Source organism: Hyperoodon ampullatus (assembly GCF_949752795.1).
Source record: "Hyperoodon ampullatus genome assembly, chromosome: 4".
NCBI lineage: Eukaryota > Metazoa > Chordata > Mammalia > Artiodactyla > Ziphiidae > Hyperoodon > Hyperoodon ampullatus.
Genome location: NC_136917.1, coordinates 33,571,622 through 33,711,342, shown reverse-complemented (window position 1 = coordinate 33,711,342; position 139,721 = coordinate 33,571,622). Strand labels below are relative to the sequence as shown.

General features: G+C 52.3%; 6 protein-coding genes and 1 long non-coding RNA gene across 10 annotated transcripts; 3 read left to right on the top strand and 4 right to left on the bottom strand.

The window, feature by feature from the left end:
• Positions 1 to 36,452: 36,452 nt before the first annotated feature.
• Positions 36,453 to 51,998, top strand: ADGRE5 (adhesion G protein-coupled receptor E5; the record flags this gene model as incomplete). The annotated part of the gene is made up of 20 exons (XM_079702540.1): positions 36,453 to 36,492; positions 39,915 to 39,965; positions 40,185 to 40,304; positions 40,854 to 41,009; positions 44,166 to 44,297; positions 44,859 to 45,005; positions 45,480 to 45,629; positions 45,718 to 45,764; positions 45,898 to 45,975; positions 47,460 to 47,637; positions 47,721 to 47,828; positions 48,049 to 48,272; positions 48,858 to 49,037; positions 49,873 to 50,064; positions 50,319 to 50,545; positions 50,669 to 50,735; positions 50,870 to 50,961; positions 51,047 to 51,215; positions 51,292 to 51,396; positions 51,481 to 51,998. The coding sequence occupies 20 exons, from the start codon at positions 36,453 to 36,455 to the stop codon at positions 51,508 to 51,510; spliced, it is 2,493 nt and encodes an 830-aa protein (XP_079558666.1). The 3' UTR covers positions 51,511 to 51,998.
• Positions 51,999 to 52,183: 185 nt separating this feature from the next.
• On the bottom strand, positions 52,184 to 60,107 carry DDX39A (DExD-box helicase 39A). Of its 2 annotated transcripts, XM_079702546.1 has the most exons (11): positions 60,048 to 60,107; positions 56,202 to 56,413; positions 55,941 to 56,068; positions 54,994 to 55,086; positions 54,449 to 54,632; positions 53,624 to 53,742; positions 53,162 to 53,293; positions 52,964 to 53,073; positions 52,716 to 52,860; positions 52,431 to 52,578; positions 52,184 to 52,335 (listed from the first exon to the last, which is right to left on the bottom strand). In XM_079702546.1, the coding sequence occupies exons 2-11, from the start codon at positions 56,407 to 56,409 to the stop codon at positions 52,319 to 52,321; spliced, it is 1,284 nt and encodes a 427-aa protein (XP_079558672.1). In that variant the 5' UTR covers positions 56,410 to 56,413; positions 60,048 to 60,107; the 3' UTR covers positions 52,184 to 52,318. The 2 variants fall into 2 exon arrangements, with proteins under 2 accessions (XP_079558672.1, XP_079558673.1); XM_079702547.1 differs by lacking the exons at positions 54,994 to 55,086; positions 55,941 to 56,068; positions 56,202 to 56,413; positions 60,048 to 60,107 and adding an exon at positions 53,961 to 54,021 and having other exon boundaries at positions 54,449 to 54,468.
• Positions 60,108 to 68,953: 8,846 nt separating this feature from the next.
• On the top strand, positions 68,954 to 92,520 carry PKN1 (protein kinase N1; the record flags this gene model as incomplete). 3 transcript variants are annotated; one of them, XM_079703147.1, is made up of 22 exons in its annotated part: positions 68,954 to 68,974; positions 73,577 to 73,880; positions 75,376 to 75,527; positions 77,129 to 77,264; positions 80,497 to 80,642; positions 80,864 to 81,077; positions 81,890 to 82,084; positions 83,730 to 83,839; positions 83,931 to 84,074; positions 86,487 to 86,562; positions 86,645 to 86,786; positions 86,876 to 86,969; positions 88,687 to 88,766; positions 88,842 to 88,917; positions 89,015 to 89,106; positions 90,340 to 90,516; positions 90,678 to 90,740; positions 90,914 to 90,990; positions 91,192 to 91,334; positions 91,597 to 91,704; positions 91,792 to 91,872; positions 92,251 to 92,520. In XM_079703147.1, the coding sequence occupies 22 exons, from the start codon at positions 68,954 to 68,956 to the stop codon at positions 92,452 to 92,454; spliced, it is 2,835 nt and encodes a 944-aa protein (XP_079559273.1). In that variant the 3' UTR covers positions 92,455 to 92,520. The 3 variants fall into 3 exon arrangements, with proteins under 3 accessions (XP_079559273.1, XP_079559272.1, XP_079559274.1); XM_079703146.1 differs by lacking the exon at positions 68,954 to 68,974 and adding an exon at positions 69,990 to 70,046; XM_079703148.1 differs by lacking the exon at positions 68,954 to 68,974 and adding an exon at positions 72,464 to 72,517.
• A 590-nt stretch (positions 92,521 to 93,110) lies between these two features.
• PTGER1 (prostaglandin E receptor 1) lies at positions 93,111 to 96,232 on the bottom strand. The gene is made up of 3 exons (XM_079702396.1): positions 95,404 to 96,232; positions 94,061 to 95,040; positions 93,111 to 93,466 (listed from the first exon to the last, which is right to left on the bottom strand). Exons 1-3 carry the CDS (start codon positions 95,501 to 95,503, stop codon positions 93,200 to 93,202), a joined length of 1,347 nt encoding a protein of 448 aa, XP_079558522.1. The 5' UTR covers positions 95,504 to 96,232; the 3' UTR covers positions 93,111 to 93,199.
• Positions 96,233 to 98,583: 2,351 nt separating this feature from the next.
• On the bottom strand, positions 98,584 to 109,610 carry GIPC1 (GIPC PDZ domain containing family member 1). Its single transcript, XM_079703449.1, has 8 exons — positions 109,576 to 109,610; positions 107,280 to 107,334; positions 102,148 to 102,468; positions 101,080 to 101,265; positions 100,803 to 100,983; positions 99,941 to 100,053; positions 99,535 to 99,616; positions 98,584 to 99,396 (listed from the first exon to the last, which is right to left on the bottom strand). Exons 3-8 carry the CDS (start codon positions 102,433 to 102,435, stop codon positions 99,245 to 99,247), a joined length of 1,002 nt encoding a protein of 333 aa, XP_079559575.1. The 5' UTR covers positions 102,436 to 102,468; positions 107,280 to 107,334; positions 109,576 to 109,610; the 3' UTR covers positions 98,584 to 99,244.
• A 9,837-nt stretch (positions 109,611 to 119,447) lies between these two features.
• DNAJB1 (DnaJ heat shock protein family (Hsp40) member B1) lies at positions 119,448 to 122,096 on the bottom strand (the record flags this gene model as incomplete). The annotated part of the gene is made up of 3 exons (XM_079703430.1): positions 119,448 to 119,841; positions 120,144 to 120,724; positions 121,886 to 122,096. The coding sequence occupies 3 exons, from the start codon at positions 122,094 to 122,096 to the stop codon at positions 119,611 to 119,613; spliced, it is 1,023 nt and encodes a 340-aa protein (XP_079559556.1). The 3' UTR covers positions 119,448 to 119,610.
• Positions 122,097 to 128,812: 6,716 nt separating this feature from the next.
• Positions 128,813 to 130,133, top strand: LOC307051866. The gene is made up of 2 exons (XR_013810841.1): positions 128,813 to 129,043; positions 129,917 to 130,133. It is a non-coding gene; the product is annotated as an uncharacterized lncRNA (long non-coding RNA).
• Positions 130,134 to 139,721: the final 9,588 nt, after the last annotated feature.

The window sequence follows — 139,721 nt, the reverse complement described above, 5'->3', positions numbered from 1 at the left end:
CTGATAATCACTAGTTTGTTCTCTATACCTGTGAGTCTGTTTCTTTTTTTGTTATATTCACTAGTTTGTTGTAGTTTTTAGATTCTACATATAAGCGATATCATATAGTATTTGTCATTCTCTGACTTATTTCACTTAGCATAATACTCTCCAAGTCCATCCATGTTGTTGCAAAGAGCAAAATTTCATTCTTTTTTATGGCTGAGTAGTATTCCATTGTGTATATGTATATACCACATCTTTCTCCATTCATCTGTTGATGGACACTTAGGTTGGACTGGTCATTTTCAAAGGCTCAGGAAGCACACGTGGCTGGTGGTGACCATGTGGGCTGATGTAGGTTGGGAGGATGGTGGGGGGACAGGTGAAAGGGATAAGCAAGCCCTGAGGGCGCAGTGAGTCATTCAGGTTTCACTTAAGTGAGATGGGGACCCCAGAAAGGTTTTGAGCAGGACAGGAGTTTGATCTGACTGTTACAAGATCGATTTGGCTGCTGTGTTAACATAAATGGGAAGGAGGTAGGGTCATACCTTGAAATGCACTAAAAAGTGAGGTGGATTATACTTCAGTAGGTGGATGGATAAATAAACTGTGGTGCATCCATACCCATGGAATATTATTCAACATTAAAAAGAAATGAGTTATCAGGCCAGGAAGAGACACAAAGAAAAATTAAATGCATATTACTAAGTAAAAGAAGACAATCTGGGCTTCCCTGGTGGCGCAGTGGTTGAGAGTCCGCCTGCCGATGCAGGGGACACGGGTTCGAGCCCTGGTCTGGGAGGATCCCACATGCTGTGGAGCGGTTGGGCCCGTGAGCCATGGCCGCTGAGTCTGCGCTTCCGGAGCCTGTGCTCCGCAACGGGAGAGGCCACAACAGTGAGAGGCCCACGTACCACAAAAAAAAAAAAAAAAAAAAAAAAAAGAAGACAATCTGAGAAGGCTACAAAAAGTATGATTCCAACTATACGGCATTCTGGAAGAGGCAAAACTATGGAGACAGTAAAAGATCAGAGGTTGGTGGGGGTAGGGAAGGATGAGGGGTGTTGGAGAACAGAGGATTTTTAGGGCAGTGAAACTACTCTGTATGAGACTATAATAGTGGATTTATGTTATTATACATTTCTCCAAACCCATAGAATATACAACACCAAGAGTGAACTCTATTGTAAACTGAGTAATAATGGAGGTTCATTGATTGTAACAAATGTACCACGGTGGCGGGGATGTTGATAGTGGGCGTGGTTATGCACATGTCGGGGCAGGAAGTATATGAGAAATCTCTGTACCTTCCCCACTATTTTGCTGTGAACACAAAATTGCTCTAAAAAATAAATTCTTAATTAAAAAAAATTTTTAAAAGGTGGTTGAAGTAAGTCAGAAAGAGAAAGACAAATACCATATGATATCACTTACATGCAGAATCTAAATCATGACACAAATGAAATTATTTACAAAACAGAAACAGATGCACAGACATAGAAAACTTGCAAACTTACAGTTACCAAAGGGGAAAGGGGTGGAGGAGGGATAAATTAGGCATTTGGGATTAGCAGATACAAACTACTATAAATAAATTAGATCAACAACATGGTCCTATTGTATAAGCACAGGGAACTATATTCAATATCCTGTAATAAACTATAATGGAAAAGAAAAAAAATAAAGAGATGGGTAGATAGATGGATACATGGACAGACAGTAACAAATAGAGCAAAACGTCCATTGTAGACTCTCAGCAGTGGGTGTATGAGTGAGTATTCACTGGACAATTCTTTCAGTTTGTCTGTACATTTGACAACATTTATGCTAAAATATGGAAAAATAGTCTGTATTTGTTTCCTGTGGCTGCTGTGACAAAGGACCACAAACTGAGTGACCACAAACAACAGGAGTTTGTTCTCTCCTAGTTCTAGAGGCCAGAAATCTGAAATCAAGGTGTGGGCAGGGCTGTACTCCCTCCAGAGGTTCTAGGGGAGGATCGTTCCTTGCTTCTTCCAGCTTCTGGAGGCTCTATGCATTCCTTGGCTTGTGGCAGCATCATTCCAATCTTTGCCTCCATCATCACATGGCCTTCTTTTCTTCTTTTTTTTTTTTTTTTTTCCGTTACTTGGGCCCCTCACCGCTGTGGCCTCTCCCGCTGCGGAGCACAGGCTCCGGACGCACAGGCCCAGCGGCCATGGCTCACGGGCCCAGCCGCTCCGCGGCATGTGGGATCTTCCTGGACCGGGGCATGAACCCATGTCCCCTGCATCGGCAGGCGGACTCTCAACCACTGCGCCACCAGGGAAGCCCCTTCTTCTCTTCTTGTGTCTTCTCTCTCTTCTGTCTCTCATAAGGACACTTGTCAGTGGACTTGGGGCCCACCTATCTAATCCAGGATGCTCTGATCTTGCACCCCTTAACTTAATGACATCTGCAAAGACCCTATTTCCTTTTAAAAATTTTTTTTGGGGGGCTGCACTGTGCAGCCCGTGGGATATTAGTTCCCCAGCCAGGGATTGAACCTGGGCCTTCGGCATTGAGAGCGCAGTGTCCTAACCACTGGACTGCCAGGGAATTCCCAAGACCCAATTTCCAAATAAGGCTACATTCACATGGCCCAGAGGACAGGACTTGGGCATGTCTTTTTGGGAGCACAATCCAACCCATGATGTAGGCCATGTCCCATGGATCAGCTGTGGGCCCCCAACACATGGCACAACCTCTCTGAGCCCCTCTCAGTGGCACAGAATAGGTGCTCAATAAACCAAAGCTACTGTTTCCATCATCCCCAGGGGCCTCTCCTGGCAGCTGGTCCACTTGCAAGCGGCCTCAGGGACCCAGGTTGGAGCATCAGGCACAGGACCTGGTATCATCTGGGGGAGAGGGCAGTGTCCTGGTTGATGGCACAGGCTCTGGCCTCAGAAGGACAAGGGTTCAAACCCTAGTCCCACCACCTAAAAAATTCAGTGGCCTTGAACAGGTGACTTTGAACCTCTGAGCTTCAATTTCCTCATTTGTAATGGGAAAGGGTGTGTCGATTGCTTCAGCAAATATTTATTGAGAACCTATGGTGTGCCAGGTACTGAGTGCGAGGGCTGGGTTTACAGTGGTGAATAAAAGAGGTGAGGTCTGTGCTCAGCAGGGAGATGAGTGATAAAAATAAGAAACATGCTATTCAGAAAATGTAAATGGGCTGATGGATTGGTGTAGAGAGGGCTTCTCAGAGGACGTAACATTAACTGAAGTCTGAATAAGGGCATTCCGGGCAAAGGAAAAGGCAAAGTGGTCCTGGGTCCCGGGGTTTGATGATGAGTCATTAATTTATTCACTCATTCATTCAGCAAATGTTGTTCAGCACCGTCCACCTGCCATGGATACAGCCCTGGATGAAGAACATTTGGTACAGGTCCTGGTCAGACTGAAATGCTCAGTAACCATTGGCAGTTACTGATGGTCAGTAAATTCAGGGATCTCTCCGCCCCATCCTTCCCCGGGAGACTTTCCTGAGGGAGGAGCCTCTGCCCTATGGCCTTCTTTCCATAGTGAAAATGACATTCTTGTTTTCATTCTGGTTGTTAAGATGATACATACCAGGGGGAGAAAATCCAGGCAAGTAGAAAGAGGATAATACCTGTATTCTCACCTCCTGGAAGGAAGTATGGTTAACACTCTGAGGGCATCTTCCTGGATGTTTCTCTATACAAGCAGGTGTGCACTCGCACACATGGGTGTGCACACATGCATGCATGCATGCCTACAAATGCCTACATATGCACACATGCTTGCTCTCATTCATATACACCACACACAGAAGTGCACAAAAGCATGCAAACACGTGTGTGTTCACACCCAGGGACACCCGTGTATGCATGCACATGTGTGTGCAAACACACCTGTGCAAACACATGCAGGTACACAGGGCCAGGATTAGGGTCAAGTGACTGAGTCTGAGTCTGGAAATCAGGGTCAGGTCCTGACTGTATTATAATGTGGTGCTTTCAAGGAACGATATTCAATACCTTGTAGTAACCTATAATGGAAAAGAATTTTTTAAAAAAGAATATATATATATATATATATATATATATATATATATGTATATATATACACACACACAACTGAATCACTTTGCTCTACACCTGAAACTAACACAATATTGTAAATCAACTATGCTGCTTCAATAAAAAAAGGAATATAAAGAAGAAAAAATGTAGTGCTTTAAAAAAATAAAAAATAAAATGCGGTGCTTTGTTCATATGGAATTTTTTATTATTTTGATTTATTTAAATATCACATTAGATGGAATATAATCTATAAGAATATCAAATCTTTATGTTGTACACCTGAAACGAATATAATATCGTAAATCAACTATACTTCAACTAAATGTATATATATATATTGCATTAAAATATTTATCTTGATGACTGAGTTTTTTGACATCCCCTCAAATTTTGCACCTGAGGTCACTGCCTCACTTGTGTCACCTTCGTCCCAGCCCCAGCACACACACACACATACACACATGCACATCCACACGTATGCACATACATGCATAAGTGCATACATGCACACACAGGTACACACGTGGTCACACATATATACTGCAACCCAATAGTGGGGGTGAAATCAAACCAGTGCATTGGAGCCATCACTTTCTTCTGTCGCTCCCATTCTTTCTCCAGTCACTATGTAGACCCCGCCTTTTACTGGGGGTCTGGTGACATCAACCAGATGTCAAAAACCAATGTTTTTGAAGACAAAAACATTGTACTTATGAGAAAGACCTCCTTTCAAATGGAACAAAAGAGAATAGAAAATATCAGAACCCACTGCACAGAGAAAAGATAAATATCACCTCATAAAACTTTTGTTTCAGTTCTGAATCTGGGTAGACTACATTGTAATGTGAAAAATTAATTCCCTGATTCTTGATCAAATTGCTTGAAATCTGTGTCTATATACGACGTTTGAAACCTGTTTTCTTTTTCTTTTTCAATGAATATATCGCAGAGGTCACATGGTGTTAATGAATATAGGTTTGACCATTTTCATTTTCTACTATGTATTTGGGCAACCTGCTAGGCACAGACACTTCCATTGTTTCCCGGCTTTCCTTAAAGGTTTTCACAATGATGATAATTGTGAAAGTATCAAGCACCTGTTATGTGTTTGGCAAAGAGACTCTGAATTTCACACACATTACCTCATGGAGTCCTCATGATAAGCCCATTGCACAGGTGAGAAAATGGAGGCTCTGTGACATCAAATCATTTGCCTGAGGTCACACAGCTTACAGGTGGTGGAGCCAGGATTTGAACCATGGCTGTCTGACTCTGGAGCACTTAACCACCCTGCATTACTCTTTATAGATCTTTGCATATTCCTATAAATGGACTTCCTGGGTCAGAGAGTTTACACACTTAAATGTTTAATACAAATATCTGTACTGACCTCCAGTGCATTACTTTACACTTCCATGAGAGTACATGGGTGTGTATACTCAAAATTTCACACGTGCTGGTAAGCTTGACAAGTAAAAGGGATTCTTTAGCTGATGAATGATCAGGTGGCACATCTTTACAGAGGTTTGTTGAATTTTTATCATTCCTTTGTAAGCCCTGTGCCAATTTCACACTTGGGATGTTTGTCTTTTTCTTATTGAATCATAAGTGCTCTTTATATGTTAAGGCTCTTAATGCTTTGTCTGCCATATATGTGGTCAACAATTGAATCTCCCTTGACCTGGGACCACTTTGAAAGGCCAGACAAGTCTGTTTTTATTGCACTTCTGGCCTTGATGAATGTTTCTGTTCTGACAAAACCACACAACAGGCTGCACTTTATTGGTGGTGTCTCCAGAAGCAAAAGTGGGGACTGTGAGGTCTTATAAACCTCAGTCTTATTCAGACCAACATTTGAAAAACCCCTGAGCTTTCCACGGCAAGAAAGTCAGGACCCCCAGCTTTTTGTCCCAGTTCTGCAGCCCAATGCAATGCCTCAGCTTCTGCTCCTTCCAGGTTCAGAGCGATTGGTAAATCCAGCCACACCCACCTCCCCACCAAGCCATGCCCACTGCATACAAAATCTCCCCATTCGGCCATGCCCATCTCCTCTAATGGAGTGGAAGTAGCAGATACAGAGAAATGGTTGCCTCCTCAAATATAGTCAAGGAAACTGTACAAGGGGGAGGCAAGCAGGAAGGGTCCCTTGACCTTGATGGCTGGCAACCACTTGGTGTCCCCAGCAACCACCTGGTTAAGGAAAGAAGGAGGCCCCTGGCTACTTAAACCTACCGTTCTAACCCACTCTTTAATATATTCCTATGAGGGCCCATGGTTTCTCTGTGCCTCCGTTTTATCACCTGTAGAATGGAGATAATTTTAAGGATTCCATGAGTTGGCATCTGTAAAGGGGTTGGAACGGTGCCTGGCGCATAGTAGGTCTTCAATAAACAATATCACTGTTGCGGTTCCACTGTATTATCATTGAGAATAAGATGCAGGCTGGAAAAGCAGGGCCCTGGGGCACCTGGAACCAGCTTCCGGGGGCAGGTGGGGCTCTGCACAGCATCTTTATCCAGTGGAGGACTCTCTGGGGGACATATGAGGTCCCAACTACACCCCTCCCCAGCCCCTAGTCCCCCTCATCCACGTCCCTGTCTTCAGAAGCCCAGAAGGGACCCCCTGGAGAAGTGGCACCGAGGGGACTGCAGCCTGCCCAGCACAATTACCGTTCTCATCCTCATTAAACCACATTTTCATTCTAATTAGAGTTTCACCGCCTCCCAGAGAGAAGGGCCTATTACTTTTCACATCATTACCAGCCTCTCCCTCCCTCCTTTCCCACCCTGCCCAGGTGTCTATTCCACACCAGCTTGTCTCTCTCTCCCCTCTCTCTTCATCTCTCCACGGACTAGACAGAAGCACGGAACATTTATTAGTCGCCTACGGGATGCCGAGCTTGGTGTTAGGAACCTTCACCCACGGTATCATTGCCTTAGCTTTGCCCGGCTCACATTGTCCTTTTTTCTCCAACACTTATCCCTCTGAACGTGCCCTGTGATTTACTTATTCTGTTTATTGTTTATCTCTGCGCCCCCAGCATGTCAGCACCCACTTGTATCCCCAAGGGACTCCACTCCTGGGCACAATGACCCTACAGCTTCCAACAGCCAGCCTCTGGCTGCTGGATCATTCCCAGGGCGGGTAGAAAGTTCTGGAGAGCAAACACACTGCTGGAGCAGCCCTTGCCCAATGACTGGGGAAGGGCGAGGGATTAATACCCCAGCTCCCTTGCCCCTGGTGGGAAAACTCTGAGGGGTGCGTCCTACTTGGTGTCTCAGCATTTCCCCAGCAGGACTGAGTCACAGCTGTCCGCAGTGTGGATTCATTCATGAACACACTTTCATCCAGTGCCTTCCCTCCCTCACTCCCCCTCTCCCCCATCCTTGCTTCCTGGGGTCACCTCCCAGATCAACCACATCCTGGATCTCCCAACCTCCTTGGGGTCCAGGGAAACCAGATCGCTGAGAGAGTCACTTCAGTACTCAGCACCCAGGGGATGGCTTAAGAAACCTTCTGCAGCTCTCTCTGAAACCGAAGCTCCATTTTAACTAGAACACAGACAGCATCACTGGGCAGCTCTGACCCAGGTTTAAAATAAACTCTCTGGGGAGTTCCCTGGCGGTCCAGTGGTCAGGACTCGGCATTTTCACTGAAATAAACTCTCTGGGTGCTCCCATGTGGAATGGAGGTAAACTGCCCAGCACTTTAGGGGAGCAGCTTGACAGTATGCATTAAAATGTGAAGTGCACAAATCATCATTTGCTTTCTGGGTGGCCAGGAGTCACTGGTATCGAGTACGGAGGTGGAGCCAGCATGTGTTGGGCAGGCTGTTTGTGACCATGCAAACAAGAAATAACCTATGTGCCCATCAATAAAGGATGGAAAAATGAGCTACGGTACTGTGGAATACTACAAAACTGCAAAAAAAGGAGCTGGATGCCTGTATTAGTTTCCTGGGGCTGACAAAACAACGTACTGCAAAGTAGGTGGCTGAAAAAAATAAGAATTTCTTCTTCCATGGCTCTGGAGGCTAGACTTCCAAAATCAAAGTGTGGGCAGGGTTGGCTCCTTCTGGAGGCTCTGAGGGGAGAAGCGGTCCATGTCTCCCAGCCTCTCGTGGCTCCCAGCAATCCTTGGCTTGTGGCTGCATCACTCCAATCTCTGCCTCGGTCTGCCATGGCCTCTCTGTGTTTGTGTCTTTGTGTGTTACCTCTTTTTCTAATTGGATATCAGTCCTATTGGACTTAAGGCCCACCCTGACCCAGTGTGACCTCATTTTAACTTAACTCATGTCATCTACAAAGACCCCATTTCCAAATAAGGTCATATTCACAGGTACTGGGGGTTGGGACTTATGTATATCTTTTGAAGAGACACAACTCGACCCATAATAATGCCTGAGGGATCAACCCTAAGTGTGGTCTGATTCCCTTTATGTGACCACAGTCAACCTTTATTGGGAGATTAACATTCTCCTCCTGACACCCATGCCTCCAAGCTTTAGCCCAATCACAGCTATTTCTTTTCTCCCTTGATTTAGCCAATATTCATCATGCACTTATAACATGTTCAGCACTGTCGTAAACATTTTAAGGGCATCATTTTATATAATTTTTGCAGCAACCCCATGAAGCCTATATGGTGTTAGCCCCCATTTTACAGATAGGGAAACTGATCCCCAGGTACATTGAATCCCTATTTCCAGGTCACTCAGCTGGTAAGCGACAGAGCTGGCCCAAGCGGCCTTTTGTCACCACTGTGGCTACTGGTTACTGATTTCCCTGGTGACAGTGTGTACCTTCCATGAAATACATGTGGTCGTTTATTTTTTCCAACAACCCTGCGAGGCAGAAATTACTCTCATGTCATAGATGAGAAAATGAGGCACGGAGAGAGAAAGTGACTTGCTTAAGGTCACACAGCAGGTGTCAGAGTGGGGATGTGAGCCGAACATGTGAACTTTAGGGGGACCACAGGCTCCATCACCTCGTAAATGGAGTGAGGGTCCCCTCCAGCCCAAATGCAGTTACAGAAAGTCACAGGGCCTGGGTCTTGGCCTCCTGACTTTGGGCTGGGGAGCAGCCCCGACTGACAGAGGCCAACCAGTGGTGCCATCTGTGGGTCCTGCTCTTGAGGCATCTTGGGACTGGTAGCCCTTTCCCACCCCAGGCTCTGAGCACCACACACTAGGGACCCAAGTCAGCTTCTAGGTCTCTCAGAGCTTGGGGATCCACAGGCACCACCCTCACCTCGCAGGGGGTAATTAATTAATGCTAATTAATATCTGTGTTCACAGAGCCAGCCAGGCCCCTGGGCCTGGAGCATCCAAGGAAGGAAAGCCTGAGAAAGCTGGTACACTGCCAAGCAACAGGGATTATTCAGGCTGCCACGGCTGGCTAGCAGGGAAGGGCTCGCAGTAACCAGCTGACCAGTGGGAAAACGGAGGCACAGGTGAGGACCAAGCAGCAATGGACAGCTTCAAAAGTGGTTTGCCACTTGAAAGAACAAGGAGACAAGCCTTGGAGATGCAGCAGCTTCTGGCTTCACGAGCTCTGGGTCCCACCCCTGAGCTTCAGTTTCCTCATCTGTAAATGGGCCAATGATTGTTTTCTTCTACGTGCGAGGAGACTCGTCAAGCTTTTATGCATGTAAAATGCTTTGCACTCAAACTCCCTTTCCCTGGCTGCCTACGGGAGAGGAGTTCTGCAGCCACTTGGATCAGTTTCCCTCTTCCGCATACAATGAGCAGGCAGGGTACCCCCTTTGCTGCTCCTCCCTTTGGAAGGTTCCCAGGGCAGGGCCCGGCTTCACAGAAGACTCTGAAAGATCATTTCTGATCGGCCTTGAATTAACGTCGCTGTCGTTAACGTGGTGACGAGACAGTTCCCTGGCCCCTGATTAAAAACAGAAGTTTCCCCCCCCACGAGACAGAGCAGAAGGGAAAACAAAGACGCGCACACTCGCCGCCAGATAAATACAGACTCAAACACAAGCACGGCAGATAAACACACACTGGCACACCAGATATACACACAGCCGGCTGCAGAATTCCGGTGGGCTGGCACAGCCTGGCTCAGACAACCCAGAGACCCCCAGGAATGGCCACACGAAAGGTAAAGAAACCCACCGCACACCCTCAACCCGACCCCTACATGGATGCTGCCAAGCCTGGACCACATCCGGGCCCCTGACCACTGCAGTGCCCCTGGCCAGGAGCCAGACATGAGGGAATGAATGCCCCCGGCAAGCAGTCCTTAGTCCAAGGTGGAAGAGACTTGGTGGATAAATACCTCTGCTTCCTCTCCTGGCAGCTGCATGGGCCAATGGTCTCCCAGAGGCCCCTGGAGCGTCTGCAGGCCCTGTCTCCCCTGCCTTCTCCCCGTATACCTATCCTCATTCCCACCAGGATATCTGGACTGCTAGAAGGGACCTTCACAGTCTGGGAGTAGTCTGTGTGCCAAGCTCTGTTCTAAGAGCTTTTCATTGGAATAACCCATTGGATCCTCACAGCCATCTGGGGAGATAATTCAATGACTGTTAAGCCCATTTTACAGATGAGGAAACTGAGGCCCAGAGAGAGGAGTTTATGCCCAGTGACCCAGATAGAAATCCAGGAGCCCCCAGTGGTATGTGTAGACACCTGTGAAGACAGAGAAAGCAGGGTGGACAGGAACCCTCCCCATCACTGTCTGGGGTCTGAGGTGAGGAGGGTCAGGGAAGACTTTGACTTTCCAAATGGATTCCTACATCACTTGGGGTAACTAAGAAATCCATTTTTTAATGGTTCTGTTTTTAAACCTTTTAACCCTGGAGTTGGACACACCTATGGCTCCAACCTCAGCCTCACTATTTTTGGGCTCTGTGAAGCTGGGTCTCCCGGAGCCTCAGTTTCCCCATCTGTAAAATGGGGATTCCCCCATTCACGATTCCACAAGTATGCTCTGAGGGCCCACCGAGGCCAAGCACTGACTCCAGCTCTAGCCCATAAAGGGTTAAGACAGGACATGCACGTAGTAAGCACTTTTTCCCCCATGTCCCCCTCCCCCAGGCATGGGGCTGCTTAACTAGTTTTGTGTGGAATGGGAGCAAACTGTAGGGCAGAGGGGCAGAGGGGCGGAGCCCTCAGCTCCTTCCACCCCTCAGCCCACCATCCCCGTGCCTCTCAGAGCCCCAGAAGTTGGGACCCGAGGAGGCAGATTGGGGCCAGGGGCTGACCCCAGATGGAGGACAGGGGAGGGGTAGCTGCAGGTGCCTCCCCAGCCACCACACAAACGTTCGGGTTTTCCCACCTCTGCTTCCCGCAGCTAAAAGCACGCGGAGCGAGCGCCACCTGTGGGCCACCGGGGGGAGGTGCATGCGACTCCCCGGAAAGTGAGTCGCCCCTCCCATCTCTCCTCACCCAGGACACCCGCGGAGGGCGTGGGGAGGGTTGCTCAGCAATTTTGGATGCGACTCCCCCGCCTACAGAATTCTCCCCCACGTTCCGCTTTTCCCAGCCGCTGTTTCCACGTTGTAATCTTGTCGCCCGTGCATTCCCCTCCACCATCACCAGTTACTGAGCACCTGCTTTGTACCAGGCTCTGTTCTGGGTTCAGAGGACACAGAAGGAACAGAGTAGGTAAAACTCCCTGGTATTCTAGAGCCTATAGTCTGGGGGGGAAGACAAACGAGGAAAGGGACAACAACCAAGGAGGCCTCCATTGCTGGTTGAGATAAGTGTTCTGAAGGGGAAAGTAAACAGAGGGATGTAACAGGACAGGGAGCCTGCTCTGGATAAGCAGAGTAGAGAGGGCTCTCCGAGGAGGCAATATTTGCACTGAGGTCTGAGAGGGTTAAGTCCCCGGCCATACCAAGACTAGGGCAAGGCATCCTGTGGAGGGCACAGCAAGTGCAAAGGCCCTGGGGCAGAAAGGAGCTTGGGGTGTGTTACAAGAAAGGGTCAGGGTGGCCAGAGCTGAGAGGTGGAGGGAGAGGTCGGGTGGGATGTCGAGGCCCCTTTTGGAAACAAACCTGACCCTATACTCCCCCTTGAGGAGTTGTCTCCTAAAAGCCTGAGAGGAAAAGAATAAACCTCAGACTGAACCAAAAGCCCTCTATCACCACTCAGCTCCACACAGATACCATCCTCCCCACCCACCATGAAGACCTGGGAGCAAGTGTTCCCCACAGAGAAAAGCCCCAGACCATGTGTTCTGCCTCCCCTCCCAGGCCTTTGCGTCTGACGATATTGGCTCCAGTGTGCCACCAAAGGGCACATGAAGTGGAGAGAAATGGGACTCGGTGACTGACCTAGGGGCGGGGAGACCTAGAGTTGGCCTCAGAAAGCTCCTTGGAGGATGCCAGGGGCTAGATTGTTGGGAAAGGAACAAAACAAGGGGGTCTATGTGGACCTGCATGTGCCAGGGCTCCTTGTGTGCCAGCTGCCCCATGCCAGGCGGGCACTGGGGCAGGGGTTCGTCTCTGCTGGCAAAGCCCCCTCCTTGCTCCCTGGCTGCCTCCCTGGGGAACCCGGGAACCATATAGCCAGTCTGACTCCTGAGACAAATGCCTCTTGGCTGTGGTGAGTGCCTCCACCAGAGGGCATCACCTGTCTTCACTGAGAGCCCCCAGGACTGCCCCTATCCTCCCTGTGCCCAGCCCCTGTCCCTGGCGTCCTCACCCCCTTTGAGGCTGGGTTCTCTGCTTCAGCTCCCCTCAACCAGAGGGAAAAACCCTTAAGGGTTGTCACCAGCCCCACACCCCAGACCCCTGCCCAGCCCCATCTCCCTGTCTTCATGCCCCCCAAAAGCAAAGTCCCCTTGTGTGGCCGGAAAACCCCAAAAGGGTTTTGCCCGGGTCCCATGAGCACTGTTCCCGGGGTCCTCGCTTTGAGGGGTGGGCACCCTGAGGGAGGCCGTGGGTCTCCCTCAGCCTCGGAAGGGGAACAGAGCCCTGTCCTGAGTCCCAGCTGGCCTCAGCTTTGGGGACTGCCTGCAGCTTGGGGAGGGGGCGGAGCCTCCCGGAGCTTCTAATTACGGTTTCAGAGGCACAGACTTAATTACTGCCTTGTGAAGGGTTAATTACCCCCAATAGGCTGGGAATCAGACAATTCTCCTGCCTTCTGAGAACCAAAATATTTCCCCTCCCAGACCCCCCCACTACTTGGAATCTTCTCAGTTTCCCGGCACGGAGGTGTGTGGTGGTCTAGGGAGAGTGGGGGCAGGGGGCGGGCGTGCGGATCTGAAACCACCCGTCTGTTGGCAGAGAATCCACTTTCTGCGCAGAGAGGAGACCCAGGTGGGCCCAGAGGTGGCTCGCTCAGCGGGAGCTCACTCAGTACCTGGGGCCACGCTGTTCCTCCCAAGAGCCCTCTGCCTGGGCTCCTGGAGACATGAGTATCAGGACCTACCCACCTCCCTGCTCTTCTCCTGACCTCCTCTTTGGGCCCTAGATACACCCACTGCTTCCCACCTCAGGCCCTTTGCCCTTGCAGGTCCCCCTACCTGGCTTACTTTTCCCCCCCATGGTGCTGTGTCTGGGAAGCTCTGGCCCTAAAATGTCCTCTCCTCCAGGGAGCCCTCTCTGACCATGTCTCCCTAGGCACTCTTCCTGGGAGTTCTCCAGCCTATCATGCTCTAACCCCTCTGAGAAATTGCCTTGTTTATATGTGGACTGGGTGACTGAGGACTCTGTTTCCTCATCTGTAAAGTAGGGGTGATGTCAGCAGTCCCATCAGAGTCCTGGGCCGTGACTGTGGTGACCCCAGGGGTCAGGGTGAGTTGGGACCTTCTTCTGCAGGGTCCCATGGGATAGACTTGGAGGTTCTGAGCACAGCTCAAGAGCAGTGAGCTGAGGGCAAGTAAGAGTGAGGTTCAGGTGAGCAGTTCATCAGAAGAGGTTAGAAAGGAGGCTGACCTGGGAACAGCGGTCAGGCTGTTTGCCCCTGTTTTACAGATGAGGAACTTGAGGCTCAGAGAGATGAAGTCACTTACCCAGGGCACAAAGCTGTCTAGTGGGAGAGCTGGTATTCACACCCACAATTGGCAGGTCCCACAGACACTGAATTAAGGAGGGGTGAGCCTGGGGAGACAGTGATGGGAGGAGGTTTGTTTCAGGGAAGGTAAAAAGTGCAGTTTGACTCGGCTGTGTTGGCTGTATTGGGGGTGGGGGTGGGAGGCAAGAATGGTGATTTAGGCCAGGATTGGGTTAGAGATAGAAGGGAAGGAGGGAGGGAGGGAAGGAGAGAGGAGGGAGAAAAGAAAGAAAGAAAGAAACAAACAAACAAAGAAACAAAGAAAGAAAGAAACAAAGAAAGGAATGAAGGAGGAAGAAAGAAAGAAAGAAGGAAGGAAGGAAAGAAAGAAAGAAAGAGAAAGAAAGAAAGAAAGAGAAAAAGAAAGAAAGAGGGAAAGAGAGAGGGAGAGGGAGGGAGGGAGGGAGGAAAGGAAAGAGGGAGAGAGGAAGGAAGAATTGGTCAGGACTATTTCAGTTTCAAGTAAAAATCCAAACCCAAACTGACTTGAGAATTTAAAAAAAAAAAATAATTTATTGGTTCACGTAACTGAAAAATCTAGGGTATGTTGATTTCAGGCACAGCTGTATCCAGGGGCTTAAACAAAGTAATCTCTCCCTCTGAACTGAGCTCTCCTGTAGGGAACTTCATTCTCAGGCAGCCATTTCCTATGGGGATGAAATGGCCTCAGCAATCCCTGGCTTATATCTTATCAGCCCAGAAGCACCAGGGAAGATGGCCACTTTGCCAATAGCTCCGGCAAAAATCCTGGAGCTACCTCTCCTTGGACAGACCGAGATCCATGTCATTTAGGAATCAGTCACTGTAGCCAGAAAAAGTGGAATGTGTCCATTGGCCAGGCCTGGTCATGTGATCACTCCTGGTGATGGGGGTGGGCCTGGTCCCATCAGACCGAAGTGGACAAAGGGTGAAAGAGAAGAAGACAACTCATTCAACAAACATTTATTGAGCACCTACTGTGTGCCTGGTTCTGGTTTAGGTGCTGGAAATACAACAGAAACACCCCTGCTCTCTTGGGGCTGGTAAAGACATGAATTCCAGTGATATTAGGTGTGGTATAGAGAAAATTAAGTCAGGGGAAGAGGATAGAGACTGCTGGGGAAAGGGAGCTGAGATTTTTAAACAGGAGGTGGTGTGTGAGTAAAGACTTGAGGCAGAAGGAGTGAAAATATCTGGGGAAGGGTATTCCAGCCAGAGGAAAAAGCCTGTGCAAAGGTCCTGAGGCTGGACTGTGTCTGGTGTGTTTGGGGAACAACAAGGAGGCCTGTGTGGCTGGAGGGAATGAGTGAGGGGGAGAGTGGGAGTTGATGGGGCAAATTGTGCAAGGCCTTGTGGGCCATGGGGAGGACTTTGGACTTTACCCTGAGTGAGGTGGGAGCCACTGAGTGTTCTGAGCAGAAGAGAGACAGGACTTGACCGGACTCAGGTGTTCACAGGAAGAGTAGATAGTCAGACCCACAAAGTAGCCATCATATATACACAGAGAGAGTGGCTGGGTCTCTACCCATCATGATCTACGCTGATCTGCCCACTGCCATCCTCTCCCCTGTGTCTCCCTGAGGTTTGGTGTGCTACCTTTTCCTACGACCCACCGGGAGAGGCACAGGTAGGGTGAAGGGCTGGGAGGACAAGGTACCTCGGGCTTCCCCTTCCCAGGAGAACCCAGCCCCACCCTCATCCAGGATACACTTGGGCAGGACTGCTGGGGGATGTTTGCTTTTTGCCCTCTCCAGGCTTGTGGGAACAGGCGTGGCTGGAGGCACAGAGAGGCATGACCAAGCTTGGCTGGGGCAAGGCTGAGGGGAAGGAAGCTGGGTCACAGAGAGGTCAACCCAGCCCTGGAAACCCTATGGAGACAGGGGCTGCTCCCGCAGAGAAGGCACAGGGGTCCGGAGGTCAGTTTGGGCCTCTCTGGCACCTTGCTCTGTTTGAGTCTCAAGCCCGGGGCTGTAGGAAGGAGCAGGGATGGGATGGCAGGCTCTGTGGTTGGGCTGCTAATGCAAGTGCCGATAAGGACTTTCAGCCCTGAGAGGTTGGGCAACATCCTGTTTGGGCAGGCTCCTATGACTTTCTCTCCTGCAGCCCTGCCCTGACCCTGGTGGGAGAATTACAGTCAGGGAAACAGGAGCCAAGTACCCACTCAACCAGAAACAGAAATAACCTCTCCTTCGAATTTTCCTAAGAATAGGTTATACACATGTAAAAGGAAGAGGAAGGAGAAGAAGGGTAGGAGAGGAAGTACTTATACACTATTTCACATTCTACACAAAACATCACTCTAAACAGATTGTAGACCTAAATATAAAAGCTAAAACTATAGGGAATTCCGGGGAGTTCCAGTGGGTTAGGACTTGGCGCTTTCACTACCGGGGCCTGGGTTCAATCCCTGGTTGCAGAACTAAGATCCCACAAACTGCACAGCAAGGCCAAAAGAAAACAAAAAACAAAACAAAATAAAACCCCCTAAAACTATAAAACTTCTGGGAGAAAACCTATGAGGCAATTTTTGTGACCTTGGCTTAGGCAAAGATTTCTTAGACATGCCTCCAAAAGCATGACCTGTAAAAGAAAACATAGATAACTTGGACTTCATCTAAATGAAATTTTCAGAAAAGGAAAAGACAAGCCACAGACCAGGGGAAAATATGGGCAAATCATATATCTGATAAAGGACTTGGATCCATAATATGTAAAAAGCTTTCAAAACTCAGTAATAAGTCTCAACATCCACTTATGTTTAAAACTCTAAGCAAGGTAGAAATAGACGGGAACTTCTAAACTCTGATGTAAGTTACCTACCAAAAAACCCACAGCAAATATCAAACTTAATTGTGAAATAGTGAAAGAGTTCCCTCTGAGAAGAGCAAGAAAAGGATGGCCGCTATCACCACTTGTCTTCAACACTGCCGTAGAGGACCTAGCCAGGCTAACAAAGAAAGAAAAGATAATAGAAGATTTAAAGATTGAAATGCAGTAACTAAAACCTTCACTATTAGTGAATGACACTATTATGTAAGTAGCATATGTAATAAAATCTACTGCTAAACTAATGGAACTGAGTGAAGTTAGCAAAATCCCTGGATACAAGGTTAATAAATATATTTAAATTTATTTACTTATTTGGCTGCACCGGGTCTTAGTCGCAGCATGCAGACTCTTATTTGAGGCATGTATGTGGGATCTAGTTCCCTGACCAGAGATCGAACCTGGGCCCCCTGCATTGGGAGTGCAGAGTTTTAGCCACTGGACCACCAAGGAAGTCCCAAGGTCAATATTCTTTTAATAATTAATTTCTATTGGAGTACAAAGTCAATAAATTCTATTTCTGTACACCAGCAACAAGTTGTTGAAAAATAATTTTTTAAAAAACTCAGTAATAGGTTACTGTACAACCTGGGGAATATAGCCAATATTTTAAAATAACTAATTTAACTATGAATGGAGTATAACCTTTAAAAATTGTGAATCACTATATTGTACACCTATAACTTATATAATATTGTACAGAAACTATACTTCAGTAAAAAACAAAAACAGGGTATTTCCCAGTGGTCCAGCGGTTAGGACTCAGCACTTTTATTGCCATGGCCCGGTTCAATCCCTGTTTGGGGAACTAAGATCCCACAAGCCACGTGGTGCAGCCAAACAAATAAACAAAGAAAAAAACACAAAAAACAAAAACAAAAAAACTCAAAAAAAGAACATTTAAAACCCAATCTAAAAAGGTTTTAAACAGATACTTCAGCAAAGAGGATATTTGAATGGCAAATAAGGATAGGAAAAGATACTCAAGATCATTAGTAGTTAGAGAAATGCAAATTAAAACCACCATGAGATACCACTACACACACCTTTTGGAAGAGGTAAAACAAAAAAGACTGATAATACCTAGTGTTAGGATGTGGAGGTACTGGAACCCTCAACTGCTCCTGGTGGGTATATAAAATGGTACCATCACTTTGGAAAACAACCTGGCAGTTAAAAAGTTAAATGTACATGTCCCCTGTGATCCAGAAATGAAAGTAAACTCTAGACAAAAACTTACACGCCAGTGTTCACAGCAGCCATATTCACAATAGCCAAAATGTGGCAACAACCCAAATGTCTACCGACAGAGGAATGGATAAACAGAATGTGGTAGATCTATACAATGGAATACTACTCAGCAATGAAAAAGAACAAAGAATTGATGAACACACCAACGTGGATGGACCCCAACAACATTACACCAAGTGAAAGAAGCCAGATACAAAATACTACATCTGGGGCTTCCCTGGTGGCGCTGTGGTTAAGAATCCGCCTGCCAGTGCAGGGGACACGGGTTCGAGCCCTGGTCCGGGAAGATCCCACGTGCCCCGGAGCAACTAAGCCCGTGCGCCACAACTGCTGAGCCTGCACTCTAGAACCCACGAGCCGTAACTACTGAGCCCGCGTGCCATAACTGCTGAAGCCCGCGCTCCTAGAGCCCGTGCTCCGCAACAAGAGAAGCCACCGCAATGAGAAGCCCGCACACCACAACGAAGAGTAGTCCCTGCTCGCCGCAACTAGAGAAAGCCGGCGCGTAGCAGTGAAGACCCAACGCAGCCAAACATAAATAAATAAATCAATAAAAATACTGCATCTTATATGATTCCAGTTATGTGAAATTTCTAGAGAAAGCAAAGCTAGAGAGACTGAAAGCAGACCAGTGGTTGCTTGAGCCAGGAGGCAGTGGAGACAGACTACAAAGGGCAACGAGGGAAATTTTGAGCTATTGAAAGTGTTCCCAAACACCAGACTGTTGTGATGGTTGCACAACTCGGTGAATTCACTAAAAATCATCGGACTGTACACGCACACCCGGTGAATTAAACGATATGTAAATTATGTCTCAATAAAGCTAAAAAACCCCACGTTGCCCCAACAATCTTCAGATGGGATTGTCACCATTCAGTTGATTAGATCAATAAGTACCTATTCTTCGCACTGGGAACACCACAGGGAGTAAAACGGACGTGGCCTCGTGGAACTGATGTTCTCATGAGGACACTGACAGGAAGCAAGATGAGAAATGAAAATCTATACAGGTGTCGGATGGTGATTGTTACAAAATATTAAGCAGGGATGGGGAGAGTGCAATTTTAAGTCAGGGGATCAGGGAAGACTCTCTGAGGAGGTGATGTTTGAGGAAAGACCTGAAGGAGGTGAAGAGAGAGGCATGTAGAGATCTAGAGAAGGAGGGTACCAGGAAGAGGAAACGGCAGATGCAAAGGCCCTGTGGTAGGAGCATGCCAGGATCAGTGAGGAAGCCAGTGGGGCAGAGGAAATAGCAAGGGAGGAAATGGGAGGAGGCGAGGGCAGGGAGGGGGCAGGGCAGAGTGTGCAGAGGCTTGTGGTCATGGGGAGGACTTTGACTTTTGCTGTGAGTGAGGTGGGAGTCAAGGAGGGTGCCTGAGTAGAGGATGGCATTCAAGGGTGTCCTCTGACCACTGTTGGGGGAACAGCCTGTAGAGGGGGTAAGAGTAGGAGCTGGAAGATCAGGGCAGAGTTGACTGGTCCATCATCTCCCACTGGTCCAAGTGGGAGATGATGGGGATGGTCCAGGGTGGGGGCCAGGAAGGAGATGAAAAGTGGTTGGATTCTGGATAGATTTTGAAAGTAGAGTCCTCAGGGTTTGCTGATGCAGGAGAGAAAGAAAGAGAGAGGACAGAGCCAGGAGAGACACAGATGACTCCAAGTATTTTGACCTGAGCATCTGGGTCACTAGGAAGGAAACTAAGACTCAGAGAGGTAGGGGAGGTGCCAGGTTGCACATGGGTCCACAGTGACCCTCATCCCCAGCTGAGGCACTGCCCTGATTTGAGAGTTCTGGGGGTGTGAGTATCACTAGGGGCAGAGACTGCTCAGAGCCAGGCGCCTCCCAAATCCTCATCCCAGTACCCCCTCTGGCTCTGTTATCATTCATTTTAGTCTTCTTTCCAGAATTTCTCCTCCCTGGGGAGTCCAGCCCATGTGCTTCTGATTCCTTTGTCCTGAACTCATAGGACAGGAGCACCCCCTGAAAGCCTTATGTGGAAGAGCGTAAAGGCAGAGAAGGAGGAGGGGGGCACATTCCTCCCAGGGGCGCCAGGGCTGTGTCCAGCAGCACAGTGGCATCTCCAGGGCATCCAGCAGCAAGGGAGGCATATTCCCAGGCCGGACCAGACCGGCTGCTACCCAGCATAGGCTTTCTTTGGACCTGGCAGTCATCCACCCACAGTCTGGGCTCCAGCTGTCCTGACCCACCCCCCCGACCCAGGCCTCCCACGCATTTTCTCTTAGGAGCCACGACTGTGAGATTTGGTTTCGCCCACCCTCTCCTTCCCTTCCCAGCTCTGTCACTCCCTCAGGCCGCCTCCCTGGTGGCCACAGTGGGCCTGGCTCCCCAGCCAGTCCCAAATAGCCATGGTAGGGCCTGTGTGTGGCCAGAGCCACAAGCTAGGCATCCCACCTTCCCTGGCACCTCCCCATCCTCTGGCCTCTGTGTTCCCTCCTCCTACCCACCACCTGGGCATCTCTGGTCCCCTCCTACCTCTCCATGTCAAAGGCTTCGGAGGGGTCTCCTTAATTCATCTGCTCTTTGCTGACCACTGACCCACCAGACCATGCTCTCACTATTGGGGAGACAGACTGACCGATGCTTAAAAGCTAATATTGGGTTGGCCAAAAAGTTCATTCAGGTTTTTCCATAAAACGTTCCCGAATGAACTTTCTGGCCACCCCAATACTTCTAGAGTCCTTTCTGGTCATTAATAAATCAGCCCATCTATCTCCTGACGACTCTATGAAGGAGAAATATGGGTTCCTGTTTCCATTTACAGACAGAGAGATGTTGCTTGCCCAGGGTCACAGTACCAGAAAGTGGTTGAGCTGGGACAAACCCTTGACCACTCTACCCAGCTGCTTCTCCTGAGAGAGAAGGATGAGGTCTTGACCTTCCAGAGTTCTCGATCCAGGGGAGAGAGACAGGAAATAGCAAATGAAGAAGAATACCATTCAGCGACAAGGGTTTGAGGTCCCCAAGATCACCCTCGGGGTAAGTGATTCACTGGGACTCACAGAACTCAGAAAAGCTGTTATACTCACAGCTGCAGTTTATTACAGGAAAAGGATACAGATTAAAATCAGCAAAGGGGCTTCCCTGGTGGCGCAGTGGTTGGGAGTCTGCCTGCCGATGCGGGGGACACGGGTTCGTGCCCCAGTCCGGGAAGATCCCACATGCCGCGGAGCAACTGGGCCCGTGAGCCATGGCCGCTGAGCCTGAGTGTCCGGAGCCTGTGCTCCGCAACGGGAGCGGCCACAACAGTGAGAGGCCCGCGTACTGCAAAAAAAAAAAAAAAATCAGCAAAGGATAATGGCACATGGGTCAGAGTCCCAAGAGACCAGGCACAAAGTTCCAATTGTCCCTTCCCAGTCGTGCAGACAGCTCTCAGTTCTCCCAGTAATGATGTATGACAATAAGCATGGAGTATCTGGAGTATTGCCAACCAGGGAAACTCACTCCAACCTTGGTGTCCAGGGTTTTACTGGGAGCCAGTCACTTAGGTACAGCTGACCACCAGGTAGCCAATCTTAGGCACCAGCTCCTCCAGAGGCCAAGCTGATACTGCATGGTGGCCCAAGGACCCCACCATAAATCACATGGTGATTTATCTGGCATGGGTAGGATCCTAGGTATACAGACACTCTTATCTAGCAGGACACTCCAGGGGCTTAAAGATGACCTCCAAGAGCAGGGCAAGGGTCAGTGTTGCAGTTTGTCCTTTCTTTGAAATGTGCAGGGTTGGAGCACCTCAAGCCCACCGAGTCTGTCGGTGCGAAGGAGGTGAGAACAGAACGTCTCATGGACAGAATGACAGAAAGAGGGGAGTCCAGAAGGACTTGGAGCTTTAACAACTGAGTCATACACTAAGAAGGGGAAAGTCAGTGGACAGACTCCAAGACAGCCGCTGTGATCCTCATCTCTTGGTATCCACACCCTGTGTAATCCCTCCTCCTTGAGTGTGGGCAGGACCTTGTGACTTACTTCTAACAGTAGAATAAAACAAAGGTGATGGGTTGTCATTTCCAAACTTTGGTTACAAAAGATTGAGACTTCCAAGTCTCTCTCTCTCCCTGCCTCTGATGAAATTGTATTGTGAGCTGCCCCGTAAAGAGGCCCACATGGCAAGGAGCTGGGAGCCACCTCCTCAAAAGCCCGCGAGAAACTGAGTCCTTCCAACAACAGTGAGTGAGCTTGGGAGCAGATCCTTCCCTTATCAAGTCTTCAGATGACACTGCAGCCCCAGCCGACATGTAGATGGCAGCCCATGAAAGACCCTAAATCAGAAAACTCAGTGAAGCCACACCTAATTCCTGGCCCACAAAAACTGTAAGATGTAACTCTTTGCTGTTATTTTAAGCCCCTACATTTGGGATAACAACAAGAAATCACTAATGCAGCAAGTTTGGCCAGAAGTTAGGAGGGGAACCAGATATTATAGTGTATGTCATGTTGAAAAAAATTGTAATAGGCCTCTGCCTTGACTTTACTTCCCCCAGTTGCAGAGCCTGAGACAGGGATTTGAGTGCAGGTGCTTCCTTCGAAGGGGATTCTAGAAAGCATGAGTGGAGAAGAAGGGAATTGAGATAGGAAGGGGCGGGCAGCAAATACTGAGAGTCTGAATGAGTACATTTTTGCTGTGAACATCTGGGACTCAGTCCCTGTGGGGCACCTCTGACAGAGTGTATAGGACACACACCTCAGTTATCCCATATGAGGGGTGAGGGAGCTGGGGTATTGACCCACCAAAAATGAAGGGTTATTCCCAGGCATGTTAGCTTCCTATCAATTCAAACCTGTGGCCATGTGGTCCATAGAAAGCTCCTAGGCAGAGCATCTGCCAGGGCTGGGACTAGACTGAGGTGAGTGAGGTGCACAGACTGATTTTTCCCTCTGCCTCAGGCTCCAATATGTCTTAGTACATCATTTTGACAGATCCCGTCTTCATTTAAAATTTTGCCTTTTTATTCACCCTGGAGGTTTTGCATTCATTTTGATTATTTAATTTTTTTTTATTTATTTATTTTTTGGCCATGCCACGCAGCATGTGAGATCCTGACCAGGGATCAAACCTATGCCCCTTGCAGTGGAAGCACAGAGACTTAACCAGTGGACTGCCAGGGAAGTCCCCATTTTGATTATTTAAAACATTGCATTAAAATAATATTCATCTTGACTATTGAGCTCTTTGTTGCCCCCTTACATTTTGCTCTCTGTGATGAATGCCTCACTTCTCACCCTAGTTCCAGCCCTGGGGTTCATGGTCTGAGGCCAGCAGCACCCACAGGAAAGGACTCAGATGCCAGTTGCCGTATCAGAGTCAAGGCAGCCTCAGTTCTGCTGCAGTAACATGTGAGCCCCACATCTCAGGGGCTTAGAACATCAGAGAGTTTTACTTCTCACTCAGCCACTGTCTGGCATATTGCAGGTTGCCCACTGCAGAAGGAAAAGGAACACAGCAGGGCCAGCACCACCAGTTCTTAAAGCTTCCACCTGGAAGTGTCATAACTTCTCACTTTTTTTTTTTTTTGCGGTACACGGGCCTCTCACTGTTGTGGCCTCTCCCGTTGCGGAGCACAGGCTCCGGACGCGCAGGCTCAGCGGCCATGGCTCACGGGCCCAGCCGTTCCGCGGCATGTGGGATCTTCCCGGACCGGGGCACGAACCTGTGTCCCCTGCATCGGCAGGCGGACTCTCAAACACTGCGCCACCAGGGAAGCCCCACTGCTCGCTTTTAATTGGCCAAAGCAAATCACATGGCCACACAAGTAGGCGGGGCAGTGCTGTCCTTCTGCTTGGAAGTAGAGAGGGCTGGGATGGTAGTGACAGAGTCCAGTGACCACTGTAGCAGCCCTGGGTGAGACTGAGGAGGAGCTGGGTGTCTGAAACTAGGTGGGAAGGTCCAGGTGGGGATGGAAACATATGCGGCTTCATGATATAATTGGTATTGACTCCCTGGAGGGCCTGTCCCAGGCTTTGTCATCTGACAGACCCATGGGGCTGGTGGGTTCAGCCTCAGTCCCACCTCCCACCCTGGATTTTTATTCAATGTAATGAAATACACATAACAAAATTTACCATCTTAACCATTTTTGGTGTCCAGTTCAGTGGCATTAAGTGCATTCATAATGTTGTACAACCATCACCACCATCCATCTCCAGGATTCTTTGCATCATCCCAAACTGATTCTGTCCCTGTTAAACAGTAAGTCCCCATTCCTCCCTCCCCCAGCCCCTGGCAACCACCATTCTGCTTTCTGTCTCTATGATTCTGACTACTCTATGTGCCTCATGTATAAGTGGAGTCATATAGTATTTGTCTTTTTGTCACAGGCTTATTTCACTCAGCATAATGTCCTTAAGTTTCATCCAAGTTGTACCATGTGTCAGAATGTCCTTCCTTTTTATTTATTTATTTTTTGCGGTACGCGGGCCTCTCACTGTTGTAGCCTCTCCCGTTGCGGAGCACAGGCTCCGGATGCGTAGGCTCAGCGGCCATGGCTCACGGGCCCACCCGCTCCGCAGCATGTGGGATCTTCCCGGACTGGGGCACGAACACTTGTCCTCTGCATCGGCAGGCATACTCTCAACCACTGTGCCACCAGGGAAGCCCTGGCAGGCGGACTCTCAACCACTGCGCCTCCAGGGAAGCCCCCCCACCTTTTTTTTAAGTAGTAAAAAAACACATAACATAAAATTTACCATCGTAACCATTTTAAGTGTACAGTTCAGCAGTGTTAAGTATATCCACACTGTGGTGCAATCAGCCTCTAGAACTTATACGTCTTGCAAAAGATGTACTCTATACCCACTAACAACTCCCCTCCCCAGCCCTCCTCTCAGCCCTTGGCAACCACTACTTTCTTCTTCTACTAATTTGACTACTTTAGTTACCTCACGTGAGTGGAATCATGCAATATTTGTCCCTTTGTGACTGGCTTCTTTCACTTAGTGTAATGTCTTCATCCATGTTGTACCATGTGTTATAATTTCCTTCCTTTTAAAGGCTGGATAATATTCCATTTTGTAGATGTACCATGTTTTGTTTATTCATTGATCCACTGATGGAAACTGGGTTGCTTCCACTTTGGGGCTATTGTGAATAACGCTGTAATGAACATGGGTGTACAACTATCTCTTTGAGACCTTGCTTTCAAATTTGGGGGAGTGGGGAGTATATACAGCATCCCAGAAGTGGGATGCTAATTCTATGTTTAATTTTTTTAAGGAACTGCCATACTCTTTTCCACAGCATCTGCACTATTTTACATTCCCACTAAAGGTGCACAAGTGTTCCAATTTCCCCACATCCTTGCCAACACTTGTTATTTTCTGTTTTCTTGATAGTAGCCAACCTAATGGGTGGGAGGTGGTACCTCATTGTGGTTTTGATTCACATTTCCCTGATGATTAGTGATGTTGAGCATCTTCTCATGTGCTTATTGGTCATTTGTTCCACCAGGGATTTTAACAACATGGTTTCAAAGAAAGCCCAGGGCATGGGTGCCAGTCTCTTTGCCAATGCCAGGGCCTCCTTGCCTCATGGGCATCAGGCAGCCTGTGGGGTGCCCAGGGCTGGATCCTTGAGCCAGGCAGAAACTGGGGGCGAGAGGCAGGCATGGTGGTGGCATATTCACAAAGAGATTACTGCTGAACTTCGTCACTTGGCACCAAGACCCACGCCAAAGGCCACGGAAAATCCCAGTGACACCCTCATCCCCAGATATGGGGATGCCGACAGGAAATGATCTCAGAAAAGTCATTTCTCCGACCACTCAGAAAAGACAGTGCTGTCTGCCCAGAGGGGCCCTTTCCCCTTCCCTCACCCCGGATCCCAGTAGCTTCACCTACAAGACACTTTTGGCTGAGGCGGCACCACTGCTGCACACAGGACACAGGTCTGCCGCCCCATCCTCACCTCCTGCAGCATGGAGTTGATTGACAGCTCACAAGCATCATTCATTCCTCTCTCCATCGACCACAGGTTGCTCCTTCAAGCAACTTTTCCTTTTTTAAATTCTTTTTTTAAAGATGTTTTTTAATATTTATTTTTATTTATTTATTATTTTTATTTATTTTAGCTGTGCTGCGTCTTAGTTGTGGCATGTGGGATCTTTGTTGGGGGCATGCGGGATCTTTTTTAGCTGCGGCATATGGGCTTCTTAGTTGTGGCATTTGGACTCCTAGTTGCCCACACAAACTCTTAGTTGCGGCATGCATGTGGGATCTAGTTCCCTGACCAGGGATCGAACCCAGGCCCCCTGCAGTGGGAGCAGGGAGTCTTACTGGACCACCAGGGAAGTCCCCCTTTCTAAAATTCTTAAATAAATTTATTTTGAAAGGAACCTTTTGCTGTACAGCTGAAACTAACACAAGATTGTAAATCAAATATACTTCAATAAAAATTAATTTCAACAAAAAAGGAACTTTGGGCTTCCCTGGTAGCGCAGTGGTTGAGAGTCCGCCTGCCGATGCAGGGGACACGGGTTCGTGCCCCGGTCCGGGAGGATTCCGCATGCCACAGAGCGGCTGGGCTTGTGAGCCATGGCCACTGAGCCTGCGCTTCCGGAGCCTGTGCTCCGTGACGGGAGAGGCCACAACAGTGAGAGGCCCGCATACCGCAAAAAAAAAAAAAAAAAAAAAAAGGAACTTTTATGTCACTGCCACAAAAGAAAAACAAGACCATTTCCATAAGTGGAGGGCAGCAGAAAAAAGAACTACATTGGCGGGGGCAGTGGGGAGGTGATATTAAAGTCGGTTAATGCTGCTGCCTTCATAAGACTCAGAGCTGGGACTAGGGTGAGGAGAGTGAGGCACTCAGGAGCAAAATTTAGGGGGTTGCTGGCTCTCAGGGCTGGGCCTCACTCCCAGGGGCCTGAGAGCCATGGCCTTGCCCTCTAGTCCAGCCATGGATCAAAGACTGCTCCATTCCTTAAAAAAAGAAAAAAAAAAAAGAAAGACAAAAAGGAAAATACATGAAAATGGAAAGAGATTACTGAGGTGTTGAAAGGTGTCAAAAACAGCTCATGCAGCTCAATATCAAAAAAAAAAAAAAACCCAATCCAAAAATGGGTGGAAGATCTAAATAGACATTTCCCCAAAGAAGGCATACAGATGGCCAACACGCACATGAAAATATGCTCAGCATCGCTAATTATTGGAGAAATGCAAATCAAAACTACAGTGAAGTATCACCTTACACCAGTCAGAATGGCCATCACCAAAAAGTCTACAAATAATAAATGCAAGTGAAGAAAAGGGGGCCCTCCCACACTGTTGGTGGGAATGTAAATTGATGCAGCCATTATAGAGAACAGTACAGAGGTTCCTCAAAAAACTAAAAATAGAGTTACCATATGATCCAGCAATCCCACTCCTGGGCATATATCCGGAGAAAACCATAATCCAAAAGGATACATGTACCCCAATATTCACTGCAGCACTATTTACAATAGCCAGGACATGGAAGTAACCCAAATGTCCATCGACAGATGAATGGATAAAGAAGATGTGGTGCGTATATATATATACAATGGACTATTACACAGCCATAAAAAAGAATGAAATAATGCCATGTGCAGCAACATGGACAGACCTAGAGATGATCATACTAAGAGAAATAGGGCAGACAGAGAAAGGCAAATATCATATGATATCGCTTATATGTAGAATCTAAAAAAAATGATAAAAATGAGCTTTTTTACAAAACAGAAATAGACCCACAGACATAGAAAACAAGGTTATGGTTACCAAAGGGGAAAGGGGAGGAGAGAGATAAATTAGGAGTTTGGGATTAACATATACACACTACTATATGTAAAATAGGCAAACAACAGGACCTACTGTATAGCATAGAGAACTATACTCAATATTTTATAATAACCTACAAGGGAAAAGCATCTGAAAAAGAATACATGTATATGTATATGTATATGTATATATATATATATATCTGAATCACTTTGCTGTACAACTGAAACTAACACAACATTGTAAATTAACTATACTTTTAAAAAAAGAAAGAAAAAAAAGGAAAGTGTCAAAGATATAACTACAGTAAACTCAGACTTTGACTATCATCCATGCAACCATTATTTTTTTTTTTTAATTTATTTTTGGCTGCCTTGGGTCTTTGTTACACTGCATGGGCTTCTCATTGCTGTGGCTTCTCTTGTTGCGGAGCATGGGCCCTAGAAGGCGCGGGCTTCAGTAATTGTGGCTCACGGGCTCTAGAGCATAGGCTCAGTAGTTGTGGCGCATGGGCTTAGTTGCTCCACAGCATGGGGATCTTCCCCGACGAGGGATCGAACCCATGTGCTCTGCATTGGCAGACGGATTCTTAACCACTGTGTCACCAAGGAAGTCCCACGCAATCATTATTGAGCACAGTTGTGGACCAGGTGCTGTTAAGGTACAGGGGACACAGCCTTGACTGCAGCAGGTGCACTGGAGTGATGCGGACAATGAACAATGGATAAAACAAGTGGAGGATTCTGGTCCCTGCACGCACTCAGAGGAGGCCCTCAGAGATTAGGGGAATAGGAGAAAACCCACATAGGGCTAACACTTTTCTCGATGGTCAGCTTCCACACCTTGCTAGGTGTTAAAAATATTTTAAATGTCACCTCTGGCTTTATAGTTGCTGCACACAATATCCCCCCATGATCTCCCTGGCCTTCTCTCCTATTTCTCTCCCCACTATTCACTTGGCTTCAGCCACACAGGCCTCCTTGCTCTTCCACACCAGCCTCAGGGCCTTTGCACAGGCTGTTCCCTCTGTTTGGAAGGCTCTTCCCCAGATCTCCATGGCTCCTCCCTCCTCACCTCCTTCAGGTGTTTCCTCAACTATCATCTCCGAGAGGCTTTCCCTGACCACCCTATTTAGTTCAGTAACCCCCCAGCACACCCCCCTTTCATTAACCTGCTTAATGTTCCCATTCCTAACATTCTCCGTAATTTCTTATTTATCATGTTCACAGTCCTCTCCTGTGATGAAACGTCAGCCCCACAAGGCAGAGATTTGGGTTTGGCTTGTTCACACCTGCACGCCCCCAGTACCTAGAACACTATGCAATAACATAGCCTGGCATGCTATGTTTGTTGAGTGAATGCATGACTGTCAGATTTGTAAAAGGAGGAACGTAATGCCTAATTCATCTCAGGGCAGTGGAAAGATGAAATGAGGGGAGACCTATGAGCCACAAAAGAGAAGTTGTGACAGGAGAGATACCCATGGTGGGGTTGGGGAACACTGCCGTGACCGGCTCAGGATTTTTTGAAATTGGGGTGAGATTCACGTGACATAAAATTAACCATTTAAAAGTGAACAGCCCAGTGGCATTTAGTACATTCAACAATGTTGTGCAACTTCCACCTCTATCCATCTTGTAGCATGTATCAGAACTTCATTCTTCTTTATGGCTGAATAATGTTCCATCATGTGGATGGACCACAATATTTATTTATTTATTTATTTGGTTGTGCCAGGTCTTAGTTGCAGCACGCAGGCTCCTTAGATGTGGCATGTGAACTTTTAGTTGCGGCACGCATGTGGGATCTAGTTCCCTGACCAGGGATCGAACCCCAGCCCCCTGCATTGGGAATGTGGAGTCTTAACCACTGTGCCATCAGGGAAGTCCCTGGACCACATTTTGTTTATCCATTCATCCATCCATGGACCCTTGCGTTGTTTCCGCCCTTTGGCAGTTTCTAAACACACTACTATGAATGTGGGTGTCCAAGTGTGTGTTGGAGTTCCTGTTTTCAATTTTATCAGGTATCGACCTAAAAGCGGAATTGCTAGCTCATAAGGTAACTCTATGTTTGATTTTTTGAGGAATTGCCAGACTGTTTGCCAGAGCTGTTGAAAGCAGACCCCCATCTGATAGAAGACTGGAGATCGGTTTATTCCTCCCAAAACCCCTGCCCAGAACACAGCACTTCTTTCCAGGACTGGTCATGACCATCAGCAGCATCTGTGGTCTCATAGTCCATAACCCTGGAAACCCGTGAGGTGGGGGCCCAGATGGGGAAAATGAGTCATGGGGAGAAATTGACGAGGGCACTTAGCCTAAACCCCCTTCCTTCCCCGCCTCACCCCATGTTCCAGGACCCCCTTTCAGTGGCCCTGGGAGGCCGGAGTCCACCCTCACTGGGCATTGTCGGCTCCCAGCCTGCAGCGCCCAGAAGCCCTTGCAGAACGGGGGGGAATAAGCCAAGAGCTGTGAGAAAGAGGTGGAAACGGCAGCGAGACTTGCACACTGTTCCCAGCTCAGGACTGCAGACCTTCCTGTTGGCAGCTGCCACTTCCCCCCTCTTCCACCCCTACCGCCCACCAGCACCCACCCCCACTAGCTGCTCCCCTTCCCCAGCTGTGCCTCCCCACCTCTGGCCACCTCCGGCTATCTTTCTTTTGTTTCCTCTAAATGCTTCTTGTTAAAGCCTTTAAATATTTCAAAATTTCAAAATATTGTTTGCAGGGCCTGGTTCACAGAGTTGATGAAATGTCATTCTCATGACCATGGGTCTATCCATGACCCACTTTACTTTACTCATTAATTTTTTTTAATTCCATAAGGTATACCCACAAGCCCTCAACAAGAAGTGGGAGATGGCCCTGCCCTCTCCCTCCACCACCCTGAATTCTGTTTCTTATTTTCTCACTCCTTTATTTTTTTTATAATAATCACTTGTATTTTTATTTATTTATTTTTAATATCTATTTATTTGGTTGCACCGGGTCTTAGTTGCGACAGGTGGGATCCTTAGTTGCAGCTCCAGGGCTCCTTAGTTGTGGCTGGCCAGCTTCTTAGTGGTTGCATGTGAACTCTCAGTTGTGGCATGTGTGGGGGATCTAGTTCCCTGACCAGGGATCGAACCCGGGTCCCCTGCATTGGGAGCGTGAAGTCTTATCCACTGTGCCTCCAGGGAAGTCCCACTCCTTTATATTTTTAAGTTTTCTTAGACATGTTTGTATGCTGAAAACTTATCTTGTATCAATTTCTCTGTCTGAGCTTTATGACTCGGGTGGCTTTCAGATGGGCTTTGGGGACTTCTTTTTTGCTCAAGATTCAACTATGATCAAATCATCATATCACAGGCTTTAAATATATTACAATTTTATTTGTCAGTTACACCTCAGTAAAGCTGGGGGGTGGTGGATAAAGATTCTACTACAAAACCTGTCCAGCTGCAAATTAAGATTTTTGCACTGCATCCAATTTTTAAAATGAAGAAGGGAGGGCTTCCCTGGTGGCACAGTGGTTGAGAGTCTGCCTGCTGATGCAGGGGACACGGGTTCGTGCCCCAGTCTGGGAAGATCCCACATGCCACGGAGTGGCTGGGCCCGTGAGCCATGGCCACTGAACCTGCGTGTCCGGAGCCTGCGAGTCCGGAGCCTGTGCTCCGCAATGGGAGAGGCCACAACAGTGAGAGGCCCGCATACCGCAAAAAAAAAAAAAATGAAGAAAGGAGTGTGTTGTCAGGACCCAGTCATCTGGCAGCTGACCCCCGGGGTTCTTTTTCACAGACATGTAATATTCCACTGTTTCTCCAGTTGCTACTGAGGAAACATTAACATTCTGTTAAAGTCTTAACAGCCATCTTGTTAATGTGCTGCCTTTAAAGAATCATTGGTGTTGCTCCTTTTAAGCAACTCGCCTCTCTGTTCCCTCTTACTTCCCCAAATCTTGGGGATCGCTGGGAGGGGGGGTGAAGTTGGGACACTTTGTGGTCCGGCTACCCCTGAGGAGCCCTCTCTGAACTGAGGCCATCGGCTGCCCTGTTGGCCCTGCAGCTGCTTATAAACCAGCTATTTATAGCCCCACCCCACTCCCAGCCCATGTCACTGCCCACTTCCTTGGGGCCACCAGTGAGCTCAATGCTGATGGGGAAGGGGAAGTGGGTTGCTAGGTGCTGGGGTTTGTTTAGGGTTTGAGGGTGCCCCTACAATTTCCTGAAGGCCTTCATTTCCTAGAAGCTGAGAACACTGAGGTGACAGCTCAACTTACTTTTCTTACCTCAGTCAGTTTGGGGTGAGGGAGGAGGTGCAACAGGGCGCTGGGACCCCGTGCGCCGTCCTTGGCCCTAAACACAGCCCTCTAAGACATCGCAGCTTCTTGCTTCACTTCTCATTGGCTTTGGGCTCCTCCTCCACATCTTCCTCTAGCCCCCATTCAAATGGGGTACAAAGTGCCGCTGAGACCCCCATAGCCCCAGCCCCGGGAGACTGAGAGGCCTGGGCAGTCTTGGGGACCCGGGCTAAATAGGCGCTTGTGCAGTGCTCCCCTACTCTGCCCCAGGGCTGTGGCCCCAAACAGCTCAGCTTCTATATTTAGGAGTTTGCTCAGCAGTGCCAGGGAACTATAAATACGGCCCAGCTCTGCTGCTGCCTCCCAACTCCCCAGGCTGGGCCAGGCCAGGTGGGGGCCAGGGCTTAGGAGGATGCCAGCTGGGCCAGGGCTGAGTCTGCACCAGGAGTCCCTGGTCAGGTGGATTCTGGAGGCCTGGCCTCAAGGGAACCCAGGTGTCCAGCCTGCAGGAGGAGACAATGGGCCCATTGTTGGGCCTTTCCCCAGGTTGAAGGCCATCAGCCTCTGGCCTCCCACCCCCTTCCCTCACTCCATGGGGTTTCCTGGCGCAGGGACAGCTGTCTGGCCTCACAATAGCTGTGCCGTCCTCCTGGAGCCAGCAGCTGGGCTCATCCGCATGGGGGCTGGCCCGGCCCCTTCCTCTACCATTGTCTCCCTTCCAGGGGGCTTCCTGTTATGCCCCTCTACCCGAAGACCCCATCTGACCCCCTCTCTCAGCTTGGGCTTGTGAGGGTTCTGGGCATGGGCTGATGGCACAAGAAGCCAGGGGGCAGGACACTGGGGTCCCCTCATCTCCCTCCCCGCCGCAGAGGACAGCAAAGAAAAGGGTATCATCCTAACAGCCACTGCTGTAGTTCACTGAGTGTCTACTCTCAGCTACATCCCTGCAATCCACTCACTCTCTTATGATCTCACCAGCCCTGCTGCGAGGTTCTGGCCATTTCATAGATGGGGAAACTGAGGCCCAGAGAGGCCACATCACCCACCCAAGACCACACGGTCCAAAACATGGGGAATTCCCTGGCAGTCCAGTGGTTAGGACTCCATCCTTCCACTGCACGGGGCATGGGTTTGATCCTTGGTTGAGGAACTAAGGTCCCGTAAGCCATGAGGCGCGGCCAAAAAAAAAAAAAAGGTACATGATCTCCCACAGCACCACTCTCACTTATTACTAAATAGATTTTAAGAAAATAAAAAGAAGAAAAGACTGGGTTTGCCCAGGACCTCTGATATGAGATGGTGGTGCCCTGTGACTGTGCATGTCATTTTACTACTCTGTGCCTCAGTTTCCCCATCTGCCAAATGGAAATCACAGCACCTGCCTTCTAGGCTACTGGGAAGATAAGTGAGTTTAATCCCTGCAAAATGATTAGAGGGCAGCCAGGCATACAGTAGGTGCCGGATGAATACTGTCATCCACTGTGATGATGTGTTACCATGGCAGCTATAATAATAAAAATAAAAATATAATATAATAAATAATACTATCATTATGATTGGCTGACTAGTCCTGGATCTGCTACTTCCCAGCTGAGGAATCTCAGGCCAGTGGCCCAACCCTCCAGGTGCTGGTTTCCCATCTGAAAAACAGGGATGCATGTCCCTACCTCACAGCGTTGTGGAACAGAGGTCTCGAGATTGTCCAGGGCTTTGGGGCTGGAACTTCAGGGCAGAGGAAAGGGGGAGAAACACTGTGACACCTCAGCAGGGGCAAGATAATGAAGCCTGTAGTGGGCTTCCTTCAGTGGAGGGTAGTATTACTAATTATGCAGCCCTACTGGGTGCAGGCTTTGCTCTGGTTCTACAGAGACACAAATGGACCAAAGTCCTGTCCTCCAGGCTGACAGTTTAGGGGTGGGGGTGGGAGGCAGAGAGTAAACAAATTAAGTAGGTAATTTGTGATGGGGGGATGGTGAAGGGCTACAGAGAACTGAGAAAGTAGGGAATATTCGGAGGATTACATTTATGACATGGGGACGGGGGGTGGGGGGTTGGTCAGGGAATGTTTGGGCAAAAACATGAAAGAGAGGAGGGAACGAACCATGAGTTTATCTAGTTCTCTGGGTAAGAGTGCTCCAGGCAGAGGCAACAGCCTGTGCAAAGGCCCTGAGGTCACACCATGCCTGGTGTTTTCCATAAGGAAAACTGTAGCCAAGCTACCGAGGAGAGAGTGGGAGGAGGTGAGGGCAGGGAGGTGACATAGCAGAGCAGGCCGGGCCTTACGGGCCGAGGAAGGACTTGGGGTTTTACTCTGAGTGAGGTGGGAGCCATGGAGGGTGCTTGAGCAGAGGAGGGGTGAGATCTGACTCAGGTGTTCCCAGGCACCCTTGGGCCACTTGGAGGGGAAAGGAGTGGGGGTGGGGGTGGGGGGGATGTCCCTCTTCGTGCCTTCCCCGACCCTTCTCTCCTATATCACTGGTTCCTTCCTTACCCTGCTCTGTGAGGCCAGTAGGCAGGAATTAGAATCCAATTCACCAGAAAGGAAAACTGAGTCCCAGGATGGTTAGACCTGCTCCAAGGGCCCAAGACACATCCCTTGCGGAGGAGGAGGCATGATTGCAACCCTTGGGCAGCGACTCCCCCAGGCTGGAACCTCTACCCCCCAGCTTTTTCAAGCACCAGCTGTCAGACCTGTGGGCCTCTTGGGGGGAGGTGGGGGCATGTCCAGCCCTGGAATTTCTAGCTTTAAGGGAAAAAAGCCAAAAATCCACCTTGGGCCTGGTCTGGCCCCCTCCCCTTCCAGTCTCCTCCCATGTCCACTCCCCACCCCCTGAGGAAACTGAGGCACAGAGAGACCTCAGTTACCCTGATGGGACCCCTTTCCATGCTCTGTCCAGGTCAAAGGGACAGGAAGAGCAGGAAGGGGTTAATTTTAGGACTGGGGGTGCTCCACCATCCCTGGGATAATGCTTCTCTGCCTTTGGCCATGAGTGACCTTTTTTTCCCCACAATCCCCCCCTTTTAAACTATTATGTACTTAATATTTTATTTAATTTTCTAAGCCGTTGCATCCTTGAATCCATTCATTTAAAAAAGAATCTTTATATTGATGTCCTGATTGGGAAACCCTTCTCATTGCCTCAAATAGTCTGTAAATTTGCAAATAAATAAGAACACAAGGAACATAAAACCATGGATTCTAGCTGGATAAACCTCAGGGCCACCAAGGTGTTAGCACCCAATAGAGACTTTCTCCTGGACCTTGGGCTCATTGCAGGGACGTGGGGACTGAGCTGCCTACCTGTGGATCTCTGCTTAGCCATTTGTTACCTGCACCTCAGTTTCCCCCTTCTGCAAAATGGGAATCATAGCGACACCTGCCTCGAAGGTATTTCGAGGAGTAAATGAGTTAAAACAGATAAAGAGATAACTCTAGGCAAATCAGTGCTTTCTAAATAATAGTGTTTTTTTTAAAAAAAAAAGATCAGAAGGCTCAAGATAAACCAGTCATATGACTTATTTGAAAAGGAAACAACTCTCCTATCATGTGATTCTCTGTTGACTAGTGCAGTGCCCAGGAATGCCCAAAATATAAGTTTCCTACCAGGTGAAACGCTGACCCAGAAAGGCCAGCTCCAGAAGCATGGTGGCCCCGAGGTCTCGCAGTTTCTCTTCTTGGCATCAGCCTGGCATCCATGAGGGCCCCTTTGTGCCCCTCCCCCAGCTCTTCTTTGGACTCTGGCCTCTCTGTGCCTCAGTTTCTTCATCTGGAAAACAGAGGAGGAAGGTCCTGTTAGCTCAGAGGCTGGCCCTGGAGACTCAGCACGAGAGGCAGCGAGCACAGGGTGGTCCCCCAACGTGGGTGCCCTGAGCTATTATTTCTGACGTGGCTCCTCCCCAACCTCAGTGCCAGACAAGGCAAGACTTCCTCCTTGCCCCTGGGATCAGCCAACCCGAGTGCGCAGGAGCCAGAGAGTTCAGACACTCAACGGGCAGGCTGTGCCTCTATGCCACGTTTTAGTGTGTGTGTGTGTGTGTGTGAGTGTGTGTGTGTGTGTGTGTGTGTGTGGGTGTGTGTGGGTCCCCCACACACACAGCGCCCCTGGGTCTGTGTTTTCACCGCACTTTCCTGTTGGCTTTCAGCTGCCCCGCCAGTTCCAGGGAGGGCCCTGGGCCAGCGGCTGCCCCCGCCTTTATAAAGGGCTGGCGGGCCTTGGGGAAGCCTGCACAGCTGACCGGCCTGGAGACACAGAGAAGCCCTGCCCTATCTTCTGCTTCTCCTGCGGGCAGCTTAGACCATGGGAGGCCCCCACAGTGTTGCCTTGTTCGTCTTTCACGGTGAGAATTTTGGGGCCCTGTGGGGTGGGGGCAGGCAGCAAGGGAGCCCCTGACAGCACCATGTGGTGCTCCGGCCCCCTCTTCCCCGGGGAGAAACGCGAAGTGTGGTTGGCAGCTCTGGGGCCAGGCTCGGAGGAAGCCACATGGTCAGGCAGGGGCTGAGGGCACATGGGGAGAGGGGCTGGTAGGGCCCAGCACCCCCAAGCCGTGGCAGGATCCCTCAGGGTGCTCTAAGAGCCTGCCCTCTCTCCCAGAGAAACCTCTGAGCTCTCTACTGGAGCCACTCTGGGGGCTGCTCCCAAGGCGGGGAAACAGGTTTGGGGAGGGAGAGGGGCAAAAGCGAGTGCTGGGACTCCTGAAGACAGCGGGGCATAGGGGAGCGCTGCGGGGCTGGAGGGCTGGGGGGTTGGGGGTGGGACCTCCCCATTGAGGGGGTACCCCCAACCTGTCCCCCACTGTCTCAGTGGCAAGGGGCAGCCCCAGAGACCCTCATTCTGGCTCCCCTGGGCCCAGCTTGGACTCAGCTGTGGGTGGAAAGGACTTTGCCAGTGGAAGGTTTGAACTTGACTGTTGCTGCGACTTCCCCAGGGCCTCCCTTCCCGCCCCACCCAGGGTGGCTCTACCGGTTATCCTGGGCAGCTGGTTGCCAGAGCAACCAAGCAACAAAGAGAATGAAGAAATGGCATTTGGGGTACCAACCAGAGCTTCCCCAGGCCACAGGAACGGGCTTCCCTGTGCTGGCCTGGGATGGCAGGCGTGAGCCCAGTGGCTCCCGGACTGGGAAGCAAGAAACTGGAATCAGTGTGGTGCACACCTGATGCGGGCCGGTGTGTCACCGGGGCCAGCTCTCGCAGCCCCTGAGTCTCACTTTCCACATCTATAAAATGGGGCAAGACTGGTCTTCACTTTATAGGGCTGTGTTAAAGGTTAACTGAGTTCGTATGCAAACTATTCCTGGTTCACAGAATTAAGTAAATGGTATTTATTATTATTATTATTATTTCACTGGCTGGTCTGGGGGGTAGACTGGAGGGTCCTTAGCAGGAGGAGCAAGGAGAGGATGACTGCCCTGTCCCCACCCCAGGAATCTTACGGCTCAGGCCTCGGCAGGGGGAATGCAAACCAGATGGGACTGGGGGCAGATGACCAGCCGCTCCACTCCCAGCTCCTGTTTGGGCGACTTCCAAGGACCCAGATGGAGAAGTCCTGGTCCAAGAGCCTCCGTAGTTGGGGAGCAGTGCCCAGCCGAGGCAGAGGTCACAGGGCACAAAACAACCTTCCCATCCCCCTGCAGCATCTGGGGACCTTGACCCCATGAATTCCACCTTTTCCAAGCTCCTCTGTTCACCAGATTCTTCCTGAATCTTTTTCTGGGCTCCAAGCCTCAGTCTGTCCATCTGCAGAATGGACACAAACAGGGCAGTTGTGAACGTGAAAGTTGCTACTGGGGACTTTGGGAGCTGGGGACAAATCAGCCCACGTCCCATCCTACCAGGGAAGGCCATTTTGTGGTGTGTCATGCAAAGAGGAACTGAGCCCCAGCCGAGGGGGAAACCGGAGAGGAGGACGAGAGAAATCCTCACACGAGGGAGGGGAAGGACATTCCAGCCTCAGTTTACCCTGGCTGGGAGTGCTTCTGGGAGGGACTCTTGCCCACTGCCAGCCTGAGGGGTATCAAGTTTGGACCTAGGGGCTGAGTGGTCACGGGACCCTCCAGCCTGCACCCTTGACAGCCCCGCAAGCTTTGCTCATTATGATGGACCCCAGAATTCCCCTGGGAGCTCCCTCCAACGGCAACAAGCTATGAGTCATCCCTTCCCTTGGCCCAGGAAGTGACTCATGCCTGCCCTTCCTCCCGGCCCCCATCCCTCCGCCCACCACCCCTTTTGGGTCTCCCTGGATTGTTGGGGTCTGCGCTGCCTCCCTGGCATTCCCACGTGGGCAGGGACTGGACGCCTCCCCCAAGCCCTCCCCATGCCTCCACCTGTTGCTGAGCTGCCCTCCCTGCATCGCTCCCTTTCCCTCTGTTTCCATCCCACCCCCTTTCTAATTGTTTTTCTCTATCTCGCTCTCAATCTCCATAGCTGTGTCTCTCTGTCCAATCTCTGCCATTTCTGTCTCTGAGTGTCCTGTTTCTCTGTCCCTCTCTATCATTGTCTTAACTTCTGTTTCTCTCCATCTGTCTCTCCTCATCTCTCTGTCTCTGTTTCTTTCTCCCTGTCTCTCATCTCTGTTTTATCTCCATCTCTGTCTTCTCTCCATCTCTGTCTTCTTGTCTGTCTCTCTCTGGTGAACCGTGAGGAGATCCCCATCTCTAAAGCCCCTGATGACTTGAGGAGGCCCCAAGAGTGGGGTGCCCCTGAGCAGCAGGTACAGCCTGGGAGGAGGTGCTCATCCAGCACCACCCCCAATGTGAGCCCACAGCATCTTCCTGTGCACAGGGGAGGCTGGGGTGAAATGTCACCACTGGGTCTCCAGACAGCCATCAGGGCTGACAGATGTTGTGGGCGTGGTGTGCATGCACCTATGTCCCTCGGGCTGGAGGATCTTAGATTCGAGGGTGGGGAGGATCTGAGAAAACACCCAGTCCTTTTCCTCCAACCCCCTCATTCTTACACAGAGAAACGTTGCACGGGGAACTCTACTCAATATTCTGTGATAACCTCTATGAGAAAAGAATCTGAAAAAGAACGAATACATGTGGGACTTCCCGGGGGGTCCAGTAGTTAAGATTCTGAACTTCCACATCAAGGGGCATGGGTTTGATCCCTGGTCACGGGACTAAGATTCCACATTCTTCGTGGTGTGGCCAAAAAAAAAAAAAGAATGAATATATGTATATGTATAACTGAATCACTTTGCTCTACACGTGAAATTAACACAACATTGTAAATCAACTATAATCCCAGATAATTTTTTTTTAAAAAAGAAAAGAAACGTTGATGACAGTAAACACTTTGACACACCAGGTGATATTCGCAGGCTTACTTCTCACACTACTCTAGGAAATGGGTCCCGTCACCATCCCCATTCTACAGAAGGGGAAGCTGAGGCTCTGAGAGATGAGGTAACCTGACCACAGTCCAGAATTTGAACTGCGGCTGCCAGGCTCCAGTCTGTTTACTGAACTGCTGCCCACAGAGCCCACAGGTCCGCGGGAGCCAGGACCCCCTCGGTGCTTGGGCCCCTTCTCCATCCCTCAGTTTCTGAAACCCACCTCCAGGTGACAGGTGGCAGACCCTCTGGCCATGGGTGTCCAATCTCTGGGAGGTGCCACGTACTCACTCTCTCCTTGAGCAACGGACGGAACCCAAGCCTGGGAGGGGCCAACAGCCTCCTTTCCACAGTTGCTTCTCTCCTAGCATTGCATCTGCCCTTCCCTGCTCTGGTGACCCCCTTGACCCTCCCCTTCTCTGTTCCAGTGCTGTGTGTCTTGCTGACTCTGTCGGAAGCTGGGTCCCGGAACACCACGGGTGAGTCTGCTGGGAGCAACTCAGTCCACAGCCGGAGCCTGGGGAAGGGGCCCTAGACCCTCACCCACCCCCCTCAGCCCAAACAGGAGAGAGGCCTGTTGCAAAGGGGAAGGCCAGGGTCATGCCTCCCCAACACCCCTTCTTATGGAGATGATCCTGCCCCCCTCCCCAGCCCCTGACTCAGCCCTCACGTTCTGACCAAGGTCTCCATCCCCACAGCCTGTGGGCGGTGCCCTGCAAACTCCTCATGTGTCAATGGCACCACCTGCCGCTGCGCTCCCGGATTCAGTTCTTCATCTGGGGAGATCTTCACCTTCAGCTCATTGGAGAGCTGTGATGGTACAGAGGCTTGGGGGTGATGGAGGGACATGCAGAGATTGTGGGGTACAGTCCAATGCCCGTGGGGGGACATGGGTGTTGGTTGGGGGCTTCAGCCTTTCTCCTCAGGACCATCATCAAGGACAGAAAAAAGAAAGGAAAAGCTATGTGAGAGGTGGAGAGATGAGACATGAATAAACATGGCTTCCTGGAGAGAGAGGAGCTGGGTCTCCAGGAGTCTGGAGTCTGTGCCTCAGTTTGCCCTTTCAGGACTGACGAGGGGGATGCAGAGCTTCCACCCACCCCCTACTTCAGCACTTCCCACTGTGTCCCAATCTGGGGTGCCAGCCAGAGGGCCAAGAAGAGCAGAGCTGATTGTGCAAGCTTCAGGAATGGCTTGCTCCAGCCGCAGCCCAGCCTCAGCAGTATTGCCTGAGAGTCTAATTCTTTCTAAAAAGACACTGATTAGCCATCAGGACCAGTGCTGGGGAGCCAGGTAGGGTATGGGGATCTCTGCCCTGACCAAACTCACGCTTTTGGGAGGTGACCCTGTGCCCTGCTGTGTTCCAGACATCAATGAGTGCGGACCACCCTTGACAGTGTCCTGTGGAAAATTAGCAGACTGCCAGAACACGGAAGGGGGCTATCACTGCACATGCAGCCCAGGATATGAGCTTATTTCTCGGGCACCAATGTTCAAGAATGAGAGTGAGAACACGTGTCGAGGTAAGAATGATCCTGCATCTTCCACTTCTCCATCCATGAGGTTTGGGGTCACTCAAATACTGAGTCATTCCTGTAGCATCCAGGGGTCAGGGCTTTGGTTACAGGTGTAGCACCCAGGTCTGAGTTGGGACAGTTGTACCTGTGCCTTTCCCACCTGCACAGAGAGGCAGGGCGGCATGAGCCAGGGACCCAACTCCTGGCTTTGCCACCTGAGAGCTGTGTGTGTGACACTGGCCAGGATACTTATTCAGAAATCACTGTTAACATGTGAGATGTGATAATACTATTGTGAGTGTACGTTTTTCTTTTGTTTTTTTAGAGTCTCTATCTTTTACAGATAAAAACAAAAGGAGCTTTGCCTTTTATTAACTGTGTGATTTTGGACAAGTTACTTCACCTCTCTGTTCCTCGGTTTACCCATCTGTAAAAAGGGGGTGACCAATGGCGCTTATTACCTCATAGAATTCCAGGAAGGTATAGGAGATCACAAAACACAAAACAGTGATGGCTGTTGGATTTTTAAATTATAATGATTATGATTTAATGCACCCTTTCCAGGATGGGCATCCCTGTGGTTCATGCCCCACGGTGGGTGCTCAGGAGCAGCTGTCCCAGTCCATCCCCTTACCAGGGACCCCAGAGGAGCCTGGTCTCCACACATCACCAGGTTTTGCGCCCTTTCCAGAGGGGGAAGGCAGGCAGGCAGGGAAAGGGGCAGATGGGGTCAGCAGTGGACAGACAGGAGCCACGACTCCAGAGAGGGGTCCAGAGAGGGGATTAGACACGAATACTGAGGAGGGGAGGGGAAAGTGGGAGGGGAAAGTGGGAGGTGAGGAGATGGCTGAGCCCAGGGTCCAGAGGACTCTGAGTAGGGTCCATAGGCCCACCCTGCTGCTACCTTGGTCCCAGCGCCTTTCCTCCTGCCCTGCAGAGGGAGGGCGGCAGAGCCTCCCTGGTGGGAGGGAAGAGAGGACCTCATCTATGTGGAGGTGCTGCTGGTCCACAGGGGCCTCTGTGGGGGTATGCTGTGCTTGAAACACGTGGCCTGGCCAGAGCCTTCATGTGAATTAGAAAAATGTCCCTTATCTCCAAGGTGAACACTGTGGGTTTAGGGAATGGAGAGTGAGTTGGTTTTCCTCTCCCACTTGCCTCCTTGGCTGGACACCCTTGTGCAGTCAGCAACCTGCACAACTGTACATGGTGGTCATGGAGCCCACTCAGTGTGCCTTGACTGGGGGTGCCACCCACCCACTGTTGTGAGTCCCTGCAGAGACACGGATGAACAAGAGTGAGGTGTGAGAGGGACCTCTACGGACCTCAAGGAGGGTGACTGCGAGAGCAGCCTGCTGGTTTGGACCAGAGCTTGCTGCCTGAAGACCTAGCTCTGTGACTGGCTCAGCTGGACTGTCTGTGCACCCCTTCCTCAGCATTCCTACCTTTGCCGCACCTGAGGATGTGTCCACCCATGTCCTGGCCATGGGGTCTGCTATGGGCAGGAGACACGGGCTGACCCCTGGGTTCCTCATCCCACTTTCTCCAGGCATCAGATGGCCATCCTGTGCACCTACCTCATCTCCCAACCCTCTCTGAACCCCAAGGCTCAGGACCCTTTGCAGAGGGTCATTTCCAGATGTTTGGAACATCCCCCCGGCCACCTGGCATCTTATTTGCATGAAACAAAAGAGGGGCTGGCATTCAAGATACTCAATGAGGTCACAGCACCGTGTGTTCCAGCACAATATCTGCCCTCTTCGCCGCTGTTAGTGACTGCTGGGAGGAGGCCTGCCCCTCTGGGGCCCTCTCAGACCCCCCTGGGCCATGGTAGACCCTGGAACCCTGTCCAGAAATGCGGGAGGAGGGAGATTCAAGGACAGGTCCACCGTCCCTGGCCAGCCCTGCCCTGGCTCAGCAACCTGCCTGGAAAAGATGCCTCCTGGCACCCTGACCCCAATTCTCAGCCGCTCAGCTTCCCCACACAAGGCTCCACCCTGAGCCTCCCCAGTAATTCCAGTTCATGGACCTGAGGCAGCTCTGATGACTGGGGCCTGGGAGGACGTTGTGTCAGGGGTGGGCAGGGTGACATCGAGCCCCCAACACACTGGAAGAATCAGATGAACAAAGAGGCTCCCATCTGGACCAGATGACAGAAGAGGTTGTCATCAGGGACCATTGCCCCTGGCCTGACCCTCTACTGAAGAGATCAACCCAGGCCCCACGATGACCCAGACCACTTGGGGACAGAAGATGGAGGCTGAGCCCCACTCGGCAGGGTCCACGGGTCTACGTCCCACGTGAGAGGCCAAGGGCCAAGACAACAGAAACACCTGACACCCTTCATGCATGAGCACCTGCTCCCTGCTACAGCACCCAGCCATTGCCCACTGCAGGCCTTGCTCAGATGTGGATTCTCACCACTTCCTGCCAATCTAGGCGATGCCTTCGTGGGAATCAGAAAAAGGCACCTTCACAGGCCCAAGGCTGCCTGGCCAGACATCAGCCCCACTGTCCAGCACAGCCTGGTGCCCACTGTCCAGGTGGCCCTGGCCTTTCCGGCATCACCCTCATTTTCTGTGCCACTGCCCAAAAGCCTCGTCCTTGAGGGGCGTGGCTCAGGGGTGGGCCTTGGTCCATCTCCATGGAGCTGGAGTCTCAGAGTTAGCGTGGACAGGAGAGTGCTGTCCCGCCAGGGTCACCAGGATCCAAGGAGAACTCAGCTGGCAACACTCACTCTGGGGGAGTCAGGACAAAGGCCACCACCGGTAGCCAAGATGGGGCCTCCCTGCTCAGGGAACACAGCATTTCTCCTGCACTCGGTTCCCAGGAAGGCACACCCAGGCCTTTGGCCAAATCCTTAGGCTGGGACACAAGCAGCTGTGATGTCCCCACCACAGCTGGGAGCTTCCCAGGGAGGCTGAGAGAGCCAGAGCCGGCAGACGGGAGGACTTGGGTCACTCCTGGCCACATCTGGACAACAGAACATCTGGGCCGCCATGCTGACCCATAGGATGCCTCCATGTGAATTAGAAAAGACCCACTCACCGGGGAAGAGAGAGCGGGCCCTTCTGGATGTTTCTATGCTAGGAAATGTGGCCAACCCCCAGCCCAGAAGGCTGTCCACAGCTGCAGACATCCATCATCCTCTCCCTCCCCTTGCAGATGTAGATGAATGTCAGCAGAAACCCAAAGTCTGTAAAGGCCACAGCATCTGCATCAACACCCAGGGCAACTACATCTGCCAGTGCCCACCCGGCTTGGAGCTCAACCTGGAGGACCCAAAACTATGCACAGGTAGAGGCCCTTGGAAGACAGCGTGAGGCTGGCCTGGAGCTGGAGAAGGAGTCGAGGCGGTCCCTGAAGCCTGAGGAGGAGGGAGAAGAGCCTCAGGTTCCTGCAATGCTAAGGGCCTGCCGGGGCCCTGCCCAAGGATTTGCCTCCCCGAAAGGTCCCACCACAGGCCAGGGAGGCGGCAGAGCCTTCTGGGCCTGGGGTTCCCTTGTGGAGTTCCCTGCCCCCGTGAACATCCCCCAGACCTCGCCCCTTACTCATCTGTCACATTCGAGCAGAGGAAGCTGTCACTTCCTGTTCCCAGAAGGGGAACCTCAGTCCAGGGCTGGACTTCCAGACCCCATGGCTCAGTCTCCCTCCTGGTTTTACTATAAAGTGGGGACCATGGCCCCTGCCACGCCCATCTTGCAGAGAGGCTACCTTAAGGTGCTTTGAGGGTGAAGTTGAAGGTCACCAGGTGATGGCACGTGCAATCACAGTGGGGTCCTTGGTGCTGGGCAGTGATAAGCGGGTACAGTGAGAAGTGGAAGTGGGGGGCGCCTGACCCTCTGGCTTTGTCCTCAGATGTGAATGAATGTACCTCGGGAAGAAACCCATGCCACAACTCCAGCCACTGCTTCAACCTCGTGGGCACCTATAAGTGCCACTGCCGTCCAGGCTGGAAGCCAATTCCTGGGGCCCCCAGCGGCCCAAACAACACTGTCTGCGAAGGTTCAGAGCTCAGATGCTATGTTCTTGGAGGCCCACACTTAAAACATCTGATCACATATTCAGTGGCACCTACACAAACCAAACAGAAAGAATGCTGGGGGAGCCCTGCTGTGCCAGGCATTCATTCTTTTGAGGCTAAATGTCAAAACATCTGGGGGTCCTGGAGAAGGAGCTGGGGTGCCAAGAGGAAAGCTCCCAGGGACTCCAGGCAGCAGCTAATTACTAACTGAGACAAAGATACTTCAGTGTTTTCACAACCTGCCTATCTGTATGGGGCTCACCTGCTGTGTGTCAGAACTCTGCACACTTCCCATAAATAACCTCAGCGTCCACCGTTCAAGGATGTGCAGTCACCAGGTGGCATCACCTCCAGGGGTGGGAGGGGGCACTAATATGGGAAAAAGAGGGGCACAGAGAGGAGAGGGGCCTCATCAGGGCTGGGACAGAGCCAGACCCCCTTCTTCGTGTCCCCAGATACGGATGAGTGCAGATCCGGGCAGCATGAGTGTCGCAACTCCACCATCTGCGTCAACACCGTGGGTTCATACACATGTCAGTGCCGCCAAGGCTGGGTGCCCAAACCCGGATTCCAGGATAAGCAAATGGGCACCATCTCCTGCGAAGGTACCTGCCCTGCCCTGACCCCAGACCCCCTCCTACAACAAGCACAGACAATCTCACACCTAATGAACTGCTGTCCTGTCCCCTGCAGAGATCTCCTTCCCCACCTGGACCGCACCCCCTGAAATCAAGAGCCAGGTGAGTGGCCCCAGCAGGGAAGAGGAGGCAGGAAATCCCTCCACTCAGCTCACCCTGTCCACCCATTTTCCCCAAGCTCCCCCATCCAGGATGAGGTTCTCTGACCCAGCCCCCTTCTCTCCCCTCTCTCCAGAGCCTCTCTGGCTTCTTTGAAAGAGTCCAGAAAATGAGCATAGACTTCAACTCATCCTTGACCCAGGAAACCATCCAGGTAAGGGCAGGCCCTGGGGGGAACCCCAGGACAGTGTGGGGTGGCTGGAGGATGCTTCAGTGTGAGTGGAGATGCCCAAGCAGGGGCCTCTGTGTCTGTATGCACAATATACACACACACCATATATATACATTGTACAAACACAGACATACATACACACCCCAAAATGTACACACACACACACACATTTGAGAGGGATATAATGGCAATAGAATGAAGCAGTTGAGAATTTCACCTCTGGAGCCAGGCCTCAAGGTTCAAATACACCCCATCCTACCCGCTGCCACTTCCTGCTGTGTGACCTCAGGCAAGTGACTCCCCCTCTCTGGGCCTGTCTCTTCACTTCATAAATGGTGCCTGCTTCATACAGTTGGTGAAAAGGTTTAAATGAACTAATAGAAGTAAGGCTCAAAGAATAGTGCCTGGCACACAGTATAAGCAGTATATGTAAGTTTTGGCATATGTCCTTAGCCTGGTAGAAATATTGAGCCCCTAAAAAATAATAATAATAACTTTTAAAAAGAGAAATATGCAAGGAACTTCCCTGGTGGTCCAGTGGGTAACACTCCACACTCTCAGTGCAGGGGGCCTGGGTTCCCTGATTGGGGAACTAGATCCCGCATGCATGCCGCAACTAGTAAGAGTCCTCATGCCCCAACTAAAGATGCCGCATGCCATACAAAGATCCCACGTGCTGCAACCAAGACCCAGCACAGCCAAAATAAATAAATAAATATTTTAAAAAGAGAGAGAGAGAAACATGTGAGCCCCTTGTGTCATTTAAAATTTTCCAGTAGCTACATTTTTAAAATATAAAAGTAGGGCTTCCCTGGTGGCGCAGTGGTTGAGAATCTGCCTGCCGATGCAGGGGACACGGGTTCGCGCCCCAGTCCAGGAAGATCCCACATGCTGCGGAGCGGCTAGGCCCGTAAGCCATGGCTGCTGAGCCTGCGCGTCCGGAGCCTGTGCTCCGCAACGGGAGAGGCCACAACAGTGAGAGGCCCGTGTACCGCAAAAAAAAATAATAATAATAAAAATAATAAAATAAAATATAAAAGTAAAGAATAAATTTAAGAGCAAAAGTAAACAAGTGAAATTAATGTAAAAATTGCATATAACCCAGTAGATTCAAACTATTACCATTTCAACGTGGAGCCATATTTCAAGCGACACCTGTGGCTCCTGGCAACTGTTCTGGGGCAGTGCAGACTTAGAAAAGGGCCTGACATAAAGCCCGTGCCTGATAAATGTTAAGTGCTGTCGTTGTTATAATACGTGCACACAGGCATATACTCAGTCCCCTTACTTGTCTTCTGGCTACTGCAGTGTCTTGAAGATTCCCCTGTGTCTGTCCCCCAGGCAACCCAGGTGGTTCTCCAGTGTGTACCCCAGTTGTGGGGGTGGGGTGAGGGGAGGTGAGATCAGGGTCCTTCAGGCAGCCCCTGTGGTGCAATGACCCAGCAGCTGTCACCCAACACCCACAGTACCTCATCATGTCAGTGGATGACCTGTTGAAAACCCCAGGGGACCTGGAGGCCTTGGACCTGTCTTCCAGGCACCACACAGCCACCTACCTGTTCTCAGGCCTCGAACAAATCCTGAGGACCCTGGCCAAAGCCATGTCTGGAGGCTCCTTCATCTACCATTCTCCTGGGGACACAGGTGAGACCCTGTCCTGCCCCACCCCAGCCCCGGGCCCCCCTCATACACCCAGAGCCCCTGGTCACTGTCCCTTGTCCCCTCAGAGCTGTCCCTGATGGTCCAGGAGCAGGGGAATGGAAACATCACCGTGGGCCAGAGCCATGCACGGATGCTGCTGGACTGGGCCGTGGCAGCTGGAGCCGAGAAGTCCGGTAATGGCAGGATCCGGAGCGGGCACCTGAGGGAGAGGGATGGAGAAGCTGGGATATGGCTAGGGGTGAGATTCAGAACATGCAGCAACTGAAAACTGACCCATGGGGAGGGACTCCAGGCATCACAGTGGACTGGTGAGCCCGAATTAGACATCTTAGGAGGGAGGATGGGGCACAGAAGGAAGCAGAGCAGAAGGTAACCAGCGTGTCTGTCCCCCAGGCCCCACCGTGGTAGGAATCCTCTCCAGCCCGAACATGCAGAAATTGCTGGCCAACGCCTCTTTGGAGCTGGACTTGGAGAAGCAAACCGAGCTGGAAGAGATCTACGAAAGTCCCGTCCGCGGTGCCCAGCTCAGGCTTCTTTCAGCCGTCAACTTGGTCTTTCTGAGCAACACGAACACAGATAAACTCAACTCCAAGGTCACCTTTGCCTTCTCCCACCCTGTGAGTCCTTGGGTGGGGAGGGGGGTTCAGCCCTACTGCTCACCCCACGGCCAAGGTCACCGTGGTCCCTCTGCAGCCTTTGTTTCCCCACCTCCACCCACTCTGCTCCTTCCTTACAGGTATCTCAGGGCCTTTGCACTTGCTGTGCCCTCTGCCTGGGACACCTTTCCTCCACATGACTCAGTCCTTTACCTGTCTCCAGTCTTTGTTCAAATGTCACCTCCTTTTCTAGGTCTCCCCTGCTTATTTTAAATTACAATCTGTAATCACGCCCCACCTTTCCCCTTTGCTCTTTTCCTTCTTTCTTTTGCACTCAGCACCTTCTAACACACTATCTAGTTTACTTATTGAATATTTATTAGGTTTATTATTTTCTGTCTGTCTCCCCCACTAGTATGTCAGCCCCAGAAGGCCAGGGACTTGTGTCTGCCCTGTTTACTCCCGTGTCCCCTGGCCTGACACACACAGTAGGTGCTCAGTAGACAAATGCCAAATGAAAAACAGCCCTCTTTGGGTTCAACCCAAGCCCAGTACCCAAGGGTGGGTTCCAGGCTAACCTCTACCACCGCCCCTACCTGCTCACAGTGGGAGACGCCCGGGACACGGCAGGAGCTGATCTGTGCCTTCTGGAAGAGTGACAGCAACAGCAGAGGATACTGGGCCACCTCGGGCTGCCAGACGCTGGGCAGCGGGAATGGCAGCACCACCTGCCAATGCAATCACCTGAGCAGCTTTGCTATTCTCATGGCCCACTACGATGTGGAGGTGAGCAGACCAGGGGCCATCCTCAAAAACCCACAAGTGGCACGGTTGGCTTCGGTGAGACAGGCAGCTGGTTCTTGGGGGTACGGTCCACCCGGTTCTGTATGGTTGCACAGCCCAGGTGGCCCTACACCACACCTCCCAGTCCTTTCCCTGGGACCCCCCAGACCTCCACATGACCCAGCAACTAAACAGAGTGGCCTGGCACTGCAGGCCCTGCTCCGGCCGGTGCCCCTCTGACCGCTCACCCCCTAACAAGTTGTTAAATATCCCTAAAAGCTCCTGAGGGAGCACAACTTTCTGTATGTGGCCTCAGAGGGATCCATAGATACGCTGGGCCATGTGAATACCTGGAATGGGCCAGGCAGAGTAGGGGAGGCTGGTGGTCCAGGCCCAAGGCCCAGGCCCAAGGCCCAGGAAGGACAAAAATGTGGGTTTTGAGGAGCTCATAGGTGTGGCTAGGTGTAGGAGGGGCAAGAGATGAGATGGAGATGAGGGTCAGAGAGGTGGGCTCATCAGTGCTGGGAAAGAAGGGTGCAGCCATTGAGGCCTCATTGGGGACCTTCTCAGGAGAGCTGTCTGAGTGTGTAGTGGGGAAGCCCACCCGGAAGAACTAGGGATCCCTGCTGCACCCATGGGGGTGGGGGTGGCGGTATTTAGGATGAGACACAGCAGGTTTACTCAGATGTTGATGGCAGAGGAGGTGGGGAGGAGATGAGCCACCTGATCAGAGTCCTACAGGCCAGGTCCCAGGTGCCTGTTGGTGGTGGGGCCCACAAGGAGGGCAGGAAGGCCTCAGAGTGCTAATCGAGTCCCTCCCACCCCGTCCTGCATCCAGGACTGGAAGCTGGCCCTGATCACCAAGGTGGGACTGGCTTTGTCGCTGGTCTGCCTGCTGCTGTGCATTCTCACCTTCCTGCTGGTGCGGGCCATCCAGGGCTCGCGCACCACGGTGCACCTGCACCTGTGCATCTGCCTCTTCGTGGGTTCTACCATCTTCCTGGCGGGCATCGAGAACGAAGGCGGCCAGGTGAGGCCCCGCCCCGTGGAAGGCCCCACTCTCGCCTGAGCGCTAGACCTACCTGCGAGGGCCTAGAGTGGAATAGCCCCGCCCACTCCCATCTGGGTCCGGTGGTCGGGCGCGGGAAGCCCAGGGCCCTGCCCATTCGCCCGCTTTAACCCCCGCATGGCCACGCCCTGACTCCGCCTGCCATCCGGCCTCGGGCCCGCCCATCGCTGACGTCACCCGCCCCTCTGTCCCTCCGCCCCGCCCCCGCCCCGCAGGTTGGGCTGCGCTGCCGCCTGGTGGCCGGGCTGCTGCACTACTGCTTCCTGGCCGCCTTCTGCTGGATGAGCCTCGAGGGCGTGGAGCTCTACTTCCTCGTGGTGCGCGTGTTCCAAGGCCAAGGCCTGAGAAAGCGCTGGCTGTGCCTGATCGGCTACGGCGTGCCGCTGTTCATCGTGGCCGTCTCGGCAGCCATCAGGAGCCAGGGCTACGGCCGCCCCCAGTAGTGAGTGCGAGGTGGTGGGAGGGGGCCAGGGCGTGGAGGCTGCACCCAAACAGTGCCCCTGCTCCCCTGTGGCTCCCCTCTGGGCTTACTGGGTGCTGACCAGACCCCTCCCTTCTCGCCCAGCTGCTGGTTGGACCACGCCAACGGCTTCCTCTGGAGCTTCCTGGGACCTGTGACCTTCATCGTTTTGGTAACTGCCTCACTTCCCACCCCACACCTGTGGAAACCTGAGGTGCTTGGCTCCACGCTGAGCCAGCTACACCGGCTTTGTCCCTGTGAATTCCAAGGACACCCCCTAATCCGAATTCTGTGCTCCCCACCCAGTGCAATGCTGTCATCTTCGTGATTACTGTCTGGAAGCTCACTCAGAAGTTTTCTGAAATCAACCCAGACATAAAGAAACTAAAGAAGGCCAGGTGAGAGCAGGGGCAGGGAGGGGGCCTGGCAGGAGTGGGTGTGTGAGGCGAGGACCTTACGTGGCAACTGCCCACATCCCCACAGGGTGCTGACCATCACCGCCATCGCCCAGCTCTTTGTGTTGGGCTCCACCTGGGTCTTCGGCCTGTTCCTCTTCGACCAATCTAACTGGGTGCTGTGCTACACCTTCAGCATCCTCAACTGCCTGCAGGGCCTCTTCCTCTTTGTGCTGTACTGCCTCCTCAACAAGAAGGTGGGCTGCAGGCCGGGGCTGGGACCCTAGTCCTGGGGCCCCCTCCTCCCCTGACCTGGCACCCTGTGCCCCACAGGTGAGGGAGGAGTACCGGAGGTGGGCCTGCATGGTCACCAGGAACAAGTACTCCGAGTTCGCCACATCCACCTCTGGGTCTGGCTCCAGCCAGAGTCAGACTCAGGTAAGGGCTGAGCCTGGAGCGGGGGTGCAGGCCATAAGGCACGTGGGCCTGGGATCAATTCTCACGGGGCTCCTTTCTCTCCAGGCCCTCAGGCCCTCAGAGTCTGGCATGTGAAGGCGCCGTTCTGGCCGGGCCAGCGGCTCCCGTGGCCTCCACAGCTCCCGCACGTGCTGAAGACCTCCTCTCCTCTCCCACTGCTCTGCGCCCTCCTGCCTTGGTCCCCATACGCACCACGGAGAGGAGGGTGACAACTGCCATCTGGCACCGTACGCCAGAATACCCAGCCAGGGTGGACAGTCGGACCTACTGGGCCTGCTTCTGGCTGCCTCTCAGCTCCACCCCAGCCAGGACCCAGGTAGGGGCAGAAGCTGGCCCAGGACTGCAGCCCCTTGCCCTGGCACACAAGGCCCAGACAGACTGAGGGCTCCTGTGCCCAGCCTGGCCCTCCCCCCTCATCTGTCTTTGCTACAGAACAAGAGGCCAGGGTGCTGGGACTCAGCACCGGTTAAGCTAAGACTGAGGTCAGGGGTGGGAGAAGGGCAGGGCCGAAGGCTCACGGTACAGAGGCCCATCTGCCTCCAGGGCAGAGGGTTCTCACTCATGTGAAGGCTGTGGATACTGTGTAATGTTTTTTATCTGTATAAACCTTTCAGTGTTGACACTTAAAATTAAATATCACGTTGACACAGAAAGTGGCATTTCTTCCTGGCTAAGGGCTCAGAGACCAGGCCCATGGTGTCCATGAAGTGCCGAGAGCTGACAGAAACAGACAGGGTGGGAGCCAGGCTTCCATGATAAAAATTTATTCTTACACAAATCTACAGCTTTTAAACAGTAAAAAGAAAGGCCCACTGTCACCTAGGAAGACGACTTGAAGCAACAAGTGGGAAGCAGGGAGGCTCCGGGACATCCGGGCATGTGGTTACCGGCTCTGCTCAACTGTAGGACAAATACAGGGAAGGCCAGTGAGGAGGGGGCGGGGGGAAGAAAAGGCCCCACCACCGTGGCCCCCCAACCCTGTCTGAGCCACTTACTGTATGTGGAGATGTCTATTTCTTCTGGAAGCTCTGCCACATTCACTTCAAACCGGTCCTGGACATCATTGAGGATTTTGGCATCATTCTCATCAGACACAAAAGTAATGGCCAGGCCTTTGGTACCAAAGCGACCCGCACGGGCCACCTGCAGGGAGACAGGAGCAGGGGTCAGGCCACAAGACACAAGCTGGGGATCTGAGAACAAGCAGGGAGAGGTCCTCATCCAACATCAATCCTGGGGAGGGGGCACCAGGGAGGGGACACCTCTGGGGGGCCACTCACGCGGTGGAGGTAGGTGTCTGAGTCCTCGGGCATGTCATAATTGAAGACAATGTTGACACGCTCAATGTCCATTCCTCGGCCAAACAGATTGGTGGCCACCAGGATCCGCCGCTGGAAGTCCTTAAACTGCTGATAACGTGACAGGCTGGGCGCAGGAGGAACAAGGAGCGGCCATCAGATACAGGGATCCTGGGCGGCGTTCCCCTCCAAGGGGCCTGCAAGGGGCTCTGAGGGCGGCGTGCACTCACCGCTCCTCCTGGGCCATGCCCCTGTGGATGGCAATGGCTGGGAAGTTCTGCTCCACGAGGAGCTGGGCCAAGGCCATGCAGCGCTGCACTGACTTCACAAATATCACCACCTGTGAGGGAGGGGGTGGCAGTCAGGGCCAGAATCCCTCCCAAAGGCTTAGAGCCCCAGGACAGGCCACAGGAGTGCGGAAGCATTACCTGGTTAAACTCCAACACATCCAGGAGGTCAAAGAGCTTGCGGTTCTTCTCACTGTCCTTAAGTTTGACATAGTACTGCTGCAGCCCATGCAGCGTGAGCTTGGTCTCGTCGTCCACAAACACCTCCATGGGCTGTGCCGGAAGGAGAGGAGGAAGGGGCAGGCAGGGCTTACTTCTGGGCATCCTGCCTGCCGAGAACCTTCCAGGAGCGACTCCTTCGCTGCAATGCTTCCAGAGAGCCTGCTGTACCCCAGTAAATACTTCTCTCTCAGCAGCTGCGTCTAAGGTCTGGTCTGGCTCTAGTGTAGACCAAGCTCTCAGCTCCCAGTGTGACAAGCGAGGAAGAGAGCTCTGCTGGCCTCCAGCATTCGTGTGCCGTGAGGGCAGTGTGGGAGTGGGGGAGCAGCAAGGGCCTGGACTCTAGGCCACAGCTACTGCACCGAGGTCTCGGCCTCTACTCACGTCTTGCATGAACTTCCTGCAGACAGGCCGGATCTCTTTGCTCAGGGTGGCGCTGAACATCATGCACTGCTTCTCGTGGGGTGTCAGGCGGAAGATCTCCTGCACGTCCCGCCGCATGTCTGGGTGGGGAGGGCGAGAAACAGGTGGGCGTGAGCGCCTGCCAGACCACGACCCCCACCCGAGACCAGATCCAGCCCCTCCCAACCTGTGCCAGGGAGCCGTTGGCACCATGACGAGGGCGGTGTGAGCGAGGACTGGGTGGAGGGGAGAGTCCCAGGTGCCTGAAGGCCCGGACTCGGGGTGAGCATAGGCGCGGGAGGAGCGGCAATCCACTTACACGCTGCCAGAGCGGAGCAGCCGTGCCAGCGCGCCTCGAGCCATGCTTCAGGGAAGGGAGCCTGAGGCAGAGACAGCCGCTGGGGTGAGAGCTGCAGCCGCCTCCCAGGACACGAGCCCCATCTCCCACCGGCCCTGTCAGGGCTCACTGAGGGCAGGCAGGGGCCTAGAACTAACCCAACAGGCAGCGAGGCCACGGTACTCTGAGGGCTAACGTGGACATGTGCCTGGATACGGCTCATGTGGGGTGCCATGGTCCCACTCAAGCTTAAGCTCAGAAGCAGCAGGTCACTCTGCCAACACCAGAACTCTCCCTAAAATCGCTTACAGGAGACCTGAGTGCTGGCCACCCACGGGATCCCACTTCGGGGAAACCTCCGGCCTGCCCTGTCAGGACCCGCCTAGCTCTGATGTCTGGGGGGCTGCGAGGGCGAGGAGGGTGCAGCTGTGTGGGCCTCCACAGCCCCCAGACCCAGCGAGGACACTCACCCAACTGCTCCAGCATCTTGTCACACTCGTCCAACACGAAGTGCTTCACATTCTTCAGGTTGAGGCTCCTGTTCCGCACAAGTGCCAGGATCCGGCCCGGCGTCCCCACCACGACATGGGGACAGTTCTTCTTCAACACCTCTTCATCCTTCTTGATGGAGAGGCCCCCGAAGAACACAGACACCTATGCAGGCGGAAAGCTTTCAACCATCTGGTGGCCGAAAGCTCACACCCCACTCTGTGCCTACGGTCGCTCAGCTAACGGCCCCGCCAGCAGCCCCCCAGCACCCCAGGCCTGGTGCCTGGAGACAATGGGGGCCTGAGAGTCTGGCCCCAGCTTCACCGAAAAGCAGCCCCAGGGCTGGGACCGGCACAGGCCTCTGGGGGCCATGCATAATTCATCAAGCTTTTAAGGAGCATAAACCACCACAAACCTCAAAGGCAGCCGCTGCAGCCAAGCTTGGTTAATGCTGGCTGCGCTAGAGCTGAGGCCAGCAAGGCTGCAGAGGACCACGTGGCACCCAACCTGGCCTGAGGGGGCTCACCTTGACGCTGGGCATGTATTTGGAGAAGCGCTCATACTCCTTGCTGATCTGGAAGGCCAGCTCTCGAGTGTGGCACATAACCAGGACCGTCACCTGTGGGGCCGGTCGGGGAGAGACACTCAAGACAGTCCCCTAAGTCCTCCCCCAGCCAGAGCCCACGCCGGTGCTCATCCCCTGGCCGCCCCCAGCCCTTGGGCCATTGGAAGGCCCAGTCCAGATGCCTCCATCTTCTCACAGCCCATCACCTGGTGCTCATTCTCTGTGTCTTCTCACAGCTACTCAGCTGTGTCTCCCTACGCCAGGTCCCGCACTGAGGCCTCAGTAAGAGTTAGACCCAGCCTAGCTGGTGATGCACCCCATGCTAACAGCTTCCTGAGCCTGCCCTCGGGCTGGCCTGTGACCACCAAGGGGAAGGCTGCCCCTGCCTCTTGGCCCACAACACCAAGCACTGAGACCACACCGTGGTCTCGAACAAAATCCTCCTCTCCTTGATCATCCACCCTAAGGTCGGTAACAAGGGCTCACACACCCATACACAGCCCAAGGATGTGTGCCCCAGCACGTCAAGAATGAACACCAGCATGCACCTCAATTATCCCCCCAAACAGGGGACTACAAGTTCATGACACGAGAAGTACAGCTATGGCCTGTCAGCAATAACAACAGGAACAAAACCGTGTTCAGTGTAATCCCACCTTCGTAAGTGTGTACAATCTAGAAAAGCACATATGGAAATAACAGCCATCTTGCTGGATGGTCAAGTTGTGGGCACTTTTCAGTTTTTTCTCTTGGCTTGTCATTTTTGGGGCGATTTTGTTACAACTAAGTACTGTGTTTAATTTTAAAAGTCCAGAAAGAGAATGCGGGAACAGGGATTTTTAAAAAGAGGAGCCATGACTCCTGCTGCCTCAGGTAGCTTGGGCCTAGGAAGGAGGGTGCCCACCCACCTGTCCGTTGACGGGCTCAATCTGCTGCAGGGTGGCCAACACAAAAACCGCTGTCTTGCCCATCCCTGACTTGGCCTGGCACAGGATGTCCATGCCCAGGATGGCTTGTGGAATACACTCGTGCTGGACTGAGGGGGAGAGAGCATATGAGCTATCAGAGACCGGATGTTCCCTCTGTGCAGGCCCCTCACCGGGTGGCTGAGGGGATCACACTGAGGCGGTCAGAGGCGGGCCTCGGCGGGAAGGACCAGGGAGGCATACCCTCGGATGGATGCTCGAAGCCACAGTCCACTATGGCCCTCAGGAGCTCAGGCTTCAGCAGAAAGTCCCGGAAGCCAGAGCTGTGGATGGAAACGTAGGAACCCTTGACATCTTTCTTGGGGGCAGCTGGAGCGCTCTCTGGAGGAGCCTGGGGCTCTTCATCTTCCTCGTAATCCAGAAGCTCGTTTTCCACATCCTGTTCCGCCATGGTGCTGAGAACAGAGGAGGGAGGGAAGGGCTGAGGGAAGCAACTAAGGTGACTGATGCATGCAGGTAAACCCACCCAGCATGGGAGAAGAGGGACATGGCTGCACAGAAGCTGCAGGCTGTTGACACAGGTCCGAGAGGGGCGAGGTGCTGGCGTCAGCTCTTGCGAGCTGGCACAGAAAGCCACCCAGCCACTGAAGTCAAGACCGGACATCGTTCTCCGATCCCTCTTTAGTTCACGCCCGACATGACAACAACAGCAGGTCCCACCACTCCATCTGTGCAGCACCTCCCAGCTTCTGCCTGTTGTGGCCACATCTCCACCACGCCCCGCCAAGCCACCTCACCTCTCCCTGCACCCTGCCAGCCACGCCCACATGTGCACCCACACCCTCCACCTCCAGGGGCTTCCCACTGCTCTAAGTGAAACCCCAATTCCTCTCCACTCGCAACCCTCCCCACTGGCCCCTGCCCACCTCATTCCACGCCACCCCTTTCAAACCACCCCCAGCCTTATTTGGCTGCTGACACTCATCGAGCCCCTACTCCAGCTCCGGCCGCCCACCCCTGGGAACGCACTGCTGCACTGCTTCCAGGTCTCTGCACAAATGCCTCCTTCTCAGCATCAAGGTCAAGGTCTCAGCTCTAATGAATGGCCCCAGACCAGCTAGCTTCAAGGAGTCCCCTCCCCTTCACTCCCCAAGGACCCCACCCAGCCTACACGGGGCAGGACGCCCCCACACCCCGCTTTCCCACTCCCGACCTGGATATGTGGCTGCCAGGATGCTGGAGAGACAGTAGTTTGTGAGGAAGCAGTGTCTGCCCAGGCCCAGCTACTCCTGCTATTTGTGGTCTGCACAGGGGAACAATTAAGTGCTCTCATGAAAAGACCTCCCATTGGGCCCAGAGCCAATAAGAATACAGCTGAGATGGTAAATGGAATTAATACAAAGCACGATCACCTCCTGGCTTCGTTTAATCCAATACATACAGAGCGCCTACTGGGTGCAGGCTGCAAGGGACCCAAACATGAGAATATTGTCTTTTGTCCTCCCTGCTGCAACCCAGCCTCCAGACTAGGGGGTGGAAGTACTAAAGCAGTCCCTCTTCTTCCTGAGCTGGATGCTGAGGGTCCTGGGCCCAATTTCTGGCCCTTCTGCCACTCATTCTCTGTGACCATCAGCCCCAGCGCTTTCACCACCTCTGTGCAGCCTCCCAAACTGTGTCTCTATGGAGACACAGAGTCCATACTCAGTTACCTAGCTGCCTCTTTCACCTCTCCCCCTGGAAACTGAGGCCTGTTTCCCCCATCTCAAAAAAGGCAATTCCATTCTCTAAACTGTTGTCTTTTCTCTCTCTTTCCCTGTTCTATCAGCCAACAAATCCCGCCAGGTCAATCAGGCCACTTCTCACCCCTGCTACCTTGCCAGTCTCAGGCTGCCATCTTTCTTTTTAGATTAGAATAGCTTTGTGGAGATATTCACATGCCATACAAGGCACCAATTAAAAGGTACAATTCAATGGTTTCTTGTACAGTCATATATATGCGCAATCACTGCCACTGTCAGCTTTAGCACACATTTCCTCAAAAAGACTACATCCTTTAGCTACCATCCTATGCCACCAACTCCCTTTGGCAACCACTCATCTATTTTCTTTTTATGAATTTGCCTATTTTGGACATTTCATATGATGGAATTATACAACGTGACGGTTTGACTTCTTTCACTCACATGTTTTCAAGGTTCGTCTACATTGTAGCCGTGTATCAGTACATAATTCCTTTTCATGGTTGGATAACATTGTACTTTGTACTGCGATACCAGTTATTTTATCCACTCTCAGCTGATGGACATTTGGGCACCATCATCTCTTGCCTGGATTATGCCAAATGCCTCCTTGTTGGTCTCCCTGTTTTCCATCCCCGACTCCCCCTTCCATGCCCCTCAGCAGCTGGAGGGAGCCTATAAAAGCTAAGTCAGAAAATGTCACTCCTCTGCTCAAAACCCTCTACAGGTTCACGCTATGTTCAAAATAAAACAGCCCTCACCACAGTCTACCAAGCCCCACACGACCTGACTCCCTTTACACTCAGACCTTATCTCCCCATCACCCTCACTCACTGGCCTTGCTGCTGAGCCTCAAACATGCCTCAGCGCCTTTGCACTTCCCACTTCTTTCAGACCTCTGTTGCTCCAAAAAGGCATTTCCCGTTGGCCCAACTAAAAAAGAACCCCCTCCAGTCATGTCAGCCCAGCACCTAGTACAGGGCCTGACATACATTGCGTAAGCAGTCAACAGCAATGGCTGAATGAATGGAATTAGAATCAGGGCCTCAAAGCAGAGTTTAGGAGCTAAAGTTAAGCATGTATCCTTGTCTGATTCTTGAAAGAAGCAATCTGATACCAACACTGGCAAAGACAGGAAGGAGTCAGTCCCCAGGCATCAGAGAGAAGAACAGGAGCCAGCAAAGGCCAGTCCAGAAACCACCAGACCCTTTCAGGGAATGGAAAGGACTGGCTGCTTGAAGTAGAGGCAGAAGACAGAGCTGGAAGAGCTGGTCAAGCCCAGGGCATTCATACTTAATTTGCTAAGCAATAAAGAATCGCTGATTAAGTTTTTGAGTTGTGACTCAATCAGGATTTGCCCAAGAACAAGTTACTCCAGAGAAGATGGAGTGGGGTAAGAGACCAGCAGCAAGGAAAACCAAACACCAAATTAACTTCAGTGGGGGCATTGTTAAGTAGGGAAAAAGATGGTGGAACACCCTACAGGGTGGGCCCACCCCCTGGGAGAACCTCGGACAGAAAAGAGCCAGAGTCATCTACTCTGGGCTTCAAATCTGGGAGTAGATGGTGTATTAAAAAAAAAAAAAAATCAGGAATTCAAACAAAGTCTTTTTGTTTTGATGGGGAGACAAATTTGGGGACAGACTAAGTTTGATATATAAAATTTTCTAGACTAAGTGACTAGACAGGATCTAAAGCTCAAAACAAATTAGATCAGGAAAGGATTTGGCGGTGTTTGTTCCACCCAGAGAGGGTGGCCGAGACAGCTGAGGCCCCAAGAGCTGATGAACTTGAAAGCTGACACCAGAATAAGTAACAACTCTGACTCGCACGCGTACCCTTTCACCCTGAAGTGCCCCCAGAGAGAATTTCTACCTAAGAGTTTGTTCCTTACTGAACATCTTTTTTGCCCGAAATCTCTGGAACCACGAATCCACCCCCTAAACGCGAGAGTGGGGGAGGGGAGAGTCTCTCGAACTCGGAGAAGACCGTCAGGTCTACAAGCTCCGGCTTCTCCCACCGCGGCCCCACACCCCGGCGTCGCCCCCCGACGCCCTCCCCGAATCGTCTCGGGCCTCCTCGAACAGGCAGACCTCCCCCAGAATCGGGTTCAGCCCGGACAGCCCCTGCCAGAAGCGGTCTCTATACCCAGCGCGCCAAAGGCCGGCCCGCCCCTTGCGCGTGCGTCCCAGCGCCCAACGGCCGCCAACGCGCGCGCCGGACACCACAACTCCCCTCGTCTCGCGCCCAGTCTTCGTCCTTCCCTCAACCCCTGGCGTCTCCCATCGCCCGCTCGCCCGCAGGTTCGACGTCTTCACACCGCGGCCCCACGCCTGGGCCCGCCGCTCACCTGATTCCTCGCTCGCCTCCGCGCGCCACCCGACTCCTGTTCCCGGTCGCGGGCCCTGACACGAGCTACCGCGCTTCCTGTCTCGTGTGTCCGACTGCGCCTCGGCTCACTGGACCGCTCGCTTTTCATTCAAAAGAGGCGGAAACGATGATTGGATTCTGCGGGAGGTGTCTGGAAGCTATTGGTGGAGAGTGGAAAGAGGGCGTGCCTCATGCCTCGGATTCATTGGTCAACCTAAAAGTTGGCGCCCGAGTGGGCTGACTGAGGTGGGCGTCTGCCAGCGCGCTGTCTTGTAATCGGGGTTGTGACCTCGGTAGGTGCCGCCATATTTGGTACGGGCAACTGAAGCCTGGATGTGGGCCCGGGGTGAGTGTCTAGCCCTTATGAAATATGGCCTCTACGCTGCGCTCAGAACTCAGCGTTCGAAGTGGATGTGCATCCGCGAACTCCTGGTCCTGCAGAGTGGTGGCTCTGACAGGGTTCTGAGAAAGCTTGGGAGCTTGGAATGACTCCAGCTTGGAGAGGACATTTAGCACCAGCAGTGGGAAAGGGGCCCCTCAGGGCGTGGGAGTGAGAGAAATGGTCCTAGGCCACAATTCCCGTTTGCAGAGTCATTTCCTGGGTCAGACACTGTGCCAGTGACCATGCAGGTTCAGGCCAAAAAACCAAAACCAGATGTTTTCGTCATAAAACTTTGTTGTTGTTGTTAATTTTACTTTTCCTTGTATTAAATTTCCCCAACCTCCCCCCACCCCCCGCCAAGTACTTTACTGAGTTGAGCTAAAGTGTATAGTAAAGGGAACAGGTCCGTGAGTTTTGACGATTGATACCCGAGTGACAATTGCCTGGTAAAAATATGGAACACTTCCATCGCCCCAGAAAGTTCTGTTGTGTCCCTCTGAAGTCAACCACACCCCTTTCCTCCTGCCCCCACCAGGCAACCAGTATGTGGATTTCTCCCCCACCAGGAACCAGTATGTGGATTTCTATCACTATAGTTTTGTCTGTTCTTGAATTTCATATAAATGGAATCATGCAGTAGATTGTCTTTTGTGTCTGGCTTCTTTTGCTCAACAAAATGTTTTGAGATTTTCCACATCGCTGCACATAGCAATATTCCTTCTTTTTCATTCCGGAGTAGTATTCCACTGTGTGGCTATACCAATATAGCCAGTATAGTTTCTCCACTCACCTATAGATGGACATTTGGTTTTTTCCCAGTGTTTGGCCATTATTAATAAAGCTTGTACAAGTATTTTTGTGAACACAAATTTACTTCTCTAGGGGAAATACCTAGGAGTGGAATTGTGGGTGGAAGATCATGTGGGTGTTCAGCTTTAGTAGATCCTGACAGTTTTCCTGAGTGGTTGTTCCACTTTACACTCTCACTAGCACCCTGTGAAACTTCCAATTACTCCCAGTTCTTGCCCATACCTCAGTCTTTTCTCAGCTATGTTAGGATTGGGGGATTTGGGGGGGGGGGCAAGGAGGGAAAGTAAGTAGGACGAACTCAATAAGCCTGCTCCAGCATTCCAGTCTCCCTAAGCCCCTGACGCAATTAAATCTTCCTCCACAGTTTTCCAAAGAGGTTCGAGCATTTCATTTTCATTTAGTATAAGCTATCTCAGGGTCCATGTTCTAGACAAATTCAGAGCTAAAGTCATCAGAAGTATGTAACTTCAGCCAACAAGCCCAATGAAGAGAAACCAGTCAATCCAGAGGGAGACTTTACATAATATAAGGTAAATATTGTATGTACAATAATAATTACATCCTAACACTTATAGAGCACTTCCTGTGTACCCAACAGGGCCAGGATGAGGGTGACACATGCAAAATTTAAAGGGGCACCAGGGACTTCCCGGGTGGCACAGTGGTTAAGAATCCATCTGCCAGTGCAGGGGACACGGGTTCAAGTCCTGGTCCAGGAAGATCCCACATGCCGTGGATCAATTAAGCCCGTGTGCCACAACTACTGAGCCCACGTGCCACAACTACTGAAGCCCCTGCGCCTAGAGCATGTGTTCCACAGCAAGAGAAGCCACCGCAATGAGAAGCCCACGTACCGCAACCAAGAGTAGCCCCTGCTCGCCGCAACTAGAAAAAGCCTGCGTGCAGCAACAAAGACTCAACGCAGCCAAAAATAAAATAAATAAATAAATTTTTAAAAGGGGAGGGGCACCAAACACCAAACCAAACAAAAAAACCCAAAAAAACTCAGTCATCAAGATAAATTATATTTGAATGCACTATTTTAAAATCAAAATTAATTTTAAAAATAAATAAATAAATAAAAATAAAATAAAAATTATTTTTTAAAATCTATGATGAACAAAATATCAAAATTTTAAATAAACAGGGTCAGTAACAGGGCTGCGTGAAGCCGAGCCATATTGGCACCTGCAGCAAAAGGAAACGATCAGGTCTACTGATCCTGTCTTTCTTTGGATTTTCTGCATTATTCTGATTTTTAAAAAATTGTGCTAGGACTTCCCTGGTAACGCAGTGGTTAAGAATCCTCCTGCCAATGCAAGGGACATGGGTTCGAGCCCTGGTCCGGGAAGATCCCACATGCCGTGGAGCAACTAAGCCTCTGTGCCACAACTACTGAGCCTGTGTTCTAGAGCCCGCGAGCCACAACTACTGAGCCCACGCACATAGAGCCTGTGCTCCACAGCAAGAGAAGCCACCGCAGTGAGAAGCCCACGCACCGCAACCAAGAGTAGCCCCTGCTTGCTGCAACCAGAGAATGCCCGTGTGCAGCAACGAAGACCCAACACAACCAAAAATAAATAAATACATTACAAAAAATTGTGCTAAAACATGTGTATCTTGAATTTGGGGGTGCCCCCTGTGTCTGAGGCAAGTGCTTCCCCTCCTCACCCCAGTCCCTGTCCTGGTTGTTCAGCCTTGTTCTGAGAAATCTAAATATATGAACAGACTAATCACCACCTGGAGCAGGTGAGGTGAGTGTGTTAGCACATCCATTGTCCATATCCATTGTTGGGTGGTTAACAGGAGCTCCAGAGAGGATTAATCTCAGTCCCAAAGTCACACAGCTGGCAGGGATTCAAGCCCAGGCCATCTCTCATCATTAGACATGGCCAAAACCTCTACAGGAGGAGATAGAGGCCAAAGCCAGGTAAGTTGGAAGCCTGGGGAAAACCAGTCCCCGGGAACAGAGGAGGTGCTCCAGGAAAGCAGGTGAGAGGTGAGCTTGGAGTAATTAGATCATCTGAGATGATGCAGGAGGAGGAGGAGACCGAAGCTAGTTGAGTCCAGTAAAGAAGTCTAAAAAAAAAAGAAGTCTGGGAAAACAGGAAAAAAAAAAAAAGCCCAGCCCACCCACCATTCATGCAGTCGTGGGCAGGGCAGGGGGTCGGGTTTCTATGCTTCAAAACAAACAAACAAACAAACAATAACAAAAAACACAAGAAACAAAAAACCCCACTAACTTTAAATACAGGAAAGATCAGAACCTGCTAAAGTACCTCCACCACCCAAGATGAACAAATAGTAACATTTGTCACGTTGGCTTGATTCACTTCAGAATTATTTTAAGATATAGAAAATTTGAAAACACCCACCCAAATGGCTAAAAAGGAAAAGACTCACAGTACTGAGGCTGGAGGAGAGGCTGTGGAGAAACCAGAATTCTCACTGCTAGCAGGCTTGTAAAATGAGAAAACCACTTTGGAAAACGATTTGGCAGTTTGTAATAAGTTTAAGCAGGGTATCTCAACCCCAGCACTGTTGACATTTGGGCTGGATCCTTCTTTGTGGTGGGAGCCATCCTGTGCATTATGGGATGTTCAGCAGCATCTTTGGCCTCTCAATGCCAGTAGCACCCACGCCTCAGTGTCTTCAAACCAAAAATGCCTCCCGATGTTGGTAATGTCCCCGCCCCTGTGGGGGGGAGGGGATCATCCCAGATCAGACCCATTGGATTGAACAGGCACCTATGTCATGACTAAGCAGTCCTCCTAGGTATAGACTTAACAATCAATGAAACACTTTTTGTCCACAAAAAGATACGAACAGTGAACATTGTCTATGCATAAGAGTTCCAAACTGGAAGCAACCGAAATGTCCATCAACAAATGAATGGATAAAGAAATTGTGCTCCATCCACACCATGGAATAACACTAGAAATAAAAAGGAATAAACTATTGATATACACAACATCGTGGATGAATACCAAAAACATCGTATTCTTTGCAAACATACTAAAAATCACTGGACTGTACACGTAAAAAGTGTGAATTTTATGGTGTGTGAATTTTATTCTAATAGAAAACAAAACAAATGTATTGAGTGAAAGAATCTAGACATTTTACAAAATCATAAAATGATTCCATTAGGTATGAAGTTCGAGAACAGGCAAAATGAGTCTATGGTGATAGAATCTACATGAGGAAGTTGCCTGGGAAAGAACACAAGTAAAACTTATGCAGCAGGCGAGTGGCCTGGGTGGTGCCACAGGGGTGTGTATGTATATACAAATTCACGGAGCTGCACACCAAAAGATTTGTGTACTTTACCATATGTAAGTTATACCTTGATCAAAATAAAATAAAAGACATAACACCTTATCGTTAAAGTGGAAGTCACTTCTGTTCACTTCCCCCACTCCCCTCCCCTCCCCCACTACAGAAACGTCCTCAATAAACATAACGACACTGAACAATTACTACACGCCTATTCTGTGCTTTACAAGAATTAATTCATTTAAGCTTCCCAGCAACCTATGAGGTAGGCTCCACTATTATCATCCCCTTTTACAGATGAAAAAACTGAGGCACAGAGCAGTGAAGTAACTTGCTCAGGGTCTCACTGTTCATAGGCAGTGGTGTCAGGAATTGAACCCAGAGAGCCTGGCGGGCCTCAGCCAGGATGCCAGGCATACTACAAGCCCGCTACTCTGAACATTCCACAAACTTAATACACAGTTTCACTTTGTTTTTTTAGTAATTGATATAAACAATATCAAACTGTATCATTTTTTTTTTTTATTGCGGTATGCAGTCCTCTCACTGTTGTGGCCTCTCCCGTCGCTCCGGACGCGCAGGCTCAGCGGCCATGGCTCACGGGCCCAGTTGCTCCGCGGCATGTGGGATCTTCCCGGACTGGGGCACGAACCCGTGTCCCCTGCATCGGCAGGCGGACTCTCAACCACTGCGCCACCAAGGAAGCCCTGTATCATTTTTTTAACTTGCTTTTTTATCCCCCCCCCCACCCCCCCACACACATGGTGTTTTTGAGTTTAGCCTTGTTGATACATTTAGTTCTTCTGGTGTCAGATGAATCTACTCCCGTTTCTTTTCTCTGGCCTTGACTGGTGGAGACTTGATTTGCAAAAAACCTTACCTTTTGAGAGATAACCCTCACTCAGTTCCTCCCCTGCTAAGAATCCACCAGTGGTTCCCACAGTCCTCAGGGTCAAGTCTGAATTCCACTCCCACCATCTGCAACATCTGGAGCCTTCCCTCTACTCCAGGTTCATCCACAGTAAAAAAAAAAAAAAAAAAAAAAAAAAAAAAAAAAATCCAGCCATACTTTATGATACCTGGTTTGTTCATCCATCTATTCATCCAGGAGCTATTTTTTGAGTACCTTCTGTGTGCTAGACCCTGTTCTAGGAGCCAGGGACCCAACAGTGAACAAGACAATGATCCCTGCCCTCTGGGAGCTGACATCTTCCTGGTGAAGTCAGACAAGAAAGAAAACAGTAAAGTCAAATTTATTAAAATTTGCATGGAGGAAAAATCAAACTATGTGAGGAACAGAGTTTGGTAGGGATGGGGTGGGCCTTGTTTTAGGTGGAGATGCAGTCAGGGAAAACTTCTCTAAGAAGGTGACATTTAAGTAAAGATGGAAATAAAGTGAGAAAGATAGAATGCCAAGATGAGAAGGAAAAGCACTGCAGGCAGTGAGAACAGCTAGAGCAAAGGCCCTGAGGTAGGAATCAGCATGTGTGAGGAGAGTGTGAGTGAGGGGATTGGGGTGGGAGATGAAGGCAGAGGAACTAGGACATGTCGAGTTCTACCTCACCCACCTCTAGGCCTTTGCCCTGACTGTTCCTTCCACCAGACACCCTTTTCCTCTTTATCTATTTTGTAATTTCCTAATTTGCCCCTTAGTGCCAGCCGTTCTGCCTCCTCTATAGTGGGGCACCTATGTCCTCCAGGCATTCACTGGGCTGGGATACCTTCCTCCTGACAGCTCACAGTGTATGCATTCACTCATTCCACAAAGACTGAGGGAGCTTAGGCCAGTTACTGGGAAATTTCAGAGAGGAGTGATATTTAAAATAAATAAAACAGAGCCATGGGCCAGAGATGACAGGGCATGGAGGTGCTCTGGGAAGGTCTCCCAGAGGAGGTGACATTTAAACAGAGATCTAAATGATCAGAAGAGGCCAGCCTTGGGGAGATGTGAGGGAAGGGCATTACAGACCAGGGGACAGCCAGTGCAAAGGCCCTGTGGTTGGAAATAAGGTGAGAATATTTGAGGAACAGAGAGAAGGCCAGTTTTGCTAGATGGGGATGAGGAGAGTGGAGGGGGATGTGGCTGGACAGGTGGGCAGAGGCCTGACAGGACCACCCTGTAGGCCAGGTGAGGAGTGGTGTTTTTCCTAAGAGCTCCAGAGAGCCAGAAACAGGTTTTCCAGCAGGTAGAGGTGTGGGGGTGGGTGTGATTTAGGGTTTCCAAGGCCCCAGAGAGGATTGGAGAGAGGCCAGAGGAGCTACAGGGAGGTGCTGGTGCAGTTATCATATTTGGCCGAGATTATACAATAAGTCCTTGGTCTCCCTGTTTCAAGCCTAGAGTGCGACTCTGTTTCCAGTGCTACCAAAGTCCCCAGTGGGTGCTGATAAATATTCACTGAGTAAATGAATGCCGGAAGCTTGGAGAGAGAATTTGGCAGGGCTCCCCAGCTCCATCCGGGGAGGCAGCCTGGAAACCTGGCAGGCAGCAGAGGGCCCATCCCTGGATAAGTTGACCCAGTTCCTGGGCTGGTTCTCAGCCTTGCTTTGCCCCCTCATCCCCATCTGTAAAATGGGTGGGCTGGAGAATTAGAGGAAGACAGGGCAAGGACTATAAACATCCTGACTGTATAATTGGGGTGAGGGGCTTCTCTCTGAGCCTCAGTTTCCTCATATTTAAATCAAGGGAAAAAGAACTGGCTCAAAGGTTTCTTTAATTCAATGGATGAATATTCGAGGAACTGCCAGGAAGCAGGTGTAGCTGGAGGGAGTGAGCAAGGGAAAGAGGTGGGAGAAGAGGAGAGAGGGAAGGTGAAGGGGGCAGATCGTGCAGGGCCTTGTGGGCTGCGGGTAAGACTTTGGCTTTTACTCTGAGGAAACTGGGAGCCAAAGAGTGATCTAGGCAGAGGAGGGACATGACCTGACTCAGGTGTTCCTAGGAGTCCTTGAGGTGTTGTGGGGAAAAGAGACTATGAGGTCGAGGGAAGAGCCGAAAGACCTGGGAGGAGGAGACTGCACTGGTCCAGGCGAACGATGATGAAGACTGGACCCGGTGGAGATAGTGGAAGGGTGAGAAGTGGGTGGATTCTGGATTGGTATAAGTTCTCCTCCTCCTCCTTCTCTTTCTTTCTCTGTTAACCACCACCACCACCACCAACCAGCCCCAAAGAGTCGCCCAAAGGAAAAAGGGAGAAAGAAAACATCCCGCCCCGGTCTCTGGGACGGTGCAAACCACTCACAGCTGCGGGTAACCAAGGTACCCGCAGCCCTCCACGCTCCGGCGGGTCCCAGGAGGGCGCCAATGAGGCGGCGCCGCCAGGGAACGCTCTCCTCCCCGCGCCCCAAGACCGCGGCTTGGCCCAGTCACCGGATTTGAAAGGGAGTTTGGGGTCGGTCACGAGCCCGGCTGCATGCTCCAGAGACTCCGGAGACCCTGAGAAACTCCTCAAAGGTCTCCACCTTCTGCCTCAGATAGGGCAGGAGTCTGCATTGTGGAGCGCCACCTGCATGCAGCAGCCCCGAAGAAGAGGCGGGCCCCCATTTTACAGCAGGGAAAACTGAGGGCTCAGCGGCCACAGGGCCCGCAGCGAGTCCATGACGGATTTAGGGTTCAAATCCCTTTCCATAACAACGGCAAAAACACTAAAAATCACAGGAGCTAACCTTTATTGAGCCGTGTGTTCACAGCACTTGGCATGTACTGTCTCATTTAATTTTGCCAACACCTAAGGGGTGGGTAGGTAAATCCTTCCCGTTTTACAGATGAGGGGCTTTTAGGGTTTGGGGCCTGCCCCAAGGCATGGAGCGCTGGGATTTGAACACAAGTCTGCTCAGAGCTTGTCTCCAGCCTATGGGGAAGCTCCGGTGCTCTAGAATGACGGACCGTTCCAAGAGGCCTGAAATTGCAAACACAGGCGGGGATGAATTGGTTTTGTTTTTTGAGAGATCCCGGGAGGCCCAAAGGCCTCCACAGCTCCCCGCTTTAACGTGGCTCACTCTTTTATTCGGGTTCCTGCGCGCTCCAATGGGGCACCCGCGGTTAGAGGGAGGATTCAGAAAGAGGAAAAGGCTGGGGAAGAGGACGAGGAGCTTTCGGCCGCGGAGGGGGGCGTCCGGCAGGCAGACCCCGCAGCCCCGGGGGCCGCCGGGAGCCGCGCCCCCTCGGCCCCGCCCCCTCCTCGGGCGCCGACCTAGGCGGTCACGTGACCGAGCCAGGCGGCAGCTGGGGCCGGAGGGCGAGGCGCGCGGACACGGCGGCCAGGCCAGGCGGGGCTAGAGCCGAGCAGGCCGGAGAGGGCCGTGCGCCCGGGGCGGGGGGGTCGCGCCGCGCCCGCCCCCTCCCCGCCCCGCGTGGGGCGTACGCACGCTTCTCTCACCGCCCCTCTCTCCGCGCGGGGACCCCTGGCGGACGGCGCCTGGACATGGCCAGCGATGCTTTGCAGGTAGGCGCACCTGCGTCCTCAGCCCCCTGGCGGCCAGCCGGCTCCGGGGACCCCCGCCCGCGCGCTGTCGGAGCCCCCGGGATCGGGGCGGCCAGGGCGGGTCCCCCCCTCCCCGGAGCACTGGGCGCCCCCTCCCTGGGCCGGCACCGTGGAGCCAGCACAGTCCCCTTCTCGGCAGGTGGAGGTACGCACAAGGGGGGAGCGGGGAGGTACTGCAGCACCCCAAGCTCCGCCCTTCCCCGAGAATTAGAGGGGGCGCGGCAGAGGCTAGAATTCAGGTGTCTGTGGCTGGCTGTGCATCCCGGTGCCTGTCGCCCCTGCCACTCGTTCTCCCTCCCAGCGTTCGGTTCCGGGCAGGTGCAGCTCCACCTGAGCAGGTGCCTGGCGCTGTGCCCCGGGAAGGGAGGAGGCCGCCCGGCCCGTTCCTCTCCCCCGCACAATAAAGCTCCAGCCGCCCCCACCTCCGGACTGAGCTTTACGATGGTCCCGACGCCACCCAGATTGTTACCTGTTGCCGGAAGTGCCAGAGTCACCTCATTAGGTCGGGGGACCAGGGACCCACACGGCCACCCGGCTGCCAGGTGGAACCTTATTCCAGGTGGGGAGTGTCCATGTCAACAGACTGGGGATTCTCTTATACCTGGAATCCCACCTGGGCATGGGCTGGGTCACCCCACAACATACACACACACACACACACACACACACGCAGAGGCACAGCTGACCAACCTGCCGTCCAGCCAGGTTCTTCCTGTGCCACCTTGTGGACATCACAGCCCTGGACTCACCTTCCCTATTTGTGGCTAGCAGGGCCAGGGTGACTTGTGAAACTTCTTTCGTTCAGTGACCCAAATCTGAGACATGTCCTGTATCTCTGGTGCCCCCATTAGCGCCTCATCATCCCTCCGTCGTCCTGTGGTTGCTGTGTAACTGGGTTCTCGTCTCCTTCTGCACCTGCCCCCACATCCCCTTTGTGTCTGTCCCATGACCCCCATCCCCCATCCCAGTCCTGCTGATGGCCTGCCAGCCTTGCCGAGGAGCTGGGCGTATCTGGTGTTGCCGATCACACAAGGTCAGACCTTGGGGGCTGGGGAGGGCTGGGGTCTCTGCCTCTACACCTCAGCCCTGGGAGGGCTGTGTAGGAATCCTCTGGCGCATGCATGCGCTTGGCGTGTAGCAAACATGACCCGGACGGAGGCTGTGATTCCTGGAACGAGGATGGACCTGTGCCCTGGTCCCCTTTCCCATATCCTTCCTGCTCTCTTCCCCTGTCCTGGTCATTCCTTTCTCGTGGCTGCTTGGGTCTGCTAACCTGTCCCTCTGTCTGTCCCAGTGTGTGCCTGTCTGTTCTGTGTCCAGCAAACGGATGTCCTGTCCAGATTCCGGAAACGCCCAAAGCATTGAAATCTCCGGACATGGGGTCTAGGTCCCTGGCCACTCTGGGAAGAGGGGAATTCTGGAAGATGGACCCTCTGGACCTGGGGTCTCCTGCTTCATGGTGGGAGTTGGGGGAGCAGGGATTCTCCAAGGCCAGGCCAGGCTCCTGATTCATGAGTTCATCATGCTGGCCCTCAGGTGGCCCCTGCCCTAGGCAGGAGTGAGTCACCCAAGAGAGGAGAACCCAGGAGGGCGGGCCTGCCTCCCTCTCTGCTCTGCATATTCTCAGGCCTCAGCTGCTGGAGGAGGTGGGGCTGAGGGAGCCTGCTCCTCCTCTCTGCCTGGACTTCCCTCATTTGACCTGGCCCTGCTCCTGGCTGTGCCCCTGCTCTGCCTCCTGGGGATAGGGTGGGGCTGGGTGGCAGGTGGGGCCTGGTTGGTAGCAGGTGGTATTAGGTGAGCCTGGGTTTAAATTCCAGAGCTGTCACTTCCTAACGGTGTGTCCTGGGTCCAGTGCCTTTCCCTCTCTGAACCTTGGTTCTGCTGTCAAAAAAATGTAGCTGGAGGGTTTTCATGGTGGGGAAAGATGTAGACCAGGCCAGCACCTTGCAGGTGGGGCTGCTGTGAAATCCTTCCTGGGTCATGGTCAGCAGCTCAGCATGTGCATCTGCGTCCTTTAATCCAGGGTTTCTAAGCCTCAGCACTATTGACATTTGGGGCTGAATCATTCTTTGAGATGGAGGCTGTCCTGTGTACTGTAGAATGTTGAGCAGCATCCATGGACTCCACCCAGTAGATGCCAGTCGCACCCCCAGTTGTGACGACCAACCAAAAATGTCTCTGGATATTGCCAAATGCCCCCAGAAGTGGGGTGGTAGTGGAGGCGATCCCCTCCGCCATGGAGAACTGCTGCTGCCACCTCTCTGAGCCTCAGTTTCCTCACCTGTAAAGTGGGGGAGAATTATGGCAGTTGCTCAGGATAAATGTGAGGGGTCAGTAGGCTCATGGGAGTGACGCTTTTGGCCTGAAGTAAATCCTCCCTGGGGGCAGCTGCCCTTGAGGTTGGTCGGGAGCCAACCATGACTTTCTGCATCTCTGAAATGGGTTCTCATGGCGGCGGCAGATAATGTATGTGGGGCTCTTCATGCCACGCCGACACCTAGCTCAGATTCTGGGCATTCCTGTTTGAGATCCTAGTTCTGCCTTCTGCTGGCTGTAAGACTTTGGGCAAGTTATGTCACCGCTCCAGGCCTCAGTTTCCTCATCTTGAAAATAGGGTGATAATAGGGACTTCCCTGGCGGCCCAGTGGTTAAGACTCTGCGCTTCCACTGCAGGGGGCACGGGTTTGATCCCTGGTCGGGGAACTAAGATCCAGCATGCCATGCAGCATGATCAGAAAAAGAAGAAAGAAAATGGGGTGATGATAGCACCTTCTGGGGTTGCATTAGTTGACCTGGGTGCAGTTTGTAGTAACTGCTATCATACTTGAGCTTTAATGGAGACACTCTCACCCCAACCCTCCAGCGTTGCCTCCTCACAATGTGGGCCCCAAGGAGGTGCCGCTGGGCTGGCCAGGCCCCTTTGGCCTCCAAGCTGTGGTCAGCAGCAGCGAGAGACCGAGCTGAGAAGAATCCGGAAGCTGGGACAGGCTGCATCTGCAGGAAGGGGGCTGGGCCACCCATATAAGCACTCATGGGCGTTTGCCTATAAGTGTGCACAGGGGTAGATGCAGGGGGTGTGCACACACTTGCTAGCCTGCGATGCGTGCACATGCCTATAGGTGTATGAGAGTGTGTGCACACCCAAGCCAGCCCCTGGAGCCTGTATACACGGGGGAGGCTGCTCTTCATGTCCACACTAGTGGGCCTGTGAATGTGTGCACGCTGTGTACACCTTGGGCACCCTCTTGGGATAGGGAGCAGGGGCCATCCCTGGGGTGCCTCCAGAGAAGCCGGTTCAGGCCTGGAGTGGGGGCTGAGAGGAAGGCCCTCTAGATGCCCCGGAGGCCCAGAGCTGGCCTTTTGCAGGGGTTGCTGGGAGCTAGCAGGAAAGAGGAAGTAGCAGGCGAGAGGCCCTGGCAAGGCTGAGGTTCAGGAAGAGGGCGGGGCCCTCAGCCGGGACCCAGGATGGCGGAGGCCAATCCCCCTTTGGACCGGGAGCTGGAGGTGCGGGCTGGGGTCCTTGTGGGGGGCCAGCAGAAGAGGACCCCAAGTGGCACAGGCCAGAGGCCCTGCCCTCGGTACCTCTCAGTTTTGGACTGAAGGGAGGAGATGAGGTGTTGGACTTGGAGTTTTCTGTTTGAGAGATGAAACTGTTTGGGGCCCTTTGGGCTTCCAGGCTGGGGAGATAGAGGAGGAAAGGGAGAGGGCTCTGCTCTTTAGGGTGCCGGTTGTAGAGGATGAAAAGAGGGGAGATGGAGCCTGTCCCCGGGATCTAGTTTGGGGGTACAGCAGGGGATAGATGAGGCCTCGCCCCGTGTCCTCCTCGTTTGGGGGTATAGCAGAGGGAAGGTGAGGCCTGCCCTCAGTACCTCCTAGTTTGAGGGCACGGCAGTGAGGAGAAGGGGCCTGGGACCCCAACCTTATGGTTTGGTGGGGCATCAGAGGCCTGCCCTTGATACTTCCTTGTTTGGGGAGCAGCAGAGGGAAGATGAAAACCCGCCCTCAGGACCTCATAATTTGGGGGATAGGGGAGTGGAGATGGGGCCTACCCTTGGGACCTCCTAGTTTAGGGGGGCAGCAGAGGAGAGAAAGGGATCTGCCCTCAGGGCCTTGTCATTTGGGGGGGCAACAGAAGGGAGACAAGGCCTGTTCTTGGGACCCCCTAATTTGGGAGGACAATGGAAGGAAGATAGGGCCCGTCCTTGGGGACCCCCTAGCTTGTGGGGCACAGTGGTGGGGTGATGGGATCTGACCTGAAGAATCCCACTGCATAAGGACAGATGAAGGGAGATTGAACTGTATTTGTGGTCCCCTAGTCTGAGGGGACAGGGAAGGAAGAAGCCCCTGCCCTCGGGACTTTGCGGTTTGGGGATGTCTGAAAGCAGGGACAGGGCCTTGCCTCACCTCCCACTTTTGGCGGCGGGGGGCGGTGCCGATCAGAGGACATGGAGCAGGCCCTGTGTCAGGAGTTACAGTCTGGGAGGGGGCCAGGCCAGGTCGGCTGAGCACAGTCTGCACCCCATGGTCCTCCTGGCCCCGCTGACCGTGCTCCGTCCTCTGCAGAGCGAGCCACGCAGCTGGTCCCTGCTGGAGCAGCTGGGCCTGGCAGGTGCCGACCTGGCAGCCCCCGGGGTGCAGCAGCAGCTGGAGCTGGAACGGGAGCGGCTGCGGCGGGAGATCCGCAAGGAGCTGAAGCTGAAGGAGGGCGCCGAGAACCTGCGGCGGGCCACCACCGACCTGGGCCGCAACCTCGGCCCCGTGGAGCTGGTGCTGCGCGGCTCCTCGCGCAGACTCGACCTGCTGCACCAGCAGCTGCAGGAGCTGCACGCCCACGTGGTGCTGCCCGACCCCGCGGCTGGCGTGCACGGTAAGCCAGGCTTCCCCGGGGATGCGGGACAGCAGGGGGTTCCACTGCCCAGGGCTCACCCGTTGTGTCCTAGAGCGAGGCCAGCCCATAGCCTCTGACCTCCAGGGAGACACACTCGGTCACCACAGCACCGTGCCTCAAAATACAGGCAGACCAGAGGCCAAAAGCAACACCCAGAGAAAGGTACACACAGTCACACCCACACCTGGACAACACCAAAGGGCTTACACGGGATCACACGAATATCCAGACTCACAGAGTCATACCACCACCCGGACAACACCCAAAGACTCTTTCTAAAATATCTTTAATTTTTATTGATTAAAAAAATTTTCAATTGTGATCAAAAAACACATAACAAAATTCATCATTTTTAAGTGTACAGTTCAATGGTGCTGAGTAGATTCACATGATCGTGCAAGGGACCTGCAGAACTTTTTCATCTTGCAACCGAAGACAAAGATGTAACACACATCACATCAGTAGCCAGAGACATTCACACAGGGTCACACCAGCACCCAGACAACTCCTAAGGGCATACACACTATTATATGAATACCCAGAGACTTCCATACTGGCACCCAGCACCCAGAGAAATGCACACACAGTCACACCGACCCACAGACAATACCCAGAGACTCGCACATGCTCGCGCCAACCCCCAGAGATTCACACACACGCAGAGCTGCCCAACCCCTACAGACATCCACCGACCTATCAACAGCCTGAAACTTATACACACAATCGGACAAGGCCTGAAGACTCAACACCACTTAGCCCAACACCCATATACCACTTAGGTGTGTCAACAGCTAGAGACCAACATTGTCATGTCAACACTCAGAGATACAGTTCAGCCGACACCCAAAACCTCATCCGGTCACAGCTGCACCCAGAGTGACCTGGACAGTCACACTACTCGCTAGAGACTCACAGAGCCATGCCAGCATCCAGAGACACACATGTCCGGCTATACCAGCACCCAGACACGTGGACACAGTTGTACCAGTGCCAGGAGATCAGAAAGCACAGTTGTGCCAACAGTCGGAAGCATATGCCTAGAGTCACCCCCAGCACCCAGAATCTCACACAGTCATTCTAACACCTCGAATCTCACAGTTACACTAGCACCCGGGGAGACACATACTCAGTTATGCCAACACCCTGTGGGTCACAGACCTAACCACCGCCACACCCATGGGTGCCCACACAGCTGTGTAAGTAGTTGGGGACTTCCGTACAAAGGTAGATACAGTCACACCAGCACCAAGGACTCAGCGCACACCGGGACACTTGCCTGTGCTCATTCATGCTGGTCCTGCCCCAGTCCTGAAGGGGTTTCCCTACGAGGGCTGGGGTGGTTGGGCCCTCTGGACCCTGGTCCTCAGCTCTTCCTCTCCCTGGCCCCGGGGGTGGATCCTCTCAGCTGGGGCAAAACCACCTGGGCAGATGGAGGTGAGGGCCATGGTGACTCTGCCCCATCTACCCCCTCCAGATGCCCCCCAGTCCCCCTGTGAGGGCGGCCCAGCCTGCTCAGCTACCAACCTGAGCCGCGTGGCCGGCCTGGAGAAGCAGCTGGCCATCGAGCTGAAGGTGAAGCAGGGGGCGGAAAACATGATCCAGATGTACAGCAACGGCAGCACTAAGGTGGGGGCAGCGTGAGTGCACAACCCCCTGTGTGCATGTACACCTGCAAGCGCATACAGTCTGGGGGGGGCAGGGTGGCACCTACATCTGCTCCCTTGGGAGTCTGGGATCCTCTGGGTTGGGGACAGAGGGGCTGATGGGTGGCTTTGCAGCAGGACTGGGGTGCGGGCAGCTCATTGGGGCATATGGGAAACAGGGTAACTGTGGGTGATGTCAGACAGACACATGGCAGAGGCTGTCCCCCCCACACTCAGTTACCCCCAGAGATGGTCAGGGCAACACGCAGCCTCCCACTGCTGGTGGTCTCTCTCTGACACCTGTACACACAGATCAACACCTAGGTGCACACATACCATCATCCTAACATCTAGAGACACAGCCATGGTCATGACAGCACCTAGAGACGCACAGACACACATACACTGTCATAAGATCTAGAGTCACATCAGTAACAACGCTCATAAACACGTGGAGGATAACCACCACAGCAACCTCTAGATACAGAGAGACACACACCATTGTATAACGCCCGGACACAGCACAGGCCAACAGACTACCTAGACACACAGACATGCACATCATTAAATTCACACTCAGAGACCAGAATTGTCACACAGGTGCTCCCCCAGTTGTACCAACACTAAGTACACAGTCACAGGTTTGCACCAACACTCAGAGATACACCCACAGCACAGTCAGACCTACAGCTAGAGACCCGGAGAGCACCCATGCCTGTGTGCACACACAAATGCCAATATTATGTGGGAGGGCACAAGCCATGCAGAATTTTTTTTTTTTTTACCTTTTATTGATGTGTAACAAATGGACGTAAAGTGCAGAAAACTTAAGTGTACAGACCAATGAATTTTTATCTGGGTACACATCACCCACATCGAAATACAGAACACTTCCTGTCACCCAGAAAGGGTTCCCTCCTGCCCACTTCAGTCAATACACAGGCTTCTTTCACCACAGGTTAGCAGTGCCTGGTTTTGAAACACAGCACCAGATAGATGGAAAAATCCACAACCAGTGTCCGGTGCTTGTACACAACACGGGGTCCTTGGCTATGCCCAGTCATTGCTGTGCCTTGACCTGCACACACAAACATCGGGACTCCACTTACTGCAACTGTCTCACATCCAGTCACCCTTGGATTTACCCACGTGGCTACAGTCAAGGCTGCACCCACCACGGGGAACACTTACACACGTACGCCATTCTGACAGCTGCCACAAATACAGTGCCTGCTGGTGCAAGGCACGGCTCTGAGCCCTGCACACATGTTAGCTCCTTTAATCCTCAGCCCAGTGTTGGTTGGTGCTATTAGTACTCCCCTTCCTGCAGATGAGCGAACAGGCCCAGAGTAGTTGAGTGGCTTGCCCAAAGTCACACAGCTGTAGGCGGCACAGCCAGGATTCAAATGCCATGGGCTACATCTCCCATCAACACCCAGGAACACACGGAGGCACATGTTATCACACCCACACGTGAATGCTCTGTCACAGGGTCACCCAGGGCCTGCACGATGTGGACAGCAGGACTGGTGGTCAGACCCTCATCTGCCCAGCCTTTCCCTCATGGCCCATCTCTGCCTCCAGGACCGGAAGCTGCTGCTGACGGCCCAGCAGATGCTGCAGGACAGTAAGACCAAGATTGACATCATCCGCATGCAGCTCCGCCGGGCACTGCAGGCCTGCCAGCTGGAGAGCCAGGCGGCCGCAGACGAGGCCCAAGGTGAGTCCCTTGCCCTGAAAAAGCCTCACCTGCATTCCGCCTTGGAGAGTTCAGTTCCCAGCCCCACGAGGGGTCCCTTTCTGAGGCAAGGAGGTGGGTGCTGTGACTCACCATGTGACTGGAGCCCATTCCTGACCCTTGCCAGGCCTCAGTTTCCCATTTTGTCTTATTTCAGATTTGCATGTGATCATGTATTGGCAAACTATGGTTCTTGGACCAAATCTGCTACTGCCGCCTTTTATTTTTTTTTCAAATAAAATTTTATTGGCACCCAGCCATGCCCATTCATTTACTATCACTTAAGGCTGCTTTTGCACCGTGACAGCAGGGCCAAGTAGTGGCAACAGAGCCTGTGTGGTCTACAAAGCCAAAAATATTTACCCTTTGGCTCTTTAGGGAAATAATGTGCGGACCCCTGGACTAGGTGGTTGCCTTGTCACGGTGGCCCCTGTGGTGTAGAACTGTGGGTGTCCACGGTGTGTGTGTGTTTCTTTGTGTGTCTCAGTGTATGAATGCCTGGGGGTGTCTCAACCCCATTGTTAGCCTGAATTTGTGACAGGGTCTTGATGTATTGTGTGCAGAGAAGATTATCTGTGCTACTGATGTGTGTCAGTGTATCAGCTACTGATGTGTGTCCGTGATGCTGACCGTGGGGACCAGAGGTTGTATGCATGCCCTGTAACTATGGTAGTTTCTGTGTCACCATGAGAGGTAAGTGTCAGCTCTTGGTGGGTGTTAGTGCATTTGGGCTGCTGTACCGCAGTACCACAGACTGGGGGTGGGGGCATGTAAACAACAGACATTTATTTCTCACTGTTCTGGGGGCTGGCAAGTCCAAGATCAAGGCGCCGGCAGATCCAGCGTCTGGTGAGAGCCCTCTTCCAGATTCATAGACAGCAGCTTTCTTACTGCATCCTCACTGGTAGAAGGGGCAAGGGAGCTCTCTGGGGTCCCTTTTATAAGGACACTGATCCCATGCATGAGGGCTCTGCCCTTAGGACCTAATCACCTCCCCACCAACTAATACCATCGTATTGGTGGTTGGGTTTCAACGTATGAATTTTGCAGGGACACAAACATGTAGTCCATAGCAATAGGGCTTGGAACTCGGATGGCAATGTGTGTGTCTTTGTAGCGGGGAGGTGTCAGCCTGACTGTGTGGTGGTTCATCTGTACTCTGAATGCCTACGTGGGCTTCTCAGTGACAGTGTGTGATGGTATGATCACGTCCCTGTGCTTTTGGGTGACATTGTAACTTTTGGTGACAGCCTGATTTTGTCCCCATAAGTGTAAAAGCCTTGATGACTGTTTGGGCACATGTGACAGCAGTCCAGGTGGGTGCCACACAGCTGTGGGTGACTGTGACTGAGTGCCCAAGTCTGAGTCTAGGTCGTTGTGCAGGACAGCGAGACTGTCCTTGGAATCTACAGCCTTGGATAAGGGTGACCGTGACCTTGTTTCTCTGAGTGACAAGTTTCCTGCACCTGGGTGACAGTGTATACTTGTGCCTGTCCCTGTGCCATTGGGTCTCTGTGTCTATGGGTGTCAGTGATGCTGCCCTGCCTATGTGACAGTATGACGGCATTTCTTTACCTGTCCCTATGCCTTATCCATGTGGCAGTGTGATTGTGTTCCTCTGATTCTCCCTGCGCTGGACATAGAGCCCTGGGAGTTTTGCCACTCTGTGACTGTGTCCTATAAGGGTATTTATGTTTTGTGACCATTTCCCTCTGCCATTGTGACTGTGTCCTTTTGCTGGGGGTTGACAAGGCATATATCTATGTAATAGCTTCACCACTGTGACAGAGTCCCTATGTGGCAGTGTGATGGCTTCTTTGTGAGAGTGTGTGTTCCTCAGCGTGTGGGTGTCTGTGTTCCAGTGCCTACACTGGTGACAAAGTGATAATGCCACTGTCACCCTGTGAGTGACAGTGTGATGATGTTTGTGTTTGTTCTCCCAACTACATTGTATTTCATGGGGTGGGTGGTCACTACGCATTTATCCAGACCCCAGCTGGAGGAAATGAGGTTGTTTCCAATCTTTTGCTCGTAGAAGGAAGGCAAAAGAGGTGTGTTTTTTTTTTTTTAATAAATTTATTTATTTATTTATTGTTGCCTTCATTGGGTCTTCGTTGCTGTGCACGGGCTTTCTCTAGTTGCGGTGAGCGGGGGCTACTCTCCATTGCGGTGCGCGGGCTTCTCATTGCGGTGGCTTCTCTTTTTGCAGAGCACGGGCTCTAGGCACGCGGGCTTTAGTAGTTGTGGCACGTGGGCTCAGTAGTTGTGGCTCGTGAGCTCTAGAGTGCAGGCTCAGTAGTTGTGGAGCACGGGCTTAGTTGCTCCGCAGCATGTGGGATCTTCCCGGACCAGGGCTCGAACCGTGCCTCCTGCATCGGCAGGCAGATTCTTAACCACTGCGCCAACAGGGAAGTTCCTGCAGAGGTGTTTTTTATGGGATAAAGTCCCTGAACTGGGATTGCTGAATCAAAGGGTAAATACATTTGTGATTCTGATAGAAATGGACAAACTGCCTCCACTGGCAAGCCACTTGTATTCCCATTAGCAATGAATAAAAGTTACTAATTTTTTTTTTTTTTTTTTTTTTTGTGGTATGCGGGCCTCTCACTGTTGTGGCCTCTCCCGTCGCGGAGCACAGGCTCTGGACGCGCAGGCTCAGCAGCCATGGCTCACAGGCCCAGCCGCTCCGCGGCACGCGGGATCCCTCTGGCCCGGGGCACGAACCCGTGTCCCCTGCATCGGCAGGCGGAGTGTCAACCACTGCGCCACCAGGGAAGCCCTACTACTTTTTTTTTAAGTGTCCCTGTGTCTGTGTGACTATATCCTGTCCAGTTGCCATGGTATCCCTGCGACAGTCCCTGGGGATGAAGTGGGACCCTGACAATGTGTCTGTCCCTAAGACTTTGTTAATGGTGTGCCTGTATATATGACTGTCCCCGGGTGACAGCTTAACTACATCCCTGGGACCGTCCATGTGTGTGTGAGAGCGTCTGGGTAAAAGAGGGACAGCAGCTGGGTGGAAGGGTGGCCGTCTGCCTGTGGGTGACAGTGTGACTGTGTCACCATGACCCCCCACCTTGGGAGAAAGTGATGCATATTGATGGCCATCTGTCTGTGGCCAGTGCTTGTTCCTGCAGATGGCCGCGGGTCTGGGACTGGGCTGGTTGGACCTGGGCCCAGGCTAGCCTCACTGCCTTGTGTCCCACACCCACAGGGAGTCCAGACCTGGGGGCCGTGGAGCTGCGCATCGAGGAGCTGCGGCACCACTTCCGAGTCGAGCACGCGGTGGTGGAGGGCGCCAAGAACGTGCTGCGCCTGCTCAGCGCTGCCAAAGCCCCAGACCGCAAGGCTGTCAGCGAGGTGAGGGATGCGGTGTCGACCCAGAGGGGTGGGGCTTCAGCGAGGGGTGGGACCTCATTTTCAGGGAGCCCAGGGGTAGGACCCAAATGGCTGAGGGCTTGGGCTTGCAGGGAGGAGATCCAGGTAGGACTTAGCCAGTCTGGGGGAGGGGCCTGGGTCTGCACTTGGGGAGGGGCGTGCTGGATCCCCGCCCCAGCCCGGCCAGTCTCCTCCCACCACAGGCGCAGGAGAAGCTGACCGAGTCCAACCAGAAGCTGGGGTTGCTTCGGGAGGCGCTGGAGCGGCGGCTCGGGGAACTGCCCGCTGACCACCCGAAGGGGCAGCTGCTGCGCGAGGAGCTTGCTGCGGCCTCGTCCTCAGCCTTCAGTGCCCGCCTGGCCGGGCCCTTCCCCGCCATGCATTATAGCACCCTGTGCAAGCCCGCGCCGCTCACAGGTGGGTCCCGATGCCCCCCCCCAGTCCGGACCCTACCTCCCGCAGCTCTGGACTCCTGACCCTTCCGAGTCCCCCAGCCCCGAGACCCCCAACTGGGATCTCCACTCTCCCCAACCCTGGACTCCCATCCCACTGTTCCGTCCCTTCTCCATTCACCCCAGTCCTCTAGACCTGGGCCCCACTTCCCATGTCAGACAGCCACATGTACCTGGACTTCCCACCCCACATTACCCTCTGAGGGACTCTTGCCCCCATCCCCATCCTCACTTTGCCACCCCTCCCCAAATGGCCCTGCCTTTTTTCTCCAGCCAGAGTCCCCCAGCCCAGTCTTACAGTCCCTTGCTCTCAGAACCCTCAGCCCTGAACCTCTGTTCCCCAACCCCCAGGCTAGCCAGCCCCTCCCTCCTTAGATCCCTCAGCCACTACCTCCCAGACTAGCCCTACCATAGACCCCAGCCCCAGTGTCAGACCTCAGATCAGCCTGCCGAATCTAAGCCCGGACTCCTGGTCCTACCTGGCTCACCACTGCCTGGACCTTCAGCCTACACCCTGAACCTCTCTTCTGTCACTAAACCCCAGCATCCAGCCCCCCTCCCCAGATTGACCCACCCCTCCCCTTGTCCCATGTTTCTCACTTCCGGACACAGCCATCGCTGCATCAGACCCCCTGCCTCACCCTGATAGTCCCTCACCACCTCCCACTTGCATGCTGGCCACTTCTGCACGTGCCCACTTTACCTGCAGGCCCTTCCCCTCGTCCTGCCCCAGGTATGACCCCCCGCTCCCCCGTCATGATCCTGCCCCTCTCTCAGGGACCCTGGAGGTGCGTGTAGTGGGCTGCAAAGACCTTCCAGAGACCATCCCTTGGAACCCGTCACCTTCAGTGGGGGTGCCTGGGACCCCTGAGAGCCGCACCCCCTTCCTGAGCCGCCCAGCCCGGGGCCTTTACAGCCGAAGTGGAAGCCTCAGTGGCCGGAGCAGTCTCAAAGCGGAATCCGAGAACACCAGTGAGTGGGCATTGAGGGTCTGGAGGGATGAGGTGGGGTGGGGGGTCCTGGATTTCCCACATTTGTAACATTCTTAAAAATTAGTACATCACACCCGTTAGGATGGATACCGCAAAACAAAACAAAACAAAACAAACAACAGCTTTTAAGGAGGATGTGGAGAAATTGGAGCCCTTCTGCACTGTTGGTGGAAATGTAAAATGGTGCAGCCACTGTGGAAAACAGTCTGGCAGGTCCTCAGATGATTAAACATGGAATTACAGTATGATCCAGCAATCCTGCTTCTGAGTAAATACACAAAAGAGTTGAAAGCAGGGTCTCGAAGATATATTGGTATACCCATGTTCATAGCAGCATTATTCACAATGGTCACAGGTAGAAGCAACCCAGTGTCTGTTGACGGATGGATGGGTAAACAAAATGTGGTCCATCCATGCAATGGAATATTTTTCTGCCTTGAAAAGGAAGGACATTCTGAAACATACTGCAACATGGATGAACTTGAGGACATTACGCTAAGTGAAATAAGCCAGTTATAAAAGAAAAAGTAGTATATGATTCCACTTATATGATCTAGAGTGGTCAGATTCATAGAGATAATGGTTGAGGGTGAGGGGGAAACGGAGAGTTATTGTTTAGTGGGGACAGAGTTTCAGTCTGGGAAGATGAAAAGGGTTCTGGAGAGGGATGGTGGTGATGGTTGCACAGCAGTGTGGACGCACTTGATACCACTGAGCTGTACACTTAAAAATGATTATGATGGTCAATTTTACGTTATGTGAGTTTTACCAGAATGTGAAAAAAGCTAATACGTACATGTTTAAAAGTATGAATAAAAGAAGAATAACAATAGAGTAACCATCTGTGTTACCGCCACCCAGGTCAAGAAGTAGAATTCTCTGAGCCCCCTCATGCCCCATCCTCAATTCCAGCCCCTTCCTCTGTCCTAGAGGTAGCTACTCTCCTGACTCTCATGGTTATCATTTCCTTGTTTTGCTTTGTAGTTTTAGCACCCATGTACCATCTCAAAACAATGTAGTTCAGTTTGCCTGTGTTTGAACTTCATGTATGTGGAATCATACAGAATGTATTTCACGGTAGTGACTTCTTTTAGTCAACATTGTTTAGGAGACTTATCCCTATCGTCACATGAAACTATAGTTCATTCATTTTACCCCTGTTTAATTGTCTTAGACTGAAGCATGTCAAATTGCTGTCTTTTTTTTAGGTAAAAAAATAGTTGAATATCAGCCATTTCATGGTTTAGCTAATAAGACTATATTACAATTTATATATTAATTCATGGACAGTGAGATGTTTCTAATTTAGGGCTGTTATGTAAGTATTATATTTATGCATCTCCCAATGTATACTTGCTTGCATTTTTCTAGGGTAACTACTTAGGAATATATTGCTGGAACTTGTATACAGCATAAAAGCAAATTTGGATCCCCGCCTCTCACCACGCGCAAAACTCAACTGGAGATGGATTAAAGGCCTTAATGTGAAAGGCAGAACTGTAAAGCTTTGTCAGATAGCACAGCAGAATATTGTGGGGGGAGGAGAAGATTTCTTTAATAAGATACAAGAGATTACCCTCCCCCTGCAAGAATCTCCTGACACCCTACCCCAACCCCTGTTCCAGGTGAGGTGAGCACTGTGCTCAAGCTGGATAACGCAGTGGTGGGGCAGACGTCCTGGAAGCCGTGTGGTCCCAACGCCTGGGACCAGAGCTTCACCCTGGAGCTGGAGAGGGTGAGTTCGGTTAGGGGATGACGGGGCTTGGAGGAGGAGGAGTTTGAGGCCTCGGGCACCCCAAATGACAGCCCTCTTTCTCTCCCTTGAGGCACGGGAGCTGGAGTTGGCTGTGTTCTGGCGGGACCAGCGGGGCCTGTGTGCCCTCAAATTCCTGAAGTTGGAGGATTTCTTGGACAACGAGAGGCATGAAGTGCAGCTGGACATGGAACCTCAGGGCTGCCTGGTGGCTGAGGTACAGCCTGACCCCGACCCTGAGAAAATGCTTTGGCATCTCCTGCTCTGGAAGGGGAAGATGTGTTTTCCATTGGTCTCCGAATCTCGATAGAAAAGTACATATAATTAGTCACATCAGTGCATGACTTAAGCTGGGATTGGTTTTGTTCTGAAACAAGATATTAAAAAAAGAAGAAACAAAATTTTTTCAAACTAGAAAAGAAAAGCAAAACCTAGCAACATATTACAGAGATTGCTACCAGAGCCACAGCTGAGCAGAGAGATTCCTTCCGCAGTGATGTCAGGGTTAGGGTCCAAATCAGGGTAGCCCACCCTTGGCATTATGGACATTTGGGCTGGATCATTCTTGGTTGCAGGGGCCGTCCTGTGCACTGTAGGGTGCTGAGCAACATCCCCTGCCTCCATCCACAGGATGCCAGCAGCAACCCCCTGCTCCAAGTTGTGACAACCAAAAATGTCTCCAGATATGGCCAGGGTCCCCTGATTAAGAGCCCATAGTCTAAATAACATTCCTAGCTGACCCCTTGTAGTATGGCTGGGCCCTGTTCAAAGTGCTATGCTGGCATTAACTTGTTAATCCTCACAATAACCCAATGCAAACAGGACCATTATTAGTCACATCTGATAGAGGAGGAAATGAGGCACAGAGAAAGAAAGTCACTGGCGCCCTCATTTAACCAGAATTATCCTCAAAAATTCTTTAAATTTGCCCCTAACATATACATGTGTCCTGTTTTTTGTATATATGTATACGTGTGTGTGTATGTGTGTGTCTCCCCATGTCCTTAAACCCAGGAGGAAATTTGTTTTCCTTTCTGCTACTTGATTAGATTTTTAAATGCCACTTCTCTTTGCAAGAAGATCAAACCATGTGAAAGAGATCAGAAATGTGAAAGAGAAACAGTTCACAGTGCACAGTATAAAATACAGCTGTACAATTAACTCTGTTTTCGGGAGTGGGATAAATATCAAGTGAGTCATTGGGTTCAAGTGAGTTTAAAGATTAACCTGAAAGGGCTTCCCTGGTGGCGCAGTGGTTGAGAGTACGCCTGCCGATGCAGGGGGCACGCCCCCGTCCGGGAAGATCCCACGTGCCGCGGAGCAGCTGGGCCCGTGAGCCATGGCCACTGAGCCTGCGCGTCCGGAGCCTGTGCTCCGCAACGGGAGAGGCCACAACAGTAAGAGGCCCGCGTACCGCAAAAAAAAAAAGATTAACCTGAAAGAAGCTTTTCCTGGGTTGCCAGAGACCAAATATATATTACTCTAAGTTTTCACTAAAAAGTGCTTTCAAAATTAAAAAACATTAGTAAATTTTCACTAATCCCCAACACGTAGTTTTTTCTTGAAAAAGTATCTAGAAAAATTCTTAAAATATTCAAGGGCTGTTTTACTATCCAGGTGGAAATTCTTATGTGATCTCATAATCGAGGACCCCTGAAGGAAAGGAGCAGAGAAGGGCAGACTTCAGATGGTAGGGCCACGCAATTCTTCTTCTATTAGGAAGACTGTCCAAAACCCAAGTGGACAATAGAGGTGGGTGGCCCGGGGGACAAGTTCTGAGGCAGTCCTTCTTGCCGTCAGGGTTTACTTATAACATTCTATTTTGTTCTCCCCAAAGCACCAGGCTGTAGGACTTTCTGCAGTTCTGTTGTCAGTGAGCCTACAATAGTTGAGTTCTGTTGTAGGTAGAAATGTTCTATATGTGTCATCCAGTACAGTAGCCGCTAGTCAGTAGAAGTGTGGCTAGTGTGACTGGGGAACTGACGTTTTCATTTTACTTAATTGAAATAGCCACATGTGGCTAGAGGTGACCAGATTGGACACCCATAAAGTCACACAGTTCTGTGACTTCAGCACCTTCTAGAAGATGTGTTGGAGTCGGGAGAATTCAACTAGACCAGTGGTTTCCCCACATGGGTGGGTGCCAGCATCACCTGGAGGGCTTGTTGAAACACAGACTTCTGGGCTCCACCACCGGGGTTTCTGATTCAGTGGGTCCAGGTTGGGGTGGCGGTGCTGAGAATCTGCATTTCCAGCAGGTTCCCAGGTGATGCTGATGCTGCTGGTCTGGGACCACACTTGGGCAATCGGGACACTAGGTGAAGTGTAGGACCCGTTTGCTGGAGTTGTATGTACATCTCATTGGATCAGACCCACTCCCCACACCTGGAGGAGGGCCTGCTTGCCTACTTCTTGCCTTTCCAAGATGGTACTTCAGGAGGTGGTCCTGTCGAAGGATGGATTGGCTTTATGACCCCTTAACACAATGCATAGTACCCTGTGGTTGGACGCAATGCCACAGCGATCAGAACCCCCGAAACATATGGGCGTGCACACCTATGATCCTAAGGGCTTCCCCACCAAGCTGCCAGGAGGTGGGTGAGGGTCCTCACGCTAGCCCCTCCCTCAGGTCACCTTCCGCAACCCTGTCATCGAGAGGATACCGCGGCTCCGACGGCAGAAGAAGATCTTCTCCAAGCAGCAAGGTGAGGGGATGGGCTGGGGCAGGGGAGAGACCAGGGGTCCTGGGAGTGTCACAGAGGGTGACACCTGCCCCCGTCTCCCCAGGGAAGGCATTTCAGCGCGCTAGGCAGATGAACATCGACGTCGCCACCTGGGTGCGGCTGCTTCGCAGGCTCATCCCCAATGCCACTGCCACAGGCACCTTCAGCCCTGGGGCTTCTCCAGGACCTGAGGCTCGGTCCACAGGGTAAAGAGGGAGGGCCCCGGAGTTCCGGCTGCCTCTGGTTGCTTCCCGGAATGCTAGGTCTTAGATGCACCCTCTTCCCTTTGCTGCAGCGACGTATCTGTGGAGAAGCTGAACCTCGGGGTTGAGTTGGACAGCTCACCCCAGAAGAGCCCTCTGGGTCCTCCTTCCAGCCCATCAAGTCTGGTGAGCTTTCCCCTTGGCCCGGGCAGTGTTAGGGGACCTCCACTGCCACTCAAGGCCCAGAGATCGCCAGGAAGTTCCCTGGTCACACAGCACACCTCTGCCAGAACCGGGGTCCTGTTCTCTATCCCGGATAAAAACATGAGCTTGGGAGCCAGGCCACCTGGGTCCCATCCCTGCTCTGCTGCCTCCTAGCTGTGTGACTCACGCCAAGCAGCTTCACCTCTCTGTGTTTAGTACACTGCCCTGTAAAACGATCACATTTAAAACTCATGTCGATGACAGAAGTCCAATTAGTGGTCTTCTCTGGGCGGGGGTTTATTGATAGGAGGGGGGACACGAGAGAGCCTGGCAAAGATGATAAAAATGTTCTGCATCTTGATCTAGGTCGGAGGTCAGCACGCTTTTTCTGGAAAGGGCCATATAGTCAGTATTTTCAGCTTTGTGGGCCAGAAGGTCACAGTGATGACTAGTCAATACCGCTCTCATAGAAAGCAGCCACACCTGATACAGGCAGACATGAAGGGGTGTTGCTGTGCGCCAGGAAGCCTTACTGAATGTCTGTCACTTTCATGGATCATGAACTATTCTTCTTCTTTTGATTTTTTTCCCCCAACCCTTTAAAAACGTAAAAATCATTCTTAGTTTACAGACTGTACAAAACATGGAGTTTATCAACCCTTGGTCTAGGCGACGGGCATCTGGGTAGATAACGTATGTAAGAGCTCTTTCCATTCCCCACCTCACTGAGTGCGTTTTATCCCTCATTTTCTAAAAAAATGGAAACAATAATATATGCTTCATGGCATTAAATTAAAACGAGATGCCTCATTAAATTAGATGAGTTTGTCAAAAAAAAAAATACAGAAGTTGAATAACAGTGAATGCTGGGGAGGATGCAGGAAGACAGCACGTGAATCACTACATCTCCTTCGGAGGGCACAGCTGGCTGAGCTAAAAAAAAATGGGCATTATCTTGACCTAGAAGTTCCACTCCTGGACATCTATGATGGACATTCACACACGTCCACCAAAATGCTTGAATGGTATAAAATACATCTAGAAAGGTACCCACGAAATCATTAACAGCACCTGGCTCTGGGGAGGGCAGCTGGGGCAGGAGAGGACTGTGTTTCCTACTGTACACCTGTTTGCACTGATTGACTCTTTAGAACTGTCTCTCTAGTGGAGAATGATGGACCGGTAGGTAAATTTTTCCCACTTAAATTATTAATTTTGATTCTTCTGAAAGTCATATATGCATATGATGTAAAGAATTAGGTCACTCCATGGTATTCCCTAATACCAATAAAGGGAATAAGTAGATAAATGATCAAATACAGCATAGAATGTGCTGGGAAGAAAAATAAAGCAGAGAAAGGGGACAGGGAGTGTTGGAGCTTCTGTTAGTTATTTAATATGGCGGTCAGCTGGCCACCTTCAAAGGTGACATTTGAATAAAGGCCTGAAGCAGGTGAGGGAGGAACAGTGCAGATGCTGGGAAAAGAGAGTTCCTGGTGGAGAGAACAGCCCCATGCAAAGGTCCTGGGGTGGAAACTTGCCTGGTGTGCTCAGGGCACAGTGAATGGAACAGTGTGGCTGAAGGGGGATTGAGTGAGGAGGAGAGGGGGAGGAGAGGTGAGGTCAAATTGGTGACGGGAGCCTTGGTGGCTATTGTGGTTCTGGGTTATTGTACTCTGACCTCCTCTGTCTGCCACAGACTTCTCTGATCCAGGAAACTACCACCACTCCTGAGCTGCCTTCAGAGACCCAGGAGATCCCAGGCCCCACCCTGTGCAGGTGACACCCCTCCCCTGGCCACCACCCACCACCCCTGCCCCCTGTCCCTTCCCCACCAGCCTCCTCTTTCCACAGCCCTCTGAGGAAGTCACCCCTGACCCTCGAGGATTTCCAGTTCCTGGCGGTGCTGGGCCGGGGTCACTTTGGGAAGGTGAGGCGGGGAGCAAGGAGTTGGGGGTCTTGGGGGGTCCAGACCTCCAGGTCCTTGGACTGGCCACTAAGGCCACCCCTGCCCACTGTGGTTCCAGGTGCTGCTCTCCGAATTCCGGCCCAGCGGGGAGCTGTTTGCCATCAAGGCTTTGAAGAAAGGGGACATTGTGGCCCGAGACGAGGTGGAGAGGTGGGGACCCTGCTCAGGCCCTCTGAGAACTTTGGTCTTCTGGGAAATGGGAGACAGAGCAGTCCCCTCCTTGGAGCTGCTGTGAGAGTGATTCATAACAGTCACTTGTACTTATTAAGCTAGTATTGGGTCGGCCAAAAAGTTGGTTCGGATTTTTCTGTATTACAGAAAAGCCCGAACGAACTTTTTGGCCATCCCAATACTTACAATAATAACGACTCCTAGAAAGCACCCACCGTGTGCTTTACAGTTAGTAACGAATTCCTCACAACAGCTCTAAGACGTAAGTACTGTTCTTGTCCCCATTCTGCTGATGGCACAGAGTTTGAGCAAATTGCCCAAGGTCACATAGCCAGTAAGCAGCAGGTCTGGGATTTGAACTCAGGGACTCGAGTTCTGAAGCCTGTGCTATTAATGGTGCCATTGTACTGCCTCTGCTTTGGGGTCAGGACCCTGAGTTCAGATCCTGCCTCTGCTACAGATGTGCTTAGAAACCTTAGGGAGTTCATTTCACCCTTCTGAACCTCAGGCTCCCCTTCTAGAAAAGGGGAGTCATAATGCCTTTCTTGCAGGGTTGCCGGGTGGAATGAATGAGAGGATGACTCTAGAGCATTCTGCACGGTGCCTTGCCCCCTGTAGATACCTGAGATCATCCCCAGTCTTCTTGACATCCTTTTATTAACCAGGAACCCAATTTAAGGCTTAAGCAAATACAGGAATTTATTGCTCTGCATCAGGAAAGTCCAGGGGTGGACTACCTTCAGGCATGGCTATACGCAGGTGCTCAGTTGATATCTCTCACTTCTGCTTTTGTCTGTGTAGGCTTTGCTTGCAGTCACCTCACAGGGACAGAGATGCCCCCCACCCTGGCAGTTTAAGGCTCATCTGCAAACTTTAGCTCTTCTTCCTTAATAATTCCAGCAGAAATCCTGAGATTGAGCCCCATTGGCGTGGCTTGCCCTTTTGTGAGCTAACTCCTGGCCAGGGAGATGGGGTGCTCCAAAGGGAAATAACAGTCCCTCTAGTGGTTTCCCAAAGGGAAGTTACTAGGACAATGGATGGATTCTGGGTGCCTGGTTAGCATGTTCAGAAGCCTTAAGCAACTTGCCCAAGTGTGCACAGCCATGCAAGGCCCTTGACAAACATCTGATGACAGGACTCTAGGGGGTGGGCGAGTTGGTGGTAGGGAGCTGCCGTGGTCTCTGACCCCTGCCCCACCCCCATCCTGACCAGCCTGATGTGTGAGAAGCGGATCTTGGCGGCTGTGACCAGCGCGGGACACCCCTTTCTGGTGAACCTGTTTGGCTGTTTCCAGACACCAGAGCACGTGTGCTTCGTGATGGAGTACTCGGCTGGCGGGGACCTGATGCTGCACATCCACAGTGATGTGTTCTCGGAGCCCCGTGCTGTGTGAGCCTAGTCCCCCTCCCCACACCTCCACCCACAGGCCCTGCCTCCCCCCAGCTCCTGGAGTTATGGGGTAATGGGGGGCTTTTGAGGATGTGGGAGCCTTACGTGACCCTCTCCCTTCCCTGGAAGCCCAGCTCCCTCACACCGGCCTCTCTCTGCAGCTTTTATTCGGCCTGTGTGGTGCTGGGGCTGCAGTTTCTCCATGAACACAAGATTGTCTACAGGTGTGTGTGTGTGTGTGTGTGTGTGTGTGTGTGTGTGTGTGTGTGTGCGCGCGCGCGCGCATGCGCATGTACCCGTGCATGCATGCTCTGCCCACTGGGGGACCCTGAGGCTTCAGGCAGGACCCAGATTCCCCCTCATCCCTCTTTACATCCTCCCATCCCCTCCCCCACAGGGACCTGAAGTTGGACAATTTGCTCCTGGACACCGAGGGCTATGTCAAGATTGCAGACTTTGGCCTCTGCAAGGAGGGTGATGAGGGGCGGGACTGGGATCTGAGGGGCTGGCCTCTGGGGTTTAGACAGAGAGGGGAGGGAGTGGAGTCCCCAGCCCTACCTGGGTTATCCCCTACCCTGGTCCTGGGACAGGGCTGGCTGTCTGGACCACCCCATGCTGGGCTGGGCTAGAGCTGTGACCTTTCCCCATAACCTCACATGGCCCTGCTGCCCCCAGGGATGGGCTATGGGGACCGGACCAGCACTTTCTGCGGGACCCCGGAGTTCCTGGCACCTGAAGTGCTGACAGACACATCGTACACTCGGGCGGTGGACTGGTGGGGGCTGGGCGTGCTGCTGTATGAGATGCTGGTTGGTGAGGTGAGGCCCCAGGCCGCTCTGCCCTGCCCCTGGTAACCTGTGTATGCCCGGTGGGGGAGAGGGGGGTCAGCACTGGCCTCCACTACGTGCTGTCTGACTGAGGACAGGTGGCTTTGCCTCCCTAGCCTCCGTTTCTGCATCTGTAAATTGGGGTACTTACCCTCCCAAGTGAGCCTTGTAAAAGTGCAACGGGAGCCCAGGGTGGAGCTGGGTGTGGTGTGGCCAGAGGGGCCTAATTCACCCTGGCTCTTCCTGTCCCCAGTCCCCGTTCCCAGGGGACGATGAGGAGGAGGTATTTGACAGCATCGTCAACGATGAGGTTCGCTACCCCCGCTTCCTGTCAGCCGAAGCCATCGGCATCATGCGCAGGGTGAGGACCCCCCCAACTTAGGGTGGGCCAGGGGAGTGGCTCTGGGACTAGGAAGGGGAACACTGACACAGAACTCCCTCCCCCCAGCTGCTGCGGAGGAATCCAGAGCGGAGGCTGGGATCCAGCGAGAGGGATGCAGAGGATGTGAAAAAACAGCCTTTCTTCAGGGTGAAGTCCCCCACTCCCAGGACCCAGTCATCCCCCCCACCCAAGACCTAGTGGCTTCACCTCCAACACTGTCACCTCCCCTAGACACCTGCCTGCCTTTCCTTCCCCCTCCCTTACCCTCACTGGCCCTCCTACACCCACATCCACTCCAGGCTGGCCTGGGGGGGAGCACTGCCCTGTGTAGGAGCCCAGGCCCCTCCCCCGACTCATACAGTGATCCTTCCTGAGCCCCCAGGCCCGACACTTTCCCTCCCTCTATCTTGTGACTCCCTGTGTTGATCCCCACAGATCCAAGGCCAGACTGGGTGCAAGGAGCAAACCCCTCCTGCGCTCTGCTCTGAGCCTCCCCTGCTGACCTCTCCCCTCTCTGCCCTGCAGACACTGGGCTGGGATGCCCTGCTGGCCCGGCGCCTGCCGCCGCCTTTCGTACCCACGCTGGCCGGCCGCACTGATGTCAGCAACTTCGACGAGGAATTCACAGGGGAGGCCCCCACGCTGAGCCCACCCCGCGACGCTCGGCCCCTCACGGCCACAGAGCAGGCAGCCTTCCGGGACTTCGACTTCGTGGCCGGGGGCTGCTAGCCCCCTCCCCCACCCCTGCCCCCACCGAGCTGTCAGTTTTTAAAAAGGCCTTTGGGATTTGCTCTATCCATGTATCTCCGTGTCCGTTCTTGTGCAGTAATGGGGGTGGGGGGCGTGCTTGGAGGTGGGGAGAGTTGGGAGGGGGTGTGATCGGTGGCCGGCGGCGTAGGGAGTGATGGGGAGAGGCCCTGGATTATGGTGGGGGATCGTTTGAAGGGGGCCAAGGGATGGTGGAGACTCGGGGCTGTTGTTATGGTGGGGAGCATGGGCAGGCCGCCGTGGGAGGGGGCTCGGAGCTGTGTTGAGGGACTTCCGGGGTTAGAGGCCAGTGATGGGGCGTAGTTTGGGGGGTAGGGACTTGGGGCTGTGTGGGGGAGCTCAGGGCCACAATGAGCGAATGGTTGCGGGAGTCACTCATGACGGCAGCAGGGGCGAAAAGCGGCCCCCAACCTTCCCACTCTGCTCCCAGCCGAGCCTCCGCCCCAAGACTGCGGCCACGGCGTTGTGCGTATGCTCCTGCGACTCCGGCTCTGCGTCTCTACGCCCCCGCGTGGCTAGTCCCGGAACTGCATACCCCGGAGGCGTACAGAGTACCTCTGCCGCCCCCGCGCGGCCGCGAGCGTGCTTCAGCCCCGACGGGACGCACCGCCCTGGGCTTGTCCGCAAAAAGGTTTTATTCCCCGAAGTCTCCGAGCTGCGGACCAGAGGCCGGCCCCGGGTGGTCTGGCTTAGCCGCCGGGCGCGCCTAGAAGTGACTGAGGCCACTGTGCCGGGAGCTGCGCAGCGAGTTGGCCTCCCAAGCGCTCCTCATTAGGCCCAGCCCCCTGGGGCTGCCCTTGGCACCTGCCCTTGAAGGCAGGAGGAGAAGCAGTTGGCGAAGCACAGCCCGGCGCAGCAAGATGTACACCCAGGGGTCCAGAATCTGGTTCCACGAGGCGAGGCGCACGGCCAAAAACAGCGGCTGCTGCAGGGAGCTGGGGCCCCAGCCCGCGATAGCCAGCACCACCAACACCTGTGGGAGAAGACAGTGTGAGCGGTGGGTGGTGTAAGAAAAGGGCACCGGCGAAGGGCTGAGATGGATGAGAGAGTGTCTGGAAGGTAAGGAGGCTGTGAGGATGGACAGAACGTCACGGGGAGGGTAAATGGGAATCTAATTGGGAAGGAGCTGTGGAGAGAGGGGAGAAGTGGGGGCCTTAGAGAGCGTGGCAGAAGCAAAGGCCTTCAGTGGGTGTGTGCTTGGGCAAGAAAGAAGCCCCAGGTATCCCAAAGGACAGGGGATTGAAGGGGAGAAGAGAAAAGGGGTGGTGATGGTGGAAGGAAGCTAGGGAATGAAAGCACTTAGGTGGGTGGGGTTGGAGGGGAACCTTGCCTGGGTCGGGTGAACTACAAAGACCCCAGGAAGGAGTAAGATACGGGGACTGGGAGGAGGAGTGGGACGTCAGAGGGAGAGGGCAAAGGGTGGACTCTGGCAGGTGGGGCCTTGAGGGGGCAGTGCCCTGGCTGGGTCAGGGAGAGAGGACCCAGGTATCCCAGGATGGAAAAGGGTGGGAGAGGTCACGGAGGGCGTGGGAAGGAGCAGGGTTGGAGGGGCCTGTGCGCCCCTCACCAGCAGGGGGCTCCAGCAGATGCACGACACCACCATGATGCCTACGAGCTGGCCCACCATCTCCACATCGTGGGCACGGGCTCGCCGCGCTGAGCCACGGCCCAGGGAGCCGCCGGGGGCGGCGGAGGCCGAAGCGACGGACGAGGCGGACGAGGCGGACGAGGCGGAGGCCGGGCGGGGTCCGTGCCCTCCCCAGTGACGGCGGCTGTCGGGGCCTCCAGCCGGGAAGTGCTGTCGAGAGCGGCGGCACCAGCGGGCGCGCAGCAGGGCAAGGCCGCTGAGCGTGTTGCACACGAGCGCGGCGAGCAGCGAGGCCAAGCCGAGGCCGGCGAAAAGGCCGGCGAGCAACGACTGGCGCCAGCCTCCCGCCGGGCCCAGACCGATGAAGCACCACGTACCCGGGTACTGCAGCTCGTAGCGGCCCACGCGCGCCAATGGCAGCAGCGCCACGGCCAAGGCCACGGCGGCCATCGCGGCCAAAGTCAACCGCGCGCGGGCCACAGAGACGCCGGCTGCGTGCAGCAGCGGCCGCGTGACGCCCACGCAGCGCTCCACGGCCATGCCGCAGCCCAGCAACAGCGGGCACAGGCCGAAAAAGACCATGCATCCGCCCAGGAAGTGGCAGGCGCCGCCGGCCGGCGAGCGCCCCGCCGCGTACAGGCGCAGCACCAGCGCACCCGGGATCACGTGGCCCGCCAGGTCGGTGGCCAGGAGGCTGGCGACGAACAGCAGGAAGGTGGCTGCCGAGCGGCGGCGCCGCAGACGGCTCGCGGCCTGCGCCAGCAGTGCCAGCGCCAGCACGTTGGACACGGCGCCCAGCGTCATGGAGAAGATGGGCAGCGCGGGTGACGCGCCCACCAGGTCCGACAGCGGTCCGGCGGAGGTGTTGGAGGCCCTGGGTGCTGTACACGTGGTCACCTCGCCCGCCAGGCTTAGGTTGAGGGGCCTGCAAGGGCTCATGTCAGGTGCCGGGGGTGGGGCTGGGGAGAGGAGAGGAGGGGAAGGTGAGGTTCCACCATTGGCCTGGGACCAGCTGGTGGTCCCATCTCATCATCAGGACCCATTTGACCCCATGGAGTTCTTCTATGGACCCTCTGTCCATGGCAACTCCAAATGACTCTGGCTGCCCCATTCCTGACCCACTCCTTCTCCTCTTCCTCTTACCAGCCCACCTCTTGCTCCAGGCCTCAGTCTGCCCTCATTGCCCTGTCCACCAGGGTCACCTGGCTTCAGCCTCACCTGTCTCTGACCCCACCTCTGGGCCTTACCCACCCACTTCTGACACCCACCTCCCATTCTGACAGCCAGTTCCTGGCCCCCCGCCCCATCTGATACCCACTGACCCATTTCTTTTCTTTTTTTTTTGCGGTATGCGGGCCTCTCACTGTTGTGGCCTCTCCCGTTGCGGAGCACAGGCTCCGGACGCGCAGGCCCAGCGGCCATGGCTCACGGGCCCAGCCGCTCCGCGGCACGCGGGATCCTCCCGGACCGGGGCACGAACCCGCGTCCCCTGCATTGGCAGGCGGACTCCCAACCACTGTGCCACCAGGGAAGCCCCCCACTGACCCATTTCTGATCCCAGGGCACCATCTGACCCCACTGCCCCATCTTTGACCATCACTATGTCACCTTTACTCCAGTCCCATCCTAGATGCTCACAGCCCCACCTCTGCCACCTTGGGCACATCTCTCTCCACCACACTGTCTCTTTCCCCAGGGCCACATCCCTGTCCCCACAGCTCCATCCCTGTTTCCATAAGCCCATCTCTGTCCCCTTGGCCACATCTCTGTCCACACAGCCCTGTCCCTGTCCCCAGAGCCCCATCCTTGTCCCCCACATTCCCATCTCTGAGCCCCATCGCTGTCTCTCACCCAGGCCCTACCTCTGCCCACTGCTGCCTCACCCTGGATGCCCACAGTTCCGCTCCTGCCAGCTCCATGTCCCTGCCCCAGAGGCCTCAAGGCTAACCCGTCACCACCCATTCCTTGATAGCCCCTGGTGAGGGCTGAGAGGTCAGAACTGCCTGCTAGGTCATATGTGAAGGGAGGCTGGACAGACAGTAAGATAGATCAACAGGGACAGAGAGATGGGCTGAGAGTCAAGGAACACAGGAAGGACAGGCTGGGGGAGCCATGGTCCCATCCTTTCATGCCTTCCTCCCCCACTGGAGATCCTCGTGCCCCAGCCTTCTTACCCGGAGCTGCCTGGGACGCAGGGTCCCCATCGCCTGCCGCTTGGTCCCTGCTGCCCTGCTGCGCCCTAGCCTGCTGCGCCCGAGCTTTCCGACAGGCCGCTCCCTCCCTCCCTCCCTCCCTCCCCGGGCGGCTCCCCGCTCCCAGCCTCCTCCCGCTGCCCGCTCCAGCCTCCAGGGGCCGTTCCACCCAGCGCACGCCTTCAGGGAACCTGGGGTGACAGACACCCCCTTTTCGTACTCCTGGCAATGGTCATGGGCTGCTCCAGGCCCCAGCTCCCCTCATGAGTAAGGGGGGCTCTGGGAAGTTGGCCTGGCCCCCGTGACCCGCTCCCCCTGGTGGGGCGGGAGCAGCCCCATTCCCTCCCAGGCGTGGGCCTCTCGCCTGCCTCATTAATAAAGCGGATAAAATCTAAACACTGGAAAACGTGAATGTCGCCCAGGGCAGGCTGGGGCGGCTTAGTGGTGCTACTACCTCCACCGGGGCTGCAAGGTTGGAGGGCTAGCCCTGCGTGGGGACAGCAGCACCCCCCTTCCCCTGCCAGAGCCTTCATGCGCGTTGGGTGGGTGGTGGTGGGCAGTGCCCTGGGTGGACCAGCTTGGGTCATGCCTAGCCTGACCAGGAGATCCGCCCATTATTTACACAGGGGCTTAAAGCCTAGGCAAGGGCTGCAGCGAGTCAAACTCTGGGAGGGAAGAGGGAGGAGACTGAAGGGGGGCAGGGGAACCAGGAAGATCGGTGACCAGTGGACTGTCTCCTAGATACTGCTTTAGGATGCGATGAGCACACACACGTCCCAAGCCACAGACAGCCGCACCTGTGGCCACACAGCTGCACCCTCACCTCCTGCCCTGAGAAGTAGGATCGCATCCCTGAGCGGCACACACACGGTCACACACTCGAAGATACACAATCATATCCCTTAACACCCTGAGACCCCCCACCGTCATGGCCTGTTCCCAGCTCAGCAGCAGCCACCTGGGGTCAGCCATCGTCACACTGAGACAGTCTCACCTCTAGCACCAGAGATGGGCCCACAGTTACCGACGCTAACACCCTGAAATAGAGCCCCCTGTGAAAGAGACCATCACACCCCTTAGTGCTGGCAAATGTAGTCTCACTCAGCACCTTGAGCGGTGCACACAACTGTTACCACTGACACAGCCCCCAGCCACACCCCAATATCACCCAGAGACGCCCTCTAACAGTCCAAGACAGGCCCCACAGGTACATGCCACATACACCCAAGACACAAGGAGTGGCACCCCCTGGTGCCTGGACACCCCGAGATCTAGCCGGTCACCCCCCACCCTAACAAAAGCAACACCCAGAGGCACACATGCTGTCACACGGCCACACTCCCCACAGAAGCCCTGCCAGTGATATCCACAAACACCCTGGAATGCGAAGACAGTCATCACACCCTGTTCCCTCAACACAGTCACAAACCACCAACACTCTGAGACACAGTCCTACCTGCTCAACACCCAGACTCACACAGCCTCACCCCTTCACAACCGGAACTGTATATTAGCACAGACACACAAAGTGCCCACAGGTGCCCAGCGATGCCCAGAGTAACCCGTCCCCGCCCCCGTCCAGGTGGTCCTCCCCACTGCCCCCTCCCAGGGCCCATTGCCTGCATGTTGGAAATGGGGAGCGGGCGGGCTTAGACTCCCCTCTCAACTTGCCCACAAACATTCCTGCGGGGACCTCTGGCCTGGTTCCCCCCACTTCAATCCTCGCTCTTCCCTCCAGGTCTGGCCAGGACGCCAACCCCCGCCCTTCCCTGATCCCCGCCTCAATCCTTAAGGATGAAGTGGGTTGTCAAAACAAGCACATCCGGCACAAAGTATGGTGCTCCATGGACGCTGGCAGACCCCACATGTAGAGTCAGCTGAGGCCGGGGTGCATCATGACTCCTCCCCCCCAGCCTTGGGGTGGGGTTCCTCCCCATCAGCACACAACAGGGCAGGCCTGAGACTCCACCTTAAGCCCACCCCATCTTTCTTTCTCCATGGCCCTGGGTTGGAGCAGGCAAGGACCCACAGCCTCCTGCCCACCGTTCGCATCAGGCCAGGGGTGGCAAGAGCCTTGTTCGAGAGGGAGCAAGATTTGCACCCTCAGCAGGCCGAGAAGCTCCAGCCTTGCCTGGAAGCCTGGTGGCTTGCAGCCAAGAGCTTCCTCAGGCGGAACGGGTGGGAGGGGGTGGGCGGCTGGGGCCAGCTCCTAATTCGATTTGGAGCCCAAAGAGGATGGATTTCAGCTGCTGCATTCTTTCCCAGCCCCGACCCACCCTCCTCTCCCACCCCGAAGCCGCCACACAGGTCCAACAGCAGATTCTTTATCTTCCAGACAGCAAATTCAGATATGAAAGCCCACCACCATCATCCCTCCTGCCCCTTCTGTCTGGGGCTGAGCTGAGGGAGACACAGGGGGGCAGGAGAGGGAGGGCGTCTGGGGGCTTCACAGCAGACTCATGTTTCAAATGCAGAGGTAACAGACTCCACAGTGGGGGCTCCTCTGGGGGGACGGAGGTGGCGCAGGGGGAGGGTATTATTGCGTTTGCTGAGGGGGACACCCCCCTTCTGCATGCCCTGCGTCAGGAAACTAGGGAGGTCACGACCCCCAAACAGAACCCAAGGCCCCAGGGAGATAAGAGGGACCAGTTTGGCAGCTGAGGCGGAAAGTACTGGGGGCGGGGGTGGCCGCCCAATCTGGCTGGTCCCTCCCCGCGCCTGACCCGGCTGAGGTAGGTGGGGAACAGGGCGGGGGTGGGGTGGGGGGCTGGGGACCCCAGCCAGGCTGGGAACTGTTGAGGGGGTGGTACCGATTGGAGGGGGGCAGAGGTCGGGCCCCACTTCCGCTCCGCATCATCTTCGGGCTACTGAGCTGGGCCCGAGCTGGACGCTGGGGTCCAGCCCATGGTGTCTCCACCCCAGAGGCTCCCACCAGGCCTGGCCCAAGTCATCTCAAGGTCCAGCGGGAGGCCTAGTAGCGGCCAACCTTGGCATCCCCAATGGCTCCCCAGACGTCAAAGACAAACTCATCCGGGAAGGCGAAGTCACCAAGCCGTTCATCCAGGGCCTCAGCCAGCTCGTCCGGGTTCCTTTTGTCTTTTCCAAGCTCTACCATGGTGGCCGCTGCGGGAGGGGGTGGGGGGGTGGCAGAATGGAGGCACAGATGACAGAGGTGCTCAGGGCAGACCCAGCCCCACAGGACCTAGAAGCTCCTTCCCCTAAACTCCCACCCATCCCCAGACCCAGGCACCCCCCACTTACCCAGCTCTGTGTCCCTGATGCCCATGTAGCTCTCCAGCAGGTCATCCACCTTCTCAATGGCCTTCTCCTCAAAGGCTGAAGGCTGGGGGGCAGGAAGAGGGACAACAACATCATAATAATGTGAATATAATTGTAATTGTACTTACTAAGTGCCGTGTACAATTTTTACCACTTTCGGCATAGAAACACACAGTTCATCCTCGTGACAACTGTGAAAGTGTCAGTATCACTATCCCCATTTTACAGATTAGGAAACTGAGGTCCACTTGCCCAAGAAAGGTCCCAGAGCTGGGAGGTGGCAGAGGTGGGTTTGCATCCAGTGCCCAGAGCCCCTCAACTAAGAGGTGATGCTGCTGCCTATGAATTTCACAGGGAAGGGGGGCTGGGGCCCAGCTGGAACACTCACCAGATCCTCTACTGTGGCAGGACCCCGGGATCGGAGCCGGAGGGTCCCTCGGCCAGTGCCCAGCTGGGGACCGGAGCCTGGGCGGCCACCCCCTGAACGCACATTGATCATGTCTGTGGGAGACAGGGAAGGGGTGAGGGCTGGAGAAGCCCAATTCCAGCATGTTCTGGGCAGGAACCCAGGCATCTCGGCCTCAGACAACCCTCCACCTTCTCCGAGCTTCTGTAGGCTTTGGGGGAATTGGAGGCTGAGGTGACCCCAGGAGGGCAGGACTCCTGACTCAGGCTTGGCACGGGTGTAGGAGGTGCAGCCAGGGGCTAGGAATGGAAAAGGCTGGAGGGGAGACTGGAGGGGGCCACTTCTGTCCCCAGGGCCTGAGGGACAGGAACGGTGTGGGTCCTGGGTCCCCAGCTGCTTTCCCCAAGGCCAAGGGGGTATAGCTGCTGGGCCACAGACCAGCCCTATCTGCCTGGGGAAGTGTGTCAGAGTCCCCCACCACCACCCCAGGGGCCTTGGGCCCATTCCTGAGAGTTAATGAAGCCAGACAAAAAAGTGGGGGGGGCTGGCACTGGGCAGCCAAGCCTGGCTTCTTGGGGGGTGGGGAATTGGCCAGGGTTGGGGGCGCTTGGCTAGGCTAATGGCTCCTGGAAGCTGGGTGTGGGGGCAGCTTCCGCCTTGCCTCCATCCTCCTCCCAGGCTGGGCGGAGAGCCAGCAGCCCCTCCCCAGGGCAGGGTGGAGCTGCCCCCACCCCCTTTCCACTGTGACCTGCTGGGCTTGGGCACCACCTGCTGGTGGCCCTTGGCACTGCAGCCAGGGCCCAAGTGAAGGGGACCATCCAGGCTGTAGGAGGCAGCCCCTCACCGAAGGCCTTTCGGGGCTCTGTGAGCTTCAGCGTGAAGGTGCGGCCTCGGGGCAGCTCCTTGAGCAGCCGGGCCACCTCGTAGTGCCGGCAGCCCAGCAGGCTCTGTCCGTTGATGGCCTCGATCATGTCACCCACGCTGATGAGCTGGATGTGGTCAATCACGCTGCCCTCCTTAATGCGCTGTGGGGAAAGGAGCTGTCAGCCCCTGTGGCTCTGCCGTTCGGTCCTATGGGTAGGCCTTACCCTCAGGACTCTGGGTGCCCCACCCCCAGGCACCTTGATGAAGGCATAGCCAGCCCCGTTGTCTGTGATGGTGAGCCCCAACGCTTCCTCCGACTTGAACACCTCCACTTCCTTGCGCTGCCCCTTGACGTGGGCGAAGATGAAGTCCTCCAGCCCGATCTGGCCCCCCAGGAGCTTGTCCATGTCCACTTTGTGGGTGTTGAGGGTGCAGAACATCACCTACAGGGGTGGGAGATATTCAACCCTCACCTCCTTCCTGTGCCCTTTGCTAATCGCCACCTGTTGGGAAAGGCCTGGGGGTCCCCATCACAGTGCCTGACCACCCCCCGAGCCAGGACAGGGCCCCACTAGGGCTGGGTTTCTGTCCTAGCAAAAACTCCCTGCTGTTTCCGGGGTACAGAGACTGGCACACAGTGGATGCTCAGAAAATGCTTGTGGAACGAATGAAGGGGCACAGATACCCATCCTGCCTACTGAGACCCCTGCATTTACTTCCTGCTCAGTCCCACTGTCACCTTCCTTGCTTCCCTTCCTTTGGCCCCCAAAGTCCTTGGGGTGGGACCTCCCAGTGAATCATGGAGAAGTGAATGTTGCATCTGACCTCCAGTCCCCACAGTCCGCTGGGCTGCAAACCTCTCAATGTATGATGGGAATGTAGCATCCAGCCCTGGCCATCCATTCCCACAATCCACTGGGGCAGAGGCCTCCCAGTGCCTGATGGGGATTCAGCATCCAGTCCTGATCTCCAGTTCCCCACAATACATTGGGCTGCAGGTCTCCTAATGCCTGATAGGAACTCAGCATCCAGCTGTGGCCACCCGCCCCCACAATCCCCTGCGGCACAGGCCTCTCAATGCCTGATGGGAATGCCGCCTCCGCCTGTGGCCTCCAGTTCGCCACAAACCAATGGGGTGCAGGCCTCCCAATGCCGGATGAAATTCAGCATCCAGCCCTGGCCTCCAGTTCCCCGTAATTCACTGGGGTAAGGCCTCAGTATCTGCAGCTTCACCACCTGAGCCACAGCTCACAAACAGGATGCACGCTCAGGCCTCTCTCTAGCTCACCATCGGGGACCCTGGTGCCCGGCTCCCCAGTGGGTACCTCAGCAGCTGGCAGCCGGAAGGCCTCAGCAATCTTGCCGTACAGCTCCTTGACGTTGGTGAAGCCCTCGATGCGGCCAGTGGGACTGCCATGGGCCAGCTGGGTGTGGAACACAAGGCGGGGCCGCAGGGCAGGGGGAGGGGGGGGCAAGCCCATTTGGGGGGCCCCTGCCCCACCTCCGCCCAGGGGCCCCGGCTCCCCCACACCTAGCCCACCACGGCCTGGCTCCGCCTCCTCATTTTCCACCAGAGGCGGCGCCTTTTTCCGCCGCCCCAGTCCCAGCGGCATGAGCAGCGAGAAGAGGGGGCACGCCCAGGAGATCTGCAGGACAGGAAAAGGGTCTCAGGGCCTGGGCAGTGGCCTCCGGCCGCCTCGCCCCTACAGGTCCAATGAAATATTTAGAGAACAGACTGGCCTCAGTTCGAAATCCGGTCCCAGCTCAGAGCCAGGCAAAGCAAGATGCTTGGCCAAAGGAAACCCAGAAGAAATGCCCCATATAAGCAATTCAAACTATTACGAAAGGGCTTCCCTGGTGGTGCAGTGGTTGAGAGTCCACCTGCCGATGCAGGGGACATGGGTTCATGCCCCGGTCCGGGAGGATCCCACGTGCCGTGGGGCGGCTAGGCCCGCGAGCCATGGCTACTGAGCTTGCGCGTCCGGAGCCTGTGCTCCGCAACGGGAGAAGCCACAACAGTGAGAGGCCCGCGTACCACAAAAAAACAAAAAAAACCCCAAACTACTACGAAGGCACGACTCTCTCTGAGTCCGCCCGTGTGACTATTTACACGTACTTTTTCCTCCTAATAAACACTTTACTTGTTTCACTTAAAAAAAAAAAAATCTGGTCCCAGCACTTACACACTTGCACAGAAGTAATAATATCAGCTAATATCTATCATAACCCCATGCTAACTGCTCTGTATCTTAACCCTCACACCACACCATGGGGACCATATTATCACCCCCACGATGTGATTATGTGATATACCATAATATGTGATTATGCCCATTTAACAGATGAAAAAATGGAAACTCACAGCCTACATTTTCTCTTTTTTTTTTCTACTGGTCACAGTCATTAATGCTGTGTGCTAAAAATTTCTGACTCCCCCCTTCAAAGCATGTAGGCAGATGGCACTTACTGGCCTCCTTGTGACTGGACAGGCATGTGACCAGTACTGGCCAGTGAGTTGTGAGAGGAAATGACACATGACATTTCTGGGCTGAAGCATTTAATTACTGGAGCAAGAGCCTCCAGAAGTCCCTTTCTCCTGGTAGGGTGACCAGCCTCATTTGATATGGTGGTGGCCCCAGCAGGCCAGGCTCTGAGTGATGACAATGAATGGAATCCCCCACTGAGCTGCAATGGACATGTAGCAGGAACAAAAAAATAAACCTTTGTTGAGTTTGGCCACTAAGATTTTGGAGATGTTTGTTATTGCAGCAAAACCTGTCCTGACTGACACACTTTTCTCTTTCCTCTCCCTCTATTCTCTCTTTCTTTCTCTCTTTCTCCCTCCCTCCCTTCAAACAAATGTTTTGGGCACTTACTATATTCCATGCACCAATATGGATATTGCCTTCAATAAGACAAGCAAGGTTCCACATTTCCTTACCCGGAGTAAATAAGGAGCCTTTGATGAATGGTTAATGGATGAAGAAAACAGCCCTATATGGATAAATCCTGAGAGTTTACAAATACACATACATATGTATGTATATATATATATATATAATATGTGTATGTGTTTAAGGAGATACATACACGTGTGTGTATATGTTTTAAAAAGCTTTAATTAGGGAATTCCCTGGCAGTCCAGTGGTTAGGACTCAGTCCTTTCACTGCTGGGCCTGGGTTTAATCCCTGGTTGGGGAACTAAGATCCTGCAAGCTGCATGGCACAGCCAAAAAACAAACAAACAAACAAACAAACAAAAAACATCTTTAATTAATTATAATTCAGACTTCCCTGGTGGCACATTGGTTAAGAATCTGCCTGTCAGTGCAGGGGACATGGATTCGAGCCCTGGGCTGGGAAGATCCCACATCCCGTGGAGCAGCTAAGCCCGTGCGCCACAACTACTGAGCCTGAGCTCTAGAGCCCATGAGCTACAACTACTGAAGCCTGCGCGCCTAGAGCCCATGCTCCACAAAAAGAGAAGCCACCACAATGAGAAGCCTGCACACTGTAGCGAAGAGTAGGCCCTGCTCGCCACAACTAGAGAAAGCCCACGCGCAGCAACGAAGACCCAACACAGCCAAAAATAAATAAATTAATCAGTTAATTAAAAAAATTATAATTCAAAGCTGTAGTTAATAATTTCATAAAAGTTTGCTACCAAATGTACCCATGAAGGTGAGAAAAAAATCTCTGTGAATAACGCAAGCTCATTATTGAAACACTGCACAAAATGTATGCTGGCAATATTAAAAAAAACTTCTATTATTAAAAAAAAGACAAAAAAAAAAAAAAAGACAAGCAACAGGTCCCTGACTAGGGCCACCATGAGCAGTTACACTGGTTGTTCACTGTGCAAAAGCACCAGACCCTGGTCTGGTGATGTGTCTGATGGGAGGAAGCGTTGCATTCTTCTAATTCATGCCTAAGGTGCTGCAGAAGGATAGCTAGCTGGGGCTCTGTCCATGCTGTCCAGAAGCATAGTCCAGAGGAGAAGATATATAGTGAGCAAGCAAACGTGTAAATATATAATATAATTTCTAAGAATGCTATGAAGACAATAAAACAAGACAAGTTCTACAGACAAGGTCAGGGAGGGCCTCCCTGAGAAGGTGAGGCTGAATCTGAGACTTGAAAGACAGGAAGAAATATCCATAGGAGGATATGAGTCAAGAACATTCGGGCAGAGAGAACAGCCAGTGCAAAGGCCCTGAGGTGGGGATGTGCTTGGCATGTTTGAGGAACAGCAAGGAGGCATATGTAGTTGGATCAGAGTAAGGGGGACAACAGGAAAAGGTGAGGGCAGAGAAGTAACAGGCAGACTGTGCAGGGCCCTGTAGGCCAGAGGGAGAACTTGGGCTTTTGGTCTGAGTGAGGTGGCAGTCAGCGAGGGTTCTGAGCAGACTCACAGATTAGCTGGGGACCAGTGTGGTTGATGGTAGTGAAGTGAGCAATGGGAGAACATGAAGACGGCAGGTAAAAGAGGTGACTGGGAGGGGCCTTGTAGGCTGGGAAAGAGTCCAGATTTAATTTTTAAGTCACATGTCCAAAGTCACAGAAGCTGGCTGCACCCTCAGGTCTGATTCCCAAGCCCAAGTTCGTCACTGTGACACTGTCCCCTAAGTGACTCAATCTCTCTGGGCCTCAGATGCCTGGTCTGCAAATGGGGACATTCCATCCGCCTGGTTGTGATGAGGATCAAATTATGCCAAGTTATATTTTTCTGTGTAAAGGGGACTTTCTGCTCCTCTTCCAGGGGGCCGTCCTGGATTCAGATGAGCCCCTGGGCTGCACCATCCTCATTCATTTATTCATTCATTCATGTGTTCTCCAACACCTCCTCTAATATCACTGGTCCAGCCCCATCAGCACTCACCTAGATCAGTGCAGTTGCCTTCTCTGTGTCTCCCAGCTTCCACCCTTGCCCCCAACAGTCTCTTGTCAATCCAGCAGCCAGAATGATGCTGTAGAACATAACTCATATCACATCTGTCCTCTGCTCCAACCCCTCCCAGGGCCGCTACCTCGCCTGGAGTAAAAGTCAATGTCCTCCCCTTGGCCCACCGGCCCCAAATGATCTGCCCACATTACCTGCATGCCCTCATCTCCTCCCAGTTTCCCCCTAGCTCATTCCCTCCAGCCACATAGGCCTCCTCCCTGTTCCTTCAACACACTAGGCGAAGTTCAGCCTCAGGGCCTTTGCACTGGCTGTGCCCTCTGGTATCCACACAACTCACTCTCTCACCTCTTTCAGGTGGAAAACATATTTCATTCATTTAGCTTGTTCATTGTCTGTTTTCTGAAAGGGCAGGGAACTTTGCCTGTCTTATTCATTCCTCTCTTCTTAGTGCAGAGAACAGTGCTTGGCATATAGCAGCCGCTTAATAAATATTTGTGGAATAAATGAATGGATGAACGAATGATCCTAATATTCACCAGCCCACCAGTCTCTGCGCCCAGCTTCTCTGCAGCTCTGGGGAGCCAGAGGAGCACAGGCTGTAGCATCTGCCCTCAGTAGGGTCTTGTCTCCCTGGCAAAAGTACGAGTCCTACCTCTGTAGTCCCTCATCCCTTGCTTCCCAGCATAAGTCTGGACAGAATAAGTGCTTCATGTAGCAACGAAGATACTGTCATTTCGTTTTTCACTCCCCTCCTAATCAACGATGCTAAATGACTTTTAATACATTTATTAGCCATTTGGATTTGCCCTTTTGTGAACTGCCTGTTTAAGTCTTTACCCATTTTTTAAAACTGCGGGGGTTTTTTTGGGTTTTTTTTTTTTTGCCACGCTGCATGGCTTGTGGAATCTTAGTTCTCCGATCAGGGACTGAATCTGTTTTTAATTGCAATGCAATCTATATGTTCTAGATACTAGAAATGAAATAAATTCTGAATGAATAAACCAGTACTGCTCTGTCAAGTTATTTTACTACACTCAATGATGCTACCAAAACAAAACCAAAAACACCCAAAAAAACTCTCCCACATCAGCACCTCCCCTGGTTCCCCTCCAACCACCCCCCATACATCTTAGCAGAATGCTAAGAACATAAATCTGAAACCTGGATTCGCCACTTACTAGCTGTGTGACTTTGGGCAAGTGTCTTAACCTCTCTGAGTTCCAAGGAAATCATACATGTGCTTGGAACAGTTCCTGGCACACAATAGGAGTTCCATAAATGCTGGTGACAATTACTACCATTTCCATCTGTATCATCCTTCAGTCAGTTGCCAAGATTCAAACTCCCTCCTTTTCCCAGGGTCCCTACATCCTGATCACCAATTCCCAACATCCTTACTCTGCCTACACTTGACGCCCTGGTTCAGGCTGGCTTCGTGTCCTCACCCGGGAGAGGGTAATAATGGTGGTGAGGAAAGTGGGTGATTAATGAATTTGCTTTCCAGGCCAGAAAAAGCACAGTGGTGTGGGTTCAACTCCCACCCCTGTTACTTACCAGCTGTGTGGCTGTGGGGAAGTCACTTCACTTGATGGGGCCTCAGTTTCCTCATCTGAAAAACGGGCAGAATTCCTGTCTCTCAGAGTGCTTATGGGAATCCAAAGAGATTATGCAAGTAACTCAATTATCACTTTGCCTGACATCAATCTAAGGAAGTTGTTATTATTATTGTCATTATTGCTTCTTCCCTTGCCCTGCCCAGGAACATCCCAGTCCTCTCTGCCTGCCAAGGCCTACTCCAGGCCACCTCATCCAGGAAGCCTCCCCAGCTTGCCCCAGCCTGTTGGAACCGGCCCTGTGGTCCAAACTACTCAGGCCCACGAACGTAATTACATGTTGCCCTGGCAGAACTCTTGTCTTCCAGCCTTAGGTTGTTATTTAACTTCATGTCTCTATTTTAAAACATAAACCAGACAGCGTCACTCCCCAGCCTCCAATCTTACAACAGTTTCCCACCTGATGGAGGAAAAGCTCTAAACTCCTTAATGTGACCCCCAGACCCCTGCAGAATCACTGCTTTGGGTCCTCTCCTGCCCCAGGCACACCATGCCAAGATTGGTCCTTCCTCAGAGCCTTTGCCCTGGCTGCGCCCCCTGCCTGATCTTTACAAGGCTGGCTTCTTTTTGTCATTCAGACCTTGGCTACAAAGTTACCTTCTCTGAGATTCCCCCTTTGCCCACAGATTCTACCATGCCACTCCCTCATATTTTATTCATAACATTTATCACCCTCTGCAAGTATTTTCTTTATTTACTTGTTAACTTGTTTGTTGCCTGTTTCCCCCAATTAGAATGGCAGCTCCCCAAGAGCAGGGATTTTTGTTGTGTTCACTATTGTATCCTCTGTGCCAAGAACAGTACCTGACACATAGTTGGTGCTTAATAAATATGTGTAGAATAAATGAATGTGTCTTATGCCCTCATTCTGACTACTCTCTGAGTTCCCCTATCCTCAGAACATGCCCACTGTAGACCTGCTAACTGCCACCTCCCCACCACATTCCCAGTCTCCCCTCAAACCTGAACACGGGTATGGAGAAAAGGAGTTTCAGCCCTGGGCATCGAGCAGGTTGGCTGCAATCCCAGCATCCCCACCCTCTATTCCCTGGGAAGGGCCTGAAACTCAACAAGCTCACAGCCACACAGAGTTGCAGTGAGGGGAGCAAGAAGTGGGGAAGGGGGTTCCTGGGAGCTCACAAAAGCTGGAAGGGGGGGACACCACGTCCAGGCTCCCCTTTTCAGCAGAGTATTGCTTGAGAGAGGAGGGCGGGAGGGCCTCTGAATCAGTCTTGAAAAACCGGCTCCTGGGTGTTTCCAGGGAGAACGCCTACCGTCCTGGGCCCAGGCTTACCAGGGGGGCCCAAGAGGCACAGAACCCCAGCGGTGCTGGACCCCTGCCTATCTCTCCCGCAGATGTCACTCTCTTCTCAGGACCCAGGTATTCTGGCCTTGCCTTTCCAGCTCAGAGGAAAAGGGCTATGGGGACAGCTTCCTGTTTGAGCAGCTGGTGAAAGCAAAGACCAGCAGGTGTGCCCCAGATGGTGTGTCTGGCTGGAGGGAATGGAATGGAAGGAGCTGGTCAGAAACACCTGAGCTTTGGAGCCACCGGGCATCTTGTATAGTGGTGGAGACTACAGTTCTGGACTCTGAGGCATGGGTTTGAGTCCCAGATCTGCCACTTACTCGCTGTGGGACCTTGGGCAAGTCACTGAACCTCTCTGGGTCTGCTGCTTCAGCTCTGAAAGAAGTAACAGCACCTTCCATGAGGTATTGAGAATCAATGATAAATATGTGGTAAATACCTGACACGGAAGTGTTCAATAAATGCTAGCCGGGGCGATTTTTTTCATTATTATCTTCGGAACCTCGGTCCTCCCAAGGTCCCCCTAGGCCCTGGAGGATTGGGACTAGGCCAGCTTCGGGGAGCTGCCCGGGCAGGGCTCAGAAATACCGATCCTGCGCCTGTCCCCGCCGGGATGGGAACTGTCCAGAGGTGCAAGGGGCTGGGGTGCGGCTGGAGACCCCATCCCGGCAGCGGGGAGCTGGGGTGCGGCTGGAGACCCTATCCCGGTGGCGGGGGGCGTTTACCCCTGCCCCCAGCTGGAAGGCAGGCGGCCGGCCCTCTGGAAAGGGGCCTCGAGCATCCCCCCGCTCAGCCTAGACGTCCAGCCGCGTCCATGGGGCCGGCCCCATACCGCAGAATCGGCCGGATCCCCATGGGTCCGCGATCCCGCGGGTCCGCGCCGGGATCCCGCAAGCGGCCGCGATGCGCTCCGCCCGCGGGTGACACTCACCTGCGGCGCCGCCGATGCCGCCCTGTGCGCGCCGGGTTCGGCCCTCCGCAAACTCAGGCCGGGGCCTCTCCCTCAGCCACGACCAGGGGGGCGGGGCCAGGGCCCGCGTCCGGTCAATCAGGAGCGGCCGCCCGGCGCTCGCGGCCAATCCGCTCCAAGCCGCGCCGCCCCGCCCCGGGGGACCCGAAGGAAACATTCCAGAGGGATCCCTGCTCTTCGCGACACCTCCCCCGCGCCGCGAGGCGTTGGACCTTCCCGCCCCTCCTAAGCCGCGGCGGGCTGTACCACCGCAAGGCTGCGGAGGGGGGCGCTGCGGCTGGGGCCGGGCCAATCTCGGGGAAGGAAGGAGGCCAGCGGCCAATGGGAAGCTGGTGCCCCTTGACCACGTGCTGTTGGCTGAGTGTCCGTGTGGGGTGCCCTGGGTGATAAGAGGGCGGGGGGCTGGTCGTGGGAGTCAGTTGACCGAGACTGAGTTTCGGGGAGGGGATGCAAAGTCCAGAAAAACGGACCGTTTAGGAGACCCTGGAGGGGGCCAAGGGCAGCCCCCAATCCAGTCCTCTGCCTGGCCTGCACATGCCCCACCCCGGCCGTCCTCGGGGCGGGTAAAAAGATGCATTCATTCTGGGCGGGCGGGGGACTGAGATGAATAGGGAGGGTCCCGAGTGTCCCTGCGTCTTGGATGGACAATGGACAAGGGCATTCATTCATTCATTCGCTCATCAAATATTTAATGTGCCCTGCTCCGTGCCAGGCTCTGTCCTATCTCTACAGACACATCGACGAATAAGCTGATTGAATGTGTTGCTGGTAAAGGGAACAGGGCGTTTAAAGGCTTGGAGGTCGGACAGTCTAGAGATACAGCACACTTTAGGAGAGTACAATATCGTAGGAACTAGCAAAGCAGCTAGCAAAGCACCTTTCGGGTGCAATGGAACGGAAAACAAGGGCAAGATAGCCTGTTCGCTTGCTGGCTGACCAGCGAATATTTATTGAGCACATACTAAGTGCTAGATTACAAAGGGTACCCAGCCAACCCAAGCCTCTGCCCTCAGGGAGCTGACTTTCATGAGCCTGTCTATTACATCTCTGTTCCCGCTCCCCGCAACCTCCCTGCTCCCGTCCCACTTCCGAGACTGGCACAGAGCAGGGTCTCAGTACACATGTGTGAATGAAAGAACTAGGTAATCTCACCATCTCCAGGTTTGGCTTGAAACGGGATTTCTCCGGCAGGAGCAGGTCCAAGAAACAAAGACCCAAACGCACCTTGCCCAGGCGGGGAGGCTCAGTTCCTAGGACAGGTGAGATTTCCTTGTTCTAGGAACAAGCCAGCCACTCAGACAGCTGGGGCCGTACCAGGAGTTCGCTGTGCGTTCTGGGAATTGTAGTTCTTGGAGACCTCTAACTGTTCAAACCTCAACGAACGATTGGGTCTTTGCAGTTCCCTGGATGAGCTGCTGCGTTTTCCAGGCCTCGCTAGGGCTTGAAGAGGGACAAATTGAGAGGGGAGAGTGGGCCCTGGGCTTATCCTGAAGGCTGCCCGGCCGGCCCCACCCAGCTGGCAAATACTGAAACTGCTGTGGCAACAGGCACAGCTATTGTCCATCTCTTCCTGTTCTGCTGACCTCTGCCACCCCCACTGAGTGATCGGTTGCCTCTGGCTAGGCCAGTGCCCTCTGTGGGACTGTGTCCACTGCCCTGCTTGTGCATGGTGTCTGAGCTGCCTCCTACACACCTGGAGAGGACAGTATGTGGGACATGGGGACAGCAGAGTCCTGAGCGGAATCCACCTGAATCCACCTGTTGACTGATGAGGAAGTGCCCAGGGAGGGGGGAGGGGTTGCCCAAAGGCACAGAGCAACACCGGACGTCTCCTTCCTACTTGATTTTATAGCTCAGGAGGCTGGAAGCCTCAGCTGGTGAGGAGCTCAGATTTTAGTGCTATCTCTGTCCCTTTTGGGGGATGGAGGGAGAGAGTTCTGGAATGCCAACTAATACATACAGAAGGAAAGTTTGAGTTAGAAAAGCACCATTGTGCAGCCATCAGATGAATGATTGATTCAGGCAGTGCTTTGTCAATGGGGAAGTGGATATTCAGTCTCAAAGAACCAGCCCACAGATTACATGTTAATTTCAATGGCGGAAAGGTACCTTGGAAAAGGCACAGCAGAGAAAGCTGGCAGTCACCACCTCAACCAAGTGATCAAAAAACTTCACCACTGCTGGAACAGGCTGTTCTCACTGTGTTCCCTGCTGTGATGTATTACTGAGAAGGGCACAACATCACTTTCAAAGAACTTGGTCCTGCCCAAAGTGTGTAACCTGAATCTAATAACTAGGAAAAACCCAGACACATCCTGATGGAGGGACATTCTTTAAAAAACAAAAACACAAACAAAAACAAAATGGTCTGGACTCTTCAAACAGATCTATGTCATGAAAGGCAAAATCAATCCATTAATTAAACAAATGAATGACTGGGAAACAGTTCTAGATTGAAGGAGACAAAAGAGAGAAGACAGGGACTTCCCTGGTGGTCCAGTGGTTAAGAATCTGCCTTCCAATGCAGGGGACGTGGGTTCGATCCCTGGTCGGGGAATTAAGATCCCGCATGCTGTGGGACACCTAAGCCTGAGTGCCGCAACTACTGAGCCCATGTGCTCTAGAGCCCGCCTGCCACAACTAGAGAGAGAAGCCTGTGTGCTGCAGTGAAAGATCCTCCATGCTGCACCGAAGATCCCACGTGCCGCAACTAAGACCCAATGCAGCCAAATAAATAAATATTTTAAAAAAGTGAGAGAGAGAGAGAAGACAACCAAAATCAATGTTTGATCCTTGATTGGGTCCTTGATAAAAATTTCAAAAAAAAAGGTAAAACAGCAATGAAGGATATTCTAGGGATAACCTAGGATATTTGAATGTTAACTGGACATTATTGGGTTGGCTAAAAAGTTCCTTTGGCTTTTAAGTTAAAAATAAAGACACATTTTTCATTTTCACCAAGAACTTTATTGAACAGTGTATTCACAGTTTTGTTCCACTACCTTCTGCCATTTTTCAGGCAACTTCATAATTCCATCTTCCCCAAACTTTTTATCCTTTTGAGCAAAGAACTGTTACGGGTGCCTTTTACAGTCTTCAAGGGAATGGAAATTTTCTCACTAAGAAAATTTTCTCTCTTCACTTTTGTAAAGACCAAAATAAATGGAAATCTGAAGGTGCCATGTCTGGTGAATACAGCAGATGAATCAGAACTTCCCAGCCAAGGTGTAACAGTTTTTGCCTGGTCATCAAAGAAACATGCCGTCTTGCATTATCCTGATGGAAGATTATGTGTTTTCTGTTGACTAATTCCAGACGCTCTTTGTCGAGTGCTGCTTTCAGTTGGTCTACTTGGGAGTGGTACTTGTTGGAATTAATCATTTGGTTTTCTGGAAGGAGCTCATAATAGAGGACTCCCTTCCAATCCCACCATATACACAACATCACCTTCTTTGGCTGAAGACCGGCCTTTCGTGTGGTTGGTGGTGGTTCACTTTGCTTGCCCCAGGATCTCTTCTGTTCCACATTAATGTACAGTATCCACTTTTCACCGCCCGTCACAATTTGTTTTAAAAATGGAATGTTTTTGTTACTTTTCAGTAGAGAATCACATGCAGAAATAGGGTCAAGAAGGTTTTTTTCACTTAACTTACATGGAACCCAAACATCAAGCTGGTGCAAATGATTTTCAATGCTTGATTTGTTTCTTTTGTTGTTGTTGTTTTGTTTTTAAATTTTTTTCTTTCTTTATTTTATTTATTTATGGCTGTGTTGGGTCTTCGTTTCTGTACGAGGGCTTTCTCTAGTTGCGGCAAGTGGGGGGGCCACTCCTCATCGTGGTGCGCGGGCCTCTCACTATCGTGACCTCTCTTGTTGTGGAGCACAGGCTCCAGACACGCAGGCTCAGTAATTGTGGCTCACGGGGCTAGTTGCTCCGCGGCATGTGGGATCTTCCCAGATCAGGACTCGAACCCGTGTCCCCTGCATTGGCAGGCAGACTCCCAACCACTGTGCTACCAGGGAAGCCCCCTTGCAGAAGTAATTAAATTAAGGATCTCAAGGTGAGATCATCCTGGATTTAAATGGGCCCTGAATCCAACGTGTCCTTATAAGAGACAGAAAAGAAGACACAGAGACAGGAAGGGGAGATGGCCTCGTGAAGACAGAGTCAGGGATTGGAGTGATTAGCCACAATCCAAGGACCGCCAAGGATCGTTGGCAACCACCAGAAGCCAGGAGAGGTGCATGGAACAGATTCTCCTTCGGAGCCTCCAGAAGGAACCAATCCTGTTGAAATCTTAGTTTTGGCCTTCTGGCTGCCTGAACTGCAAGAGAATAAATTCCTGTTGTTTCAGGCCACCCAGTTTGTTGTACTTTGTTATAGCAGCCGCAGGAAACCAGAACAGAGGTCTGTGTTTCCTGGAAGACTGTGAGCTCCACGAGTTCCCCCCACGTCATTCCCCCTTCCCCGCCTCCCCGACGGCTTTGTTTGCCTCTCACTGGGTCCCCTGGGGCCTAGTGTTGAGCTGGCCTTCATGAACTGTGCCCAATGACTAATACATGAATCCTGAAGTAGAAACAGGATCCTAGGAAATAGGGGCTTTCCTGGAGCCAGACAGAATATCCACTTCTTCCAGGTGGGAACTGGAAGCAGTAGGGTATGGGGGACCCCTTGCTGGGGGTACCCACCAGCAGACCTCAGGGCTGGGTGTGTTCCTCTGCACATGAGCAGTGATACGGCAAGTGTTACAGGTCCTCTTGTCTGAATCGCTTTGTCACCCGATTACTCATTCAACAAACACTCAGAGTGTCTGTTCTGGGCCAAGGGCAGCCCTGGGTGCCTGTGATGCAAAGATTATTAGGGCATGGTTGGTGACCTCAAGGAAACTCAGGTTGCTCAGAAGGAGGACCTTCTGGAGGGTTCCCAAGGCTATCGCTCCTCTCTTCATGACAAAGAGGGAAGTTGTCTCACTGAATAATCATAGAGTTTGAGAACTCAGAAGAAATCAGACACCGTCACGTCCCCCTCTGCCACCAAGCATGGAATCAGCAGGCCGTGAAAGCATTCTCAGGTTTGTGGGAGGGAGCATGAATTTCTGTACTTTTAAGGACTAGATTTTAATAGAAAATAGATGCTTATTGTTTGCTTTGTGCTATTTGGAAATGGAAGGTTGGTGTGTTGAAATTTCAAGAGACTGATGATATAGCTCAGGTACTTGAAGTTATACAATCAAATGACAGTCTCCCCCTTCCCCACCCACCCCCTAAACAAAGGAAAATTAAGACAAAGCAAAAACCAAAACCTTTGCAAGCTCCTGCCTCACTCAGGAAAACCCGAAGTTCTCCAGTGGCCCACCAGGCCGTGCACCATCTGCCCTGCCTTCACCTCCCACTCACCCCTTGCTGTCCTGGCTGTTCCTTAAACTCAGGCACGCTCCTGCTTCAGGGCCTTTTCACAGGCTGTTCCTTCTGCCTGGAAGGTCCTTCCCTCAGTATTCACATGGCTCTCCCCTTACCTCCTTCAACTCTTTGTTCAAATGTCACCTTCCCTGTGAGGCATTCACTGACCATGTTACTTAAAACCGCACCCAACACTCTCTACCCACTTGTTTTATATTTCTCCATCACTCTCATCACAATCTAGCATATTAGATGATTTATTTATTCTTAATTTTTTTCTTTCTCACTCGACTCACTAGACTGTCAGCTCTGCAAAGGCAGGAGTTTTTGCCAGTTTTGTTCACTGCTGTGTCCCCAGCATCAAGAACAGGACTGGGCACACTGTAGGTATTCAATAAATATTTACTGAATGGACAATGCTTATTATGTGTTAGGCAGTATGCTGGGTCCTTCAATGATTAACAACTAATGAGAATAACTAATATTTAAGGAGATCTGAGGCAGGTTTACCCCAACTGCCTTAGAATATGTGTCTGTGTTAATTGCACACTTGCTCCATGCCAGGCCTGTGTGAAGTTCTTCTCAGGGGTTAGCTGTCTGAGTTCTGGCTCTGGGGGAGTGAGAAAGTTGGGAGTGGCTATGATTAGTCCTGTTTCACATGGGAGGAAACTGAGGCTCTGAGAGGTTTGTTATTTGTCCAGGGGAATGCAGTGAGCAGAATTCGAACTCAGCACAGTCACTCTCCAGAAGCCAAGTTCTTAATACCACATTCTTTTGCCTCCCCAATGCCCTACCTTGCCCAGTTTTCACACCTCTATGAAGTCTGTACCTTCATTAGCCCTGTTTTTAAAGGAGGCCACTGAGACTCAGAGGAGTGAAGTCACTTGCCCAAGAACACACAGCTGCAGAGCGGCAGAGCTGGGAATCAAACCCAGGGCTGCTCAGTCCTAGAGCCTGATGCTCCGCTGCTGCCGTCGAGTGAGTAGGTGGTGACAAGACAGCATGGGAGTGAGCCTGCTTTAGGTACAGTTTCCTCAAGTTGGGTGAGGGCTGGGGTGGAGCTGTGGGTCTCAGGGGCTTGCCTGGGGATTTGGTTCCTGGACCTGAGCCGAGAGCACTGACCCAGAAGACCTTGGACTCACCTCAGTCTTTGGAGTTACCAGCTGTGGGCTGAGAAACTTTCACATTGGGATACAAAGATAACTGACACACAGTGCTTGTTCTGTGCCAGGCCCCGTTGTGTGCTTATATATCTATACCTGAAAATCCTTACAACCCTAGAAGTACTATTATTATGCCTATTTTACACTTGAGGAAACTGAGGCACAGAGAGGTTAAGTCACTTGCTCAAGGTCACACAGCTAGAAAGTGATTGAGCTGAGATTCAAACCTAGAAGCAGGAGCAACGATAGAGGAGAGGTAAGGGCCATCAAACATTGAACTAGATCTTCACACCCACCTGAGCAGGCCTGGCAGAATCAATGTGTAGAAAAACAGGAGTGAGGAAGCTATTTCCATGACATGTGAGGAAGAAAAAAAAACATAGCATACAGTATGTACCACTTGTATAAAAAAAGAAAAATATATTCGTGCAGCATCTCAGAAGGAAATGCACAGGAGACACTGGGAACATTCACTGGGGGTGGACTCAAAAGCGGGGTGGGAGGGAGAATTTTTAACTCTATGTGCCCTTGTAAATTTGGTACTGCGATTACACAGCCAAAAATTGAAACTGAAAATTTAGAAATTATGCTTATGCTTATATAAGCAGACTCTCTCCGGGAGGATGCACAAAAAACATTTTTTAAAAAAGGAAAAATTTTCTAATGCCGTGGCTTGTCTACAGTGGTCCTGAGGAGGGAGGGGACTCGACTTTTCACCACAGGCCGAATGTAAATTTTGAGTTTTCTACTGTTTGAATCAATGCGACACTCCTGGTGCAATGGATAAAGATGAAGTGGGCCCAAAAAAGAGGCAGCTCCACATGCACCGATATGGAAGGAACTCTGAAACGTGGTCAGATAGGCAGCATGGGAAAGTAAAATAAATCTGTTAACGGGAAGCTAAGGAGGAGGAGAGGTCCACCTGCAGACAACCAGACACCTGACACACACAATCGCGTCCAGCGTGGGCAAAAGCTGTACATCTGAGGGGCAGGCTTTCCGTCCACTAGGGTCCTTTCTGTCTTTTTCACTGTGAACATTTTCCTAGACTCACACTGCCCCATCCACCGCCCTGGTTAGGTTATTGCTCTAAGTTACCAGAACTGTGACACATTGAGGCTTTGTGCACATTTGTGCTGGTGGCCCTTGGATATGAATTTCACAGGGACCTGCTATGTAATGAGGGAGACGGGGGCGGGGGGATTGGCAGCGCTGGGGGTCTGTGACCCCAACCGAGGCCAGGGCCAGTTCTGCAGTAAATGTCATCTTGGTCCCTGGTTCAGTAAACAAACCTTGTGATAAGGTCCCTTTTGGCTCTGATACTCCAGGGGTCACCTCCCAACTAGGATGGCCTCTCTGGGCTCCACATGGCTACCCTTCTAAGACACCCATGTCTTACCCAAGTCACCACTAACCATGTGTGCCTGCTGAGCACTTGAAATGTGGCTGGAGCTACCAAGCAACTTCTATTGAATCTTAAAGAATTTCTGTTTTAAAAGACATAAAACATTCCCATCACTGAAGAAAGTTCTCTTGGACAGCACTGCTCTTAGACTGTTTTCAGTGGTTAAATTCTTTCAGTGGGAAGGGAAAGCCACTCCTAGGTTGACGTTAAACATGGTGTTATTTAAGTTTTTACATCAAGACGTTTCGTAGCAAAATAGCAATACATTGTTCTCCGCCTGTGTAATTACTTACCTTAAAATAAAACCAGTTCCTTAAAAAAAAGTTGCAAAGTAAAAGCAGTTTCAGTGGCCTGCAAATAAAGGGAAGGCAAGAAATAGGTCTTCACCAGGGCAGGGCCGGCCCTGGGCTGGAATCCTAGTCTGGTTTGGCCAGGGTCTGCCTGACACCAGCCTGTTCTAGCAAGTAAGGAGTGGGGGGAAATTAAGAGGGTAGAACATACACCTCCCTTTGGCCCCAGCAACCAGACCTTGGAAGATAGGGAGGGGACCTGCTTAATTTTGGCCCCAGCAACCAGACGTTGGAAGATAGGGAGGGGACCTGCTTAACTTTGGCCCCAACCTTCACAAAAAGCAAGCTCTGAATCCACTGGGCTCTCCGGATGCCTGAATCGAGTCCTGTGGGTTGCTGTTATCCACGCCACATCCAGCTCAAGGAGGGCGACTTCTCTATCCCTTGCAGAGGACTCCTGCCTTCTGCTCACCCCTCCCTCCCACCCACCCACCCAGGCTGACTTTGGAGGGTTGCCCAGACCCCACCCCAGCCCGTCAGGAGAGCCCTCAAACAGAGTCACAGGACCGCTCCCCTGAGGTTTAGCATCAGTCTTTAATGCTATCACACTGCACATTGACAAGTCACACTTTGGTCTTGTGTTGGCAGTGGCAACTTACAATGAGTCTAAAGGTCTGAGCACCAGACTGGCCTGCAAGAACAATACTTGTTCCTACATGCCTCCCCCCGCCCCCACCAGGTTCCTTCCGAATTCCATCATGGCCCCTTACAGAGAGCAGCAGCTGCTGTGGACTGTTTCATTTGAGTGCACACCAACTTTACACGGAATTATAAAAACATATTTACAGACGTTCCACAGTGCTCCTGTAATCAGAAGCAAAGACCCTTTTATCAAAAGGGATTATACCTAGGGCTGTGCAAAATGCAAAAGGATCAGATCCTTTTGAGAGTCCAGAGTCCATTAAACGAAAAATTACCTGGGCCACTGGTAAATCCCAGGTGTGCCAAAAGATTGCCTTACAGAGAAGGAAAGTGAGCGCACTCAGCCTTGGAGCCAGGGGTCGAGAGGACCGCCTGCTCCGGCCAGGGCCCCAGACGCTCGAGGGAGAGGCAGCTGCACAAGTTACTCGCTCACTGGAGGCCGGCTCCCTTGGTCTTGCTGGAACGAGAGAGGTATTGCTTGTGGGAGCCAGCCAGGCAGTTCGGCAAAAATAGTCTAGGTTCTCAATTTGAGATGGCAAGAGAAAAGACGGGATTCTTCAGGGGAAGAGTAAGACGTGGGAGACAAATACAGAATAAAACATGAACTGATTACACAACAGAAACTGAGGAGTGTACAGGGTTTGGTAACCAAGAAGGCAGGTCCATACCACGTCTAACATCTGCAAGCAAAGGGACTACAGAGGGATCAAGTCCAGCTGTGGGTCTGCCTCTCCCCCTGGGCAAGGCCTGGGGGAGGAGGGTGTGGGCCCATCCCGGAGGGCGGCAGGACCCAGCGGGGCAGACTGGACTGCCTTTTCCTGCTGTCCCCACCACCTGCCACCTTATCGCTCGAAAAACCACTTAAGTCTAGTGCACGACTTTAAAAGATTGTAATATATTCTCTAGAAAACATTCAGCAGTATGAAAGCCCGCCCTGGGCTCTCCCGCCCTCTCGCGGGTCCACAGCTGGTGGAACAGTCTGGAAATCCTTGAGCTCTGGAAAGGTCCCTGGTCAGTCCTTGGGGAACATAGTTGACTATATCGGAAGAACCTGCTCAAGAACGGTTCTTGACGTCTGGGGAATCCTTTCGGGGAAGATCACTTCAAACTCAATAATGAGGTCCCCACGTTTCTCGGGCATTTTGGGGAGAGGAAGTCCTTCTCCAGGAACTTTTCGCCGCATGCCAGGCCTGATGACATCTTTGAATACAACAGGTATGGTCCTGCCGTCCAGAGTTGGGACATTCACTGTACAGCCACACAGAGCCTTGGAAAGCAAATGGACAACATTAGATAGAGAGTAGCTTCAGAAGCTCACATCCTGCCCAGAGGCTGTTTAATGTAGGGAAAGCACCATGAGGCCTTTATAGCTAAGGCCCTGCCCCCAGATCCACCCAGGTCACCAGCACAGAAGCTCTGGAAAAATAGAGCCCTGCAAACTCTTGTTGCTACTGCACCTCCCAAGCCTGGCATGCACCAAGAGCTCAGAAATATGTGTCAAGCAAATACTGAACTGTGTCAAAAAGCAGCCTTCTCCCTCCACAGACGTTGCCCTGCCTAGTGCCTTACCTCCCGAAGGGTGATCCTGGCTGGGTAAATGACATCAGAGCCATCTCTCTTAAAGATATTGTGTGGCTTGTCCTTTAAAACAAAGACGATGTCGGCTGGAATGTTGTTGGAGGTCTGGTCTCCTTCCTTGGGGAAGGTGATTTTGGTCCCTTCTTTCCACCCCCGCTTCACTTCAATGGTCAAGATTTTGTCTTCGTTGCGAATGCTCTTTCCATCAGGGTTCAGCCGCTTATGAGAGATTTTCATTTTCTTGGTACAGCCGCTATAGATCTCTTCAAGTGATACCCTAAGGTCATGGGTGACAGGGGGATCTTGCTTCCTTCGGGTGGGCTCTTGGGCAGGGCGGGAGCGGCCAAAGTTCATGTTGGTGAAGCCACCCATGCCAATGGGGAAGCCTGAGAATGGGTCATCGATGTCCATGCCTTCCTCCCCGTTGCGCTGCCCAAAAAAGGTGTCAAAGGGATTTCGGCCACCGAAGAACTCAGCAAACATGGCGTGAGGGTCTCCATGGAATGTGTAGCTGAAAGAGGTACCGTTAGCACCACCGCTGCTCCCGCCACTGGGGCCACTGCCCTTTAGGCCTGAAAAGCAAAAGCAGAAGAAATCAGATGGCTGGCTAGGAGCTTAGCTCTCCAGGAGCTTTCCTTAAGGAAAAAAGCTTAGGAACCATTGCGGGAGGGATTTTCTTAGCCTGTCTGGGAAGAATAAGGAAGAACCCCAAGCTTTTACCTCCCACTTGCAGCGGCAAAAACAGAACCCTTACTCCCCAAGGTAGGTAGTTCATTGTGGCATGACAGTGGTGAAAAGCTCAAGCTCTGAGATGGCCACATCTCTTGGGGTCACCCAGGTCCTCACACCTGAGTAACCCATCCTTCCTGCAATGTTACAAGGAGTACAAAGAATTCACTAACAGATCCGATGAAAAAAGCACAACCCAGGATCAATTTTCACTAAATGTTAACTCTTAAATACTTTAGGGCTAGAGACGTGTGGGAGAGTAGAGAAGAAGGTGAAACTGTAAACGGAGACTTTCAAATTCTCACACCCTGGCACTTACTGCCACCATTCTTATTTAAAAAGTCACTTCTTTCTGAAGACCAAGCCCAGAAGCCAGCCTGAGTCATCAACGGGCAACTGGACAACAAGAAAGCTTTCTTTTTCCCTGAAGAGGGCTACTCCGGGGAGGCTGGGCAGAGACAGGCCCCATTGCTCCATGCACCTTGACGGCCGACTACGTGCCCGGCACGGAGCCACGTAAGCACTTTACAGGGATTACCTCACTCCACCCTCAGGGAGCCCCGGGAGGTCGCTCGGCGTTAACTGTCACTTTCGTTTGCAGGCTCACTACACGCAGGCTGTGCCCGGCGCTCAGCCAGAGGCCCCGCCCTGCACCCCAGGGCGGCAGAGCCTCCCACCTCGCCCAGGTGCGCCTAGGGCCCGCGGGGCCACAATGCCACCAGTCAAACTAGGCCTCCGAACCCTCTCCTGCTGCACCCCGGACCGATCGGGGCCGTGGGCGGAGGCGGGCGCCCAGGGAGGGGCAGCCCCAGACATACTAGAAGCTTCTGGGCGAGCAGCGCAGCTCCTCCCATTGGGCGGCCGCCTATCCGAGAACGGAGGCCCGTGTGGCCAGAGGGCGGGGGCTGCTCGCCCCCGGGGCGCCGCAGAGTGGCTGCTGTGCCTCGGTTTCTCCTCCTGTCAAACGGCGGGGCCGCGCCCCCGGCCGCGCGCGCGCACACTACCTTCCTCCCCATAGCGGTCGAAGATCTCGCGCTTGCGCGGGTCGCTGAGCACGTCGTAGGCCTCGGCGATCTCCTTGAACTTCTCCTCGGCGCCGGGCTCCTTGTTCTTGTCCGGGTGGTAACGCAGCGCCTGGCGACGGTAGGCCCTCTTGATCTCCTCATCCGACGCACCGCGGGCCAGGCCCAGCGTCTGGTAATAGTCTTTTCCCATTGCCTGCGCCTGAGACCCGCCGCCCAGCTGCAGCCGTCCCCCGGCTCCGCCGCCGCCCGCTCCCGGAGTCTATATACCCGCCCGGCGGAAGCTTCCAGAGCCCGCCAGCCCCCTCCAGAACCTTCCGCCCCGCCCCCTACGCAGTTTCGACCAATCGCCGCCGCCAAGGCTGAGACGCGCAATATCCGGGGCGGGGCCGAGCCGCCAACAGCCCCTGGCTCGCGGCCGCGCCCCTTCCCGCTCCGACCTCGGCAACGCCTCCCCGTGGCTTGCGCCCCCGGGAGACGGAGGCCCCGCCCACCCTCCACGGGAACCAATAGCGATCTTGCTTTACTGCTCCTGACGACCCGGCCGGCCGCGCAGCCCGCCCCCTGCCTGGGTCAATAGGTTACGACGCGCTGCTCCGGGAAGGGGCGGGGTCGGGGAAGACTCCGCCCCTTCCGTAGCAGAAGCAAATTACCCGCTCCTATCTCACGGGGCGTGGGAATCAGTTCCTGCCAGGAGTCTCGGGGCGGGGGAGTTACCTAATCTTTCCTTGCCCCAGACACCCACCCTGCTTCTGGGACTAAAATTACCCACCCGCCCTCTTCTACCGGCTGTAGGGAGAATGCACTTGGGAGCCCCGGTACTGTCCCTGTCCTCACCCATACAGTACCATGTAAAGCGAGGTGAGCACCCGGGACCAAAGTTCATCTCCCTGGAGAGGTCTTCTCAGTCCAGCTCCTCAAGCCTTTCAGTTTACCGTATTCTCAAGAACCCCTGCCACTGAAATTTGAAATTACTCTGTTCCTTGGTTTTCATGCTAAATGTCACCCTCCTCCCAGCCTGCGATCACCACGAGGGCAGGGACTGGGTCTTTGTCAGTGCTGGGTCTCCAGTGCCAGAAACGTGTCTGGAACCGACGCTTCGTAAATATTCCTGGCTGTTTTTAATACACCTGCTGCTTTTTCCCCTCCCCACTACCTTTATGATTTGGGGGAGACATGGGCGTGTCATACACGTCTCAGGACCTCTGTTTCCTCATCTGTGGGCAACATGATCCCTTTCGGCTCTGAGAGTCTGGGGTGTCTGTAGTCAAGGGCAGGGCCGACGGGGTAAGAAGGCTCAAAAAGGGGTACCACCTGAGAAGGGAAGGGGGGGTAGGTGGTAGTGCCCTGTGAAGGGGAGAGTTTCCTGGAAGAACTGCTTGGGAGGTCTGGGCGGTGTGACACTGGCTCTGGAGCCAGACAGCCCGGTTTCATTCTTGGTTCCAGCTCTTCCTGGCTGTGTGATCTTGGGCTGGTTACTGAGCCTTCCAGGGCCTTTAGCTTCCTCATCTGTACAATGGGGGGTAGTAGTTGTACCTGCCTCATAGGGCTTTGAAGTTGATGTTGATTCAACATTTGTGAAGTGCCCAGGAAGTGCTGTCAAAGGGGTGACTAGCCGTCTGGTTGAATGGTGGGCTGCTGAGCCACCCGCCTCCTGGCAAAAAGCTTCTGGTAACTACTGCCCATGTGCAGGTTGGAACTCCTGAGAAAGATGCCATGGCCTTTCCCTGCTGTCTAGCAGGGGGATTCCGGCCATCCCTGGCCACCCCCGACCCCAGGGTAACCGTGTCAGTAAGGACCCTGGACTAGGACACACACCAGCTGACCTGGGAGGATGAATCTGGGCTGGGTGCCCAGGGGCACAGCACTGCAGGGTTCCTGAACCAATCATGGAGGGGAGAGAGTTTGATTTTTTTAAAAGCTACATAAACAGATAGCGGGAGAGTCACCATGGGGAAAAACTCAGAGCTTGTGGATTTCCTCACACTTATAAATTTAAGAGTTAACAGATGTGGCAGGGTCTTCACATAGCCCTGAGTGGGCCAAAAACATCATGAGAAGGGTGTCCTTGTGTTTAGGGGCAACCTGAGAGCTGGGAACTCTCCCTTCCTTGAGCAAGCCTGGGTCATGTTCAGGAAGTTTTAATTGTTTAACCCCTGCCCCCCAAAAGAAAAAAACAAAAAACAAACTCAACATCTCTTCTTATGGCTATGATTCTTTGACCTGGACACTCACTGGGCACTTTGGAATGTTATTGGAAAAGTGGCCTCTGCAGAAGTCTCAGCAGAGGTTTCAGCTCTCAACTCAGAGAAGAAGAGAAGATGTGATGGGTAGTTGTATGCATCGACTTGGCTAGGCAATTGTACCCAGTTATTCAATTAAACACTAATCTAAGTGCTGCTGTGAAGGTGTTTTGTAGATGTGGTTAGGTTAACATCTATAATCAGTTGACTCTAAGTACAGGAGATGACCATTGGTATTGTGGGTGGACCTCATCCAATCAGTTGAAAGTCTTCAAAAGCAAACACTGAGGGAATTCCCTGGCAGTACAGTGGTTAGGGTTCTGCGCTCTCACTGCCGAAGGCCTTAAAAGCAAATACTGAGGTTTCCCTGAGGATGAAGCATCAGTTCCTGGCCAAGAGTTTCCAGCCTGCTGGTCTGCCCTACAGATTTCAGACTTGCCTTGCCAGCCCCCACAATCGTGTGAGCCAATGCCTGAAATAAATCTCTTAATACACAGACACACTCACAAACACATATATCCTACTGGTTCTGTTTCTTTGGTATCCAGTAGAACCCTAATATAAGAACTAAGCAGGACTTCCCTGGTGGCGCGATGGTTGAGAATCCGCCTGCCAATGCAGGGGACACAGGTTCGATCCCTGGTCCAGGAAGCTCCCACATGCCGCGGAGCAACTACTACTACTGCTGAGCCTGCGCTCTTAGAGCCCACAAGCCACAACTACTGAAGCCTGCATGCCCTAGAGCCCGCGCGCCGCAACAAGAGAAGCCACCGCAATGAGAAGCCCGCGCACCGCAACAAAGAGCAGCCTCCGCTCACTGCAACCAGAGAAAGCCCGCGTGCAGCAACGAAGACCTAACACAGCCAAAAATAAAAAAATAAAATAAAAGAACTAAGCAGGTGAGTCTGGAGTCGGTCAGCCTCCGTTGAAATCCTGGACCCACTATTTACTTATTTACTGCCTGTGTGATCTTGCACAACCTGCTCTACCTCTCGAATTGCTACGTATGTCCTCCATGAAATGGGACAAGGGTAGATCTTACTTCCCAGGGTTGCTATGTGGATGAATTTGAGAGGGGCCAGGAAATGAACATCAAAATAATAGCTAACACTGACATGGTCCTACTCTGTGTCAGGCCGGTTCCAAGCACTTGATGTGTATTAACTCATTTAATCCTGATAATAATCCTATGAGGTTGGACTATCATTACCTCCGTTTTACCCGTAGGGAAACTGAGGCTCTGAGAGGTCATGTGACTTGCCTGAGGTCACCCAGTGAATAAAATACTGAGGTGTAAAGTGTTTAGCATACTGAGTATTTATGGTGAGCACTCAGCTTATGTTAAGGTGTGATTCAGATGATGATAAAGACTTAATTTTTTTAAAAAAAGCATCGCCATTTTTTTCAACTCTTCTCTTCATGAAAAAGAACTTCAAAAGCATTACAGCCATACAAGCTAACAATCTTCCCATGGTGGAATACCCATGTGAAATAAAAACCTATGTTCACATAAAAACCCATGAGCAAATGGTTATCAAGGCTTTATTTGTCATTACCAACAGCCATTAAAACCTAAATATCCTTCAGTGGGTGAATGAATAAACTGTGATCTGGCAACATGATGGAATACTATTCGGCCATAAAAAAGACTGAGCTACTGACACAGGAAACAATGCAGAGGAACCTCAAATGCATTATGTTAATGAAAGAAGCCAGGTTCAAAAGTCTATTTACTGTGTGATTCCATTTTAAAGGACCTCTGGAAAAGGCAAGAGTATTGATGCAGAAATTGGATTAGTGGTTGCCAGGGGCTGGGATCTGCTGCAAAGGGATACAGGGGAATTTGGGGGGATGATGGAAATGTTCTATATCTTGACTGTGGTGGTGGTTACATGTCTGTATTTATTCAGAACTGTACACTAAAAAAGGTGAATTTTACTGTATGTAAATTATACGTCAATAAAAAGAAAGAAAATAAATCCCATGGACTTAAAAATAAAAATTAAAGAGACAGACAAGATAGAACTTGGGAAACGTCTCTCTGGGGCTCCTGACACAGTGGAAAGTTGCTATCCAGCCCTGGCTTGTCTGCTATAGGCTTTACCTTCCCTCACACAGCTCTGAATCAGCTTGATGACACACCCAAAAACAAGCCAAGCCAGGTTCCTGGAAGAATCAAGATCCTATCTTACTTGCATGTGGGAAATAGAATTTCCCCTTTGGAAACTGCTCTAAGGGACTTATCACATTTGGCTCAGCAAATACCAAATGTATTTACTTGTCACCATTATGAATCAGCCACTGTGCTGGACAATCTAGCTGTCCCTACCAACAGGTATAGTCAGAGCCGTGGTACAGTGTCATAAATGGCTTGAACAAAGTGGCCAGTCTTCATTCTGAGGGTGGATTTGGTTTCTGCTGGCAGATTGATTACTGGAAGCCAGGTGAGGCCAACAAGGGGTCCTCACACCTGTACTACCCATCAAAAACAAAGGACTTCTTTGCAGGCTGGATCATGCCTTTCTATGCATTTCTTTCTTTGTTTCTTTCTTTATTTTATTTTATTTTTTTTGTGGTACGTGGGCCTCTCACTGTTGTGGCCTCTCCCGTTGCGGAGCACATTCTCCGGACGCGCAGGCTCAGCGGCCATGGCTCACGGGCGCAGCTGCTCCGCGGCATGTGGGATCTTCCTGGACCAGGGCACGAACCCGTGTCCCCTGCATCGGCAGGCGGACTCTCAACCACTGCGCCACCAGGGAAGCCATCTATGCATTTCTTGTAGGTGAGGAGAGGGGCGGAAATTATTTTTATGCCTCGGCTGGCACACAGTATAGTAGGTTCACAAAATTATTTGGTGCCTGTTGAGTGAGTTCAGGGCTCAGGGAAGCAGTCTCGAAAGGGAAATTCCAGAATGTTCTCAGTCTGTAGGAATGTGTGTGGAATCTCCAAAAAATGACACCTATTTGGACACCAGATGCCTTACCTAGCTGGAACCCAGTGATAGGGAAGACACGCCTACTCAGACCACATTGGAGAAGCTGGAAATTGGCAAAACTGACAAAGTAGCAAAACATGGCTGGGTTTTAGGGGTTCAACCCTGCCCCCTCAGCATCTCAGAAGTAGACACCTCAAGTAACTCAACTTCGTACAATTTAAACTTGTGGCCTCTGAGTGAGTAGTCCCCCATCCCCCTCCATGAGGCCAGGGAATGAGGCCCGTCGGTACATAAAGGATCTCAAGATACTGTGAGCCCCACAACTGCTAACAGGAAGAGATCTGTACAAGAGAAAGTACAGGTATAAAACACTATGTTTTCATCTGTTTTGCCCAGATACGCCCGATGAAAAAGGTAATGAATTTCTGAAGACCACAGCCTTAGCTTCCTTTACTTGGAGACAGGGGTCCCCAAAAGCTGTAGCTTCAGAAGTCTCTAGAGCCTAACCTGGATGACTAAGTGCTGAGCATTGACTCACCTTCTCCCTGCCCTGCTCTCCTGTGAATCAGAGATCTATCTTTGAGGACTTCTCACCATGTCCCTGATGCCAGGCCTCTGAATTCTGAAGGGTTCAATGGTTGATGAAGGCTCAGGGGCAGGGTCTGGAATCAGGAGAAAGGAGATAAGGTGAGGGAGTGTGCCAGGTCCTGTCTTAAGTGTGCATGGGTCTGTGTGTGTGTGTGTGTGTGTATTTGTGTGTGGTGGAAACCAGGCTCCCAGCCTGCTCATGACAATCAATGGAGCAAAAGCATGGCGTGACCCCAAACCAGCACTGTCCAGTAGAGCTAGTGTGAGAGGGACAACCGCCAGCCACATGCAAGCTGTTTGATTTTAAATGTTCCAACAGGCACATTAAAGAAGTAAAAAGAAACAGGGGAATTTAATTTTAATAATGCATTTTAATCCAATATATCCAAGATAATATCATTTTAACGTGTAATCAACATAAAAGGTGATTAATGAGGTTTTTTTGGTTTTTTTTTTTACATTTTCCTTTTCGTACTAAGTCTCTGAAATCGGTTTGTGTTTTATGTTTACAGCACATCTCAGTTTTGACCAGCCACATTTCAAGGGCTCACTAGACACATGTGGCCAGCGGTGACCATACTGGACCGTGCAGGTAGAGACAAATGTGGCCTCCCTGCCCATCGAGTCGAGCAAGGTGGGGAGGGGCCTTGCACTGAAAGGGGAGTGAAGACAGCCCCAGAATGGTTACAGGTTGGGGGCGGTTCCAGAAGGCTTTTCACCACCCATTTCCCCTTTCCTTTCCTCCCATTCATGACAGGTACGGGTCCCCTAGCCAGAAAGGCCTCTCCATCCAGGTGCCCCAGCCCATGCCTCCAACCCCTATCCCTCTCCCGTTGCTCCCCGGTATCCCCCGGGGGCCGCCCACCTCGGAATTCATCCAGTCGAGCTGCCCACCACGTGGATGCTGCCTTATACGTCACTCAACTGCTAGCTCCCGCCCCCCCGCCTTGCAGTAACCTTGGCTTCCCTTGGTTTCCACAGCGACGTCACCAAGGGGCGGGGCAGGGGGGCTCGCGGCGCGGAGGCCCCCTTTGATTGGTGGGTAGCCAAGCCCCTTCTTTCTACCGACCCCCCCCACCCTTGCCCGCGCTCCGCCCCCTCGGTGGGTCCTGCAAGCTGATTGGCTAGCCCCGTGGCGAGAGCGGCTATTTCTCGTTCAGACCAGGCCTGCTGGGCGAGGGCGAAGTGGGCGCCCCGTGCGCTGATTGGCTGGAGGGGCGCGCGCGGCAGGGAGGAGCGGGGCGGACGCGGAGCCGCGGTTAGTCTCGCGGGGAGGTTGTGAGCGCGTGAGGTATCCCTTGCAGTGTCGCGGGCAGGTAGCTGCAGCAGCAGGAGCAGTAGCCGCCGTGTGAGGGAGCCATGAAGCACTCTGAGGTAAGAAACGAAGAAACGGGGGCCGAGCGACCGCCGCAGACCCATTTTTTTCTTCGTGAGACAACGGGAACTCCCCCCCCTTCTCGCCCTGTGCCGAGCCGGAAGGCGCAGGCGCAGTAGGCGCGCGTTGTGCCCCGGAGCCACTCGTAAATCGCAGTGCGCATATGCGGGGGAGGTACTTCTAATTCTGCAACCCAGGCTGTTTTGCGGTTGCCTTTTCTTGGGGTCTCTGCAGGACCTGGGAAGCTTACAGGTTCCTTGCAGCTCCCCCTGCGGGATGAGTTGCAGACTTTGGCAGGGGAGGAGCGAGGGTGTGGAACCCTTGCTTCCAGTCTGAGGGTGTCTTGCACAAACCTTGCACCCTGCCTCTGCCTCGGGCTTTGGAAGGGGCTTTGCAATCAGCCCAGAGAGGCTTGATCTTTGGATCCCTTCCTCGCCCGGGACGTCTCCCTGAGAGGCTTAGGCGGTGAAGGTGTAGCTCCAGTGCTGGCTCCCGCCGACCAGGAAAGCTGATCTTTGTTTTCTGTTAATATAAGAGATCATCTCAGTTAACCCCTGCGTGTCACCGAGGAGAAATCTCACACCCACAGCCAGTCTTGAAGTCTAGGTCTTCTGACTCCCAACTCGGGCCTCTTTCCCTTAAAACGAAGTGTTCTGATGCACTTACCGACCTAGCTGATAATATAATGTTAATAATTTAATTAATTATTGCTGACTTATAAGTAACATTAAATAATAAACTAATTTATTATTAAATTAATACGGATAATTTAAAGAGTGCTTACTTTTGTGCTCGTGAGATTCTGTTACCTTGTTTTCTTGTCTTCACACCCCTGTGAGGTAGGAGACTATTAATTATTCTTGTTTTTGTAGATGGAGAAACAGTCTCAGAGATGTCAGATGACTTGCTCAAAGGTCCTGAGCTAGTAAATGCAGAACAGAGAGAGAAACTCAGGACTCCAGAGTCTCAGTTGCTAACCTCTATGCCATGCTGGTCCCCAAATGAAAATGAGCAGGCTGAGAGGTTTCTTTGTTTTCTTTTTTCCCTTCCCCAATTAAAAAAATTGTGGTAAAATACACATAAAATTTACCTTAACCTTTTTTTTTTTTTGCGGTACGCGGGCCTCTCACTGTTGTGGCCTCTCCCATTGCGGAGCACAGGCTCCGGACGCGCAGGCTCAGCGGCCATGGCTCAGGGGCCATGGCTCAGGGGCCCAGCCGCTCCGCGGCATGTGGGATCTTCCTGGACCGGGGCACGCACCCGTGTCCCCTGCATCGGCAGGCGGACTCCCAACCACTGCGCCATCAGGGAAGCCCTACCTTAACCATTTTTAAAAGTACAGTTCAGTGGCATTAAATACATTCACATTGTCGTGCAGCCGTCACCACCATCCATCTCCAGAACTCTGTTCTTTTCATCTTGCATAACTGAAACTCTGTACTCATTAAACACTAACCCCCCTTCTCTTTGCCTAGCCTCTGGCAACTGTCATTCTACTTTCTGTCTCTGTGAATTTGATCATGTTAGGTGGCTCATGTAAGTACAAGGAGAGATTTCTTGTTTTTATTCACGAGTGGAATACCACTGCTTCTGCCCACCCCCTTTACTACTACTACTACTACTACTACTACTACTACTACTACTACTATTATTGTTACTACTTTTGGCGGTAATTTACCCAGAATATTTTGAAACCTTTAACCCAGAAGTCCTTAATCATTTTTGACATGGCTCAAAAATGAGGAAGTAGGATTCAATAATCTCATGCTTCATTCAACTTCATGATGATAGATTGACATTCTTCTAATAAAGTTCTCCTAATACAGTTTTCCCTCTCGAAACCTCTGTGTAACCCTGGAGAAAAAGCCACATTCACTTTGAAAGATGCAGGATGGAAGATACGTATGGTCTTACAAAATGGAGTTAGTTTTGCTAGTCGGCAGGCAGATAAAGTAGGCCCCAGAGAAGCCTTGGGGTGCTCACTTTTGTTCCGGGAAGCTGGGCACAGCCTGAGGCCCATGGCTTGGACTGGAGGACATGCTCTACTTTACTCAAACCCTTTCCCTCCCAGAAGGAGGGAGGAGCTTCAAACCCACTGTTCAAAGTGACCTTGGAGAAAGAAAATAAAATTGTTAATTTGCTGTGTTCTCTGTTATCATTCTCTGCTAACATTTGCCAAGTAAGCACTGAGGTGATAGCTACAGAGTTTCTGTACAGGAGGAGCAGTTGTCTCCCAGCCCAGTTTGCACAGCACGCCGATCAGCTTTTTTTGTTTTTATTTTTTAAATTATTATTGGGGTATAGTTGTTTTACAATGTTGTGTTAAGGCCGATCAGCTCTGGATGTTTGTTGCAGATTAATAAAAATAGCAGAGATTCTTTCCCTCACATTTAACAGTTTGAGAAAAGGTTTCAATTATCCATAGCAAAGAATGTATTTCTGTTTGGGACTAAGTCCATCCTTCCACCCCTAAGCGACCCCCTATCCACTGAGGGATTAACACCCACCAAAAAGACCTTTTTGACTCTGAGAGAGACCTTGGAGATTATGACGTGTAATTTACAAGCGATAGAGATGCTGCTCAGAAAGGTGCAGGACTTGCTCAGTGACACAGTGAGTTAGTGAGGGTTGATATCTGATGTTTTTGGCAGGTGGGATTCCAGCTGGAGGGGCGATTTGCTGCTGCTGTGATGACAGTTTGCTGACGCTGCCATTCTCCCTTCTATGGTCTGAGAGGACGATGTGTCCCTTCAGTGGCCTAATTGAGACAAAGCGGGTAGAACAGGTCACTCTTGGGCTTTGGCTGAAGCAGTTCCTTGGAAGGCAGAGCAGGCCTTGGGATTGTCTTGGGATCAGAGCAAGGTCGATAAGGGAACTGCTTATCCGAGGCTATAGGAATTTTTTTTTTTTAATTTTGTTTTGCCATTGCAGATGAGAGGTCAAAGTAATGATCCCACTAGCAGCTCAAAAATAGTTGCTGTATCTTTTGAGTCTGTTAATTCCTGGAATGATCAGTCCCTCTCAGCCTTCTTGGGCCCAGGTCACTGCCCATTTCCCACAGCTGGGTTCCCGGAGGCAAGGCAACCTCATCCTCGTGGGGTCCCCATTGCCCCATTTAGGATCTTCCACCCCCTTCTCCCCAGAAAAGCGTAGCTCTATTGGTTCTCATCTTGTGAATAATCCTCGACCAATACGGTTCTTGCTTCAGTTTTCTCCACAGGAATAAGTATACGAAAGTTCTGGAAGCAAGAGTTCTGGTCAAGAGGCAGTTGTTTAGAGCCGGAAAACTTGGTGGAAAGTGAAAATTAAGGAGAACGTAGACTCGTGTGTAATGGTGCTATAGGTGCATGGGCTTTGGACAGCCTGCCTCTGCCACTCACTAAATAACTGTGACCCACGGCAGGTTACTTAATCTTTCTGAGCTCCTTGGAGCAAAATCTGTTTAATTGTGACAGCAAAGGCCAGCAATAAAGAACATTATGAAATTGCTGGAAATATATCATCAAGGGGTATGCATAAAACGAGAGGTGCTACATGTAGCTCTGGTTCATTTATTTTAACTGTTGTACACGATTCCATTATACGAAAAACAATCTAGTTTGATGTCCTGGTCCTTTAATAAATCTCCAAACATCCTGTAGAGTGGAAAAAAAGCAAATAGCAAAAGATTTTATAAATTTAAAAAACATACCAAATGAGACTTAATGTGTGTTGTTTATGGACATATACCTAATTAAAGGATAAATTGTAATATGAGATGAGAAATGTATGGGAATTACACAGTAGTTAGAGGAACCGTTGCTTGGGTAGAGATGGAGGGCGAGGAAAAGGCATAGGGAAGGCTTCAGCAGTTTTTTTTTTTTTTTTTTAAAGGAATCTGATGTAAATAGAGTAAAATATAAATATCTGTTTAACCTGGGAGGTGGCATCCTAAGTGTCTGCTGTTTCCTATACTTTTTTCTTGTGAATTCTTGTGTCCTTCTGAAGTAGAAGGTGAGGGATAATTTGGGTTTTTTTGGCCATCAAGCGCTGTTTTAATATGCTGGTCTTTGACTTTTGCACTTAAATTTGGTGCCTGTTTGCAGGAAAGTATTGTACTCTGAGATGGGGCTTGCTTGATCTCTTCACTCACACCTTTCTGCAGGCTGCATCCAACAGGTCTCCAGAAAACGCTTTTGGGATTGATTTTGCATTTGCAGGCAGGATGGGAGCCAGGTTATGATCCCCCTCTTTCTGGGTTACTTTTTGTTGCTGGATAATCATATCAGCGACAGGTCACACTTCTCATGTTCTTCCAAAAACCCTGAGAGGTGGGTACTCCTTGTTTCTTTGTTTTGTGGATAAAGAACCAGAGGCTCAGAATGGTGAAGGAGCTTGTCCAAGATTACATCGTAGTGGAGACAGGATCCAGACCCAGGTCTGTCTGATTCCTCATCCATAGAAGAGCCAGAGCCGCGGCATTGCTGGTGATGCTGGCAGTGCTGGTAATAACAGCGACCAGAGTTTATTGAGTCCTGTGAACCCCTGATCCGGTGGGCACCAGTGTTAACTTCTACTTTACAGGTAAGGAAACTGAGGCTCAGAGAAGTCGGTTAAGTTGCTCAAGGTCACAGAGCCAGGAATCAGTGGAGCTGGGCCTTGGCCTCTGGTTTGCCTGACTCCAGTGGCGGGGGCCTGGGTGGAGGAGGTGGGGCCTGGATGGAGGAGGTGGTGGGGAGGTGGGAGAAGCTGAGTGCTGGGTGTGGCTGGGCGGGTGCAGGGCAGGGCAGCTGTTAGAGCCCACTGGTGGGGCACTGGGGTGCGGACGGGGAACCCTGAGCCTAGTGGAGCCTCTTGAATAACTGGTTCCTAAGGAGTGAAAAAGGTGGAGGGTTGACAGCCCTGCGTGGGGGGGGTGGGGACTGTGCTCCCCAAAGACTACGCAGTTGAGTTTGTTTGGGAAACCCTGTACTTTCACTGACAGTCTTGGCTGGATGAGGATGAGAAAAGCCCGAGACCTTGGGCTGGTTGGTCAAATTCAGGTGAGGTCTTAACACCCTCTTGCTGATATCGACAGTGGCAGCTGAGGATGTTTTAATACCTGGGCACAGCCAGAGCATCATGATGAAAGCCACTACTGATACAGTGCTCCCTCTAAGTGCTTTTTATCAATTAACTCATTTATCCCTCACAGTAAACCTATGAAGTTGGTACTATTCTTACCCCTATTTTTAAAAAAATTTTAAATTTATTTATTTATTTTTGGCTGCATTGGGTCTTCGTTGCTGCTCGTGGGCTTTCTCTGGTTGCTGCGAGCAGGGGCTGCTCTTCGTTGTGGTGCGTGGGCTTCTCATTGCGGTGGCTTCTCTTGTAGCGGAACATGGGCTCTAGGCACGCGGGCTCAGTAGTCATGGCTCGCAGGCTCTAGAGTGCAGGCTTCAGTAGTTGTGGCGCACAGGCTTAGTTGCTCCCTGGCATGTGGGATCTTCCCAGACCAGGGATCGAACCCGTGTCCCCTGCATTGGCAGGCGGATTCTTAACCACTGCGCCACCAGGGAAAGTCCTCTTATCCTTATTTGACAGATGGGGAAACCAGGGCCCAGAGGAGCGAAGAGATGTACCCCAGGTGACACAGCTAGTGAGCGGCAGAGCCTAGGTTCTACTAGATTCAAAGTGGGCTTCACTGTGGGTTGGCCCAGGCATTCATGCCCTGAGGAAGGAATGAAGTGTGGCCGAGTGGCTGTGGCCTTTGGAAGCCACTGGGTCTGCTCTCGGGACAGTTTCTTAACTGTCTCGGGACAGTTCAGTTTTCTCATCCATGAAGCCAGGATAAAGACACCTGTCTTGGGGGGCCACTGAGGAGAGTGAAGTGCCCAGCACACTTCCTGGCCCATAGTCCAGGTATAAATCATTAGGCGGGTAAGGATAAATGGTTAGGTGGATGAAGACAGATCTGCATCAGTGATGCCACCTGAAATGCCTTCTGCATGTGTCTTCTTTTTTTTTAAATTAATTAATTAATTATATTTTTGGCTGCGTTGGGTCTTCATTGCTGCGTGCGGGCTTCCTCTAGTTACAGTGAGCGGGGGCTACTCTTTGTTGCGGTGTGCGGGCTTCTCATTGTGGTGGCTTCTCGTTGCAGAACACGGGCTCTAGGTGCGTGGGCTTCAGTAGTTGTGGAGCGCAGGCTCAGTAGTTGTAGCTCGTGGGCTCTAGAGCGTAGGCTCAGTAGTTGTGGTGCATGGGCTTATTTGCTCCGCGGCATGTGGGATCTTCTTGGACCAGGGCTCAAACCCGTGTCCTGTGCATTGGCAGGTGGATTCTTAACCCCTGAGCCACCAGGGAAGCCCTGCATGTGGCCTGTTTTGAACGCATCATGACTTGTCAGTGAACAAGGCCCATGGAGATGGATTCTTGCTAAACAGTATGCCCAGAAGATGGAGGAAGAAGCCCAGATGCCAAAGATCAGTTCTGATACAACATCACGTACACTAAAGTCACATTTTGGGATGATCTGCTCAGTCCTCCTCTGTGGGATGACCCTCAGTGAAGTCAAAGCCCAGTCAGAACCCACCTTTTTCTTTTTTGTATTTTGGCTGTGCTGCGCAGCATGCGGGATGGTTCCTCAACCAGAGATTGAACCCGGGCCTCTGCAGTGAGAGTGCCGAATCCTAATCACTAGGCCACCAGGGAACTCCCCAGAACCCACTTTTTAACTTTTGTGACAAAGAACCATTCCAAGAGGCAGGTGCTCCAAGTGGGCCTGGTCTTCTGATGCCTGTCACAGCCTTCGTACTCACAAGTGCACCGCTTCTGTTCTTGCCCCTCCTGGCTGTGTTCCCCACCCAGCAGCAGCCAGAGGGTCTCTCCCATGTAGGGGGGAGGATCTTAGCACCACATGCCTGAAAACACTCCCCTCAGAGTCTTCTGGTCCTCCTCTACCCCCTGCTCTGCTCACTCGTTGCTGTACTGCTTTTGTGTCAAACATCCACATCCACATCCCTGCCCTGTGCATAAGCTCTTCCCTCAGCCAGAAATGATCTTCCCTCTGTTTTTTCCCATGCCTGCTCCCTTCTTGTTTTTTTGTCTTTTTTAAAAAAAATATTTATTTATTTACTATTTTTGGCTGCACTGGGTCTTATTTGTGGTACGTGGGATCTTTTATTGCGGTGCACAGGCTCTTCATTGCAGTGAGTGTGCTTCTCTCTAGTTGTGGCACATGGGCTCCAGAGTGTGCGGGCTCAGTAGTTGCGGCATGCAGGCTTAGTTGCCCCGTGGCATGTGGGATCTTAGTTCCCTGACCAAGGATCGAACCCACACCCCCTGCATTGGAAGGCGGATTCTCAACCACTGGACCACAAGGGAAGTCCCTGCTCCCTTCCTGTTATTAGAGCTCAGCTTCAGTGTCGTTCATAGAGGCCTTCCCTGACTGTCCTGTCTGGAGTGTGACCCCTGCACTCTGTTCCTCTCCTCTGGCCCTCCTTGGGCTGTGGTTGTGTTTTCATTTGGGAACTTGATGGTCTTTCTACCCGGACAGATTATGAGCTCCCTGAGGGCAGGGGCTCTTGGCGTCTTGTTCCTGCAGCTTCCGAATGGGTAGATGAATGCATCTTCTCCCTGCAGTCAGGGTCACAGGGAGTAGTAGAAGGGTGAGTGGGGGCCTGCTGCAGGGACCTGGGTGAGTCCAGTGTTGCATGTGTTGGGCTCAGGTGGCCCTATGCGACCCGTCCTTAGTGGTCCCAACCTAGGGAAGTTGGCTTTACGGGGTGGTCGTAAGCCCTGGGTCCACCCTGGCCACAAGTGTCCTGTTCCCTGTTGTCCCCCTCCTTCTGGAACCTGGGCATGCTGAGACGGGAGCCTCCAAGACTGCACGTGGGCCTGCCCGTCATTGTTGCACAGGTTGCTGGCAGGTTCTGCTGGTCTGGGCACTCTTCCGTGGTGGGCTCTGCTCACCTGTTTTCCAGTCCATTGTCTATTTATTAGTTCAGTCTTTCCAACATATATATATATATATATATATTTCTCTATACCTGTCATACGCCAGGAATACTGGGCTGAATGAACCACAGCCTCTGCCCTCAGGATGTCTTCATCTAAGCTGAGGCCTGAAAGAGGAGGTCTTCCGGGAAGGGAGGAGCACAGTTTGTGCAGAGGCCTGGAGGCCAGATTCCACATCTAGAGATGAGGCTGGCCAGGCAAGCCTTTGTAGGCACCCAGACACCTGTGGACTTTGTCCCAATGGTGATGGAAGTTTCTTTTTCCTGTTGATTTTACCTAAAAGTTTAACTTTCAGAGGGCAGTTTACTGCTAAGTCCTTGGGGGGGCCCTCCCACTATGGTGTGTGTTATGTAAACGTGAGGGAGAGTTCTCATTACGGACAAGGGCGCTGTGGGTGGTGTTTGGGGCTCACCCCCCTCCCCCCCCACGCCCAGTCCCGTGGTTACTTAGAGATGGGCCACGAGTGTCTCCCAGCCCTCTGGGGGATAAAGGGCCTCTCAGCAGCTTGTGGGGATTGGCAGGCTGGCACAGCCCTGTCCCTGCTCGAACCAGGCTCTTATGTAAGCAGGACTCATGGCCCATTCAGGCAGCCCGGGAGACTGCAGGGTTTGTGCCATCTCCCAGGGCCTTCTGCATTCTTTTTTTCCTCTTTAAAAGGACCAGGGAGCACTGGCTGGGGACCATGCCAGTTGTGTGGGAACTGGGTCTGAGGGAACGGTGCCTGTCCTCAGGGTGGGAGTGGATCTCTCAAGTTGCCGGGTAGGGCAGTTTAACCCTAGCATTTGGGGCTTTCTAGAGCAGCAGGAAGCAGGCTGAACTTGAGGGGGTCCAAGAGCTGCAGCTTGCAGTCTAGTGAGGAGAAGCTGTCTCCCAGGACACCTCAAGAAGCTAACTCAGAAGGAGAAGGGTGGGTGGGGGGAGTTGCTGAATTGATGCTTCTCAGGAGGTGGGGTTGAGGGAGCGTGTCCCTTTGTGCGTGAGGGTAATAGCAGAATTCTTGGGGAGATATGTAGAGAGTCTGAAACAGTGTATTGTTGAATCCTCTCCACTGCAGAGAATCAAGTCTCACGGAATCTCCTGGCTGGAGGTGGGATCCACAGAGGACGGGCTGGGGTTGAGCCCGGGGAAATCCCAGTGCTGGGACAGTTTCTGGAGAGGTGGCTGTTCTCGTCCTGTCAGCGAATCTCCTCATTCAGGTCTCAGCTCAAATGTCACCTCCTCCGAAGGGCTCCCCCTGACCCACCCAGGCCACACTTGTCACCCCTCCTGTTCTGGTTCTCCGCGTAGCACTTAGCACCTTCTGATAGCTGTTTGTGTGAGGTTCTCCTCTGTCACCCTGACGTGGATCTCGTGATTGTGTGCTTGCCTGTTAAGAGACCTACACACACAGGCAGGGCAGGCTCAGGCAATTAGTTAGGCACATCATCCATACCCGCACAAAAGGCACCGCAACCCAACGAGCAGGAGGGTCCCAGGAGGGTGCCTCACGCTTTTGGGGTGCCTGGCTGTTCCCTGGAACCCAGGGTTTGGCCGTGAGCATGTGTAGCTCTGGTGCGTTAGTGTGGGCTTCTGCTCATCTTTCGGTACTTTGGAATTTGGCCATTTTTCCCCCCCATTTTTGACCCAGAGTTACTTGAACTCTGAGTTTTCATGTAAGGATGAGATGGGGATCTGTAGGAAGTGCTGACCACGACCGACAGGCCCCAGTAATATCTCCTGCCAGGCTTATCCAGGCGCCATCTGAGAAGCGGGCCCAGGAACTGTACACATTCTCAACACCACATCCTGGCTCACCTGGGGCCTCTGGATGGCACCATTTCCAGTCTCTCCAGCTGGGCCTGGAAACCTGCACCATCTGGGAGAAAGCACGGGGAAGGATGTCTTTGTGAAGACTCCGGGACTCATTTCCCTGTCTCTTCCAGAGCCAGTAGAGCCGAGTGAGCTGAGACCTGTGGGGTTGGGAGAGGCTCGGAGGGCCTTGGCCTGTGGAGACAACCAAGGGTAGCCTCCTGCACCCCTCTCTCAACAGCTGCAATGGAGTATTTTCTCTTAAACTACCTTACCCTTTATAGACGTGGCTAGGCCTGTTAAATATTCCAGAAACCCTGCCCTCCTCTGCCAAAATCCTCTTTCACTTGTTACTACTCTCCTCTCTTTGTCCCAAGACGTGCATGCATTTTTTTTCCCTTTGGCATTTTCATGTTCCTTAAGTTGGGATACATCTTTATTTATGTATCCCAACTTATTTATTTATTTAAATTTTATTTCTACCTATTTATTTATTTAAATTTTATTTCTTTTGTCTGCATTGGGTCTTCGTTGCTGCGCGCGGGCTTTCTCTAGTTGCCATGAGCGGGGGCTACTCTTTGTTGCGGTGCTTGGGCTTCTCATAGCGGTGGCTTCTCGTTGCGGAACAAGGGCTCTAGGCACATGGGCTTCAGTAGTTGCGGCACGTGGGCTCAGTAGTTGTGGCGCACGGGCTTAGTTTCTCTGCGGCATGTGGGATCTTCCCAGACCAGGGATCGAACCCGTGTCCCCTGCATTGGTGGGAAGATTCTTAACCACTGCACCACCAGGGAAGTCCCTCTACCTATTTATTTTATGTTGACATATGTGTCGTCCCCCCCCCCACATGGCAGCTTGTTTTGAATCAGTGGCACTTTAGATCTAGGAATTAGGGTGTCTTTTTCACCGCTTGCC

Coding starts and splice junctions, on each gene's coding strand:
- DDX39A (XM_079702546.1), bottom strand. CDS start 56,409: ATGGCGGAACAGGATGTGGAAAACGAGCTTCTGGATTACGAGGAAGAT. Junction 55,087..55,940: donor TTGAGCCCGTCAACGGACAG/GTGGGTGGGCAC, acceptor CCGGCCCCACAG/GTGACGGTCCTGGTTATGTG. Junction 52,861..52,963: donor GGCATGGCCCAGGAGGAGCG/GTGAGTGCACGC, acceptor TCCTGCGCCCAG/CCTGTCACGTTATCAGCAGT.
- PTGER1 (XM_079702396.1), bottom strand. CDS start 95,503: ATGGCCGCTGGGCCTGCGCGTCCGGAGCCTGTGCTCCGCAACGGGAGA. Junction 95,041..95,403: donor AAAAAAAAGAAAAGAAATGG/GTCAGTGGGTAT, acceptor TCCTCTCCCCAG/CCCCACCCCCGGCACCTGAC. Junction 93,467..94,060: donor TCTGCTGGAGCCCCCTGCTG/GTGAGGGGCGCA, acceptor CTTCTCCCACAG/GTGTTGGTGGTGCTGGCTAT.
- GIPC1 (XM_079703449.1), bottom strand. CDS start 102,435: ATGCCGCTGGGACTGGGGCGGCGGAAAAAGGCGCCGCCTCTGGTGGAA. Junction 101,266..102,147: donor TCCGGCTGCCAGCTGCTGAG/GTACCCACTGGG, acceptor CCACCCCTGTAG/GTGATGTTCTGCACCCTCAA. Junction 100,984..101,079: donor CTGGCTATGCCTTCATCAAG/GTGCCTGGGGGT, acceptor CTTTCCCCACAG/CGCATTAAGGAGGGCAGCGT.